General features: G+C 34.3%; 9 protein-coding genes across 9 annotated transcripts; 4 read left to right on the forward strand and 5 right to left on the reverse strand.

Annotated features, from left to right (window-relative positions):
• Positions 1 to 4,556: 4,556 nt before the first annotated feature.
• LOTGIDRAFT_171142 (hypothetical protein) lies at positions 4,557 to 4,883 on the forward strand (the record flags this gene model as incomplete). Its single annotated transcript, XM_009047323.1, has 1 exon — positions 4,557 to 4,883. The coding sequence occupies one exon, from the start codon at positions 4,557 to 4,559 to the stop codon at positions 4,881 to 4,883; it is 327 nt and encodes a 108-aa protein (XP_009045571.1).
• Positions 4,884 to 42,528: 37,645 nt separating this feature from the next.
• Positions 42,529 to 42,903, reverse strand: LOTGIDRAFT_136984 (hypothetical protein; the record flags this gene model as incomplete). The annotated part of the gene is made up of 1 exon (XM_009047324.1): positions 42,529 to 42,903. A coding segment is annotated over one exon (375 nt), but the record flags the coding sequence as incomplete, so codon positions are not given.
• An 11,789-nt stretch (positions 42,904 to 54,692) lies between these two features.
• On the forward strand, positions 54,693 to 55,478 carry LOTGIDRAFT_136924 (hypothetical protein; the record flags this gene model as incomplete). Its single annotated transcript, XM_009047325.1, has 1 exon — positions 54,693 to 55,478. A coding segment is annotated over one exon (786 nt), but the record flags the coding sequence as incomplete, so codon positions are not given.
• A 6,940-nt stretch (positions 55,479 to 62,418) lies between these two features.
• LOTGIDRAFT_89723 (hypothetical protein) lies at positions 62,419 to 62,646 on the forward strand (the record flags this gene model as incomplete). Its single annotated transcript, XM_009047326.1, has 1 exon — positions 62,419 to 62,646. A coding segment is annotated over one exon (228 nt), but the record flags the coding sequence as incomplete, so codon positions are not given.
• A 2,936-nt stretch (positions 62,647 to 65,582) lies between these two features.
• On the reverse strand, positions 65,583 to 70,432 carry LOTGIDRAFT_198935 (hypothetical protein; the record flags this gene model as incomplete). The annotated part of the gene is made up of 7 exons (XM_009047327.1): positions 70,366 to 70,432; positions 69,668 to 69,937; positions 68,429 to 68,518; positions 67,137 to 67,307; positions 66,791 to 66,863; positions 66,332 to 66,534; positions 65,583 to 65,860 (listed from the first exon to the last, which is right to left on the reverse strand). Coding segments are annotated over exons 2-7 (942 nt in total), but the record flags the coding sequence as incomplete, so codon positions are not given.
• A 2,120-nt stretch (positions 70,433 to 72,552) lies between these two features.
• On the reverse strand, positions 72,553 to 74,784 carry LOTGIDRAFT_237553 (hypothetical protein). The gene is made up of 4 exons (XM_009047328.1): positions 74,708 to 74,784; positions 74,144 to 74,210; positions 73,556 to 73,944; positions 72,553 to 73,333 (listed from the first exon to the last, which is right to left on the reverse strand). The coding sequence occupies exons 3-4, from the start codon at positions 73,940 to 73,942 to the stop codon at positions 72,893 to 72,895; spliced, it is 828 nt and encodes a 275-aa protein (XP_009045576.1). The 5' UTR covers positions 73,943 to 73,944; positions 74,144 to 74,210; positions 74,708 to 74,784; the 3' UTR covers positions 72,553 to 72,892.
• Positions 74,785 to 76,370: 1,586 nt separating this feature from the next.
• On the forward strand, positions 76,371 to 88,926 carry LOTGIDRAFT_237554 (hypothetical protein). Its single transcript, XM_009047329.1, has 15 exons — positions 76,371 to 76,713; positions 79,415 to 79,515; positions 80,106 to 80,200; positions 80,901 to 81,028; positions 81,498 to 81,643; positions 82,702 to 82,760; positions 83,324 to 83,399; positions 83,616 to 83,660; positions 83,987 to 84,111; positions 84,539 to 84,691; positions 84,836 to 84,896; positions 85,583 to 85,636; positions 87,300 to 87,368; positions 87,632 to 87,739; positions 88,197 to 88,926. The coding sequence occupies exons 1-15, from the start codon at positions 76,605 to 76,607 to the stop codon at positions 88,302 to 88,304; spliced, it is 1,437 nt and encodes a 478-aa protein (XP_009045577.1). The 5' UTR covers positions 76,371 to 76,604; the 3' UTR covers positions 88,305 to 88,926.
• A 12,253-nt stretch (positions 88,927 to 101,179) lies between these two features.
• LOTGIDRAFT_171147 (hypothetical protein) lies at positions 101,180 to 102,474 on the reverse strand (the record flags this gene model as incomplete). The annotated part of the gene is made up of 3 exons (XM_009047330.1): positions 101,180 to 101,349; positions 101,829 to 101,996; positions 102,426 to 102,474. 3 exons carry the CDS (start codon positions 102,472 to 102,474, stop codon positions 101,180 to 101,182), a joined length of 387 nt encoding a protein of 128 aa, XP_009045578.1.
• Positions 102,475 to 114,170: 11,696 nt separating this feature from the next.
• Positions 114,171 to 114,424, reverse strand: LOTGIDRAFT_136972 (hypothetical protein; the record flags this gene model as incomplete). Its single annotated transcript, XM_009047331.1, has 2 exons — positions 114,171 to 114,271; positions 114,343 to 114,424. Coding segments are annotated over 2 exons (183 nt in total), but the record flags the coding sequence as incomplete, so codon positions are not given.
• Positions 114,425 to 144,179: the final 29,755 nt, after the last annotated feature.

Raw genomic sequence — 144,179 nt, forward strand, 5'->3', positions numbered from 1 at the left:
ATTAATATTGCAAAAAAAATATCAAAAAGACGCTTTTCCCAGAAAATTAAAAATTAATGGTGTTTTTTCTTTTATCGAAATTGATTCCATACACGATTAAACGTTGAACAAATCATCGTTTCATTTCTTATATCAAATCCCAAAAGTGTGGTTAGCCACTCTAGGGAATCCCACCATGCCGTGTTCGGTAAATTAAAATTACTACCCGGAGGATAAAAAACGAAAGAAATTCTTTGTGATAATTTCAACTTTATTATTTAATGTTTAGGTCTTTGTAATAATCTTTTTGTCTGAATTGTTTTATTCTTTCGTTTCATATGACAAGTCATGGGTAGAATTTTATATCATTCCAATATCATTAACATTTACAGTCTTCGCGATTTTAATTTCTGGGTTGAAAATCTCATAAATCTAGTCTTCATATCGACATTAATTTGAAGATTTTCTGGAATTGTTTTGTTAATAATTGATGATGATATGGAAACAGAATGGTGTTTTACTTCTAACATTTCTCCTCCCTTTTGCGACAAAAACTAGTTTAAAAACACATATCACTGCTTCTTTGTTGTACCAAACAATCTACTAGCTAGTTAGACACGATAGTCTGGTATGTTCAAGTCTCATTCTGACTACAGAAAACTGTCATTGTACCAAACAATCTACTAGCTAGTTAGACACCATAGTTTGGTATGTTCTAGTCTCATTCTGACTACAGAAAACTGTCATTGTACCAAACAATCTACTAGCTAGTCAGACATGATAGTTTGGTATGTTCTAGTCCCATTCTGACTACAGAAAACTGTCATTGTACCAAACAATCTACTAGCTAGTTAGACATGATAGTTTGATATGCTCTAGTCTCATTCTGACCACAGAAAACTGTCATTATACCAAACAATCTACTAGCTAGTTAGACATGATAGTTTGATATGCTCTAGTCTCATTCTGACCACAGAAAACTGTCATTGTACCAAACAATCTACTAGATAGTTAGACACGATAGTCTGGTATACTCTAGTCTCATTCTGACCACAGAAAACTATCATTATACCAATCAATCTACTAGCTAGTTAGACATGATAGTCTGGTATACTCTAGTCTCATTCTGACCACAGAAAACTATCATTATACCAATCAATCTACGAGCTAGTTAGACACGATAGTCTGGTATGCTCTAGTCTCATTCTGACCACAGAAAACTATCATTATACCAATCAATCTACTAGCTAGTTAGACATGATAGTTTGATATGTTCTAGTCTCATTCTGACTACAGAAAACTATCATTATACCAATCAATCTACTAGCTAGTTAGACACGATAGTCTGGTATGCTCTAGTCTCATTCTGACCACAGAAAACTATCATTATACCAATCAATCTACTAGCTAGTTAGACATGATAGTTTGATATGCTCTAGTCTCATTCTGACCACAGAAAACTGTCATTGTACCAAACAATCTACTAGCTAGTTAGACACGATAGTCTGGTATACTCTAGTCTCATTCTGACCACAGAAAACTATCATTATACCAATCAATCTACTAGCTAGTTAGACATGATAGTCTGGTATACTCTAGTCTCATTCTGACCACAGAAAACTATCATTATACCAATCAATCTACTAGCTAGTTAGACACGATATTCTGGTATGCTCTAGTCTCATTCTGACCACAGAAAACTATCATTATACCAATCAATCTACTAGCTAGTTAGACACGATAGTCTGATATGTTCTAGTCTCATTCTGACTACAGAAAACTATCATTGTACCAATCAATCTACTAGCTAGTTAGACACGATAGTCTGGTATGCTCTAGTCTCATTCTGACCACAGAAAACTGTCATTATACCAATCAATCTACTAGCTAGTTAGACACGATAGTCTGGTATGCTCTAGTCTCATTCTGACCACAGAAAACTGTCATTGTACCAAACAATCTACTAGCTAGTTAGACATGATAGTCTGGTATGCTCTAGTCTCATTCTGACCACAGAAAACTATCATTATACCAATCAATCTACTAGCTAGTTAGACATGATAGTCTGGTATGTTCTAGTCTCATTCTGACTACAGAAAACTGTCATTGTACCAATCAATCTACTAGCTAGTTAGACACGATAGTTTGGTATGCTCTAGTCTCATTCTGACCACAGAAAACTATCATTGTACCAAACAATCTGCTAGCTAGTTAGACACGATAGTCTGGTATGTTCAAGTCTCGTTCTGACTACTGAAAACTGTCATTGTACCAATCAATCTACTAGCTAGTTAGACACGATAGTCTGGTATGTTCAAGTCTCATTCTGACTACAGAAAACTGTCACTGTACCAAACAATCTACTAGCTAGTTAGACACGATAGTCTGGTATGTTCTAGTCTCATTCTGACTACAGACAACTGTCATTGTACCAAACAATCTACTAGCTAGTTAGACACCATAGTTTGGTATGTTCTAGTCTCATTCTGACTACAGAAAACTGTCACTGTACCAAACAATCTACTAGCTAGTTAGACACGATAGTCTGGTATGTTCTAGTCTCATTCTGACTACAGAAAACTGTCACTGTACCAAACAATCTACTAGCTAGTTAGACACGATAGTCTGGTATGTTCTAGTCTCATTCTGACTACAGAAAACTGTCATGGTACCAAACAATCTGCCAGCTAGTTAGACACAATAGTTTAGTATGTTAACAAAAAAAGAAATTTCCTTGTGACAAAAGCAAAAACGATAATTTCGTTGGTCGAGATGACTATATCATATTTGCATACTAACATGTATTTAAATGCACGTCCATCGCCCTGGTTTTATTTAACAGTAATCAGAAATAAAATCTTGCTCAAATAATAGACTGAAAATAATTGTTGACTTTTACTAATTTCAAAAAACAAGAACAAGTTGTTGAAAACAATCAAATCAACAAAAAGTGTCATTATTTGGGTATTTGCTGGAGAAATTAATCGTAGGTTGAAGAGGATGTGAAGTAGGACACGCCCCCTTTCTGTTATTCTAGACCAACAAACATCGGAATTGTCGGAGATAAGTTGAGCACTTGAAATTCTGAGAGACGAGATTGGATTTCAATTAATCTTAAAACACAGAGAAATTATAGAAATACAATAACTACATGTTAAATTCTGCCCTTTTGCTGTTTTCCTGGTTAAAAATACAATTTTATCATCGAGTTGTTCAGAGGAGTGTCCTTGGTTAAGTAGCTTGGCGCATCACTGGTGGCCAGTCAGACTAGAATAGACCGCTTGATAAAGTTTCTACCAAACCCCAATTCCATGATTTTAAAATAAACACCCGAGGGGGAAGAGGCAGTTTGATAATTTCTATAAACCCAAAATCTATAATGCTTCGATACAATAAACATAACAGACATGTCAGGGTATTTTGTCTTCCATTCAGCTACCTTAGCTTCTTAAATTAAGCTGTATAATGTTTTGTTACTTCCGACCATAAAATGGGGTTCTATTCTATCACAGGGAGCAATGTCGGTAAGTTTCAGATCTAGTTGGCTGAAATAGGTTTTGAAAGAGCAGGTCCATGCCAGTCTCGTCATCAATGCTTGGTGAAAACTTGTTTTAAACAAAGAGTGTCGAATCAGCAAAATACAAATAACACAAAAAAGACCAAGGTTAAATAATTCGTGGTTTGAAATAAGCTCAACCTTATCGTGTTTTACATCAAGTTTGATGAGAAGCACACAGAAACCGGTTTGATATAACGTCTATGTTATTATATCGGTTGACAGAAAGATAAAGTCTTGTTGTGGTTTTCACCAAATAAGGTTATATATATATATATATATAATTTGGTTAATGAATGAACTGGCGAATTGAAAGTGTATTTTGGAGTCACACCCACCCACCAATCATTCATCTGAATGTTTTACCAAACAATCAAACCTTATTTGTACTTCTACATCTTTGATTTTGGAAGAAATTATTTTGCTCGTCGGTTGATCTTTCTTTTGATGTACTCCCTTCTGTTTTACCACACCATCAAATCCAATTTCTACATTTGTATCTCGGTCTCTAGGGCTAAGGCTTTCTTAGTTTCTGCTAGTCGGTTTTCGGTTGATCTTTTCCCTTGCTGTTCCTCTTATAACCTATTCTAATGATTGACTAATCCCCCCCCCCCCCCGGAACTAGCTGGTTCTACCGTAATTCTCACTAATGGTTTATGTATATAAGCAATCCCACGTCTTTTACCTTTCAATCTGAATCTATAGGACTTCTCATCTTCTCCATTGTCAGTGATCTACCTCATTGTCCAGACAAAGATCGATTCCATGGGGTTTGGTCAAGGACCAACTGGTAGTAAGGATCCTTAATTGTGCAGTTGTTATCCAGGAAAGAGCCATGCCAATATGTTAATTGTTATCCAGTAAAGAGCAATGCCAAGAGATTAACTATGGACCTTAGTTGTTATCCAGGAAAGAGCCATGCCAAGAGATTAACTATGGACCTTAGTTGTTATCCAGGAAAGAGCAATGCCAAGAGATTAACTATGGACCTTAGTTGTTATCAGGAAAGAGCCATGCCAAGATGTTAACTGTGGACGTTAGTTGTTATCCAGGAAAGAGCAATGCCAAGAGATTAACTATGGACCTTAGTTGTTATCCAGGAAAGAGCCATGCCAAGAGATTAACTATGAACCTTAGTTGTTATCCAGGAAAGAGCCATGCCAAGAGATTAACTATGGACCTTAGTTGTTATCCAGGAAAGAGCCATGTCAAGAGATTAACTATGGACCTTAGTTGTTATCCAGGAAAGAGCCATGCTAAGAGATTAACTATGGACCTTAGTTGTTATCCAGGAAAGAGCAATGCCAAGAGATTTGGTCAACAATCAGCTGGTAGAAAGGTTACTTAATTGTTTTTACATTCCTTAATTCTAAATTCATTGGGACAAATCATTTTTAAATAGTTCATTCGTCAGTTTCCATTTGGTTCTCGTCACCATCCTACTTTCACCTCTTTCAATAAAGTTCAACGACGACATTTTAAAATCAATTTACAAAATGATTAGCTTTGACACCCGCTTTATCTTTTCAAAAAATATTAAGAAAAAGACGCGAGAAAAATGTGAGAAAAGAATGGTGAAGAATTAAAAAGCTATTAAGAGAGAAAATTCTCATCGAAGCTGGACAAAATAAATTTATCATTACAGATTTTTTAATGGATTCAGTAAAAATGGAAAAGGTTTTAACAGCATAAAGATAATTTTTGAGTAGATTTTGACGAATTAGATTGTGAAATTAAGAAAGATTAAAAGGTGTTATAGAAAATAAAATTAGAAGTTTAAATGGATGGAGTTTTTACTCGACATTTGAGGTTTTTATTGATATAACCAGAATCTGACACCAACCTATTACAAATCTTTTATTTCTTCATTTTTCTCAAATTGTGGGAAAATTGAGATTAAAAGACTGGAAGAAACCTGATAATTTCCAGGAATTAAAAAATAAATTCCCAGTCAGCCTCGGGGTCTTTTCCTTCCATTCCAATTTACATCTGTAGTCTATCAAAGATGTGGAAATTCTCTTCACGATTCAATAGGGTTTTCTTCATTTAGCTGAATATTTCTGTACGTCTGGTACAAAATGTTGGTAAGTTCAGATTGTAACAAATTTCAGTTGCTTTGTTACCTGATATTGCTGATCTTGTAGAAGTAATTGTTGAGTAGTGTTCTTCTATCAGATGAAGTTTCGGAGTGAAGGGTACAAAACATTTGTAAGAGAAGAGGCAGTCATGTTGCTCTGAACCTGGACAGCCGATGCCGTGTTGCGACCTTGGTTTGTCAACTGGACACATAGCTTATAATGTCTATTAAGACAACTCTGAAGCCCTGTCAGGAAGTTCACAAAGTTAATAATGTTTAAGTGGTATATTTAATAGATTGGTGTCAATTGGCCCAGCAAACAATAAACCTATCAGTGCTGTCCAGGTGTTATTGTTCCTGGTGTGCTCTACTGTTACAGATAACCGCCAGAAAATGCTCAATGAGCTGACGTTGGAGGATCAAAGTTTATCTATAAAATGGTACTGCGATGTGGAAGGGTGTATTTCGATATCTCTTTGCAACTTTAGATTCTATATCACAAATAAGAATTATTATTAATATTGGAAGTGTTATTAACAACTGAACATGTATTGAATATAAAACCAGAAGACAATAGCTACGGTTGTAATATCGATTGTAGAGAAATAATTACAGAGACAAAAATTATATTTCAGCGATTAATGGTCCCAATTGTTGGTTGAAATCATTCCAGATTGAACACTAGTTGGAAATAATATTGATAATAATGTGTATTATGAGTATTTTACTCGGAGTTTGATGTTACCAGATCAATTCTAGAGAAATAATGAGAGAAACAGTGAAGTTGTTTATGAGAATTTTATACGAGGAATTTCTCTCTCTGTATATTACTGTGATGATTAAATTATTTTTTATTGAATTATCAACTATGTTATACATTGTTCTCATGCCATCATTTCATATTTTATCTTTCTCTTCATCTTTCATCTGGTTATTTTATTGTTTTAATGTTCTGCTGGTCGAAATAACTATTCAATAACAATGGAATGGAGATTTCCACCCTTTCATTCTGCTTCTGTAATGATTTTTTCATCGGTCAATGTTTTGTTCTTATGTTTAAATCTTCGAAATAGTAATAGAAATGCGGTGGGGTTTTACTACCTATTGTCGCCCTGCTTACTAAGTACTTGGAGACGAACAACACCATGTGAGATGGTAAAAAGCTTTTTTTCGCTTACCAACTGTCCAAAGATCCTTAAAATATACAGATTGTAGCAATCGAGCCCTTTAGAAAAGTAAAAGAGGGCCTGACATTTCCCTCTTTGCAAACCGAATAGTGTTGAGTGTTTTCATCAGCCCTTTTTCAGAAGCCCCATCTCAACCAAACCGAACCTAAAGCCCCATTCAATTTCAACTCTCAATTGCCCTCTGTTATTAAAGTCATCGAATTTCGATTTCTGTTTTGTATATTATGTATTTATGCCTGTAAATCGATGGAGTTAGGATATTTATAGCCGGATCTGTTTGTTGTATTATTTACTGCAGGATAATTCCAGTCTGTAACTAACTATTATATTGTCAATACCGTGATTTATTACAGTAATAACGCCCTGCTATAATATCGTTATGATTTGATAACTACTATTAACTCAGCTTGTTGATTGGTCAGATTATTGGTTCAATCATGTCAATCATATTTAATACATCATATTATCATTCTATACAGCACGAGATTCTCTACAGCACGTGATTTATATTCTATACGGTATGATATTACAGAAATTATGATTATGATAACTCTATTACTTCACGACGGGAGAAATTCTGATTCAATGACAGCACATTTCTCAGAGACACGAGAGAGAATCAGTGGTTGGACGGACGAGAAGGAGCTGATATGATTAGAATTAGTCTAATCCGTCAAGTCCTAGACACAGGAGAACTGCTGATAAGTCCACTGGACAAGAATCTGATTATATGAATAATAATTCTACATGAATATCTATCTATTACAAGTTTCACTCAATACAGGAGGGTAGGCCAAGCGACGGAGAATTTCCGGAGATCGGCGGGAAAGAAGTTGATATAAGGCTGATGACTGTAAGTACAGAATAATCTGTCAAATTCAAGATCCCTACACGAAATGGAGGTATGGGGAGAACGGAAGGTACAGACAATCTTGGAGATCCACGGGTACGATGTTATAAGAACCGTGACTATCGTTTAACTTTAACGATAGAAACAGATACTGGTAGAGCAAAGATATAAGATGAGACTGTAGGTAAAGGACAGCAAGGAAAGAAGCTGAAAACGTTGCTATTATCTGTTGTGTTAACAGAAAGAGATTCTGGTATAATGGAGGAATATGATTATGATTTGTTAAAGGTTATAACAGCTATCAGAGACCAGAACTAATATTCTTTATTAATATCATTGATTCACTCATCACTATAGTGATTCACTATAGTTGATTTGGGAAATAGCTACTAGGTTAAACCTGCTACCAGATAGAGGTTTCAAAACCTTGAAATCAGATGTTTTTTTTACGTTCTATATCTATATTACTGATATATCAATCTATTAAGTTGATTTTGAGAATGGTTACAATCAGTAATTATAGAAAAGCACAACAAAACCTTAACACAGTGTATATATTTGTGGTTAGCCATTCAGCTATACTACATCAAATGCTTTACTCAAATCAAGCACTCAGTCAACTCAATTGCATCACATCCTTTGTACAACAAATGTTTGCGGAAATTATTAACCCATGTATTCAATGATACTTTGGGGTTTTAAGTCCTACTTCGATATAGATATCATTGATCAGTCATTTTACAACAGTTGATCTGAGAATTGGCTACTGGCAGATAAAACCAGGACGAAACTTTACGGGACTGAAGCTGCTAATTTGGGATCTCAATTATAGTTTTGCATGACCTTAAAACCCTTACGATTTATTTCCAGCTGTGTCTTAAAACCTTCTGCAATATTGAAATGAATTAAAGTAAAACGAAATGAAATGGAGTTTTACGTCCTAAAGTCCATGGCACTTCAAATGAGACGAATATAATAAGAGAAAGTAACGACAGGAAAATTGAGTAAAAAAATAATCCTAGTAAATATCGTGTTGGTTGAAAATCCAATAACTAGCTGATTCCAGAAATAAAAATAATTTCCAATGGTCGGTCGATATGAGATGAAATATCTCTCCAGACTCAATATTAGAATTGGTCCTCTCATTTTTCACTATTAACATCCAAATATAAACCCCAGATTTAATATGACTTGAAATTACTCCACTCTTCATCGATTTCTAGCTTCAAGTCTGACTCCCGCGAAAATATTCCACTGAAAATAAGGGTGTCGAAGGATACAACTGTTCAGCTGACCAGCAAATAACCTAATATTCAAAATTCTGAGAGATACATATCCTTGATAATTTTGTCACAATAATACTGTGAAGAGCTCCTCGTCAGTCCTTGTGATACTGGAACACTTTCTTGAAAGTGCTTTGTCATCCGGAGGTCTGGTGTGCTGTAAGCTGTACATACAAGATACATCTACAGTTGGAAATCGAAGCAGATGAGGCTAATGTCCTCTCCCCTCCTGTTTTTTTTTAATTTTTCCGTGGGACTACCTTATTTAATAATAAACACTATGCCCACGTCCCATCAAAGCAGCAAGATTCTACACCCCCCTCCCCCTCCCCCTCCCCTCCGCCCTATTCCTACCGTGGGACACCCCCTTCATCTCTAAAGAAATTGTGTATAAATGATAAAGTCAGACATTGATATTATTTTCATCTTGTCTAAAACTAGGATCTGGATTCTGTCGTCTCACAAAAAGTTGACGATTTCATTGAAGTTTTATAGAATAAAAATATTATAGATGAAGATTGACTTGTCTAAACCCAGGATCAGGTTTTTATTAATTTAATATCGAAAACTCGATTAGGTGACATTTTTCTTTGGGTCATGCTTTCTCTTGTTTACTGGCTATCAGTTTTCAGAATCACGGATTTTTCGGGGGTAATTACTATCTGACCAAAATATCTCCTTCATTTTAAAAATTCAAGTTGTCCAGTTGTTTATATGGTAGCCAAAAGAAACACGGTATTATTGCAGGGAATTCGCAAAGATAATAATATGGTGTTTCGCTGAAGGGAATTTTAGACTTGTACCAAATATACAGTCCGCTATTGCCATTTTATTGCAAACAAAAGAAACAAAGTAGCGAAGGACATTAAACCATAGCAAATCATCTCATTATAGTGAAATAATAAATTGCAAATTGTTGACAGACGAATGACACAAGTTAACAAGATATTAATCCGCCAGTCTAATAACATCATTAACACATAATCCCGCGTATTAATACACACCTCGAGTTATATAGAATATCATAAATCATACACGCGCTTCCCGCCAATTATCATCATGAAAGCAGACGATAACATTAAGCTACTTCCGGTGTCATGACGTCAATCAATCACGACGTTAAAGGAATATTTAGACACGGTCTACCAGTCGGTATGTACAGTGACGTTAGTAATAACGTCCTAGTAATCGAGAGTGGTTAAATATCGGGTTAATATTCATATCATATCTGGATGAAAAGAAAGATGTCATTAGTAATTCCCAACAGATCGCGATATGGTAATCTTCATAAAGTCTATAGAGATATTGGAACACGATGACGGCCATCACAACGAGTATATTAGCTATAAAGAATAATGATGAGCTATAACGACCCGTAATAAAGATCTTAACTGTCTTCCATTCAGTTGACAGTGAGAAGGTGGGGGAGGGGGGAGGGAATTAGTGGAGGATCAATCTCTCTCAGATGACAGGAGTGAAGGAGATGTGAGATGGGAGTAGAGGCGAACCACTTTTTGACGTGCTGTTAGCAATGGGTTGGGTGGAGCAGATTAGGGGAGCAAAAAACACTCAAAGTATAAGGTGGTGAAACTCGTGTTTAAGTGAATTTTGGGCAGTGGACCAGGCCTTCTCTCGGAACAATGAAGAAATAGGGAATACGGTGCTTGGGGTTGTGTTAAGGGTTACATTGTGTGCTTGTTTACTCCCCCGATTGTAGGTGGCATTGGTCTACTCTCGGGAATGTTTGTAGTTTGTTTACTGATTCATCTGAGGCTTTACCACCAAAAGTCATTCATAGACAAATCATTCAGCCAATAGCTTGAGAGCATGAATCATATTTAATATAAAGTTCTGTATCCATATATCGACCAGTTATAACTACCTATCATGAATCATTGTATATCTCATACCAGACCAATCATATAACAACTAATATTTCATATCTTAACCACTCCAATCATACTCTATATTATATTCCTGATACACCAATAACCACTAGCAACGATCTGTCAATCATAACGACTGACTTTTACTTTATTTCTAGAATCACAAAACCAATACCTGGAGGAAAGAGACGGGTTGTATTGATTCATATCTAATATAATTTTACATTCATAACTAGTAATATTCTCTCATCCGACTCCATGATGTTATGGTAAAACTAGCAGGTGACTGGCGTTCGTGATAGACAGATGCAGAAAGCCAATACAGGTCTCTCTGTCTAGATGATATGATGAAATGTATTGATCCATAATTCATTTTTATATTAATAACCATTCAACTTATTTTAAGCCTTAGACCAGTGGTCGACGTTCGTGATAGACATCTTCAGGAAGCCACCATCCAATACAAACCTCGGGTTTAATATCTCTGTCGTGGTGATTGCTGTAGAAGGTGGTCGTTATGATATATCGATCAATATTTCATAATCTACATTCATAACCAGTCAACGTATCTCATCGTTAAGACCAATATCAGACTTGCGTTGGTGATAGACAGCCTCTGGTAGCCAATACTGAATCAGAGATTAAGCTGACAGTCGTGATGGCCAGGTGGAGAATATGATACTTATGGCAATGTTACTCTATATTTCATATGATCTTAAAACCAATAATATTCTGTCAAGCGTCTAGATAATCTTATCCAGTAGCTATCTGCAGTTCGTGATTGACAACTTCAGAAGTCAATTCAGAACTGCGGGTTGATTCTGGGGATGTTATGATCCAGTAGAGGACTGACAGATAACTTGGTAATAAAGTTGAAACCAGAAGTTGACTAGAAAGAGTTGATGATAGACATTTCCCAGAAGCCACTACAGTATTGAAGTTTGGTCTCTCGTTCTCGATAAGGATGTCCAAGTAAAGAAGGTTGTAGTTCGATCATTATTTTATATTATTAACCTGTCACCAGCTGGCTGGTGTTGGTGATAGACAAGCTAAGGAACCCAATGCAGTACTCTGGTTGTGATTTCTCGGGTAGTATCTATATTATCATATCCATATTCATAATCAATAAATTTCTGACAAGCAATTGTATTACTGCATTATTGTTACATTAGTTACTGGCTGGCGCTTGTGATAGATATCTTCCAGAATTGAAGTTTGATCTCTCGTGCTTGATGAGGATGGTCAGGTAGAGTAGGTGGAAGAAATTGGTCTATATTTCATATTTATATTCATAACTTGTAACTGGTTGGCGTTCATGAAAGACATCTTCAGATAGAACAGGTGGTCGTTATAATGTATTTATATTTCATATTTATATCCATTACCAATAAGATTCAGGGGAGTTTCAAGCAAGAGGAATTCCCAGAGTCGTGGCTATCTAGTACAATGTATACCATTAATATAGCCACCACGGTGACTGAAATATTATATATGATGATGTGTGATATATGATGTAGAATATATCGATTCATATTTTACTCTCTTCTCATTGGTTAGAAATATTAACCAGTCATAATGGTATATATAGAATTATTGAAATATGATTGGTTATGATATATATACATCATTCAGTTATATCACGATATACTAGACCTCGTTCATAGATATCCGAGGGTATTATATCTTCCTCCGTTAACTTGGCAGAGCCAAACCGCCATTGTAAATTGTCACATGGCCTGACCAGCTTCAAAGCCCTTGCCAACTGACGCCGTACCGTGCACTGCCTGTGACACATGGTCCCTTGGTTTAGTGTCCAATCCGAAAGACTAAACCTGTTCATGCCAACCCTCGGACCTGCATCATGATAGGAGGAAGCTGTGTCAAAAGTCTTCAGCTGAGGTTGAGCCTCACATCCCGCAGAGCTATATGGTAACCTACTCTTTTAGAGGGATCTATAACGTGTGAATATTGTATCACGACCCTCCAATTTCGGGGGAAAAGGTTAAAAAATGGCGGAACCCTGGAAGCTACCATATATAATGCTGATAGTACGATGGTATAAGATATATTATATGAAACCAGATCTAAGATGATTATAACTTGTCTATGAATATCTCTACTTTATTACACATTATATCCTCAAGTGGTATCAGGAAATAGATGATAATAGCCCATTATATTATTCCATACTTCATAGACAGATATTGCTTCAGGACGGTGTGGGGCAGAACTATCAGACGTGAGTGAGTGAGTTTTTTGGCGAAATGGTAAAATATTAAATTTATTGGAATCTACGTGTACGCGTCACATTCGAACACGATGGTTGCATCCATAAAACTGAATGGTGTAAATAGATCAATATATTCATTAGTTTTATTTTTTAAATATTCAAATCTAACTGAGTTTTGCATCATATTGGTTTGGTCAACTCGGCCCAAATCATCAAATCTATATTTCCGATGGGCAATTCCAGTCTGTGGTGAGTTAGGTTGTCGTCTGCCGATTTTAGCCGAATCCTAGTTCAGGCCTCAATCAAGTCAAGGAGGTTGAAGCCCGAACTCTTCTCAGCTTCTGGTTAGTTTAAAGATATTTAACCGTCCTAAACTAGAAACATTTAACCTGTCACGATCTATTTGTAATCTGTCAAAGGAGCTCCAAAAATTAGAATCTCAGTTAACACCTTCTTTGATTTGGGAAGTGTTGTTCAGACGATCACAGTCATAAGAGATACTCGGTTTTATAGGTACATCAACACGGACTAATGGACGTTTAGTCTTCAACATTTTTTGTTAGTTCAGTTCTCATGCGATTTGGCACCAAGAAATTTTGTAGGCTATGAACACTTAAGTTTTGCGCTGGTCCTACGAAGGATTTCATAGTCTCTGCCCTAGATTCAGTAAAATCGTTACAATCACTTTGTCATTACGATATAATCATTTGATGATCACAGATGGTTTTAAAGCAAGAATCATTTGGAAGGTTTTCTTATCGAGCAGGCATTTCCGCCTAGAATTTTCTTCAGCCTGAAGTCTGGCCTCGTATTCTGAGACTTACTGCAAAGTTCTGTTCCATTTTTCTCCCGGAGAGGGCAACAGTAATTTTGGCAAGATAAAGTTCCTTTAAGTAGTTCTGTAATACCCTGGACCACCCTGACAGTGGAATCAGAAGCTCATCATATCAACGCCATATTTTCGCGCCATAATAACAATATCGTCTGCTTCCATTTTTATCTGATTTCATAAACACGATAATCGCCTTTTATCGGCTGCTTCTTTCATTTCTTCCGCTCCTGGTATCGACTTCAGACAGACGGACGTACAAGTCGGTTGGAGGGAAATCAACGTATGGTTTTGACATCATGATGCATCTGGCTTTTATGACGTAAACAAAATTATGACGTTACTTCATGACGTCATTCAGTGCGACCAATTTGACGTCATTGCAGATGACAGACGACGTCTGAAAAACGAGTCCATCTTCCATCGACCTGAAGGAGATATTTATGAAATAGAAAACGGATTATGACTGATGAGAGGTGAAAACAATTCGCCCTTTCTTTATTTGCTTCAATAATTTAGTGATAGTTAGAATCATGTTCGCGCCATTTTGTTATTATATTGGTGTTAGCAGAAGTCAAATAGGGTAAAGGAATTATCTCACGAGCAGCACGTGATGAATAGAAGGTGGTCATGAGATGACAGAAGCTTTTATCACTTTTAATATGAAATACAGGAATTATAACCGAGTGGGATATAACACAAATAGACATTTTCATAAATACATAAACACTTGGTAGAGTTGTCCCGGGGGACGGGGAAGAAATTTCATGCCCGGCTACTCAATGTTTTTAGGGTAAGGGTGAATGATGTTGTATTCCCGGGGGGGTCTCTTGTAGACAGCTATTTAAATTTATAATTGAAGATATTAAAAATTGAACCTAAAAAACATGTCGTTCTGTTATATTAAAAACGATACAGGGTGATGTCTCGGTTCCCTTTAAAATCTAAACATTGACGATTTTCCCCTGAATTACTTTGTTTTGTTTATCGTTTGTTTTTATGTTTCAGCATATCATAAACAATGATAAGAAGGCAATGTCACTTTTGCCATTTTGGTTTTGATGGACGTTTACTTTCCTATGACGATTTCTAAGATGTAATGTAGGCTTAACCAATAGAATAGGCCTGTTTCAATTCTGATGACGGCTTATTCCATTTACAATTCTTCATATTTATGTATTTTCACTGTTTGATTTAGTGTAGAAGTGGTATTCTTCAAACAGATCTCACAATCAGACGTTTAGTGGGTGAATTTAGATCTGGTCGCGGTCGACCAACAGATTTCAGGCGCGGTTTTTTCACAATGGCGTCTGTTAACCTTTAATTCTCACAACGCCATCTGGTGGCAACACCTGGACAAGGTAACATAACTCGTTGATTGTTTTAAATTTTAAGACCGGAATGGATTGGTTGGTTTAACAACATTGTAAAACAATGTACAACAACACATGTCTATATTTCTGATTATTTGGATTTCGAACTGATGTTCTGTATCTGGTTTCATTATGGTAAAACAAAGACGTATTTCAAACGATTTACCAACCGAGGACAGATTAACGAACTGGGTACTTGCTTGTTAACCTCAGGAGACAGGGGTTCGGTTCTATAGAAGGTGGAATGACCTATTAACAATAGGTGTTTCCTAAAGATCGATCACGTCCTAACGTAGCGTCTGTTGTTCTAAACAGAATTTGTAACGTCTGTTGTATTTTCTCCGGCAGATTCTGACCCAGTGTTTAAAATAAATACCTGGTACAGGCTTCACAGTGCAGTAAGTTCACACAGTGCTCTGTTCATTTAAGGTTCCCTCACACCATAGAGATAACCAGTTGCGTATGGGTGTAAATAAGTGGTCATAAATTTCGAATGCAATTCTCTTGCAACTGAGTTTTGAGTTGCGTTCGGCACTCATGACCGCTTTCATTATTTACAAACATACACAACTGGTAATAGCTATGGTGTTAGGACATCTTTAGAGGAAACAATCGACTGTTTCAGATGACCTTACTTAGATAATCTAGTTAAGTTTTCAAGATAAGGTCGCATGCAGCAACATTTCTAACTTGCTCATTGTGATTTCTCCATACGGCACACCGTTTACAACTCGCAACAAACTACGACGATAAAAAATATTCACCTTCACCTTTCAACGGCATCCGCCCGAAGATAAAGAAAATGAAAAATAGAAGCTACTCAATATTGTCTACATCATTTAGAAAAGAAAACAATCGCCGCCAAATGGTATTTAACCAACTGTCAGCTCCATAAGAAAAACATTCTTTGTAACAATTTGACTTTTATTTTTGTAGGATTCGGGTTTCCATAATCATAATATTTTGCTATCCTGATTGTAGCGGCACCCGACAGCCGGAAATAGTCATTTTCATTGTATGGCATTTTACTTCAAAGATAAGGGATATATGGAGCGCCATTCACGACAAAAATAACAATGGCATTTCCCAGTTTTTATGGACGGCGTAATTCGATCCTCTTAATGTCTTTTGCATATTTCTTTGTACAATTTTATTTCTAACAGAAATGGCAACTTGGACATTCTATTTGAAGAGTTTTAACCCTCTATTTCCCGAAATCAAAACAAAGTTCATAATCCACAGACGTTGTTAGAGTATAACTGGAATGGAATTGAAAAGGAGCTTTATGCCCTACTGTTCTGTATCTTATTGGACTAATGAAATGAAATGGAGTTTTATATCCTACTGTTCTGTATCTTATTAGGCTAATGAAATTTAATAAGAGTTTTATATCTTACTGTTCTGTATCTTATTAGACTAATGAAATGAAATAGAGTTTTATATCCTACTGTTCTGTATCTTATTGGACTAATGAAATGAAATAGAGTTTTATATCCTACTGTTCTGTATCTTATTGGACTAATGAAATGAAACAGAGTTTTATATCCTACTGTTCTGTATCTTATTAGACTAATGAAATGAAATAGAGTTTTATATCCTACTGTTCTGTATCTTATTGGACTAATGAAATGAAATAGAGTTTTATATCCTACTGTTCTGTATCTTATTGGACTAATGAAATGAAATAGAGTTTTATATCCTACTGTTCTGTATCTTATTAGACTAATGAAATGAAAATGAAGTTTTATATCCTACTGTTCTGTACCTTATTGGACTAATGAAATGAAATAGAGTTTTATATCCTACTGTTCTGTATCTTATTAGACTAATGAAATGAAAATGAAGTTTTATATCCTACTGTTCTGTATCTTATTGGACTAATGAAATGAAATAGAGTTTTATATCCTACTGTTCTGTATCTTATTGGACTAATGAAATGTAATAAGAGTTTTATATCCTACTGTTCTGTATCTTATTAGACTAATGAAATGAAAAGGAGTTTTACGTCCTAATGGTCGGGCCAGTGACGACGGTTTTAACAAATAGAGCCATTAATATACCATATACCATATACCATATACCATACAGAACAGAATTGGCAGACATTTAAAGAGCGACCGATGGAATCAAATTCCAAATCTGGCACCAATAATTCAGTATGATTATAAAAACTCGTCAAATTTTCTTTACATCAAAAACTCTTCCCGAGTCGAGACGTTTCATTTTCTCCAGACACTACAAGTGGTTGTCATTTTAACTTTCTGAATTTTCCACCCACAAACAAAGTTTCAGATATAATTGGTCTGTTACTTGAGAAAAACTAACCAAACCACTTCAATATGTTTTGAAAGAAAGAGTTTATTGTTGTTTTGATGTGATACAATATAGAATGTTTAATATCTGATGTTTACCAGACATTAAACACAAATCAAACATGAAATTCTTACTTCAATATTCGTATACCTTCTCATACTTTAAATAGTAAATACAAAACAATAGATCAGTCCCAACCATTAATCGTCATCATTATAAATCTGGACATAATTAGAAGCTACTAGACAGACGGTGAACCTCATCACAAAATGTCTACTTTGCTGTTCAATGATGAAATGCAGTTATCTTGCCTCGCTCAACATGGATCAAAGTTCAATCTCCCATAGGTCAAGATGGTTTCCTCACTGGGTTTTCCCTTGTCAGTGATTCAGATCAAGGGATATAAAATGGAAGAGGCGTCCCGTCGTTCGTATCGGGCAATGTGTGATTTAGGCAATATACTTTACAAATCATTCACCAGATAGAAATGGAAAAAGAGCCGATGTTAACAAAATCCTCTTCACTGCTATTAAATGGCGTTCCACGTCAACCCAATCTGCCTCGCTATAGTTTCACTACAGGGGCAGACAACTCGGACGTAAAACTCCATCTTTCTATCTATCAACATCTTGACAAATCCCCCCCCCCCCCTCTCGTCTATAAACCGAGCAAGACTCTTCTATCACCCTAGAGAAGCTTTAAGTGAAAACCTCCAGTTTTCTCAGACCGTCCTTTGAAGACAGTGTGTTGTAAATGTCAAGCGAATATTTTGTAACATTTTCATGGGTTATTAAGAGCATAATTCAAGTTGGGTTGTCTTTAAAATGAACTAAAATGGAGTTACAAAAACTTTCTGCTCGGAATTGGCTATTGAAGATGGGTTACCTTACTACTCTTTCTAGTAGCGTATTTAGGGGTAGGGTCATTGGGCCATAGCCTCCCTCGTGCTTGTGGTATTTCGTAGTTTGAAGTGAAAGCTAAGCCCTCATAAATTCTCTAAATTTTGGCTTCTGAGGGGGCGTGGGGGGGGGTGGTTGGTGCAGCCCCCAAACCTTTAATTTTTGGCTCCCTATAGATTCACTCTTGACTCCCAATTGTTAGAGGATATCACAGTTTGTTGCCCAAATGGCCTCGGTGTATCGTCCCATCCGAACAACTAGGTGCTCTTTCCATGTGAAGATATCTAATTAATGTTGTTTATATTTGCTCTACATCTAATAAACATAATTACAATATTGTTAAACTATTTAAAAATATTTGAAGGGATCCCAACTTGAATGTAACGATGTTTTCCGGTTGTTTAGGCAACAAAATAGACTGATATTTTACTTGAATTTCTTACAAATATCAACTTCCTGTGAACTTCAAACATCAAATAAATAAAATACTCGTCAATTGACAGAATTGTTTTATTTCAGTTTATTATAATTTCCGTCTGTAGGCCAGATTTCATAACGCATTGTTTGGTGAGAGAGGGGTGAGTTGTGACGTCATCAACAGTTTTCACCAGTTTCTGATAGTTGGTGAGAGTTGTAGCAGTAGAAATTGTCCGGTATTATTAGTGAACACGAATATGAAATTGGCTGATAAATTCTGATTATAAAGATTTAGATATAAAATCAGTATGAATATTGGGCTTTAGATGATTTTTCTTGATGAAAAGATCTCGTGAGATCTGAAGACCGGGTGAACTGTTCTACTGGCGATTCTAAGCATCTCACAGATTACCTTGGCAGTCCACATTGAACGACTGTAGATTCAGGGTTACCAGCTGGCAGTTTCTGCAAACATGTGAGTAACTGATACAAACTGCCATTCTCCAGTCGTCAGTTCGACTCAGTACAATTGAATACAACAATTGAACAGCCCCCCCCCCCCCCTCCCCCCTCTCATCCGTCCGCAAGGAAATGCTAGGTTTATGTCTGAGTTATTTCACTTGAATCCCAAACAATTATAACATTTCAATTTCCATCAAAATGTTAAAATGTGTTAAATATGTAAATGTGTATTATGGAGAAATGCGAAGTTTGTAATCGACAAGAAACGACGAAATTCTCAGGGGACCTTTTCTTGTCATTACGTTTCTATATGGCGACCATTTGTAAATATTTCAATCTAATTCAGTGAGATGTTGAAGAATTAATTACGGATGACTCGTCTCTCCTCTCTTATCATCTTCCTAAATTACTTCTAACATTATTCATCTCGTCTGGAACCCACAGTTAGTTTCGTTTCCCGTCCATATTGGCTCAGAATGTGAATGACGTTATGCGATTGGTTGATTCAAAATGACGTTATCCAATCATGACGTTACTTCGTTCCACCAACGTCAAACCTAAAATGAAAGTTTGTCTGATGGTGTTATTGATAGTATTCCTAGTTATGAGACGAACTCGAAGCGACGTTTCCAGTCTTATTAAAGATAGGCGACTCATTAAAATGTATATAGATGAAATGAAGGAACAAGACAAGAATATTAACTATTCCTCTGACAAATTGCTTCGAATTTCACAAGAAAATGTTTGTGTTGCAGTCAAAAACAGAATCGTATTTAGATAAATAGAGATTTCAATGATTAGTTAAGGTCGGATTCCACTGTTTTGGGTTATGGTCAACGTTGTTATTGTTCGCAGCTCGACAATTATAATTTTGTATCTACAGTGAGATAGCTTGCTAACCTGAAGTTGTAGGTGCTTACTAATAATTATACCTTCCGACGTAGCTTCTTCTGATTTAGGAACCTGATTTCCAGTCAGTGATGTAGGTTGGAGTTTCTGGCATTGCAAAACCGTCTTGTCGTTCAGATTGGAAAATAAACCAGGACACGAGTTCTACAGATTGAAAACTTTCTCGACAGTTGGAAATCGAACAACAGTAAGTTAATCAATAGCGTTTCTACCGGGGGCCGGCCCGACTTTGTCCCCCCTCCTACCCATGAAAACATTTGTGGCCCCTGATATGACCTCCTCACCTAGAAGTTTCCTAGAGACGCAACTGAAGCTAATTCAGCTGTCGTTGCAACCCTAGGTTAATATCTCTACAGTATTGAAAGTCTCCAATTTGATCAAAGTTGTATTGTATGGTCGACATCACGATAGAAGTGAGTTGCGTTCTGTGTAGAAATCTAGACAGGTTTTTTTCCCATCCAAACATAAAAACATAACAAGGAAATAGTTTGATGTTAAAGGGAGGTAATATATACTTCAATGATTTTTTTAGGAGGGAAGAGGCTAGTGCTTTTTGGGCAATTTAGTCGGGCTGACGTAAGCATCTCTACTAACTCAGTCGATCTAACTGTATGACTAGACCCTAACTGTCGGTTATTTTGAGTAAAATTAAAGAAGACGATATTAGTATTCTGGTTTGATCAATTTTGATCAGATTAATATTCCGGAAAGCGAGAGATGAAGAAAATCAGTCATCTAAATGTTAACTAGAAACCTTTTATACCTAATGTTACTTTAATTACTATTCCTTCTCTCACAAATACACAAAAACTCGAGAAAATCATCTTTTAGCTTGTCAATCACTAACAGAGGTCTTTTAAAATTGATGATGACAATGTAAATTGTTGAAACGCTCTGTACAGGAAAAGCCCAAGAGTTGTATGCAAACTGTCGATGACAATGTAAATTGTTGAAACGACGTATACATATAAAACAAAGGTCCAATGTACCAAACTTATCATTATAAATTATCATAATGTAAATCGTAGAAACGTTGTGAAAGAAAATAAAAAAGTAATACACCATAATATATGAACTGACGAATACATACTATTTTTGTATATTGACGATAATGTAAATTGTAGAAACGTTGTTTATAATAAGCCCCGGGAATGTATTAACTTATTAACTGGCGTTGACAATGTCAATTTTCGGCAAGCAGGTCCCCCTACATTTGGAGTAGGGCGTTGGGTTTTTCCAATGGTTCGAACTGGTGCAAAACAATGGGGCGTAAATTTTTCATTTCATTTACACCAACTCTGTATTTAAAATCAAACATTAGGTTTCCCTCGTTGTACACTCGATTGGGTTGCCTTTCTTCATGATCCCAATTGCCCAAGTAAGACGTAAAACTCAAATTCTCTCCACCAATTTTTATGTTAATCAAAGTTTTCCTCATTGTACACTAAATGGTGTTTAATTTCCACCTACATTATTTTAATCAAACATTAGGACAATCAGCTTTTATTTCTTGTCGCTTCCAGCAATTCGCCAGCAACAACTTATATCTTAATGGCTCTTAATTCTCTTAACCCTTCGACCAAATATCAACCAGAAAACACGCACAACCTTCATAATCATGTAAGTGGGATTAACTCAACGAAATGACTTCTAAGACGTTTAGTAATTGAAAAGAAAAGGACGATTCGAATCTATTAATATCAGAAGAATTGGGAAATTTGATCAAGTCTACAATTTAGATGGTGATTGATTTGTCCAGAACAAAAGTCATATTGAATTTACTATCTAGTCATCGCAGATCATCAAAATGTTTATTTAATTTGTCCTGGAATCAAATTTCTGTCAGGAATCGTAATTCATGTAAATGATTCTGGTGGAATTAATCAGGTACAGACGGTCCCGATAACTTAGTTAGAAATTAAACATCAGATTATCTTAGCATTTAAATTCTGTATAATCACAGAAAAATGACAACCCTAGCAATGGTTATGACGTGTATTTGTAGCCCCTCCATCTCTTTCTTACAGCCCCCAGTAAAGATAACTTAGTCAGATTACAGAAAAATGACATGTCTATATTGGACTAGAAATGGGTGATGACATGTGTTGATGCCTTGAGTTTACCCTCCCTTCCTTCCAACCTCAACCATCTCGGACATCATGTGAAATTAAAAATCATTTGATCTCAGTATTATAATCACAGAAATATAAGAAGTAAGGTCCTTGACAACAGTTAGACAGTACTGGGTGATATGATTTGGTACCACTAGCGTATCCCTCGTTTCATTTCATCAACCCAATCTAGAACAGGCGGACGTAAAACTCCTATTTATTTGAAAAAACAATTCAAGAATTAATCAAAATTGTAATAATTTATTTACATATTCATTTATTAATTAACTTTTCCAATTACTGCCAACTGGATCCTTTTGAGGACACTTTATTTGCCCTTCCTTGGTTCCCAACCACAATAGGACGTCAGGGGTAGGGCCAACTGATGTAGGAGAAGAGTTTATTATGAATTAAGAGAGCACCCCACATCATCACATGCTGAAAATGTGGATAAAACAAATTTTTGGGGGTGTGAAAGGTCCACGTGATTGCTCCAGGGGTGTGAAGACTGAAATAAGTTGGGAACCACTGGTATAAGATAACCATCAGAATATGACGAATTTAATTCTAATTTCTACTCCAGCTTCCTGTTGCCTTCAGCTATCAATCTTCTTCTAGAGTCGATTACAGAACAAATATGATATTGTATCAGTCAGCGACCTAGGGTTAATATTAAATTGCTTTTTATTTAACCCTTTCAACGGCACCGTCACCTTTATTCAACAAAGTTCAATCATTTACATCTTATTACAAGTCCCTGGGTCAAACATTATCATCTTAATACAACTCATACAGGTCCCTGGGGTCAATTATAATAACGTCATTTCAACAAGCGCGAAAAACCAGAAACACTTCTGCTTATTTGAATTTTGACAGACGTGAAAGCGACAGCGCGTGAAAATTGGATTTTCATATTCTGTCCAAATTTACATTGTAACCAGAATCTTGAGTGAGGTTTTGAATGATTCGATCTCTCACGAGCTAAAAACTAATAAATGGCGCGAATGTTGATGTAGCAGAAGTCAAGGCAAATATCTTCCATGACATTTGACGTCTGGTGTTTCCAGTAGGCGGGAAAAGACTCCAACGTTATAATGTAATTATAGGCAAGTTGGTGAGATCTTCAATCTTAGAAATTAAAATAATGGATATTGTCATGGAAATTGGAGAAAAACAAAGACTCCTCTTTTCTATTCTTCATGCAAATTGGCAATTGACCCGCGAATTAATGAACTAATGAACACAGAAGTGAAAAGGGCAAATTTTATAGAAAGTTAATAAATTATCTCGAGGCAAATCGTTAAATTTCAAATTGCAATAAAAAAATTTCTCACAGAAAATTCCCACCCCTCGGCCATATTCTTCATTTCATGTTGTATTTTTTGTTCGTCAGATTTTATAGTTTTAGAAAGGAAATGATTTCTGTGAGGAAAGTTTTGTTTTAATTCATATTGATATAATATAGGTCTGTGATTTCCTGATTTATTATGTCATCTTCTTGCATATTTTAGTGATATATGGAAATTCGACTCCCCGGCCATTTTCTTCACCCCATGTACTCTTAGCATATTTTGTTAAAAGTGATGTTTCAATTTGTTTAAGTTAGCACCATGTCTAATGGCTCATATTAGCTAAGATATATATATAAGCCTCGATTATTTTATTTAGGTGCCATCTATTTGTGATATATAGAGGTGGGAGGTGTGGAGGGGGAGGGGGGGGGGGTAATTTGTACCTTCTGAAGGAAGCATCAATTAAAAAATATAACTCGTTCTAATTCTATATTTGCTACTATAAGAGTTTTAATATTGTGGTGGAGTGAGCTGGGTGCTTCCGTCCTCTGATCAATCATTTCAATCGATCAAAAATCAAAATCATTTTTTATACAGAAATATCCAATCTGCGTGTCTATTTAAATTTTCTTAGATTTTTAATTTTCGTCCTTTTTCATGTTTTTCTTCTCCATTTTTTCTTTTAACATTTTCCTGATTTCTATTTTATTCTAAAAAATTGTGAAGATGAATAGAACTCAGTCTTCTGGTCAAAGATTCTTTCTGAAATCTGTCAATTTTCACATTCTGACTTCCGTCGAAAAACATTTTGATTTGTGTGAGTTTGAATAGAAGGAGATGATATTAGCCTCATTCTGACATTCAACATTGAACTATAGTTCCCGTTCACCTCATTTCCGTTCAAAATGGCCGCCACTATTCATGTCTTTTCTGCGGCCCGGAAACTAAATTTGGAATCCTTTTGAAATTCGCTGAGATACAAATTTCAATAAATGAAATAAATACACAGTTCATGATGCGTGCGTGCCACGCGCTGTAGTCAGCAGTGATCGTCTCGTGGAACTATTCTAATCAACAGACGACAAGAATTGGCGGGAAGAGATGTATAGATTTCCTTTTCATTTCGACTTCAATGACGACTGTTCAATAGAGATGATATTCTCAAACCAAAATTGATGTTTGCTTCTCAAACAGAAATTAATCTGAAAGAAAAACTTATTTTTATTTCCATCATAAAGGCACGAGAAGATTCCACAATTAACTTCCGTGAAGTCTAAACGAAACGTCTCGTGTTGTTATAGAGTCACGCGCCAGTATTTAGCCTTTTGATTGACAGGTTTGCTAGTCACCGTTTTGATAGATCACGAGGTCACATTCATTTACATGTACCTCTTAATTTATCCATGTAGCAAAGTTGATGTGAATTCCATTCGGAAGAGTAGTGTTGTGCACTATTGTCTGTTTTATCAAACATCACATAACTCTGAGTTATATTCTAGAGGATGGTCCAGTTTTGTAATATTGTCTATTTAAAGAAACACCAGACATCACCTAACTCTGGGTTATATTCTAGAGGGTGGTCCAGTGTTGTACTATTGTCTGTTTATAGAAACACCAGACATCACCTACCTCTGTGTTATATTCTAGAGGGTGGTCCAGTGTTGTACTATTGTCTGTTTATAGAAACACTAGACATCACCTAACTCTGGGTTATATTCTAGAGAATGGTCCAGTGTTGTACTATTGTCTGTTTATAGAAACACCAGACATCACTTACCTCTGTGTTATATTCTAGAGGGTGGTCCAGTGTTGTACTATTGTCTGTTTATAGAAACACCAGACATCACCTAACTCTGGGTTATATTCTAGAGAATGGTCCATTGTTGTACTATTGTCTGTTTATAGAAACACCAGACATCACCTACCTCTGTGTTATATTCTAGAGAGCAGGCCACTGTTGTACTATTGTCTGTTTATAGAAACACCAGACATCACCTAACTCTGGGTTATATTCTAGAGAATGGTTCAGTGTTGTACTATTGTCTGTTAATAGAAACACCAGACATCGCCTACCTCTGTGTTATATTCTAGAGAGTGATCCACTGTTGTACTATTGTCTGTTAATAGAAACACCAAACATCACCTAACTCTGGGTTATATTCTAAAGAGTGATCCACTGTTGTACTATTGTCTGTTTATAGAAACACCAGACATCACCTAACTCTGGGTTATATTCTAGAGAGTGATCCACTGTTGTACTATTGTCTGTTTATAGAAACACTAGACATCACCCAACTCTGGGCTATATTCTAGAGAGTGATCCACTGTTGTACTATTGTCTGTTAATAGAAACACCAAACATCACCTAACTCTGGGTTATATTCTAAAGAGTGATCCACTGTTGTACTATTGTCTGTTTATAGAAACACCAGACATCACCTAACTCTGGGTTATATTCTAGAGAGTGATCCACTGTTGTACTATTGTCTGTTTATAGAAACACTAGACATCACAGTTCTAGGATTTGTTGGAAAAATTGGTCTAGTGGTGTCGGCCTTAAATGTTGCCGACTTTCGATTTTGATTGAAAACTCCAGCTTTGTCTTTGTGTATGCCTACACAACACATTGATAATAGAAATAGAAAGAAACTTCGAGATACTAATCTTACTGACAGCACAGTAAATTAAATTTCAATTCTGACATCTTAATCGCCGCCATCTTGAAATTGAATGAATAAATAATCAATTAACCTATGACGTCATTAATGATGTCAGATAAACATGTCATTCAGTCATCAAAATGTCCGTTACTATGACAGCTCGTGATCATTTTATTCCATTTATCGCCGCCATCTTTATATTCTGTCGAGATAGCCAACGCTCCATGATCTTTAATATCAAATCACATCATTGTTTTCATCAATTATTCAAATCATCGTATCTTCTGCTAGGTTTTGCCGCCAAAATTGACATGGTTATACTTATCGTCTGACCAATCGGTATTTAGACCTCTGCAATCCCGGTTCACTTCTGACGTGTCTTTTCATTTCCAAATATAGGTCTCTATACAGGATAGCCTCCGTATTTTGGTTTGTCTTCTTTGACATTATTTCCTTGTTTATTATTATAAAGATTTGCCTGGCTGTATTTCTGGTTTCTGCTGTTTTTCTGTGGATATTAGGACGTCTGAAAGATTGCTATAGACTCACTTCTTCAAGTGGATGATAAAACTTCCGTTAGTAATCTTGGGACTTATTCTTGTATTAATGTTATGATTTGTGAAATTCCTAATAACGCAATGACTTATGAGCTAACATCCATTCAAGATTACAGACGTCATTTCCGGTAACAATTAAAGGTAAACTAACACGAGTTTAAATACCTACATGATAGATAGTCTCGATTAAATAGACGTATATATCCAGCCTGAAATCAAATAGGCCTACGTGTATCTAGAACACAAAAAGAAATAAGATACAATTAATACAGAGGCTGGAAAATCTTGTCTACGCCAAGACACCCAGAATTCTTGTATCATTTCAAATCTACAAACAGACTGGGCAATCACGACTACATCAAGACACCCACAAATTCATCTTATAATTTCAAAATTTATTTATTTTTATTCACAAAATAATCGGTGTAATTGATATTAAAAAGAGTGGAAAGACTTCAAACAGTTCAAATTACAACCAGACCCGAGAGTCACCTTAACTTCAAAAAGATCTTTCGTCCAGAAACTTAACAATTTACGTTCGTTTTATGAACTTGAATAACAAACTATGATTAAGAAAAGAAATTGGATGTTTTCGATTCGAGTGCAGTTGAAACAAGAGAGTAAAAATGAACTGTTTTGTTTGTGATGATGTACTCGACAACCCCTCTGTATTCAGACCCAGAGATTTGTAAATTATTTTACTTTTCATATTTAATTAATCGGTGGGACGGATTCACCAAGTGTCTCTAGGACACGGAGTATGTCTCAGAAGTAACTAATCTTACCAAGGACAGACTAACAGATATAATAACAGGTTAATGTCATTTTTAGAGCGTGTTTTAAGCGATACAGACCAATATACAATATTTAATCTGAATTGACGAATACTGGCCACATTTTCTCGAAACGATCTTAGCGCTAGGATGTCCTGGGTTCTTATCTTCTAACATTGATTCTAGGATATCCTAGGTTCTTATCTTCTAACATTGATTCTAGGATATCCAAGGTTCTTATCTTCTAACACTGATTCTAGGATGTCCTAAGTTCTTATCTTCTAACATTGTTTCTAGGATATCCTAGGTTCTTATCTTCTAACATTGATTCTAGGATATCCTAGGTTCTTATCTTCTAACATTGATTCTAGGATATCCTAGGTTCTTATCTTCTAACATTGATTCTAGGATGTCCTAGGTTCTTATCTTCTAACTTTGATTCTAGGACATCCTAGCGCTAAGATCGTTTCGAGAATACGTCACCTGGTATGCTTATCTATACTCAGATCTTCAGCAAGTTTTATACTCACGAAATTTCTCATATTAAATAATTCGGTTGGACAGATTCACAAATTGTCTGGGTTATAGATATGATTTGAGGTTGTATGGAGAGAGAGGATGACCGTGGGACAGAGGTTTTGTCAACTGTTCCAGGTAAGGAAGGAAACAGTATAATATTACGAGGATAACAACTTCGGTTCTCGATGGTTCTGGTCCTTGGCCAATCCTCATGACTTTGATATTTCTCGGATTATCCGTGCATATCCATTTACAAGCTGGGACGACTGAAATAACTAGGAAAGATGAATTATTCAAGGTTACACGCCGATCAAGATAGGAACCCACAGCCGCCTTTTGCTGGACGTAACCAAAGAAATACCGTCAAAATCAAGGGATATACACTCATCATCTAACCATCTTTAAACCATAAAACAATTTTAATCTCGTATTTTTAATTTCTCAAATCATAAATAATCTCTATTCTCTTAAATTCCGATTTATTTATTTTAATTTTCTAATAAAACTGGAATAAATCATCGCCAATTGCCTTCCTTGTTTCATACATCAAAAAACATCCGGTATCCATAGAAACAAATTTCATTTTTAATATTCCTATTTTCTCATCAACAGGCAAAAAGATGGAAGAAATTTCAAAAATACTGGAATAAACTTGGCCATTAATTTTAAGATTTGTTATAAATCAAAAACCATACATGAAATAACGAGCGGAATGTGTTGTCGGTGTCTTTGATGTGCGGTGAGATAAAAGAAAGATGAAATAATAAACTACCAGATTTCTCAATTAAAATCAAAAGATGGGAAAATAATAAAAATTCTGTTTTGAAAACGTTGAATTTGGTTGTTATAACAGAAAATATCAAACTGAGGGGATTATTTCTCTTGTTAGGTTGTTCAATTTTGATTATATTTTGATTCTTGCTCCAGACAGCACGACAAAATCTGAAACCATTCCACCACTAGTCTGGTCATATCTATATTCCTGGAGGAACGCTGGACCCAGGGATCAACAGGGGTGGGTGGACGAGCACAGGACACCCTTTCAGAGAGTCCACATAACTAATAATGTTTATTGGGTATATACAGATATCAGTATCCCTTTCAGAGAGTCCACAGAGTTAATAATGTTTATCTGGTATTTAGATCTGTCAACTCTGAATCAACAATATCGTTTTCAGAGAGTTCACATAACAGAATATGTTTATATTCCCATGATCAGCAAGAAGATGACAAAATATTCACCGAGTTTAAACTTAAATCTTTTTTTCATGACGAGAATTTATTTTATAAATTCCAGAAGACTTCAAAGATATCAACCGAATCAACATTAATCAAGAATTTGATTTTCGATATTTCAAGAAATTGCAGCTGGAATTCAAAAGAAAAAGTAATTTTTGTAAAGATTCCATCAAAGAGGTCGAGTAGACGCCATCATCTGGGTTTTAAGACAAGTTATTAACAGTTTATGACGGAGTTTTAAAAGCGGATTGTCTTTAGAGTTTGATGTGGGGCAAAGGCTAAGCCGATAGACTTGGAACTTAACATGGCGTCAATAAGGGGGGATAATACTCTTTACAGGGGAATTACTCAATAAATGTTATTAGTTATGTGAACGCTTTGAAAAGGATTTCGTAGATGTAGGGTTGACAAACTATAAAAGAACAATATTGCCGAGTGTCCAGAATCTGTCGTATAGTTCCATCACGTGACTTGAAAATGAGCAACTCCATGTAAACTTGAGTATTATTAAAAAGGTTGTAGGCTGATGAGAATGACCCAGGTATTTTTGGCTTCATAATGTCCCCTAACGTTACCAGGTATTGGTTCTTGTCCACCCAATAACACTATAATAGAAACTGGTGAAATGTAAATAGCAGGGCGATAGTTTAAGTAATGACAAAGACACTATTGAGTCTATAATGACCCCTACCATCATCAGCCAGTCGAGGCTGCCCACTCAATAAATCTGAAGAACCGAGTGAAAAAGGAATAGTTTTAATAGCGAAATTAGAAAATTAATCGAGAATAAACTATCTAGATGTAATACTGTTGATATAGTCGAGAATCAATGAATTTTCATAGTCTTCAATACTCAGATATAAACTGTCGGTAAGATCAAAGACTTCTCATATTCTCGGCATCTTTGATCTTTCTAATCTGTAGAAACAAGACGAATAATTTTGATGATTTCGTCATATTTTTTAATTTTTGTTTGAATAAGAGCTAACTTCTCTATTATAATTAGTCTACTGTGGTTGGTGATGTTCACAGGAAAGTCCATGGAAACTTCTGGGAAACCTTAGGGTTGGTCAACTTGGCATTTCTTTTGTAGGGTCCACATATCTATCTGCTGGTGGCTTATTATTTTTATAAACGGATGTTTTACTTCCTGAAATGGCGATGACGAAGTTGACAACGTCTAGAAATCTTTCGATCCCCATCTTTAACTTTTTCATGCATTCATTGATTCACAGACTGTCAGGTCTCAACCATTATCACTATGTGACTAATTAGAAGAAACGAAATCTGAATTCTATCCATCTTTAACACATCGTTCATTTTTCGTTAACCTTTACCTTTGAGTCAGGATTCAATTCGGACATAGAGCAAATATTGTACCTTCAAACTTTCAATAAGTGTGTGTGTTAATCGGGCCTTGATGCGCCTAGCTGATCAACATTGTTAATTGTAAAGCTCAATAACCCAGCCCTCGTCAAGTTAACCTTCTCACCTCTATGTCATCTACCGAGTATAACATCTTTCATTTTTAATATGATCTCGATAAAAATGGCAACTTTTTTCTCTTCCAGCTTCTACTTGAATCATCAAATTGTCTTCAACACTGTCAAATTTTATATTTCAATCCTCTTGTAAATGATGAACTATTTTGGTGTGTATTTTTCAAGTGGAAATTGAGATAGGATTTCTATCAAAGTCTCATAATACCGGCTGGAGGCGAGCTAGAATCAATCTAAAATTATTCCCCACTTTTATTTTCTCTTCAAACTTCATTTAATTTTTCTTTTCACTTTTTTCATAGCTTCATTTCCGACCTACTCTTCTTTAGGCCATGATCTTACATTCTCTTCCTCTTAACTCTAATAATTTTACTCTTTTATTCAATTTCTTCTTTGTTCACTTGATGATAATATTGTAGTACATCTAATGCCTGGTTGTGCTAGGGTTCCCTCTGTTAGGGGTGAAAAATCAAAGTTGCCAGTTAGGGGACCCAGATGTAAATGGGTACGGTTAATCTAGACAAGATCAATGTCAAGGTTTAGCCATCTGATAGAAAGGATCGAACCTGTTATCCTTGTAAAGCTGGTTGTTTTTGAGGGGGGCGTCTACATCAGACATTGCAAATGATATTTCGTTCAGAGCTGGACCGGAAGTTGATAAGGTTGTAGAGGGGTAAGTAATTCTGGCGGGGGTAAGGGGCAGTATACTTACCCCTGAAGCTGTCGATTACATGGTGTAATTTCCTCGACAAATCAAGTACTTGTTCAGAAACACTGGTCTGCCAACTTTAAGAGGTTTAGCCAAGGGTTAGGGTTATAGAGCTATTAACAGAGCTATTAGAGCCTAGGTTGTAAATAAAATTCTCAGATCATTAGGAGGTTTGAGCCAAGGATCAGCTGAAAGATCCTCACGAACTTAAGTTGTTATCCTTGTAAAATCATTGCCAAGAGGATTTGTTTAGGATCAGCTGGTAGAAAAGATTCTTTTGCATTTTAGTTGCTATCCTTGTAAAATTCCAATAATATGGTCGCTCTTTCGGGTATTTTTTGGTATTTCAGACGGATGATGGATGGGTTAGACAAAATTAAAAAAACAGGCGAATTTCTACCTCCTGCTTACTGACAATGATTTAAAATAACATCTTTGTTTTTAGACACAGTATCCCACAAGATGAAAGAGAAGGTGAAATCTTTCCGGAGGTTCGGGAATTTTTTGTCTTGGTTAATTAGGCGACCTGAGATTTGGTTAATAAAGGAGAGTGATGAATTGGTCCGACCCTCGTTATTTTTAAAAATATAACACATGATTCTAGAAGAATTATTTTTAATCTATAAATGTTTATTTTAAATTGATGAGTTGAAATCTTCTAAACTTAGGAACAGAGGTGTTAATTTGTGTGATTGTTAGAAATATACGGGTTGGCTTTGGTCGATAATATCCCCGTTACACCGGCAAGATGCTTGCTGTGCTGCTACGAAGGAAACTTGGCTATGAGTTTGTTCAAGTCGCCATCAAACAGTCCATCGTGAAAGTACTGCTTGTGCTCTACAACTCTGCAACAGATTCATCTTCATGGAAACTACCGAGGATTGACGAATGGGTCGGTATGATAATATGAAATATACAATGGGGCTTGAGTCCATTGCAGATATACGTCTTTTAAAAATACACAGCTTGGTCAAATCTTCTAAGTTTCACCAGTTGTTGATAAACTATCACCAGATAACATCAGAAGCTTCAGTCGTTGGTGTTCAGTTTCTCTCTTTAAACAAGAGGCCATCTGCCGCTGCCAACAAAATATTTCGTATATGAAATCCTCATCAAGACAGCCAGTTTGGCAGTGGGGTTAACTTTCCAATATAACACTTTTCACACAAAGTACATTGCATTTCGCTTTTCAATATATTTCCGCTTTGACTACAGGCTTAAGCTAATTCAAGAGTTGTATCAAGACTCATTTCAGACTGTAAGAGATATATTTAAACTCTGCTCCGCCAACTGTAAAGGGTTAAGCTAATTCAAGAATTGTATTTGCAGTCACTGCAGACTGTAAAAGGGTTAAATTAAAAGAGTTGTATGTAGACTCTAGAGGGTTAACCGAGATTAAAAAGATCCTGTCTAAGGTCTGTAGAGATGACGATTATAATTTAACTAAAAAAAGAAATTAGAATTATAATTTTAACCTTTATAAGGCTTGGTTGTAAGAAGTCTGATAATAGCTAGGAATTACTTGGTTGACTAGTTTTAATCAGAGATCTGTACCATTGGTTCGATGATTTTTAAACTCGATACACCTCGCTTCATTAAACAGATAATTTGAAGGAGGTGTTTTGTGTCGTTTGCTGGGTACTTGACAGTCATCGGATCATGTTTACAATAATTTATAATTCCCCAGGTTACATATAATAATTACACACAAAACATCGTCTTCTCAATTTTTCATTTCATTTCATTTTTAATTTTAAATAAGTCTTGTGAAGAGAAAGGGAATAAAGCCAATCTCGAGCGTTTCAGGGACATTTATAATTCTATATCCAATATTTAGCCAAATAGTTTTTGGTAATGGCACCAGGGTGAAGCTTTTTTAGACGAACCTAAGGACGGTATTAACAAACTAAAAGAGTCCCACCGAAACACATTCAACCCTTTTTAAAGTTCTTTTAACATTCTCAAGTAAGATTGGTAGAGTAACCAAAATAATCGAAGAATTCTAAGGTTATTATTTTCTTGAATTTTGACAGGTCAGTAAGTTAGAATTGAAAGAAATCTTGGTGGAGTAACCAAACCATTCTAGTCGTACCAATAGTTATTAGTTTCTTCGATCGTCTGAAATCAACATTAATCCCAATTATTGACAGGGACCGACTCCAAGATCAACATTTGATCTGTTTCTGTGGTCAATTCGTGATGGTATTATTAGATGGAATGATATCCATACCATTTTACTGGCAGATCTGACACGATTTATACCAGTTAAAATGATTAGTTAAGATATATAACATTTAGTTAGACTCTATTATATTAACTTAGATATTTCTATCTTTTATTGAATTAATTTGATGAAAACTGAAAGTGATATAGAGGTTTCAATATCAGCTGTTTATATAGTCATCTAGATGGCTACCTTACCAGCCGATAGCTGATAGAGCTCAATTTCAGCTATCTGTATAGTCATCTTAATATTTACTATACCAGCTGATAGAACTCAATATCAGCTATCTGTATAGTCATCTTAATATTTACTTTACCAGCTGATAGAGCTCAATTTCAGCTATATGTATAGTCATCTAAATATTTACTATATCACCTGATAGAGTTCAATTTCAGCTATCTGTATAGTCATCTAAATATTTACTTTACCAGCTGATAGAGCTCAATTTCAGCTATCTGTATAGTCATCTAAATATTTACTTTACCAGCTGATAGAGCTCAATTTCAGCTATCTGTATAGTCATCTAAATATTTACTTTACCAGCCGATAGAGCTCAATTTCAGCTATCTGTATAGTCATCTTAATATTTACTATAACAGCTGATAGAGCTCAATTTCAGCTATCTGTATAGTCATCTTAATATTTACTATACCAGCTGATAGAACTCAATTTCAGCTATCTGTATAGTCATCTAAATATTTACTATACCAGCTGATAGAACTCAATTTCAGCTATCTGTATAGTCATCTAAATATTTACTTTACCAGCTGATAGAGCTCAATTTCAGCTATCTGTATAGTCATCTAAATATTTACTATACCAGCTGATAGAACTCAATATCAGCTATCTGTATAGTCATCTAAATATTTACTATACCAGCTGATAGAACTCAATTTCAGCTATATGTATAGTCATCTAAATATTTACTATACCAGCTGATAGAACTCAATATCAGCTATCTGTATAGTCATCTAAATATTTACTATACCAGCTGATAGAACTCAATTTCAGCTATCTGTATAGTCATCTAAATATTTACTTTACCAGCTGATAGAGCTCAATATCAGCTATCTGTGTAGTCATCTAAATATTTACTTTACCACCTGATAGAGCTCAATTTCAGCTATCTGTATAGTCATCTAAATATTTACTTTACCAGCTGATAGAGCTCAATATCAGCTATCTGTATAGTCATCTTAATATTTACTATACCAGCTGATAGAGTTCAATTTCAGCTATCTGTGTAGTCATCTAAATATTTACTATACCAGCTGATAGAGCACAATTTCAGCTATCTGTATAGTCATCTTAATATTTACTATACCGGTTGATAGAGCTCAATTTCAGCTATCTGTATAGTCATCTTAATATTTACTTTACCAGCTGATAGAGCTCAATTTCAGCTATCTGTATAGTCATCTTAATATTTACTATACCGGCTGATAGAGCTCAATTTCAGCTATCTGTATAGTCATCTTAATATTTACTATACCAGCTGATAGAGCTCAATTTCAGCTATCTGTATAATGGTCTTAATATTTGCCTTCATCAGCTGATAGAGCTCAATTTGAGCTATCTTTAGACCTACTCTTCTAAACACCTGATACCAATTTTCATTATGAAATACTTACTCACTTATGATTGATATACTTTCTCATGTGAAAAGTTCATTAGCTGCTAGGCCTACCAATGTATCACCAATATGTTGTTTTGATTTTGAGGAGAATCAACTACTATTCAGCTCCTAACAGAGTTGTTTTGCTTTTACAGCTTTTCATTTATTCTACCTCATGGTCAAAATTATTTTTTTCTACCTCATTCATTCATCTTGTGTTTTCACCTCCAATCAGAAATTGAGAAAATCCAGAAGAGCATTATTCAATGTAAATGTTAAAAGCTTCATTTTTCATGCAAAATAAAAACAGCAGAAGTTAGTCATGATATAAATGAAACGTCTATAAAACTCAATAAAATAAAATTATTTTTGAATTTATTTTAATTTTCTCTCTTCATGTGATATTTATTTCAATTTTGTTGTAAATCATTTGATTTTTATTGTAGAATCTTTCCAATGGGCTGCCATCAGAATTGTTAATTGTCATCCTTTACATCCTCTAGATTGGCTACTGCTATGTTTACTATACTTTACATTCTTATTTGACTTATTTGATAATTTAATAATACTCTTTACACCTTCTAGGTTGGCTTACTTATTACTTTCCTATACCTGTATTGGACTATTGGTCTCTTTACTAATGCCAACACACTAACTTTCTGAGTGCCACAGTCTGTAAACTTACCACTTCTCTGGCAAACAGCATGATGTTGTCAATGTCCATTGTCCTAATCAAGAACTAAAATGTAGTGTGTGAACTCCATTTCACGGGGGTCCTACCAATAAAACTCTTTCTATTTAAACTCATAGGGTATGCTTACTCTTCTAGACACCTGATACCACTTTTCATTATGAAATACTTACTAACTTATAATTGATATACTTCTTCTAGACACCTGATATCACTTTTCATTATGAAATACTTACTCACTTATAATTGATATACTTCTTCTAGACACCTGATACCACTTTTCATTATGGAATACTTACTAACGTATAACTGATATACTTCTTCTAGACACCTGATACCACTTTTCATTATGGAATACTTACTCACTTATAATTGATATACTTCTTCTAGACACCTGATACGACTTTTCATTATGAAATACTAACGTATAATTGATATACTTCTTCTAGACACCTGATACCACCTTTCATTATGGAATACTTACTAACGTATAATTGATATGCTTCTTCTAGACACCTGATACCACCTTTCATTATGGAATACTTACTCACTTATAATTGATATACTTCTTCTAGACACCTGATACCACTTTTCATTATGGAATACTTACTCTCTTATAATTGATATACTTCTTCTAGACACCTGATATCACTTTTCATTATGAAATACTTACTCACTTATAATTGATATGCTTCTTCTAGACACCTGATACCACTTTTCATTATGGAATACTTACTCACTTATAATTGATATACTTCTTCTAGACACCTGATACCACTTTTCATTATGGAATACTTACTCACTTATAATTGATATACTTCTTCTAGACACCTGATACCACTTTTCATTATGGAATACTTACTAACTTATAATTGATATACTTCTTCTAGACACCTGATACCACTTTTCATTATGGAATACTTACTAACTTATAATTGATATACTTCTTCTAGACACCTGATACCACTTTTCATTATGGAATACTTACTCACTTATAATTGATATACTTCTTCTAGACACCTGATACCACTTTTCATTATGGAATACTTACTAACTTATAATTGATATACTTCTTCTAGACACCTGATACCACTTTTCATTATGGAATATTTACTAACTTATAATTGATATACTTCTTCTAGACACCTGATACCACTTTTCATTATGAAATACTTACACGCTTATAATTAATCCTCATATGACATGTTCATTAGCTGCCAAATGTTGTTTTGGATTTTGGGATTTGTTTTGCAGTTCGGATCGTTAGTACTTGGTTTATTTATTTAGAACTAACCAGGATTCAAGACAAGCTATAAAATAAATCGGTGCCATTCCATCCACAGATGATAAAAAGAAGACCAAAAAAACAGAAAACTTTAAGACTTTAGCCCCATTCTGTATCATGAACAAATTGACTTGAAGGTTATTTAAGAAAGATAAACTAATTTCTGAAGACAAAAACTAATCTTTCTATTTCAATATTACAAATGTCTATTTCATTGAAAAGAGGAATTTAATAACGACTCGATCAAAACATGGTGACAATTTCTGCGGAACTGTAAAAAGGTATTTGCGTGAAATTACTGACAATGTTTCTTCAAGCTCGTGACTTCATATCTCATTTGTCAAATTTCTTCCCTGTCAAATTTACTTGTTTGAGATTCAGAGAAGAATTCCGGGGAGATTTGTTACCGTACGAAAATATCCTGGAAGATCAGGGAAATATTGAGTACCATTTTAACTTGACGGACGGACTGGAGCCACGATAAATCTTCCCTCGTACAAAAATAATCAATCCTTTTCAATATATAATCACATGTTCATTTCGGTTTTTTTATTGGGTGGACGAATTGTAGGCTCTTGCTTGAGGAGGCCATAGTGTCTGTTCCTAATACTGAAGACAAGCAATGCATTGTAGTGTGCAATGAGGGAAATTTTGTCCAGAAAGAGACAACAGAAGTGTAAATCTGGTAAAGTATCTGGTAAAGTTATAAATAGGGAATTCTAATACTTCATGTTTTAGAGTACTTGTGGCTGATCCTTATAGTGTTACTGAAAACAAGCAATGCTATGCAGTGTGCAATAAGGGAAATTTGTCTAGAAACAGACAAATGAAATGAAATGAAATGAATGGAGTTTTACATCCTTCTCTTCTGCACCATGTGGGCTAATGAAGACGGTCAAGAAAGAGACAACAGAAGTGTAAATCAAAGTATCTGGTAAAGGCTTTTCAAGCTAGAATTATGGAATGGTACTGCTCAGTTAAGAGTGATAATCCATTTTTTACTCAAATTTACACAAACAATGTGCTGTATAGAAATCTATTATAAACACGAAGAAATTGGCAAAGAAACACATTCAGTTTTTAATTAAAACTAATATGAAAAATCTCTTCTTGTTAAGACAATAGAGCACAATATTTGACACGAGAGCAAGAATTGTAGATGTAATAAAAAACACAAGAATTGTAGGTGTAATAAAAAACACAAGAATTGTAGATGTAATAAAAAACACAAGAATTGTAGATGTAATAAAAAACACAAGAATTGTAGATGTAATAAAAAACACAAGAATTGTAGATGTAATAAAAAACACAAGAATTGTAGATGTAATAAAAAACACAAGAATTGTAGGTGTAATAAAAAACACAAGAAAAAATAATGAGAAAAAGAATTATACTGTGTTTTCATTTTGAGATTAAATAAAAACAATGACATGATATATCTATATAAATTATCTCCCTTGTGTTCATAAAAATATATTACTAGTTATGAAAACTTCGTGAAAACTTCGTGAAAACGGGAAAATTAATTGTCTTCTTTATTACAAATTCTTCGTTATTTTTCCCTGGTGTCCGCCAAATAGCATCTGGAATATCCACTGACTGGTAATCATCTCTTTTTTGCTTATAAAAATACAATATCATGTACTGGGGTTCAGAAAAGGTTTACTTTTTTATAACAGGTGTTTACGAGTCATTAACTGGGGGATGGGGAGGGGGTCATTTTTGTGCTTAATGATGCTACAAGACATTATCAAGTCATAAAGTGATATCAAGGTTTTGTAGAAACTTAAAGTTTCTCAAAAAGAGTTTTCTGATCTTGAGTGAGATTTAAACCCAAAACACTGAGAAAAACAATATTGATGTTCAACTTCTGAATTAAAGACGTTATTTGAAGAATTTGTTTTTCATTCTCAGAAATATTTCCAAGTATGATATCATCTCAAATAAATAAATTGTTAAAATATTCAAGTGTTTGTACATTTCCAGTGAATTTCATAAAGAAATAATCATCACCGACTGATTAAAATCTGATAAATGAATAAAAAGACCAGACGATCAGAGCTATGACAGTAGAATATAAAGTAGACATGATTACCCAGTAGACTAATTAGATTGTGATATACCATATTGATAATGATGATTTATTATTGGTACTAAACAATAGTTCCACTGCGGTTCCACGCTGACGATTAGAGTGAGGTATTATGGGATATTAATAGTCATAAATAATAATTTACGATGTTAAAATGATACACAACAAGATAAGTTCGTTAATTACTAATTAAACTGAAACATTCATTCTTGGCCCCATTTTACTAAAATATTTTTGATCTTGTAAGAGTGGAATGTTACCTTAAAAAAAAAAATTAATTTTTTAAAAATTTACAAAATAAACAGGTGTTCATGATCCCTCGACAGTCAGAAATCACAAAAGAGTAGGCTAACGATGTTGTTCTGACAAAATTTCCCTCATGGTACACTGCAAGTCATTCAACACTTGAAGACAAAACAACAATAGAAATTATACAGAACAGAATATTAATAGTCATGTCATCTCACTGTCATATCACATTATTGACATGACACGAGGCTAATGCCAAGTGACAGTCATGTCGTCGTGTCATCACATCATGTCATAGGTTAATAATAATACTATAATTACTGATTAGTATTATTCAATAACATTTATGATCTGAAGTTATCTTCAATTATTACCCACTACAATGACATGTTGAAAAGTTCTAGCTAGTTAGTTGAAAGGTTCTAGCTAGTTAGTTGAAAGGTTCTAGCTAGTTAGTTGAAAGGTGATAGCTAGTTAGTTGAAAGGTTCTAGCTAGTTAGTTGAAAGGTTCTAGCTAGTTAGTTGAAAGGTGATAGCTAGTTAGTTGAAAGGTGATAGCTAGTTAGTTGAAAGGTGATAGCTAGTTAGTTGAAAGGTGATAGCTAGTAAGTTGAAAGGTGATAGCTAGTAAGTTGAAAGGTTCTAGCTAGTAAGTTGAAAGGTTCTAGCTAGTTAGTTGAAAGGTTCTAGCTAGTAAGTTGAAAGGTGATAGCTAGTAAGTTGAAAGGTTCTAGCTAGTTAGTTGAAAGGTGATAGCTAGTAAGTTGAAAGGTTCTAGCTAGTAAGTTGAAAGGTTCTAGCTAGTTAGTTGAAAGGTTCTAGCTAGTAAGTTGAAAGGTGATAGCTAGTTAGTTGAAAGGTTCTAGCTAGTTAGTTGAAAGGTTCTAGCTAGTTAGTTGAAAGGTGATAGCTAGTAAGTTGAAAGGTGATAGCTAGTTAGTTGAAAGGTGATAGCTAGTTAGTTGAAAGGTTCTAGCTAGTTAGTTGAAAGGTGATAGCTAGTTAGTTGAAAGGTTCTAGCTAGCTAGTTGAAAGGTTCTAGCTAGTAAGTTGAAAGGTGATAGCTAGTTAGTTGAAAGGTTCTTGTATTGCAATATGTATCGTATCATGACCCTTGTATTGCGATACATACGCAATATGTATCGTATGGTGACCCTTGTATCACAATATGTATCGGTTGGTGACCCTTGTATCACAATATGTATCAGTTGGTGACCCTTGTATCACAATATGTATTGTATGGTGACCCTTGTATCACAATATGTATCGTATGGTGACCCTTGTATCACAATATGTATCGTATGGTGACCCTTGTATCACAATATGTATCGGTTGGTGACCCTTGTATCACAATATGTATCGTATGGTGACCCTTGTATCACAATATGTAAAGCACTACTATATTTATATATATATATATGATCGTCATGAATTCTAATGTACATTTGAGATAGAGAAAGTCAACTACATGTCTATAACTTGTGTTACACAATTATTTAAAGTTATTTTGTCACCAATTATAAATATTATATTTTACTAGGAATAAATGAAATATTGACATAAAAAGAATGAGAACAACAGCCATCTTGAATTTCTTTGATAACCTCATTACAGACTCAAATTAATTATCAGACCTAATTATTCAATTTTTTACTCTTTTCTCAAAAATGACAAACAGATGAGATTCATTTTGGGAGAAAAAAGAAAAATTACCATAACTTTGACATTTTCAATAAACTTTCATTTTCAGGCCAGAACAAACAAAAGAGGAAGAAAAAGGGTCAATAATTTGTCATTAATTTTTGAAAGAAAGTTATTAATATTGTGAAGGAGCTAATTATTCTTTCACTTTCTTAATGTGTTTATAACCAACACTTTCTCTTACAGACAATTACTCAACTCTAGAGTTCATCTCATACTGTCATAACTTTTAGGGGATAAAATCTTCATCTGGGCAGCTAGTGTTTGAAAATGAGGGGCATGATCAGAGCTAATGTTGATACATGTTTCAAATAAACAAACGAAATGGAGGTTAACGTTTCAATCTATCTTATCTCCAATCTAGAATTAAGGTAAATGACTGGAGCTCATCTCATGCAAATATGTTTCAGATACACAATCCTCATCAGGACAGCTAGTTGTTCAAAACAAATTTCTTAACTTTCTATTACAGGACTTATCAGCTAGTATTTTGACAGAAATAACTTATGCGGAGGTAGACAAAATAGAGATTTTTACCCAAAAAACACACTTAAAAAAGAGAATATTTTGATTAATTCTGATTTATAAGAAAAAGGAAATCAATCAGAAAATGTCAACTAAAACCTCAGATTAAGATAAATGACCGAAACAAAACTTGTGTTTATTAACACGTAAATACCAAGTCAGAGACTTTTTAAAATCACTTGACGAAATCCAGGCTCAAAATTTTTGGAGGTTTTTGTGCCCATGATAAATGGAAATTGAGATAGAATGATTTTATAATAAAATGATTAAGGAATTGTGTGTCAGATGCATGTTCAAATTTAAACACATTAAACAACTCAGCATTATTTATGTCTATAAAAAATTCATTAATCAAACTGGGATATTTAGCAAATTCTTCCGTCCCAGCGATATTTCCCTCATTGAACACTGCATGGTTTTATCCATCTTCTTCAGCCCAATCAGTCAAATCAATGAATTACTTTTCACATACCATGCCAACGTGAACTAATGAGCACATATTCTCCTCAAGTCAGTGATTCTCACCCCCACAACACCCTATCCCACCCCACCCCCAAAACACCAAACCCCACCCGACAGTCCCCAAAACACCAAACCCCACCCCACAGTCCCCAAAACACCAACCCCATCCCACCACAAATTTCTTTGACATTTTTTCCTTGCCTCTTTATCCTCAGAAGAAAAACCATTTCTAAAATAATATTCCAATAAATAATAAATAAATAAATAAATAAATAGATAAATAAATAAATAGATAAATAAATAAATAAATAAATAAATAAATAAATAAATAGATAAATAAATAAATAAATAAATAAATAAATAAATAAATAAATAAATAAATAGATAAATAAATAAATAGATAAATAAATAAATAAATAAATAAATAAATAAATAAATAAACAGCAAAAATTAATCAAGTATTTTAATAAAATAATATTCTCACTTAAAAAAAGGTGAAAGTTGGTGCCACTGTTCTGAAAGTTGGTGCCACTGTTCTGAAAGTTGGCGCCACTGTTCTGAAAGTTAATTGCCTTCATGTTGAAAACTGTTAAATCTCACAGCTCCGTCATTTTCCATCAAACTCCATGATTAACAACGAAAATTAATCATAATCTTGAACTTTGACCTGTAATAATTGAGGTAATAACCCCCTAGAAACAAAGAGGTGAGAAACGTGACCCCGTTAAAGATATTTAATAACCTCCTATCATCTCGCAGAAAAAAAACAATCTTTTATTACAGTTACCAATTGTCTCAGTTCCTGAAGAATTCTGAAATATGGCTCTTGTCTTTAATTTCATAAAAATAACGGATGCCCTAGAGCAATTACCATAGCGATCAGAATTCAATCCCTTACTCATCGTCGTGACAACTCGTGATTGATGGCAGGATATTTTCCAACACCCAATCACCATATTCCTGCGTAAATTTTGCAAATGGCCGACATTTGGATGAAATTGGTTATTAAGATGGAGTCAAATTCAAGAAAAAACATGACAAGAAAATCTTAACTTTAAGACCTGACCTGATATTTTATAATCTATTCTGAACACCAGACGTCAAGTTCACTGAACCTCCAATTATAACATAGGACATAGCGTTTTCTCGCTAGTCGAACAAGAAACTGGAGTCTTGTGTACATACACAATACACAGGTACATCCAAAGTTGAAAATGATAAAAGAGTAGACTAATGTTGCTATCCTAACCAAATTCCCTCATTGCACACTGCACGGTGTTGCCCATTTGCATTAACCAAGAATGGGTTAGAGGATGTGCACGTTAAAAACCCATCCACAGTCTATCTACTGGAGTAGACTAACGCTGCTATCTTAAATAAATTCCCTCATTGCACACTGCACGGTGTTGCCCATTTGCATTAACCAAGAATGGGTATAGTAGAGGATGTGCACGTTAAAAACCCATCCACAGTCTATCTACTGGAGTAGACTAACGCTGCTATCTTAAATAAATTCCCTCATTGCACACTGCACGGTGTTGCCCATTTGCATTAACCAAGAATGGGTATAGTAGAGGATGTGCACGTTAAAAACCCATCCACAGTCTATCTACTGGAGTAGACTAACGCTGCTATCTTAATTAAATTCCCTCATTGCACACTGCACGGTGTTGCCCATTTGCATTAACCAAGAATGGGTATAGTAGAGGATGTGCACGTTAAAAACCCATCCACAGTCTATCTACTGGAGTAGACTAACGCTGCTATCTTAAATAAATTCCCTCATTGCACACTGCATGGTATTTCCTGTCTGCATTACCCAATAAGCTGCAAAAAGTTGCACAAATTTTAACATGAAACTCTGTAGCTGTAAATCGGTACCAATAATCTGTGAAAGATCATTGCCAATTTTTGGTCAAGGACCAGCTGGTAGAAAGGATCTGTAACTATAAATTATTATCCTTGTAAAATATATTTCTTTCTTTCTTATTTCATATTATCATAATTTCAATATTGCCTATAATTAGCTTAAGACTGTAATAACGAATGATTTAAGATCGCTGAACTCTCCCCGCAGCCACCACGTAGATTATAAATATGTCGCAATATTTAACAAACTTTATCTGACCTCACATATTAAAAATATCACAAAGTTCGATAATTTTTTGATTGTTTCAACGAAAATGACAACGATAATTGTGAAGATGTGACACCAATTTTATCAATTTACAAATTTTGACGGAGATTGTTCAATTTTACCAGAATTTGAGTGACAGCTGAAATTTTTTTGTCATATTTTTTGACGAGAATAACTCAGTTAATCATCTTCAAGTTGATCAAATCCACGAGATGTCAATTTTAATATTGGTACCCGTCAATTATAAACCATCGTATAGAATGTTCAAACCAATAAATGTCAATAAGAATACAAGAAATCATGTGAATTTTATTTTCCTTTTCTGTTTTTTTAACAATATCACATTTTATATCTTTCCTATTTCTTATTACAATTTCACATCTTATTTTCTTCTCTTGTTTTTATATTACAATATCACATCTTATTATCTTCTCTTGTTTTTATATTACAATATCACATCTTATTTTCTTCTCTTGTTTTTATATTACAATATCACATCTTATTATCTTCTCTTGTTTTTATATTACAATATCACATCTTATTATCTTCTCTTGTTTTTATATTACAATATCACATCTTATTTTCTTCTCTTGTTTTTATATTACAATATCACATCTTATTTTCTTCTCTTGTTTTTATATTACAATATCACATCTTATTATCTTCTCTTGTTTTTATATTACAATATCACATCTTATTATCTTCTCTTGTTTTTATATTACAATATCACATCTTATTTTCTTCTCTTGTTTTTATATTTCAATATCACATCTTATTATCTTCTCTTGTTTTTATATTACAATTTCACATCTTATTATCTTCCCTTGTTTTTATATTACAATATCACATCTTATTATCTTCTCTTGTTTTTACATTACAATATCACATCTTATTTTCTTCTCTTGTTTTTATATTACAATATCACATCTTATTATCTTCTCTTGTTTTTATATTACAATATCACATCTTATTTTCTTCTCTTGTTTTTATATTACAATATCACATCTTATTTTCTTCTCTTGTTTTTATATTACAATATCACATCTTATTATCTTCTCTTGTTTTTATATTACAATATCACATCTTATTTTCTTCTCTTGTTTTTATATTACAATATCACATCTTATTATCTTCTCTTGTTTTTATATTACAATATCACATCTTATTTTCTTCTCTTGTTTTTATATTACAATATCACATCTTATTATCTTCTCTTGTTTTTATATTACAATATCACATCTTATTTTCTTCTCTTGTTTTTATATTACAATATCACATCTTATTATCTTCTCTTGTTTTTATATTACAATATCACATCTTATTTTCTTCTCTTGTTTTTATATTACAATATCACATCTTATTATCTTCTCTTGTTTTTATATTGTAAAGATTGGGATTCTGGTTCTCAGAAATTAGTACGACTGAATTTACACGTTAAGTGAAGAAAAATGTTATATTGATGTTATCAAATCATTAATGGCTCCTACAGTAATCTACGATATTTTAATAAACAGAGTTCAGAAGAGATTGTGTAATATACAAATGATCCAACCTAGAGGGCGAGAGTAAAAGAAGATGCTGTGTACGATGACGATTAAAAATCAGAAATAAAGTCAGAAAGTCAACCTAGAGGATGTAAAGGGTAGTAAAAGAAGATGTTGTGTTAGATAATGATTAAAGAACAGAAATAAAGTCAGTAAGTCAACCTAGAGGATGTAAAGGGCAAGTGTTATCGATTCAAAAATGTGGAATAGGTTGGAGATACCTTTACAATTTGAAGTCAAAAGTAAAGTAGATTCACCTCAACTAGCAAAATTTCCCTCATTGCACACAATAAAGACTAATTTCAATTACCCTTTTATTTTTTACAGTCTTGATAATTTGATCTATTATGGATTATAGATATGACTGGTGTTTTCCCAGACAAACTATTAGAAGACCCCACAACATATTACTCTTAACAGTCGAGAGATCTAACAGTCAGATCCTGTTGCTGTTTTACTCATCATCTCATCCCAAAGACTTTTTCATATCAACTTCTCCAGCCTGCTTACTGACTCAATGACTAGATGAGAAACTAGGTTGATAAATCTGGAGGTGTTATCTCAATCTATGCTGGGATTGAACCCTGAACGTCTCTCAGCTTGTGAAAAAGATTCAACAGTGGTATGACTTTTTCTGTCAAAGTTTCTTCCATTCTTTACAACCTTACAAACTCTTCCGAATTTTAAATATTTTAATTTTCTTTTCCTTTCAAATCTGTCTATCATAATTACCAAATTATGTTGAAATTATCTCCCTTATATTAAATTAAGCGGGGTTTAATTATTTTTTAAAGAAGTGAGTCGTCTAATCCCAGAATTCAACTTTATTTTGCGATGATTAAAAAAATAAAGTTGGGTTTTTTATTAAAAGAATAATTGGATTCAGTATGACACAAACTGTCTCGGTATTTGAAGAATGAAATTCATGAAGTTCAGGATAAAGTCAAGGTATAATTTGATCAAATAGTTATTCTTATCATTTCCTAGTTTAAAGGTAGAGTACCACTTAGTTATTCTTATCATTTTCTAGTTTAAAGGTAGAGTACCACTTAGTTATTCTTATCATTTCCTAGATTAAAGGTGGAGTACCACTTAATTATTCAATACTCCTTGGTTATTTCTTGGTTTAAAAGTTGAGTACCACTTATTTCTTGAATATACCTGGGTATTACTGGTTTAAAGGTGGTATACCATTAAGTAATTGAATATTCAACTACTGGAACAGCACCAGCACAACTAACGATGTCTTATAAAAGTGGTAAGCTGACTTTAAGAAATAAGGTCAATTTTTTTTATCCTGTATCTCACCAACCATCAAGCACTCCAACTTTAAGAAATAAGGGCCAATTTCTTAAGCTGTACAGTACCTCTCAAGCTATGACTCTCACCTACATTTTAACACTAGCAGGAACATCATTGTGATACCAACCATCTTTAAAACATCAGGGCTACAGTACATCTTAAACTATAGCTCACACCTGGCTCTCACCTTGCTCTAACCTGGCTCTCACCTGACTCTCATCTGCCTCTAACCTGGCTCTCACCTGACTCTCATCTGCCTCTAACCTAGCTCTCACCTGCCTCTAACCTAGCTCTCACCTACCTCTAACCTAGCTCTCACCTGCCTCTAACCTAGCTTTCAACTGGCTCTCACCTAGCTCTCACCTGCCTCTAACCTAGCTATCACCTGCCTCTAACCTAGCTATCACCTGCCTCTAACCTAGCTCTCACCTAGCTCAACATGTGGTTGATTGACTAAGACATGGCTCTATCATTCCATCTGTATAAAAAAAAGTGGTGGACACTCTTTAAGAAATAAATTTCGACCAATAATCTTCTTATCAAAACCTGGGATCAACTTTTCTCATTCATTCTGACAACTCTCGATTCCCAAATGACATTTAATAAGCCGCCATTTTTCTCTCCATATTACATTGGACAGCGGTGTTCCTAATCCCCTTTTGAATTATTTCTATTATTTAGTCAAGCTGTTTCAATCCTTGCTCAAATTATTTTTATCATTTATAATGGTTCTTCTGTCTCTCAGAGTAAGTTTATAGAGGGGGGATCAGCCATTATATCAGCTTTGTCCAGTGTAGGCCATTTAATCCAACAAATTGTTGGGGTGCCTGTTTCCAGCCCCCAGATTTTCCCTCACCCTCTCTCTAATATCATACTGTGTTTATACACCTATAGCTACACCCTATTGATAATTATTACTGGAATTTAATCAAAGTTATAAATAAGATCAGAAATATACTAAATGTATGAATCCTAGCGTTCACCAGATGTGAATGGTTGCTATTAAGAATAGCGAACATTAGTTTCTAACGTAACTCTCGTGTAGCTGAGTTGTGAATTGTGTTTTGGTCACTTTCATTATTTACAACCCATACGTAATTGGTAATCACTATGGTGGGAGGACCTCTTAAATCTCTGATGTAGGTACGAGGGGCTGACATGGAAAAAGTGTCTAGCTGTTTGGATGGGACAATAAACCGAGGCCCCGTGTGCTACAGGCTGTGCATGTTAAAGATCCCTCGACAGTTGAAAATTGAAAAAGAGCAGGCTAATGCCATTCTGGCAAAATTTCAAATGCATCCTTTCTGTCTTCATTAGCCCAAATGGTGCAGAAAAGTAGGACTTAAAACTCCATTCATTTCATTTCATTTTCCAGATGCAAGACTGATTATTACTGGAACTTCTTTGGCAGTATAAAATAAGAAGTTCCATCATAATTTCTCTCATCAATACGAAGGTGTAATAAAGATATAGAATATTCCCATCGAAATTTTCTCTGTCACTTCGTCAACGTTAAAATGTGCATCGTATCATATCAATTTACGTCTGTATTGATAATAAATCTGCCCTGTGCTGCCATCTGGGTAATAAATCTGCTCTATGGCACCCCCTGGTGATTATAGCATTACTTTGTGATTACGTTGGGTCAACCTTATAACAAACAAAGGTCGTTCAGAATTAACCCCGTTTTTTCTATAACGATATTATCTTCATCATAAAGATATTCAAATCGTCCAATCAGCTGGTTTTATTGAAATAATGAAATCAGTGTCATATCGTTGATGTAGCATCATCAGCCAATCAAATTGCAATATTTCAATAAGTGAATTAACGCCATAATAAAGCGTGTATTGATATCTGGAGTGGAATCGCGCGTCCGTGATGAGTGGTGTATGGATACAGAATAAATCTTATCAAGAATATGAATAACGTGTAATAATCTTGTATGACATACTTCCCGTCAGTACTCGACAATATCGTAATATAATTTTCATTCCCTCTACATCATTGCTGTTCATCTTCCAATTCATTTTAACATCTAGATCAATATTCTTCTTGCTTTAGGCCAATATTCTCAAATATTCTGTTACATCACAAAAACATGGATCTAAGATTCAGATGTAGTTTTCTAGATGCTGTATATGTACTAGGGAGGGTTTTGTTTGTGTCTGTACCAGGGTGAGCTACAAATCTTCTGTTTACTCAGAGCCAGAAAAAGGCAGTCTGTTTTATTTCTAACAGTAGAGAGATTTTGGACACACAAAGCATGGCAGCATGGCAGTATACAGGGCTTTGAGATCTTGGGCTCTTATCCCCAAAAAAGAAAAGAAATACCAGCAGAATCATATGTCCTCTGTCCTAGAAAGTTACCTGTATTGGCAAGAAGAAAAAACCCCACCTCATCAACCAGGATCCAACAATACAAGCAAGGGTCTTAGTTATAAACACCATCTGAACTTTATACCAGTGGTATCGTTAGATAGAGAAAAGAGAATCTAAACTAGGGGATGTAAGTTATATTGGCCTAGAGTGAAGTTATTAGATATTGTTGGTAGAAAATGAAATATAGAAATAACACCAGGGTAAACTGGTCATCAATAAAATATCATCACCTAGTTTACTTTATTATTATCTTTATAAATTATTATCTTCACTCTACTTAACAATATTAAATACTGGACAGGGTGTAGCTCAATCAGCTAGAGAGTTGAAATCTTGATGTCATACATTTGGTTGTGCCAAACAATCAGTGATGTAGGCAGCTCCATTGCCAGTAGTGAGTCAGTGTTGGGGCTCAGATTGTGTGCTCACATTGACAAACAGCACCACAAGTTCTATGAGCTGGGAATCCAAGGGGCCCTTCCCCCAAGGAAATTTGAAAAATTAGAAGCCCAGAGAACTTATTTCTGATAATTTTGAGATGCCAAAAACTCTGTCAATAAGATGTAATATCAAGATAATATTCGAAGATATCTGATAAATGTCTGCCTGATGGGTGAAAGATCTTCATAATTTTACTGAATCAACTAAGAATAATGGCAGGAAAATTGCAAAGAAAATTTGTAATGTGATTTAAAGCCTGCAGGTTCAGAGATAATAATAACTAGAAATATTTCAATTTCTCTAGGAGGCTGGGTTTTTTTCTCCGAAGGGAGAGATGCCTCCTTAAATTACAATTTTCCGTTATTAATATGTTTTTTTAGTCTGAGGATTCTAAGAACAAGACTAAATTTTGTGATCGATTACCCACCGTTCGTTTTAGATCAAATTTTGAAAATGGGAAAATGATAACGTAGAAGACTAGTCTTTTGTGGCGAAATGTCTTTATTGAATTTTGATTTATTTATTTCTCCATTAACATCCAGTAACTCGATTCCATCTTTTTAAAGAAATGAATTTTTTTTACGTGAAAAATAAAGTTATTGAAATAGATTTATTTGTGTTTCGTTGTCCCTCAGGATTTAAGTATTTCATTTCGTAAACTTTTTATGGCCTCTGAGACTTCAAAGCAAAATTCTGATCAAATTATTTTAAATGGTTGAAATGAAATGAAGTTTTTATCTGAAAATCCATTTCACATTGTGCTTACGAAGAAGGTTAATGCCATGCAGTGAGCATTGAGGGAAATTTTGGCTTTTTCATTTCCAAATGTCAAGGTATATGCTTAAATAAACAATATTAGCTATGTGAACTCTCTAAAAGTTTGCATGAGATGATAAACCTAATTACCAAATTAACAATATCAAAGAAGAATTTTGCTTGTTATTGATTATCATCAGGCATGTGGACTCTCTGAAGGGATATTGAGTTGACAAACCTAGTCGCCATTAATCTCAGATTCAAATAATCTTAAAAAAAAGCTGACATGTTTGTTTTAAGGAAGTTGAAATGAAAAGAAAACTAATATTAAGATATCGTGAATTGAACGATCATTATTTCTAATGATTATTTACCGCATCACGATTCATCTTAGTCGTCTTAGTTTATATTTAGTAATACATACTACACGATATCGCTACGTCCAAACACCGTCATTATCTCTCATAATTATTGATCAACAAGCAGTTATGGGCCTTAGTTTGACGAGTAAATACCCGACATACGATCGTATAATTACAAAGATTAACGCAATTTAAAAAGTCAAAGCGTATTTGATAAGTTTCTGAACATGCGATATTTCGTTTAAATTGTATCTTGGATAATGATAAGGAAAGAGTTTTGAATCATTCACTGACATGAATATTGTGTGGTATAATTTCAGGTTATAATTTCAGGTTAAGATGGAAGCTGGTCAAGAAGACGTCTGACTCTAATAGTTTATCTTGGCCTAACTTTATATTTATAAAAATATAGACTGATTCTTTGAGAGTAGTTTGATAAATAACTAATTACTTTTCACCACAGAAACAATTTCTTCACTAAAAATGTCTAAATCAGTTTTGTTACAAATTGGCCGATAATCTGCCTTAGATTATTTTTGTCCCCTCTCAGCCTAGTCATTAGGGTGGGGTCCGTGGGGGCTGGGCCCCAGCAAGTGAGAATTAAGCCCCAGCGAAATCTTCTTCAGTATAGCAAAGATTGTTTCATTTACAGTGTCTTTGTACAAAATCAAAAAGATAGAGATTTTGATAGTTTTTGGCACCTCAAAATTGTCAGAAATGAGTTCTCTGGGTCTTTAATTCTTCAAATTTCCTGAGTACAAAATCTGAGCCCCAGCACCAATTCATACTGTAGCCTATGTATGTTATCCAAATTTAACAGTCCCCTTCATGGCCCACAAACTATGCAAAAGTACATTTCTTTAAGAATAATCCACCTATTTAACCTCTCACAAACCAGTTTACACCTTAAAATCTTAAAATATAAAACTCTGTTGTTATCTCTCGGGCTAATTATCTGACAAAACAGTATAATACAACAAAAACATCGAAATAAACAAGCTACAAATGGAATAAAAACTGAATAATTCATAAAAAACACATTCGAATATCAATTACATTCCATAATTAATCACTTTCTTAAAAAAAAAATGACGTGAACTTTTCAAAAATATCAGATAATCTAGAATTGTCAGATGTCTGACGATAATTTCTTAAATTTGAAAAAAGTGTCGAAGATTTCTAATCTAATCAGAGAAAATTTGATGCATAACATTTGAATAATTAATGAGGTAATTTGTGACGTGGCGGGAAACGAAGGTAGGGAGGTTAAATAGTGTCAAGTCTGGAACTTCCCAATCTCTCGTCATCCATCATCCACACCCGATTATATTAATGAAGAAAAAGGATAATTTCACATGAACTGAACGTGTGAAATATTCTCCGTGAAAAATGAGATTCACACCGAAAGATGACACAGACTACAGCTCTGTACGAAGTAATCAGACTGTCGAAGGTTTGCATTCTGACTTCACAGAGCGTCTGTAGGAAAAATCATATATTCAATGGCCTGAACATCCACGGGAAAAAAGTAAAAAAATGTCTTAGCTTTTCAATTTGCTTCCCCGTGCCAGTCAGGACTTCTCTTTTAAATAACAATAACCAGATTTAAATGTTATACTATTGGTATATTTTGACAAGAAAATGGATTCAATGCGAACAAAGGTTGCCTAATGCCTTAAGCAATTTAAATCTGGTTTTCCACTGTCAGTAAAGCCCAATCTTTCAAAGAACCATTTTGATTCAATTTTTGCTGTACTAATTAATGGTACTGGTGATAGTGAAATTTTCACATTTTTCTGGAATTACACAAACAAAACACATCAAATCAGGACACAATTAATATACAAAGACCAGAAAACGTTTTTGAATCTCCCTAAAACCAAGATATAGAGGACAGAAAACCTTTTTGAATCTCCCTAAAACCAAGATATAAAATCATTAACATCCATTATTTATTAAAAGTGAGTAACATACTGAAAGTAAGCAGGCTAATTATAGAATAAGATGAAAGATACTGATGTATTTTCAGACACTGACAGCTGTCAGTTGGTCAAGTCTGGTGACCAGGGGACACTAGGCGATGACCAGAGGATTAGAAAGGGACGGCTAATTGGACCAGGGATTAAGGATATTAATTGCCAAAATGTAATTAGACGACTTTTTAATGAGGTGATAATATTACCATGTTCATTTGAGTGACCTGAAAATAATTAATCTTGAAACATCGAAATTTTAACATTAGTTTTGTTTTGTATCTATTTAGACCAAGGCTAGTTTCCAAAAACTTCAACTGGATGAAATTCAGATTTTAAGAAATACAAAAATTTAATTTTGTATTGATTTTATTGTTTGACCAATCAGATAACTAGAATACTAAAATAATCTTAGGTTTAGTTTTTTTGAGAATAATTATGGCACTTGGGTAAGTTTCTCACAACTCGAGGCAAAGATTATTCCCTGCTCCAGTCCTCTAAAGTTCACATAAATTCTAAAATTTCAATGTTTAAAGGGAAGAAACTCTGATGTTAAATTTAAAACTTATTTGGTTTAAAATTTGTATCCAAGTTTTGAGATAATTGTCAGATAATGAATAAATAGTTGAGTTATTGTTTTTCTTATTCTCCTACCTCTGATCAAAAAAACACACAATATTTCATATTTTTCCAAAAAGACTGATATTAATATTTTTAGAAATTAGTGTTTTGTATGGTTTTTTGGAATCATAGAATTTTACACTTGTTTCTTTAATACTCCTACCTATTATTAAAAAAAACAGATTTAATTTTACATATTTTAACAAAAAAACAGTTTTTAATTAATATTTTTAAATAATTAGTGTTAAGTGTTATATTGTGTAAAAAATAATATTTCCCAAATTTTTGAAATATCAAAGTTTCTGGAGTTGCATTCCAAAAATATGTTGGTCAATATTAATAATGTGTCGTTCGTCTTCTCTCTATCAACATCAAACAATGTTTTAAAATGCTTTTTCCAATTTTTTGCCAAATCAAATATCTGGAGTCTCCTGCTTTAAGAGTAGTTTAGCCTACCTAATTATTAATTAAAATTAACTGGTTAATTACCTAATTAATAAATATGTTATAAATATGTTTTTTCTCTCTCCACTCAGTGATATTTATTTTTAATAATTAGTCTGATGTTTTGGAATTAGTGCATTTTAAAGAACTTTTACCAAATCAAATTTCTAGAGATTCATACTTCAATACTAATTCAGGTTTCAATACTAATTCAGGTTTCAATACTAATTCAGGTTTCAATACTAATTCAGGTTTTAAGACTAATTCAGATTTTAATACTAATTCAGGTTTTAATACTAATTCAGGTTTTAATACTAATTCAGGTTTTAATACTAATTCAGGTTTTAATACTAATTCAGGTTTTAATACTAATTCAGGTTTCAATACTAATTCAGGTTTTAATACTAATTCAGGTTTCAATACTAATTCAGGTTTCAATACTAATTCAGGTTTTAATGCTAATTCAGGTTTTAATACTAATTCAGGTTTTAATACTAATTCAGGTTTTAATACTAATTCAGGTTTTAATACTAATTCAGGTTTTAAAACTAATTCAGGTTTTAATACTAATTCAGGTTTCAATACTAATTCAGGTTTTAATACTAATTCAGGTTTCAATACTAATTCAGGTTTTAAGACTAATTCAGGTTTCAATACTAATTCAGGTTTTAATACTAATTCAGGTTTTAATACTAATTCAGGTTTTAATACTAATTCAGGATTCAATACTAATTCAGGTTTTAATACTAATTCAGGTTTCAATACTAATTCAGGTTTTAAGACTAATTCAGGTTTCAATACTAATTCAGGTTTCAATACTAATTCAGGTTTTAAGACTAATTCAGGTTTCAATACTAATTCAGGTTTTAATACTAATTCAGGTTTCAATACTAATTCAGGTTTCAATACTAATTCAGGTTTTAATACTAATTCAGGTTTTAATACTAATTCAGGTTTTAATACTAATTCAGGTTTTAAGACTAATTCTGTCTACATTAATGATAAATTGTTGGTATTTCTGTTTCTCTCCATTGATATTAAGAAAGTAGTTTTTATGACTTAGAAAGAAAATAATTTGGTAAATCGTTTGAGATCTGGAGTAATCCAAACATTAAACGTTATTGAACTCAATAAAGCCTTCAAAATAATAAACTCTTATCATTTTCTACCTCTATATTACATACTTTGTCTTTTTTCATTTTCTCTTTCTCGTTTCGAGTATAAAAATGTCGCGAATGAAACAATTTATTGCCGACTGTAATCTCATCTTGTCATAGCTTTATAGAAATCGACCTTATACTAATTTCTCGTAAAAACTCCATCGTGAAGATTTCACTAAGAAAAGCTCGTAGAATAATCCGTGGATGTCATTTGAAAGTTTGTTTATGTTGGGTTTTAGGACGAATATTACTTCAGCTTTTAGAATGGATAATGCTTGTTGACAGGTTTATGGTGAAATTTCACCGTAAAAACACATTAAGACAATTCTATGCAATAATCCTGGCATCGTGAAGAATTTTGTTATAACGTCACATCTCCAATTGTCATTAGATTAAAATTATATTCCAAGAAAATCGGACGGATTTCTTCAGATCTATCAATTGTCGCGAAAATATCCTGTCATTTCACATCGCGTCAAATCATTCCCATCATACCCTAGTCACGAACACTGACGATATAACTCACCTCGTTAAAATATTTCAACTCATTTTATCACCTCAGAGCAATTTCCCAGGATTTTAATTTTGAAGGACCATAGTCAAGATATTTGAAACTTTAAAAATAATTTATATTAGATAGATCTTATCGTAAAACAACTTCACAACTTAATAAACAGTTTTATATCAGTTGTATATTACTACAGATCATACTGAAACAAATGTTTCAGAAACACAATCCTCATCAGGACAGATTGTCATGGAAACAGTAAACTCACTGAATGTCATCTGAATGGATCCTAGTGTAAAGTATTGTTGATCATGCCGATAATTTGATAAATCATTCTATTCATACAATTATGACAGATGTAAACAATTAATTTGAAAACCAGGCCTTTTCCCTTTGATCTCTCACCAAATTAACATCAGACAAAACCCAGGTCAAGTCCTTTAATCCCTACCTCCCTTTTACCACCCTTCCCCCACCCTTGCCCCAGTCTCTCATTGCCAACAACCCTTCCTTCAACCCCCCCCCCCCCAGTCTAAACTATCCAAACCAATTAACATCAGTACAAATCCCAGGTCAAGTCCTGATCAAAAAGAGCATCTAAAATTAATCTAGTCATAAGTTGAGAGAAATGATTTTGGCGGGAATAATGATGGTAGTATTCCCTGAAGTGTCGAGACGAGGCCGAGATGGCACGAATCAAGATGAAAATGAAATCTAGAAGATGAGATATGAGCGAGGTTTATTACGATTTAATAGCAGTAATTTCGTCACTGCCACCGATGTGAACCACGACCATGATTGAACCCTCGTTATATCAGAACCAATATTCTCAAAATGTTGACATTTCTTCATCCAAACGAGCAATTCATTCCACCTTGCGTTAACAATTCTGTTCCCGATAGATCCATCGATTATTAAGTGTCGCCCTCTATACATTAAATACGGAACGGGATTAGAATTTTAACGTCCGCAGGTCGAGATTTATGACATCATAATTTATCGCGAACGTCATTGTTTTATTAACTCGGAAAAATAACGTCAATTCCTCCATCAACTTTATTAAAACTTTTTATCAAAACCGACGCAAAATTGATTTCTTTCAGAAAATCAAAGAACGAACAAATCACAAAATTCCCATAAATTTACAACTAAAATACTTTATTTTGGAATTTTGCCATCATTTTAAGATTGAGATATTTTTAGTTTGGTAGTTTGATAGTAATATATGTTCAGTCTGTTGAAATTAATTAGTAGAAGAAAGAACATTAATATCGTCTGACAGCTATGACACCACAAATTTTCACCAAAAATATATTTTAGATTCAACAGTCATGGCTGATTTGTTTGGTCAGGCATGAATTGATCTGGTTGTATCTCATGATTTTGACCATTGTGGTAGTGGCAGGTGTCGCGGGCGAAGCAGACCATGCTCACTCTTTTCAAAACACCTGATGGTACTTCTCTTTGGAGGAGTCCACTACTATAATATTTCTACTCTCGATTTTGATTATTGGAATGTCTTGCTTGTACAGATTAATATTCGAAACACCTAATGTTACTTCTCTTTGGAGGAGTCCACTACTATACAACTTTTACTCTTGATTTGGCCATACTTGCCAGATTTTGATTAACGGAATTGTCTTGTTTGCTCAGATATGGATGTCGTACACATGACTAATTGATCAGTTATTTTAAAGGACAAGCCAGACACGTCCATCAAATATAACCCAAACAACACTCCTGATAATGAACAGCAATCAACAAGCGAGAAAGAAAATTCCAACAGATGGACAAAACCATTAATTATTGATCAGTCATTTCAAGTAGGAGCCAGACGAGTCCATCAAATACAACCAAATCAACACTCCTGATTATGACAAGTTAAAAGCCAGAAAGGAAGAAAAGCGAAAGTTAATATAAATGGTAATAAGGTGATAGTAAAAGACGTTTCAATAATATTATCTCTATTTCATCAAAAACCCTCGCCCCTGGGGATATATCGTGTCTTTTTACTCACCAGATTCAATTACAAAAGTCATCTAAATCATTTTCTAAAATCAATTTTTATCAGAAAAATTACACTGACCAGACAAAAAATGTACGAATATCAAATTATTTCTTGATTATATTTCTTCCTTTTTGAGAAAAAAAACGTAGAATTTGCATTGAATTGAATATTAGAGAGGAATGCCTCGAGTGGAGTTCTGAAATAGTATTGAAATTAAACACCAAGTCATCATAGAGAATAGTTTTTCTAATTCATATACACCATAGATTAATACGTGAAGAGGCGTTGTTATAGTTCCCAATTCTATTTCATCTTTTTCTAAAAAATACCAAATTATTGCCTGAAAGAGATTTTGTTCTGTAATGTATTTAATATCATCACTATTTTGGAATATCTGTAAATAGTCTTCAGAAGTACTAGAACTGCACAAAATCACAAAATTCCTTCAAAAATATCTCAAACTAGGAATTTCACTTTCTATTGCTATAGATATCTAAAGGAAAGATGAGTCGTCATTTTAACTTTCAAACGTAGATAATTCTAGACACACATGGATTTGAAGGATTTCGACGGTGAGCTGTGAACACTATTACTGATTAGCTTAGCTGAAAAATTTCCATTTGGTCAACTGTTCAAGCAGATGGAGAATCTGTCCCTTTAAAAAACTTGCTGGAGAACCTGTCCCTTTAAAAAACTTGCTGGAGAAACTGTCCCTTTAAAAAACTTGCTGGAGAATCTGTCCCTATAAAAAACTTGCTGGAGAACCTGTCCCTTTAAAAAAACTCGCTGGAGAACCTGACCCTTTAAAAAACTTGCTGGAGAAACTGTCCCTTTAAAAAACTTGCTGGAGATAACTGTCCCTTTAAAAAACTTGCTGGAGAATCTGTCCCTATGAAAAACTTGCTGGAGAACCTGTCCCTTTAAAAAAACTTGCTGGAGAACCTGTCCCTTTAAAAAAACTTGCTGGAGAATCTGTCCCTTTAAAAAAACTTGCTGGAGAACCGGAAGCTTTCAGGATTCAATTCAACCATAAGTCAAGAAAATACCAAACTGCTTTCTCTCTGTCAGTGATACAGGTTGTAGGAACTGACTTGCTAAATTTCCCTCATTGTACACTGCTTCATTTTGTCTGTCCTCATCAGCCTAGATTGTGTAGAACTTCATTTTATTTCATTTCATTTGTTCTAAGGATATCCGTCATCACAATGATAAAATATTTATGACCATATTTGGTAAGAAAGTAGAGAAATCGGATATTAATTCTATAAAAATATTGTAAAATGGCGAAGAAAATGACAATTATTTGTAAAATAGTTCATATCAACTGATCAATTATGGCCAATTTGTACCTCAAATCACTCAAAAACTGGTATTAAATAATAACAAATGTTCACATTATCGTCAGATTTCACATAATTTGTAGTTTTTCATCGTAAAATACAGTGTTTACACTTTCTCGGATTCAACTCTGTCAATTTTCTTGAAATTTTATTGGCTAAATATCCAATAACATCATAATTATGACAAAAACAGCAAGAATTGAAAAACAATTTAAAATAATTTCCAGGCAGTTATCAAGTGAATTATTTCATCAGTTTTTGTTTGACGTTATCATCACCATGGCAATCAAATTTCATCTCAAGTTAAACATTTTCCACTAGAATATATTCTCAAAAGTTATTGTCCTTGAATAATATTAGAAAAATATGTAGGATGAGAAAGACAATTCTTTTCCTGCTGAATGGATTATTATCAAATTAAAGGAGGAGTTTCAATGTTGAGAAAGATATGAGTCCACAGTAGCAACTGAATATAAATTATTACTATTTATGTCACCTGATCTAAGTGGAATCATATCATTATGTTAATATTTTAAATGTTTCTCTGAATGTACATCACCAACTTTGCTCAACAAGTTTAAGAAATAACAAAAAAAATGTAACATTTCAAAACAAATATCATTTTATTCCAAAAATAACAAAAAACATGATTTGATCATTAACAATATAAAGTTTCAGGCATCTTGAATTAACAAAGGGAGTGGAGTTCTCACTTCCATGGAACCTTTGATCTGTGAGATATCTATGTTACTTTGTGATACCTTACTAGGAAGGTGTTTATATGACTAGATGTAAATTAAACCACAAGAAAATTTATTTGATATTTCATGATTTTATAAAGATAAGTATAATCAAGGAATTTCTTCCAACATAAATGTTAAAAAGAGTACAAGTAACATTTGTCAAAAGAAGAATTAAAGTTTTTCTTAATGAATTAATAAAAAAGAAAATAAATTAGTAATCTACCTAGAAAACTTTTGAAATTCCTTGACCACAAATGTAAAAAAAGATAATGGTAGAGAAATCAGGAATCACACACTTTCGATGTCTAGACTGGCGATATTTTAACAGTTATTTCGAAATAATATTAGTACCAGACATCTCAGATTAAATATTAAGATATTGTCGTGACAACAACTGTCATGGCGATCCACATATCAACCAATCACATGACATGTACAGTAACATGTCTGACAAGTATCGTCCAATCATATCATTCCAATTTCAACTTGTCACAAGACATCAATAGCTTACGATTTTCAATTGACGTTATCGCTCCATCCCTTCATCTCTTGGTGTCAGGGGTGACAACTCTAGTTTGTCTCAGATTGGCACTCTCCAGTTTCTGAAGTTAAAAAAGTAATTGTGTTCATTAATTTTTGATTGGTGGATTTGAAAGTGGACTAGAATCGAAGCCTCATGGGGATGGAAGGTGAATTCAGACTGGTGGTGAGACAGAATTTACCTGAAAGTGGTTAAAAGAGGTTTTCTGAAATCAGAAGAAAGGTATGCAAATCAAAACAGTGTAAATAGAAGCTTTAAGTTTTCCTCCTGAAAAACATACACGGGCTACAAAACCTTTTTAAAAATTATAATTATTCAAAATCATTTTAATTTTTTAAAGGGGAACAGTCGGCATTTCGGGGATTAATTTGGGTCTTTATTGTTCTTTAATAGTCTTAAGAAATACTAAAACACAGGAAAATCACATAATCCCTTCAAATATAGAAGTAAGTTAAGCCAGTGACAGTATACTAGTTACCAACATTTAAGGCAACTTTTGAATCTTACGTCAATATGGTTCCTACATGGTTTTAGGAGGAAACAAGAGTATATCATGTGGTTGTCATGACTATGGTTATTGTATCCAAAGGTTGCTTGCGAAGGATGTTTGACAAGATGGTGAGTGATCGGTCCTTTTTACATTGAGCGTGCGAAGGTGCTAAGAGGCTACCTATAAGATGACAGGTGAGGCCCGTCAGTACACATAAGGGAACGTAAGGACAAATATTGCCATAGTTGGTAAAATAGTTGGGGGAATCTTTACTTATAATACATTTCTCATCTTTATCACCAATCATATATCTTCAGATTTGAAGGATGTATCTTCAATCATAAAGGACTTAATTTCTGGTTCATTCTTTTTTATTTCGAAGTTGTGTTTTTTCTCTCAATGTCCACTGTTTTCTGTTGCCATTGTTGGACATAAAGATTTCAAATCTGTTTCTTTCTGTTCTAATTCTGAATTAATTAACTTTTTCCCTCATTGTACATGACTTTCCTTTCCATCTTCAGCCATAAAGAACTTAAACTCTGTTCCAAGTTCCAATCTATTTCAATTCTCCATTATTTGTCTTTATAATAAAACTAAAGAAAGAGAGAAAACTTGGGTAATCTGTAAAAGCAATAAACTGCCGACCTTTCGTATTATAGTAATAGAATTTTCATTGTAAACAGTCTCCAGTATTAACCTGTTAAACCTTGTCTTCAATATCATTTATAGTAGATTGACGTACGACAGAATTCAAATCATAAATATATTACTACTTTAATCTTCATCATCCTCGCGATTTCTTCAGGGAATCAACGAGTTCAATATATCATGGTGCTAGTAATTTCATCGCGTTCTGTTAATGTCTTCCTCTAGTCTTAACGTCAATGATCTATGTTGACAGTAATTCTATAATAATGCTAATTATCTCATTTCAAATTGACAAAAATCCCTTTTTTCTTCTGATTCTCTGTTGATAAAACCATTAGGTTAAGCTGGTGTATTTCTTTTAACTTGTTCAGCTCCAAAATAAATTATTATTACTTTCAAGATGGGATACCATATATAAATTATTATTACTTTCAAGATGGGATACCATATATAAATTATTATTACTTTCAAGAGGGGATACCATATATAAATTATTATTACTTTCAAGATGGGATACCATATATAAATTATTATTACTTTCAAGATGGGGATACCATATATAAATTATTATTACTTTCAAGATGGGATACCATATATAAATTATTATTACTTTCAAGAGGGGATACCATATATAAATTATTATTACTTTCAAGATGGGATACCATATATAAATTATTATTACTTTCAAGAGGGGATACCATATATAAATTATTATTACTTTCAAGATGGGATACCATATATAAATTATTATTACTTTCAAGATGGGATACCATATATAAATTATTATTACTTTCAAGATGGGGATACCATATATAAATTATTATTACTTTCAAGATGGGATACCATATATAAATTATTATTACTTTCAAGAGGGGATACCATATATAAATTATTATTACTTTCAAGAGGGGATACCATATATAAATTATTATTACTTTCAAGATGGGATACCATATATAAATTATTATTACTTTCAAGATGGGGATATCATATATAAATTATTATTACTTTCAAGATGGGGTAATTTTCAGACAATAAATTTGTTATTAGTTTATGAGTTGCGATGTAAAGTTAAGATACCATATTGGTCTTCGTTTAAACATGAAAACTTTATAATATGTAGTAATAGAAATTGGGTTCCTTGTTGGTTTTTTTAAAGATAAATAAATAATGCTAGTCGACGTTGGGATGCCATTTTGTTTTAGTTGTTACAAGAATTTTACTACAGATGTAATATCCATTCCAAATTGTAGAAGATATAAAGACAATGTTGGATGTTTTTTGGCTTTCAGGGATTCCATGCATCAAGAATATTTTTAATATCAGTTATTTTCAAATTATCTCCTTCACTTTCATAATGACTTCAAATATTTCCAACAGATTCAAAATTTTAATCCTGGTGTCCAAGCCAGGGAGATTATTTCACTTTTCTTTATAAAAATACTAAATTACACTGACATTTTAACCATAGACTTTCTCTCAAACCAATGTAAGGGAAATAACTCTCATATGGAATGGTTTTTTTTTGTGAAGATTCAGACCCCAATTATTTCATTTCACTGAGCTTTACAAATATTTAAAAATGTTCTCTTTTTCCTTCTTCAAGATTCTCCTAAATATTTACTCAAATTCCTATAAGATTTAAACGACATATAGAAATATATCAACACAATATACACGTTACTTATCAGATGTAGTGACACATCTGATAACGACACGTGTATATTGTGTTGAAACGTTATGTGCCTAACCTTACTAAAGAACTAGAAATGTGTTATATTCCATAATATTGTCTTGTGTTTTGTTAAATAGTCAAATTCCTAATTAAGTAAAAACTCATTTGTAACATTTTTGGAACAATGAGAAATTTAAAGATTGCAGGAAACCTGACAAAATTAACTGTAATTTATTCAGACAGGGAAACTATAACTAACAGTTACCAAAACAAACAAAATAACAACAAGTAACTTCTAACCAGGGATAAATTTTGGAAATTGAAACATAGGGCAACTTTTGATCCAGAGATTTTTGAAAATTCAAACTATACCATATCTTCACCAGAGTAAAACATGATTTTTTTTGACAATTCTTGTTATTTTGAAGATTTGGTGCATTTTAAAGAATTAAAATTTTGAGTGCCACTATCGGACATCTTTGGAAATATCTTTTAGAATAATTTAGCATGAATTGAATGTGTGCCAACCCCTGAATACTATAAATCATGCTTCTACTTACTGATGTTATCTCCACTAGGTGGCATTTCCATCTGGACAACTACTTCCTGTAGGTTGAGAGGCGTCAGATTTCCTCCTGTCTGTATCAATGACTGACCTCCTGTAAGACAAATAGAGAATTGTGTCGGAGGAGCTTAGTTTTGTGAGTAAACAAACTTTCCTGGGCTTCTAGAAAACAAACCTTCCTGGGATTCTAGAAAACAAACCTTCCTGGGCTTCTAGAAAACAAACCATCCTGGGATTCTAGAAAACAAACTTTCCTGGGCTTCTAGAAAATGAAGCTGCTATTATGAGCTGAGGGGATATTAATCATTTTACATTTCACATAGAAGATAAAGTAGACATAATGGACAGAATTTACATTTTCTTGAAAGCTTAAAATATGGAAGTTAAATTTTGAAAAATAATACACATAAATCCCTTTAAAATCCCTTTCAATCTTGATACTTTGAAATATTTTAAAAGAACTGAAGTTAAACAAACCTTGAGGAAAAGATGTAAGAATAGTTTGTTGTTGGTTGTCAGGTTTCAGGGTAGACAGAGCGTTAGGATCCTGGAGTTGTATCAGAATCTGGGGATTATTCGCTGCTACAGCAGACGTGTTCATTCCACCATCTTGATTCTGGTTGATGAAATGAGAGGGCAAGATAATCTGAATCTGAGGTTGACCCGGAAGACTGACTGGTACGTGCTGCGGAACTGTTTGCTGTGGGATGACTTGAACAGCGAACTGTTGTTCCGTCTGCCCGGGAACTTGATACTGAGTAATCTGTTGGTTGATGGGAATCTGCGTGACCATTTGTCCACTAATCAGCTGTTTCAGACTGATCCACTCTCCGTTGGGTAATTCCACCATTTGATCAGGATTATTCAAGATATTCTGAGTATCCAAGGAAACGATCTGAGACACCTGATTGGTTGAATCTGTCTGCTGAACTCTGATTGGTTGATTGATTTGAAATATCTGCTGTCCTTGAATGAGTTGTTGAGATTCTACCATTGTTGGTTGATCCATGGGTTCAGAAGTTTCCATGGCAACTTGTGATGGATCTCGCTTGACGTTGTCGGGCATGTGAGACAATTTGACAGCTGCGTCTGCTATATCCTGTAATCCACATGTCGATTTTGAAGGATTATTTCGTGAAGATTTTCGAGGGGACACCTTGGACCCTGAATGTGAAGCTCGGCTCTCTGACCTACTTCTGTCTTTAGTTGGAGTTCTAGAATCTGATTTTTTGGGAGATGCAGAGTTTTGAAGTTGAAGTACAGCCAATGCTGTCGTCTCTAAGTTCATAGCAATATCGCGACAATGCTGTCTGGTGTGACTACGTAACGAATCGGCCCTTACGAATGACGCTGTACAGATATTACACTTGTATGCATTTCGTCCAAAATTTTTATTCGGAGAAGATTGGTTGCTCGTGGAAGAATGTTCGGGAGATTTTTCAGTCCGCACAAAATATTTTGAATGTTTTAGCCTATCAGAGTGTTTCTTCTTAATATGTGTTTTAATGTTGCCGATTTGTTTAGATTTGTACGTGCAGAAGTCACATGGGTAGGGGCGTTCCTCGCTGTGAACTCTACGATGTGTTGCCAGAGCGCTTTTACTGTTCGATATATATTTACACAGGTCACATTCGTAGGTTGTCGAGGTATCGTGAACTTTACCGTGTTCTCGCATCACTTTCTTTGAAGATGATGAAAATGAACATTGAGTACACGTCATTTTATTTTCTTCTGAATGGTTGATCTTTAGATGTGTCTTTAAATTGGCTGAAATAAAAACAAAGATACTAGTGTTATTTATCATGAACTGATGTATGAATAACTAAACATAATTATATAGATAACAATAACTTTAATAAAATAACTTTCAATATTTCAATGATAATCCTTTCATTATTATCAAATACTGATGACCCTTGATCATTTTAGTTGATAAAAAATGCATTTTTAACAAAATTTCCTTCTGCTTTCTTGGCAAAAAATTCCCACATTGCAGACTGCATTGTTTCCTGTCCTCATTGTCCCAAACAAGTCAAGAAAAGTAGGACATATAACCCTAGTATATAACATTCCAACAAGTTGACTTGTAACGACAAAAATATTCTGACACTGTCCTTAACTTATTGCAGACAGCAATGTCATTGCCTGGTCTGATTGTCCCAAACAAGTACAGAAAAGTAGGATGTAAAACTCCATTTCATTTCAAATTCAAATTTCTTTAAAGAAGCTGAAACCCACCTTTAATAGAACATTTATAATCACATAAATCACATTTATAGGGTTTCTCTCCAGTATGTATTCTACCATGACGTTTTAAATCAGAGTTAATTTTAAACTTGGCTTGACAGATCCCACATTGAAACGGGGAGTCTCCCGTGTGAGTTCGTAGATGAACTACGAGTTGACTAGAATTTTTACTGGCGTAGGAACATATCTGACATCTACAAAGATACAAAGACAAAAAATATCAATTAACTGAAGTTTTAAATATATTTGAACTGTTTTGCAACAGAAGAGAAATTTGTCTTAAATTTGAGTTGTGCTTTCAAAAATATGAACTTAAAACCTGCTTGATATAGACTATGTATTGCAATTCGGATTGTTGGTACTTGGTTTATTTATTTATCTATGCCTTGTATTGGGCATTTATCAGTCTTTATGAGATCACAATGTCACCATGAGATAATAAAAACTTACTTAAAAGGTCTTTCATCCGTATGAGTTCTGACATGTTTTTTTAAACTACTACTGTCTACTGCTGCATACTCACCTATAAATATATAAACATATCATATAAATAATGTAAGATAAGAATGTATATGACCTGTCTGGATCTGTGGGATGCTGAATTGATAAACCAAATTGCAGGTGTTCTGAAGAGTCAGCATGCAAAAGTAGGAAAGAACCCTTGTTTACAAGGATAACAACTTAGATTCAAGATAATCTTCCAGCTGGTCTGTGGACGATCCCTATGGCATTGATCTTTTCCAATCTTGTTCCATTTTAAACTACCAGGATCTCTAATACGAATGATAATACTTACAATAAGAACAGCGAAATGGTTTCTCTCCAGTATGTAGTCTAATATGTATCTTGAGTTTATCACTACGGTTAAAAGTTTTATTACAATAATTACAGATGAATGGTTTCTCTCCAGTGTGAGTTCGAATGTGACGTTCGATATCTTTAGCGTAGGTTGTTGTAAAATCACAATCTTTAAAATCACATTCATGTATTCTCGTTTTCCCTTTTTCTTTCGTTCCTTTTTTATCCGTCTTTTTCTCTACAATAAAAAATTATCACATCATTAATATACATTATAAATAATATTTGCTATGTAAATTATAAATATACTTTATAAATAATATTTGCTATGTAAATTATAAATATACTTTATAAATAATATTTGCTATGTAAATTATAAATTTACTTTATAAATAATATTTGCTATGTAAATTATAAATTTACTTTATAAATAATATTTGCTATGTAAATTATAAATATACTTTATAAATAATATTTGCTATGTAAATTATAAATATACTTTATAAATAATATTTGCTATGTAAATTATAAATATACTTTATAAATAGTATTTGCTATGTAAATTATAAATATACTTTATTAATAATATTTGCTATGTAAACTATAAATATACTTTATTAATAATATTTGCTATGTAAACTATCTGAATGTGTGATGACAAACCAAATAACAACATGTTACTGAATAGTTAAGCTATGGTCACAGTGGGACTACATGAAATGACTCAAACTAATAGAAAGTTATATTTTTTTGCAAGAAATATCCAGTAGGCTACAAATTACAACAATCACACAATGTTTACCTGTTTGTAAGAGAAGATGATTTTGACATTTATGTTACAAAGAAATACAAAACCACCCAGAGGATTATGGGCCTGTGTGGAAGCTGAACACTATGTATACCTACCATAATTGCCTTTTACCACCACATATTTTGGTTGTGACATAGAAACTATTGGTGTCTGAGTTCCCTCTTCTGTATCCATGGGATCAATTGGACAGGCAGACACCATTTCCACGTCTGTGGTCAGTATACTGTCGTCTGGAGGGACCAGAGTAGAGGAGTACAGAGGATCTGCATGTTCTTGAAGAGTCGAAGCTAACAGTGCCAAGTTACTTGGTGGTTCTATTGGCAATCCAGGATTAAGGTTTGAAGAATTCGAGTACGTCAGCTGATCTCCTGAAGTCTCATTCATATCCCCTTCCTCCAAATTCACGTTTCCAGATTTCAGCGCTTGTTTCAGGATGTCCAGATCTGCTGCCTTCTGACGAGTTTCTCTGGATCGTGAACGCTTGGAGGTCGATGCAGGTTCAGCTTCCTCAGCTCTTCCTTGTCTTTGGACAGAAGTCTGAGTTTCGCTTTCCTGGCCGTGAGCCTGGTCTGGTTTGTACGAGCTTAAATACTGATGATCATTGTTCGGTGAATTTTCAATCTGCACGTTTTCCAAGGGTGTGTAACTTGCGTCTGGATGTTGAGGAGCGTAGTAGTCATGGTGACCAAGAGTCTCTGCATCTTCAGGCATTGTCTGAATTTCAGACACTTGGTGCTGGAACTGAGCTTGCTCTTGAACTGGGGCATTTGAAAGTTGTTGATGATGATGCTGAAGATGTGAAGAAGTTTCAATTGGTCTTCTGTAGGGGTCATGATCTGGGTAGTTTTGATGTGGATGACCTTGGTATGACCTTGAAGCATTTCTGTTGGAATCATATTGACCAGAGTCTAAATGTCGCGCAGTTTCAGGTTGATGATAATTTACTTGCTCCGTTTGAGCCGAATACACCACAGATTGAGGTTTTCGTAATACTGTCTCTCGCGGGGGAGCAACATCGTTTTCAAGATGAAACTTGACCTTTTCCTTCGAAAATCTTATTTCATTTTGAAAATCTCCAGGATTTAGGATCATATGAGGCTGGTCTGATGCATCTTGGGGTTGATACTGCAGCTTCCTGTGCTTTGGGCTTCTGAAACTCTCCGTGGTTCGTTGGTCTGGTTGACTTCGCGATTCTTTTTGGTACGAGTAACTCGTTTGAATCAACTGTGAATCTCCTGTTCTGTCAACTTCTCTTGGCCTCTTCTCCGTTATTGGATAGCGTCCGTGATTCGATACATGATCTCTTCTGTCTGAATAATGTCGTGTTTCACTCGAATCTGAAGTCGCACGATTTCCGTAATCTGTTTGTGATTTTGTTTCTACTCTCTGATAATCACTTTCTTCCGGAGCCATATTTGGAACAGTCTTAACATTTGAATGTTCCAATTCTTGTTGAGCAATCACCTCCGGATGTTTCTTTGATCTTGAAAACGTAGACTGGAAAGAAGCGATGCCAGTGTTTTCTGCAGCATTTTCAGAATAGCTTTGAGACTCTTGAAGAGATTGTCGAAGAGGCGTGGCGCCATGACCAGACATTGGGGGACAGGGCATGGTCTGAAGGTTGATGCTTGTCCCCCGGGATAAAATCATAGACAAATCATTATACAAAATCTTTCCACCCGCTTCTTCATCTCTTGGTTCTATATCTGGGTCCCCACTGTCTATTTTAGCTTGTCTCTTCATCTGATTTAACATGGGGCACAGTTGTTTGTGAGCGATAAAATGCTCAACCACGTTAAATTGGGTCCGACATGCCCCACAGATATGAATATCCATAAACTCCATGTTGATTGACTAATCACGAACTCAGAAAAGTGCAAATCTCACAAAAAATAGTTAAATGATGTTCAAAATTTTCCTTTTTGATTCAACAGTGGCTTAAATTAATCGTCATTTTATCTTTCGTAGCCTAGGCCTACATGTAGACACTGAAATAATAATAAAGAATAGTTAGGAAAGAAATTCATCGAGTCCAGTTGAGAGGGATGTCAAGGCTATGTCAAGGTTACCAGAGAGAGCGAGAGAGGGTTTATGAAACTTGTGATGAAAGATGTTTAAATTCAGAACCGAATGACTGTAGTGTGAGCTAAGCCTGAAGCCGAGGAGAGATATTAATATCAGGAACTAGCTAGCCCAGGATCTCAGGGGGTCCAAATTTTTTTATTGGGGGGCCTCAACTATAGCGACTCAACAAGTTATTTAAGTCGTCTAAATATTTCAGGAGGGGTCAAAATAATGTTGGGGGGGAGGGGGCCTGGCCGGGCCTGGCCGTCCCTGGCCCCCCCTCTATAGCTACAGGCCTGATTAAAATGCGAAAATGCAATAGGGACACTTGACATACTCCGTTGTTCCTTACAATTTAACCATTTTATCTCCTCTCTCAAATACAACAGACCCTTCCCCACCCCCTTAATGATGGCAACTGTCATTCTGTCGAAGTCCACGTGTGTTTATTTTGACAGTGCGACAATATCAGGCCCTGTACCATGCACAAGTTGAATATAAACAAAACCAAGGGGCACCTGTCTTTTACAACTTTGCCAGCCGAAATAGACAGATAACAGAGCTCTATTGACAATAAAAACAATCTTAAATTCAGTCATCAACAACAAAAATTGAAATACCTGGCAGACATCCACTGTTGATTAAAAAATTCAAATTATTTCCAGTGAAGTGCAATGGAGAAACATGGAGGACGCTATTAAAATTGTCACTAGGTGGCGATTATCGCCAGTAGAATATTTTAGTGAATACGGTCTAAGGGAAAGAACTCCAGTTTTCCTCCAGATGTTTTAGACCACAACTAAGTCTTTTTTATCATTACTTATCTATGGCTCACCACAATTGATTTACCACAATCAAAAATAAATACAGGTGATTAAGACTCTTTGAAAAGGGCGTCACTTGGACAAACCCTGGCACTGGGTGGTTTAGGTGTTCAAGAAGGGTAGCATGCCCTACTTTGCTGGCCACACCCATCAACTTGCTTATATCATTGGAGGTAATTAAGTCTGTGGACATTGATGCAACCTATGAGCAAGGTCATCAAAATTATTGGAATGATTGAGATACAGGGTTTAGTCAAAAACAATAAACCAAGTTTTATACTATTTTAATGCCAGTCCAATAATAATTATGCCTCTAATCTGTATTATATCTAAACAAACTAGTATTAACCTAACAGTGTTATTAAAGGCCCAGCCCTTCAATACGGGATTGTTTTTAGTCTGTGCAACATACAACAATGTGTGCTGCTAATACCCCATCCCCTGTTGTCCCCAGCCCCTAACCATGTTTTCAAAGGGCCAAACACTTCCAAAGTAAAAACAAAAGAATGTTATAACTGGATAGAAAAATATATTTTCCAGAAAACAATAATTCTACAAAAAAAACGACGGGACAAAAAAAGATCAAAAATAAAAGCCCCCAAAAAACAGAAAAAAATACCTCCAAAATATTATGCTAAAAAAACAAAAAGAAATTTCCTGTCTTATTTTTACTGAAATTATATAATGTCTGCAAAGCCGGGCTTCAAATTCTGAATTGAGGATGATTTTTGCATTCCAGTCACCTGATTGGTCAATCGTTAAAATCAATGTTGAAAAGATTATTGTATTTTATAAAATTTGAGTTTTTTCAAGTGTTTTATGAGAAGCTGACGGCAGATATTTAAAATAAAAGTAAAAATTTCTAGGAAATTGTCTTTTTAAAAAAATCTCACAGGCAGAAAAATGAGTTGAAAATGGGACAAGAAAAGTCTATTTTTAGTTAAAAAAAAAACCAAGTAATTTCTGATTAATCAAAATGTTTTTAATATTTGAAAAAAATGTAATCTTTGTTTGCGTAGTGTTTTTTTATTTTAGTTTATCTATTTGTTCTTTATCAATATACAAATAATGTCTAGGACAATTTTTAACGTAGCCAATGAAACGAAAGCAATTTATTGACCTATTTAACTAAAAAAAAAGTTGAAATTCTTTATAGCCTTTTCAGTTTTTCATCCCATTTTACTCATTCGGAACACAAACATCTTTGGCTAAAATAATCATGAAATAAATGAAATGCAAGTTGAATATAGAAGTAAAGTTTCAATGGTGTGGTTTTAGCGATATCTGTCTAAGGGATGTCAGTGAAGAGAGCTTGAGAAAAACATCTCTATTGTCGGGCTTCAACTGTTAAACCTCCTCTCAAATATCATGAAAATATTAAAACAGAAAATGAATACATGTAGCACTAGCAGTATTAATCAAAAATCAAGATTCATAACACTAAGATTAACAGTAAGCATTTAGAATTAGTCAAAAAGTCAAAACGCACTGGTCAATTACGAGACTCGTCTCAATACACCCTAACACCAAAAAATGAAGTCATTATTGGTCAGATCCGTACGAAGCTAATAAAATGTAATTGATGTAATCTATATTGTATTTAGCTTTAAATAAGACCCAGGAGGTGTCTTTTCCATGTAAAATTCCCACAATATTAGTCTCTATTCATTACAGTCACAGTATTTACCCCCACAATAAGATTAGCTTCAAATTTTGATCTTAAAAAGATTGCACAATTTTAAAGTAGAATTTTATATTTTCTACTCAAAGCTGAAATTGCCAGTTATAGTTTCTAGTATTGTTTTCAACAGCATTAGTAAAATAAGGAATCTACCCTCATTCAAAGCAATCAGCTAATTTTCAAAAATGTAATATAATTCAGTGTTTCAGTACTGTATTCTGATTGGTCAATAATTAAAATAGATTTTAAATTTAGGTTTTATTAACCAATCAGATTACTGTATTTCTAATGATTTTATGTTGATTCAGTGGAGAAACTGTCTCCTGGAATTTATAACAATTCCTACTTCACATGAAAACTTCATCTGAACCTTCTTATTTATAGGGGTAGCCAGGGTATCCCATAGCACTAGGAAATGAAGGGTTAACTCCCCTTGTAGCAGGTAACCCTGAGTAACCGATAGATGAATATGATGGATGGGTCGGTTGAACCGGTACATTAGGGTAGTTGCTGGGATAACGTGTGGCGGTTGCATACATTTGTGTTTGGGCATTGGCCATGCCCATAGAGCTAGGGCTAGGCACACTCATTGGGTTTGCCATGGGCATGCCCATTGAACTGGGCATACTCATAGCAGAAGGGGCACTTGGCATTGACATGCCCATAGAACTTGGTGCATTCATAGGAGTTGGCATGGGCATGCCCATTGTGCTGGGGACACTCATTGATGAAGGCATGGACATGCCCATCTGCTGACTGTACAACTGTGGTTCAGGATTTGACAGGTAAGTTGGCTGGGAGTAATTTGTTGATTGCTGAAAGATAAAATAACATAACATTATCAAGGGGTAAAAGACCTTTACATGAATGCAAATGCCCTCCCATGCCTCTTCATGAAGAGATGAGACATTGGCTCACTTAATCCAAATAGCTTCACACAAGGTAGAGAATTCTAACCAATCAAAACAACCAGCTTCATATTGTAGTAGCAGTAGAAGGCTGAGGATAGAATAACCAGAGAAAGTGACATAACTTACCGTAACCTGATAAGGTACAGCAGACGCTTGTGAAATTCCGACTGAACCTCGACTTGGTAATACACCAGGTTGACCAATAGTAGGATAGCCTGCAGGATTAGAACTCATTGTCGATGGCATCCCAGCACCATAGGCAGCAGACGATAATGCAGGATATGACGTCACTGATGAATAAGGCACTGGTAAGCCGTAGGATGAGGCTGGGGGTCTGAAAGCTGCTGTTGGATGCTGACTGATTCCATTCATGCCAGCTCCCGCCTGGTGAGCGCCACGCTGTGGTAAACCAACAGCATATCCTGGAGGAAACGCAGCACTAGCGCCATAGTAGCCTGATTTTTCTTGAGGAATGAATGAAGGCTGGATTCCTGGCCCTACATGATAATTCATAGCTGAAAATAAATTTGAAATATCAGTGAAATTTCTTATTATTTACTTGCTTTCAACATACAAACTTTCATCTGACATTTTGCTGTATAAATCTGACGATCTTAAGACTAATCTGACTAAGATTAATTATGAGGCTACGTCTATAAAATATCTTCAAGCGTAGTACGTTGTACGGATTAACACTCAGAAATTAATACTTACTTAAAATATAAAGTTAACAAGTTTCTAGGTTACATGAGGCTTGGTGAACTGTCAAATTTCTTAGAATCTGAAAAATAATAAATAAGAATGAAAACATTATTAATCTAATTCAACATCTAACAGTCCAAAATCTTAACTACCTCATGGCAATAAATGTCCCGCTGGAAGCAATATCTGGGATTAACGAGGGAACCCTAGAAAGTCTAGCTTGGGAAGCTGGCAATTGGAAAATACAGAATTTGCAAGGATTTCCCTGCCATTAATATTCGCAAATTGTCTCCTTGACATGCAAAGTAAGGTTGTATCGCCAGTCAATGTCTGCTATGGTCTACCTGACATTCAAAATGTTCACAAGAGATCAGTGAACAGACATTAGTCAAGTAGACTAATGTAGGAAACGAAACTCAATTGAAAATTTACATGGGAAGGGTACCGAACAAAAGAAACATGATGGCACTTAGAGTTAAAATTCCAATGCAAACCAACAGTATTTCAATGCCTTCCTACAATGGCCTCATGCTTTGTTCAATTAGCAGATTTAATTGTCTACAAATTTTCACGAACCTTTTAATTTTTCATTCAACACAAACAAGCGAAAAATAAGAAAAAAATTAATTTTAGACAATAAAATTAAACTTCCGGTATGAAGAGAAGAAAATTTGATACTCGATTTCCATTGGTTAAAAATAAAATATGTCTGGTATAAACAAGACTAGGAACATAGACTTCAACATCCAGTCAAACTCTATTTTTATTTCGTGAAATCGAGACTATAGATTTCAACATCCAGTCACACTCTATTTTACCATCCTTGCACGATTAAGACATTACCTTGACCCGTCAAATACATATCATGAAAATAATAAAATTGGGTTTGTATTCGTACAGAATATTCACCTGGACCACGTACGATAATTTCCCTGTCATGCCATGCCTTGACCTATCTACGATTATTATTAGGCTTGATAGCCATGGTAACATACGTCCACAGACAGGGCTGCTTCAAGATTCGATTTCTTTAAATATTTCAAATATGACGAGAACCAGTGTATATGAATCATTACGAAAAGGGCCAAGACCAAAGAGCCACCCCTACCCTACACCCCACTATGGAACAAAAGTTATGCTGGCTTTATACGCTTTTATACCAGATAGACTGTTTTTTTTAGCATTGTAGGCTATACATAGAATGATTTATAGAAACATCACCGTTCAGTTCATTTACGACAGCTGATTGGAGCTCGCTAAAAATATGAATTGGAAAAAGCAAACTTTGTGGTGTCATAATTGAAACAATGTCGTATCAAATGTCATTCCCACAGGTCAAGGGAGCGTGTATATCTCATTAAACAGAGTTTCTATACCAACAGAACAATGACCTACTTTACTACTGATATTTTTATCTCAACTCGTTCAGGGGTAGGACTATTTCTTAAAGGAATATATTCCTGTAATTTCAATTTAAACCCATGCTAGACTAGGTATGTCGTCTGTTAAACTCGCTAGACAGACAGAGATGCTATAGATTCCAATCAATAACTGAGTTTATAGTCATCTTCATAATGTCAAAGTATTAGGGACTTCGTACTTATACCTTGACTGCAATAGCCATCTTCACAATATCAAGGTATTAGGAACTTCGTACTTATACCTTGACTGCAATAACCATCTTCACAATATCAAGGTATTAGGAACTTCGTACTTATACCTTGACTGCAATAACCATCTTCACAATATCAAGGTATTAGGAACTTCGTACTTATACCTTGACTGCAATAACCATCTTCACAATGTAAGAAATGCGACTATTGCAGTCAAGGTATCATTACGAAGTGCGTAAAAGCTTGACAATGTGAAGATGACTATTGCAGTCAAGGTATAAGTACGAAGTTTGCAAAGAGTTTGACATTGTTAAGATGATGTTTACATTTATAGTTGTTGACATGTCTTTTCTATAATGCACATTTACGACATGATGTTATTGTACTATTATAAATAAACTACACCGCCCTGTTTGATTTATCACGGTACTGTAAGTAGGCTATTGTGCAAGCATGATATGTACAAAACTTCGTGCACTGAGGTGTATAATAAATAAACAAGAGTACTAACAACCCGAATATACATAATGTAAGACGCCGAGTTGTACTTGTTTCATTTAGGAGAATTTACAAAGTACAATCCCTTTACTGTGGTTTAGTTCAAATCTATAAATACCGGTATATATATCTGGTGGAAGGGACTTGAATTTCTCATCTACCAATCAAGCAACGAATCTACTTTCCGAGCGAGTCTTTGATAGCGGCTAAGTGGAAACGAACGTACATTTGTCATCTACCAACTAATTTTTATGTCAAAGTCTTTGGACCAGTTGTAAATTTGTCATCTACCAAACCACAAACTTACCTAGTCTCTCCGTGGAACTCGGTTATTATTCAGCAAGTGCTACCAGACTAACGACATGTCAAGCCGACTTCTTCTCCGTGTTGTTAAGAATAGTAAGGACCTGAAACTAGCTAGACGATCATTGATGTTACAAAATGCAGAATTTAGGACCTGTCATGGCGGCGGTAAGTTTTCTAGAAATAGCTCCAAAATAACATTGAGTCCGATTACAAGAGCAAAAGTGTTTAAGCTTGAACTTAGAACGACTTAAGCGAATCTTAGCTGAGCAACGTCCCGGATAAACGAGCGTAGAGCCCAGTGCGGTGTATAGTGAGAATTATAAATATAGTAGACAATAGAAGCATATCGATGATATATCACCATACAGTTTACACTGTGTTTTAAGGTGGGTATAGACGAGGTAAGGCACCGGATTGTATATTGTATATTGTTCCCAGTCCGGAGCTAGAAGAGATAACAACCATTACCAAATAGGCAATAAACCTGTAACAAGCAGTAATTTAGCAAAACCGTGAAAAACTTCTATGATAGATCCCCTAAAAGCGTTGTCTACAACTTGTTTTTGTGGAAAGGTAACTCTCTTAACAGATCCCCAAAAGGTGATGTCTATCACTTCCTCTTGTACAATTGTTATCAAAGTTTAAGAATTACAACACATCAAGAAAGTATTCTGCTTGCACAACAACTACCCTTCAGCCTTTGTACATCAAGCTTTTCGATCCGTATTAAAGGCAAAACCAACCAACCAACAGCCTAATCCCAACAGACCATCAACCCGCTTAGTTATCCCATTCATCGGAAAGGCATCATACCAAATCAAGAAGATCCTGAAAAAGTCAGTTGGCATTGAAACAGTGTTCTCTGGCAACTCAACGCTTAAAGATTTGCTCAGAGCCAGTGGTAAATTGAATCCCTCCAACAACCAAAAACCTAAGGGATGTGTCTACCAAGTTGAGTGCTCCTGTGGAAGCTCGTATATAGGGGAAACAAAGAGACCCCTTGATGTTCGACTCAAAGACCATCAAGACAAGCCCGGCAATGAAGGAACATCTGCTGTGGCCGAACATCTTGCTATGGGAAGGAAAACAGGACATAAAGTCAACTTTGACAACACCAACATACTGACAATCAATAAGCACATAGATAAAACCAGGAGACTTCATGAAGCTATCCACATCAGAAGATATCAGCCTGACCTTAACAGAGATGAAGGTGTTCGTTTATCGCATGCATATGATAAACTTATCAACTTGTAATTATTCATATTCAAAACAATTTCCAACTTTAAGCATAGTTAGTTATATGAACAATGTAATTTCTATTAATAAAAGACTCCAATACCAGCAATAGTTGTTTATTTAATCTTCAATTAATCTTTTTTAATTCATTTACTTTACTTCAATTATTTTACTTAATCAGCCTGTATGTTATTTTAAGAATTATATACCTCTTATTGTACCTGTTAAAATTTAATGTAATGTATCAATAAACCATTTATCTCTTGTGTGTTCTTAATAATAAGCATTAAGGTATATATAGTTCGCCCATCACTTCTTCTCATTATATGCCTGAGGACGACGGGGGAAACACGTCGAAACGTTGCATAAAACTTTAACCAGTGATTGTTGTTCCATAAAGCTGTGTCTATATAAAGTTTAAGTTGAGCCATCATCAATTAGCTTAAATGTTTAACTAAAATTTAAAAACAATAAATTTTTAACAATGTAAACATTAATTTTCAATTGTAACATCACCTCATCGCAGACTTATATATTTATATATTTTATGTGGTGTATATAGCCAACAGAATACAGAATAAATTAATTATAAATGTTAATCAATATTTCCAGTTATAAAATTGGATTAAACTAACCGTGACTATAGCTATTATTAATTATTATTCTTATTATCATAATTGATTGTACGTCATCATCAGCTTTGTAGACTTTCTATAAGTCGTGGTTGGTGTTTCTGAATTAGTTGTTTCGGAAGAATGATTATTCCCTGCTTAGCGAAAACATCCGTCATAGTTTGTTAGCACTGTCGAGGTTTTAGACAAACGTTTAAATATATCACAGGATTATCTATATTGTTATCTTAACGGTATATCATAATCAACAGTTATCTATATGTTAACTCTGAGTAATAACAAAATGTTTTTTTTAAGTTCTGTTTTAAGCACTATTATAACAGTGAGAATATTACGTCATTGTATATTTTAATATCATTTACAATACAATGTCAAGAGGCATATGAGAGGCATATGAGAGGCATATTTGAGGCACATGTAAGAGATATTGTTATCTGTTGATGATAACAGAAACTGTTCCAAGGATAGAGATGATAAATTATATTTAACTGTTTTTAATAGTCTACAGTGTGCTCTATCAATTGATATTAAACCATACCAGATACACTGAGATATTTGATGAACCAGTTGTTCAAGGAAATAAGGATTTGAATTTACTGGAAAACAAGATTGATATGCACTGTTAACCACTAGTATCCTTACTCTCTAAAACTTAATTTAAGATAATTTTAGTGTTTCAGTCATCTGATTGGTTAATCACTAAAATTGATTTTAAATTTAGTTTCAATATCCAATCAGATTTCTGTATTATTTAAAATCTGTGTTTTGCTTTACTTAAGGTTTCAAGAATAAGGTCCAAATTGCTTTTAATTGCACATTCCGGTGTATGTTGCTTCTGTAATTAAAGACAATGGTGACTAGATAATCCAGACATCATTGATTTGATAGTACTAAAAGACTATAAGTGTCCCTGGTATACATACAGAGACTAACAACCCCTTTTCAATTCTTTCAAGAGACTAAAAAGATATTGTAATAATTTGAATGTTTTGTAGCCGGTGGTAAAAGGTGGATGTTTACTGTAGTAATGGCGACTGATACGACATCCTCGTTGTATCAAGATATGATAGACAGAAAGATCATCCACCCAGCTCAGGTAAATTCTTAACCTTTTCAATATTCATATCCTTTACTGTCTTTTACAAAATACACATTATGATAATAATACCTATTGTAAGGAAAAACTTGAAAAAGTTCGACAATGATAACGGGGTCAATTATTCCTTTGATCAGCAAATGAAATTTTGATTTATGGTGTTTCAGGATCGATTTCGTGCAATGAAAACTCTTCAGATATTTTCAGACAGCGGTGGGTTCGTTTTGCCGCATTGCCCAACTTGCCGCATCGTGCCCAACTGCACAAAAACGACTTGTAAAACGAATGAACCCATCGTTCAGACAGTTAATATCAAGTGCTGTGATTGGTTGATATTACAGCAGTGATTATATTGGCCAATCAGATTTATTATAATTTCAAACTTTCTCACAACACACTACTGAATTACTTGCTTCTATTTTATTATGTTTGCTATAAATTGAATTATTTGGCGTTACTACCTGTTCTTTTTCACTTTTGAGAGTTCCTGCAAGAATATTTTTTGTCAATACCACACTGCTTCTAACCCGGAATACACATTGATAAGTAAATAATTCCGACCTGGTATACATTGATTTGTTTATTTCCAGTTTAAAGCTGAAGGTGATTCGACTATCAAGTCCGTTACGAAACTAAAAGATGGAAAATTGTTAGAGATAGAATGGAATTCAGGTGGAAAACACAGGTAACAAATGTCTTCAGCTGTTGTTATATTCTACTTTCATTTTCGATAAACGATGAGGACTAATGTACAGTTAAAATTATTGAAAAGAATGAATTAAATTCTATACCCGACCATGAACCACTAATATACACACCACTTTGAAATTCGTGTGATTTTAACAAGCAATTATTGGTGTGGTGCCAGGCAGGATTTTCTTACTTTTCTAGACACCTGATACTACTTTTCATTATGAATTACTTACTCACTTATAATTGATATGCTTCTTCTAGACACCTGATACCACTTTTCATTATGAAATACTTACTAACTTATAATTGATATACTTCTTCTAGATACCTGATATCACTTTTCATTATGAAATACTTACACGCTTATAATTGATATACTTCTTCTAGAAACCTGATACCACTTTTCATTATGAAATACTTACACACTTATAATTGATATACTTCTTCTAGAAACCTGATACCACTTTTCATTATGAAATACTTACACACTTATAATTGATATACTTCCTCATGTGAAAAGCTCACTAGCTGTTACCTATCAATTGCCAAACAATTATTTTGGATTTCGAGCATCATGTTTTGGTGTGGAGCGTTGGAAGGCAACTCTTTTATTGCAACAAAATTATAGCAACAGTCATATTAATTTGTTACACTCTTCCTGACGGTTGATTTATTTTTATTTTTCTATCTAGATATCACAGTATATGGCTCCGCCACAACTGTCATTGTCCCGACTGTAAACTTGTTGTTTCTGGTCAACAGACAGTGGCGATTGAAACAATACCGTCTTCAATTACTGTACAAGATATAGATATATCTGGTAGGTCTTTGATGTTGTTTTAATTAATAGTGCACTCCAGCCCCTTTTCCCCTTTAACATCTAAAAGTAAAGAGGATAAAGAATGGATGTTTTTTAAGGTAATTAAAACAAACTTAGTTGATTACAAATTGCTTTTGATAGATATTTAGGAGCTGAGACGCCTAGGATAGATACTTGTACTAGTCCTGTTTTAAATTACTGTATGTTCAGGCATAAACAACACAATTACACGTAAATCAACAGGGTAAATGTCATTTTAGATAAAACTGGGTTTGTAACAAATCATGTCAAAAATGAAGGGAGTTTTACGTCTTACAAATCATGTCAAAGAGATGTTGGGCTCATTTTAGGTCTACCCCATTATAATGATGTTGAACTGGAATAAAATTCTCTGTGATAACTAAAGCCATCATATTTTTGTAAAGGAAACATTCTTTAGCTCACAACGTGGTAACTTTTAACTCTTTAGACGATAAAGTTATGAAGATGGTATGGAAGGAAGGGGACGTAACTCATAAAGGATATATACCAACAGACTACTTGAAATGCTATAGATATTCTGGTAATGCATTAGCTGAAAAAAGCGAAGCAGAAAATATCAAGTTTTCAACAGATGTGAGTAGCGACAAATTAACTTGATATTCCATATGTTTATCCTATAGTCTGTGTTGGCAAACATGATAGACGGTTGAGATTTTGCATTGATTCATTATTAGCTTTCTAGAAAAAAAATTATATTTCCGGGGTTTTATTTGAGTTCTAGTCATTACATGTAACTATAAAGTTATGTTTAGAGACTTAGTTTCAAAATTGATTTAGCATCTGGTTTCTGGCAGGTAAACTATTACAACGTGTTCAGTGTGATAGCAGAGGTCAAATGATTATACAATATTAAAGACGTTCTATGAGGTAGTCCCATACTCGTATTTACTAACCCCACTGTTCGTCTTCTGTTTAGTAGGATAGTCGTGAGCCCATGTTATTCAGTTTTGCCTTTTTTATTCAGCTTAATCTCTCTGTGAGTGAATATAAGATTTTAACAACTTATATCAGTAAGAGAATCATACATTGACAGCCGACATTATAAATCATTTTTATGGGATTGGTTTAAGTTCATGTTACTTTTCCATGTTTTTTTTTTCGCTTATTCTCTCTCCGCATACTCACTCAGAAAAGTAGGACGTAAAACTCCATTCATTTCATCTCCGCATACTCACTCCTCCTACAACGATTCCTGTTTTATACAAAAATATTTCATTATCTCTTCGCCTTAAAAGTCTCTTGAACTGAAATTGTACTTAATGGACTGATAATTCTTTTTCAGGATTTTAATGCCCTATTCTCATTTTCAGTTTGTTTTGTCGTTCCTCGGGGAAGTCAGAATAAGGGCAGAGAACACTGAGAGGTTATCATTTAGTTGTAACACAAACAAAATGAATGATAAATTAAAAATATATTAGGATCAATACAAATGAATATGACTTACAATAGTATGAATTTCAATAAATAAATGATAAGAAAAATTAGAAATTAGTACAACTTAAACCTCTAAAAAGATAACAAAAAAAAATTTCCAACTTTTTTGAAGTATTTTTTAATTATAAATGTCCATTTCCAAACTTAAAGTTTTTACTTCCCGACTCCCGGTTATTGATAAATTTTAAATTTTGTAGACTGCAATACCGGAGATAGATTTTAAAGATGTTATGGAAACTGATACCGGACTTTATAAGTAAGTTGTAACTTTAAGAAAAAATAATCGACTGACTGCTAAGCACAACCTTTGAAAATTCACATCACTTGGGTACTGTGTAAAATTCACATCACTTAGGTACTGTGTAAAATTCACATCACTTGGGTACTGTGTAAAATTCACATCACTTGGGTACTGTGTAAAATTCACATCACTTGGGTACTGTGTAAAATTCACATCACTTGGGTACTGTGTATAATTCACAATACTTGGGTACTGTGTAAAATTCACATCACTTGGGTACTGTGTAAAATTCACATCACTTGGGTACTGTGTAAAATTCACATCACTTGGGTACTGTGTAAAATTCACATCACTTGGGTACTGTGTAAAATTCACATCACTTGGGTACTGTGTAAAATTCACATCACTTGGGTACTGTGTAAAATTCACATCACTTGGATACTGTGTAAAATTCACATCACTTGGGTACTGTGTATTTATAATCCTATTCAAATTGATGAACATGAATTTGATTCTTTTGGATAAATATATTTTTTGGTTACCATTTATGTTTTGATAAATATTATTATGTTTTTCAGGTGGTTGAAATTATTGGGAGAACGGGGACTATGTCTGGTGAAAAATGTTCCTACAATATCAAACCAGATTAGAGAGGTGAGTCAAAAACATGGTACAGAAAAATTAGTATTATTAATTGATTCAACTGTCATGCTGCTGAGACGTGTTAAATGGGGGTGGGGGGGGGGGGGGACCCCTTCCTGACCCTCACCATGTCCCCTTTAAATCAGACTTGAGGTCAATAACAGGGAGGCTAATTTTTTAACCTGAAATAACATAAAATCTTTCATTCTTCATTGTGTCTTTTTACAGGTGATAGAAAGAGTTTGTTATATTCAGCATACTATATACGGCGAGGTAGGTGACTTCATTACGTTATGTTACGTCGTGTCGCAATGTTTCATGTTACCTTACATGTTTCGTTATGTTTTGTCGTATTACATTATGCTATGTTGTGTTACGTTATGTTTCGTTACATTTATGTTTTGTCGTATTACATATGCGTTGCGTTACGTTATGTTGTGTTGCGTTACGTTATGTTGTGTTGCATTACGTAATGTTTTATTTCGTTATGTTACGTTACAAGATAATGACGGTGGCAGAAACAATGTGCGTCAAACGGGAAAACGGTTGTTATGTTCTTCCATTATTCCAACACCAACTTTCACCTTTTTTATTTTCAGATTTTTGAAGTTAAGAGTGTAGAGAATGCCAGTAACGCCGCCTATTTGTCGATTGGCCTGAGGCTACACATGGACCAAATGACTTACGAATCTGCCCCAGGGATCCAGTTGTTGCATTGTTTAAAGTGAGTGGGGATTGGAAATGATTTCTTCAAATCCGATCTTAAAAGGTTTTGTACCACAGTGTATGGTTTAGACGTTTTGATATTTTACATGTCGTCATTTGCCGGGTTATGGAGTCGTAAATTATATTAATCGAATTTTTATTACAATGGAGATACAAGTTTTGAGTTTTAAAGGGTTTAGAGTGTTAGAAGTTTTTTATGACGTCAATGGTGGTTGTGGGTTGTAATCTCGGCCGGCGTATAAAAATTTGGTAACTTTGACTAAGTCATCTTTACTCACTATTCCAGTCGACCCAGCTGTAGGTGGGTAAGAATGATACAAGAAAGATCAATGTCAAGAGGTTTGAACAAGTAGATCAGCGTGTAGAAATAGTCGTTGTGAAATAGTAGTAAAAATAGTCCAAGTGGTATTTATATTATTCTGTAGGTTTGGAGAAGAGGTGGAAGGCGGAGAAAGTGTGTTTGCTGATATCCACCATATTGTAGACGTCTTTAGACGCGAGCATCCCAAAGAATTTGAAGTTTTATGTCGAGTTCCGGTAACATATGAAATAATGGGGTATTATAAATCTAGTGGAAGGTACAGTCCTTAAAAATATCCTTTTGTTTTTTTCGCAATCTAAGATGGCTTTGTAGACGGTTGACATTTGCTGAATATCTTAGAATTTCTATTTCTTCATTGTTAAAAATATCATTTAATTTTTATATCAATTACTTTTTCCAGAGAAAAACCAGTTCATCAACAAATTCACAAACCAATGATAGTCACCAATCAGTATGGCCATGTAAGTTTCTTTTTCTACCCAAACTATCCTTTCTATACCACGCCCCTTATTCTTCAAAACTTTCCTTAAATAAAATCAAGATTTTTAAGAAATACAGTAATTATCAAATAGTTAGATTTTCGAGAATAAGGTTTTCATGATAATTGAAATGTTTTGTCACTGTCTATAAATAGTATAATGTGTGCCCCAAATACCGCGCATTATACTCGCAAATATACAGTAACAATCCAATCGGAAGCAAAAAATTAGCCCACAACATAATACTCCTTAGTATGTTGCTTTTCTTATGTATTCTGTTCAATTTGAATTTTATCAACTCTTCATGTTGTAGACCAGTGCTTCTCAACCTCCCCAAAAGAGTTCTATCTCTTCTAAATCTATTCCTCCCCAAAATAAATCAGTTATTTTGAAACGTATTTCACTCCAACAATATATTCAACGATTAACCATAAATAGATATAAAATTATACTCTACATATCACCATAGTTCAATGTAACCTTTCAGTCGAATGTTCTCTCATGATTTTCTGTATGTCCGGGGTCGATGACGTCATTGTCAGTCGAAGATCACCTTGCCTCCCACTTCCTCCCGACCCCCAGGCAATATTTTCTCTCTTGTTGAGAAGCACATCTACTTCAGACGACTAATGCCCTAGTTATAAAAATTGTTATGTTTTTTTATTCAGGTTATTTCGGTCGCCTATCATGAAAATCTCACCGGAGCATTACAAGCCCACGAGGTAAAATACATTAATATTTTCGCAAACAAACTATAATGCAGGGATGGTTGGAGTTCAGATAGCTGAAATTGAGCTGTTTCACCTAGTAAAGCGAATAATATTCGGGCTTGAATTTTTTGCACTGTCATGGTCGTATTGAATATGTTTGCTGTAATTTGTCTTGGGTTGTACTTTGATCGGATTTAATTTACCTGACATGAACTGATTATCCCCAAGTTTTATAATATCTTTGTAAAAGTACAGGTGGCCTTCAACTACACGAAGTCAAGATAACCTTACCCCATTTTCTTTTGAATAATAAATGGTTGAACCGCGTGTAAAAAATATGATAAGCTACAACTAATACCTACTAACTGTCCTCACGACTGTGTTAGTAGGTTGAACTTATATCGATACCATTGAATACAATACAGTGAATTTGAATATCATCTTCAAAACAATACTTGGTCGTCTTAGAATAACTTTGCGATGATAGATATATAATTATTTACAGTTTCAACCGAAATTATTTAATTTTTGACTGAAAATTGTCCACAGTAATTTGAAGTGATAATATACGCTCATTATAAATTTTTATCAACTCACAGCCGTTCTAACTCTATTATTACTATTGTGAAGCTGACATTTCAATTCATATGAAAGTAATCAGTAAAATTCGATATACTAACGAACTTGAAGACAGTACTTATATTCAAAGAATAGGCACTGGTACAGAGTAATTATAGAATAGGCACTGGTACAGAGTAATTATAGAATAGGCACTGGTGCAGAGTAATTATAGAATAGGCACTGGTACAGAGTAATTATAGAATAGGCACTGGTACAGAGTAATTATAGAATAGGCACTGGTACAGAGTAATTATAGAATAGGCACTGGTACAGAGTAATTATAGAATAGGCACTGGTACAGAGTAATTATAGAATAGATACTGGTACAGAGTAATTATAGAATAGGCACTGGTACAGAGTAATTATAGAATAGGCACTGGTACAGAGTAATTATAGAATAGGCACTGGTACAGAGTAATTATAGAATAGGCACTGGTACAGAGTAATTATAGAATAGGCACTGGTACAGAGTAATTATAGAATAGGCACTGGTACAGAGTAATTATAGAATAGATACTGGTACAGAGTAATTATAGAATAGGCACTGGTACAGAGTAATTATAGAATAGATACTGGTACAGAGTAATTATAGAATAGGCACTGGTACAGAGTAATTATAGAATAGGCACTGGTACAGAGTAATTATAGAATAGGCACTGGTACAGAGTAATTATAGAATAGGCACTGGTACAGAGTAATTATAGAATAGGCACTGGTACAGAGTAATTATAGAATAGATACTGGTACAGAGTAATTATAGAATAGGCACTGGTACAGAGTAATTATAGAATAGGCACTGGTACAGAGTAATTATAGAATAGATACTGGTACAGAGTAATTATAGAATAGGCACTGGTACAGAGTAATTATAGAATAGATACTGGTACAGAGTAATTATAGAATAGGCACTGGTACAGAGTAATTATAGAATAGGCACTGGTACAGAGTAATTATAGAATAGGCACTGGTACAGAGTAATAATAGACTAGATACCGATACAGAGTAATTATAGAATAATCAAAAAATGCAAAATATTCATCTGGTGATTTTTCAGGATGATGTAGAACCATTCTATGATGCTTATAGATTGTTAGTCCAATCAGTTCATGACTGGCCATATAAGGTACATGTATTCATATATTTTATCTATATTAGTTTCTAACTTCTGTGAAACAAGGGTTCTAACCCTTATTTCTGAAAACGTTCCAGGACAGTTCCGTTATCATGGGATAATGATGATAATTCAAAACACAGTTAGTTGGGTGTAAACCTCTATTTCAATAACTTACATAATAGTTGGATATAAAACTCCGATTCTTTCTATAAGCCTCATAAGATACAGAAGAGTAGGACGTAAAACTCTATTCTATTCGTCTCTACTTTCAGTTTTATCATCGAATGAGACCTGGTGATATGGTGACCTTTCAGAATAGACGAGCTCTTCATGGTCGAAATAGTTTTATAAACCGAGGAGGAGGCGAGAGACTTTTTCAGGTATATTATAACATTTTAAATGGTTTTCTTTACATAAAACTTATACTATAATATATCGAAACTTGTTTGTGTATTAGGGACACTGATATCATCGATTTTCACGTCTCTGATTCCTGCAATTCCACCAAAAGATACTTGTATCTCTTAGGCTAAAATTATGTTGGTTTGTATTTCCAGGGAGGCTATATGTATAATATATGTTGGTTTGTATTTTCAGGGTGGCTATATGTATAATATATGTTGGTTTGTATTTCCAGGGAGGCTATATGTATAATATATGTTGGTTTGTATTTCCAGGGAGGCTATATGTATAATATATGTTGGTTTGTATTTTCAGGGTGGCTATATGTATAATATATGTTGGTTTGTATTTCCAGGGAGGCTATATGTATAATATATGTTGGTTTGTATTTCCAGGGAGGCTATATGTATAATATATGTTGGTTTGTATTTTCAGGGAGGCTATATGAATATTGATGAATTTAAAAGTATGTTGATTTATCTACACAACACGATTGGTGATGGATCTAGATTGTGTAGAATGGGCTTGAATGATATGTGTTGAATACAGTTAAAAGTCTAATTACAGATTCACACGACATGTGTACAGTACAGTCCTTTTTACAATCAATTCTGTCGTAGTTATGATAATTCTCAATGTTAAATTACACATTCCACGACGATTCTTATTGTAATAATTTCTGAGAGACATGGATCCTCGAAACTTACTTACTAACTCGTGAAAAATAGTTTTTGTAAATATTGTTTTCCGATTGACAAAAATGTACTGATTGTTGTTTAACAGTGATACAGTGGTATATGTTTATTTACTTGACTCTTGGTTTGGGCGATATACGCCTTATATTATTACTAATATTATTTTCCTGTTTTAAAATACAAAAATATGATTAATTGTTAGTTAATTATGAGAGGCAATTCAGGTGCCTAGTTCGACAGAAGCTGAGCAATACAAGGTACAAAATCCTGAATTAACAGAAAGTTGCCTCCCCAGTATTTTTTTAATGTACAGCTCTGAAAAAGAATAACTGATTTTTTATAACCGTGGTTTGTTTTATATGATAATATATAAATTTATGTTTTTACAGCTTTGTTAATATTTATGTATTGTTACTTGGTATATTTAGATAAAAATGTAACCAAAAATAAAATTAATAATTTGATAAAATACTACAGTTGCACTCTTTGTCTTCTATGGCAGTATTGCTCACTAACATGGAAGGCATGCATTTGATTCCAAGCATGGGTTGAAACGATACCTTCGACCCCAGTGATTGGGGGACTGACATGAAATAAGAGTATATTCGTTCTGAGAAATGATAAACAGATGCTCGTTCTTCTCTAAGCTTACGACTGTTACAATAGGATCAAGTTGCTGTCATGGCAAAATTTCCCTCATTGTACACTGCATTAACTGCTTTATTATTCTAGTATAATGTCATTAATGGAGCTTTACACTTCATTTACTTCAGGTTCAAACTTGGTCTAAAAATGCGTTTAAGTAAAGATAAAATCATTTGTGGTCCGTAGTTTGTAGTCCAAAATACAAATGTAGTTGTCTCCCCTCAGTCAATACTCATTTCCATAGAGATGAAAGACTCTTTTTAAAAGAAATGTGTACAATTCCCCATGTATTAGAAAAAAAGTTCCTGAAATCCCCTACAAAAAGAGTCAGTGGCCTTATGTCTACATGTGTCTTGGGAGCTAACTTGGAGGTCCAGGGTTCAATCCCGGCATAGGTCGAGATAATACCTTCAGATTTTTCAACCGAGTTTCCCCATGTCAGTGATGTAGATAAGAGGGGCTGACATGAAAAAGCGTCTAGTCGTTCGGATGGGACAATAAACCGAGGCCCCGTGTGCTACAGGCTGTGCACGTTAAAGAACCCCCGACAATTGGAAATCGAAAAAGAGCAGTCTAATGCCGCTGTCCTGGCAAAATTTCCCTCATTGCACCCTGCATGGCGTTGCCTGTCTTCATTAGTCCACATGATGCAGAAAAATAGGACGTAAAATTCCATTCATTTCATTTTCATTTCTTTACAATTCTTCTCAGCAGCCTAAAACAAATTCTGCTGCTACTGCCAGTGCTTCTTTGAGTCAGCCCGGTTTCGATTTTCAACCCCTATCTCTATTACGTTTCGTGTGTATTTTCGCCGTCATGGTTGTCCATAAAGTAACTCTTTTATTAAAAGGTGGAAATAGTTGTTATGACGTCATTACAGAAACACTCATGGCGTCCATTTTTGAAAGAAAATTTTCAATATTTGTTTGTGTTTTGAGGAATTAGAATTGTAATGATGAACTTTGTGGGAATTGGAAAGGTGCTGTGAATGAGCAGAAAGCTACATGTCATGCTACACGTAAATGGACAACGAAAGAACTGTGAAATGTTGAAATAGGTCAATTTCTCAAAGGACGTGCATTCTCACACTTGACTTTGTTTCTGTGGTTGTTGTTTACTGATTGACATTATTGTGAAGACTTCTGTGTGATTCCAAGATGTACAATTAACTGAACAGTTCAAGATAAACAGTCTTGCTACTGAAACTGAAAGAAGGAAACTTGGTTTGGTATTCGAAATGGAAGGAAAACAGCGGGTAATCTGTGAGTTCTTTTTATTTGAATCTGCCCTGACTTCCCTCCCCTTTCCCACTATCCGACCACTCTGGTTTCTGATCATATTCTGTCACTCGTTTCTTGTTGGATATATAAACTAAACAGCAGTAGACTTAAAGAGTCATTAAAGTTAATTCGCCAAGGAAATTCGAAAATTTTGTATTTTGTTTGGGAAATTTGATTATACAAAATTTAAGATATGCCTTATTTTCGAACACCACTTCTAAGAGTCAAGTTTTTTATTTCATTTCAAATGCAAATTTTTTTGTGAATTTTTGCTAAAAACATAAAATTAATCCGAAAAAGCACAGTGGTCGGAGAGAAAGCCATACAAACATCACCATCATATGTACACACTTTCACAGACAAACCAATGGCGTTTCTAGGAAACATTAGATGAAGGGGCCAAAGTACTTGCCAGGGGGGCCACAGGCTATGCTTTCACTATGTAAATAAATAAAGATTTTGAAAGTGGGGACGCCAAAGCCGGGGGGCCTCTCCGTAGAAACGCCACCGATACATACGCCTTCATTCTTTAACTGTATTTGTTAAATTACATACAGTAAATTTAGATTTTAATTGAGGTTTTTATTGATTCTTTGAGCATACTATAGTAACTACCGTTAAACGATGATTTGTAACCATTCACTATTCACAACTGAGTTTTATGAAAACTTTGAAAACAAAAAATGGCACTATGAATGTGATCTTGATTCTTGTTTGAGTTTAGTAAAATTCCTTTAAAAATATCACAGCCTGCTGTTGATTTCTCATCCATTCTGACACGCTTTGTTTAAAAATTCACAGTAGCAGAAGACTGTTTAAAATTTCGAATTTTTTTCTTGAGAGACATATTTCATTCAGTTATAGTTTTAACACACACAAAATTATACACCGAAATATTAACCAACACCCCCAAAATAAGTGTGGATTTTAGTGTTTAATTCTCATCTCGTGCACGCGTAAACTAAGCTATGACATATAACATAACATGCACACGTTTTCAGGTTCCAGAAGAGTCCAGAAGTGGAGCCCGTCCCTAAAACGTTTAAGGTAGGTCTTGGTCTCACTGTCTGGTTTTAAGTATCTGCTTATCTTCTTCTGCTATGTCCAATGTTCTTTATTATTTTCTGTATAGTAAAGAATTCACCACCCTTCGAAATTTATGTCTATTTTTATACAATGTGAAACATTTTCGATTTTTCCTGCTTTTCATCTTCAGCATTAGTTCAATATTCTTTAGTTGTTTCTCTCATAGCGGGGAATTCATCGCCCTTCAAAACTTGTATGTTTATCTTCATATGATGTTCGATTCTCTATTCTAGAAGTTTCGTCTCCATTTTTCATCAGCATAACATTTTCTATGTTTTTTATTCGTTTGTCTAATAGTAGAAGAGGTTCATCCCTTGTATATTCAATAGAAATTTTCTGTGTCCTATCCTTCAACCGCAAAACGTTCACGATTCTCTACTGTAAGTGTTTCATCTCTAATCAGGTCTGTTTTCATTTCTTCATTGGTGGATAATATTCTTCAATCTCAACGAATTTTCATATTTGCCAAACTTCTTCAACAACTACTTCTCTTTACCTAACTAAACGAGTAAATCTAGTCTCCTTCCGTGATAAAAAAAAATCGCAACAAATTTATCTCACTGTCTCCGATTATTTTTATATTTGAGCACATTTCTTTGACAGCCCGTTTTCTCATCTGGGCTAGCTGCAGTGCTGTAGATCTACGAACGTCTCATCGGCTAACACATTAACCTTTCTCTCCTGAACCATTAAAATGAAATTTGGTTGAAAAGGCGTTTTGCTTTGCTTGGACATATCATATATACTCGAACCGCGGCGAAATATAAATAGCCTTAAATATTAACAAGCACCAATTTCACTAAAAACTGAATTTTGAATAATCAAAATAGATTCGCTTTATAAGGATCTTCTAACTACATTTACTCATCTAAAATATAAACTACAACTTTTACAGATTTTTCAATGAAATGAAATGAAGTTAAAATATAGGCTATTGAGTTATCTATACGGGACTGTCGCATCGCGTGGGATATTGTGCAGAATTAAACACTAAAAACCACACACTCCTTGTTCTCTACACACAAGTTATTAATACATCTAAATAACAATACAAATCATATCACTATACCTTAACCTAACCTCAACAGTCTGTCTGTCTATCAGTATTATAATACTGGTTACAAGTGGGCGTATGTAATAAGGGGTGCCATCGGGTGTCACACAGAACCTTGGCACTCCCCCCCCCCCTGCTGTCCGTCGATAAACCAAGCAATGACAATGCTGTGTAGTATTATATCTAACACAGATGCTGGATTTTTTTTCACCTTAATTGTTTTCGTGACGTATTTAAGAGTTGTATCCAAAAAATGATTCGTAATAATATTATTAAATTTGGGTGTGGGAAAAGGGGGAGGGATAGGGAGGAACCAATTTCCCCCTACCCTAACCCCCAATCTTGTTTGTCAACAGACAATATAGTGATATATGTGTAATTGTATTAATGAATAAAGCTATGAATAGCGGTAGATCATATATTAACAGATCCACACCCTTAAAAAAATACTTGATCATTTTCCCAATTATTTCGCTCGATTATGTAAGTAATATGTACATGTTAATAGAATTCTTCAGGTGGTTATATAATTCTCTAATTATTCCGCTTGATCGCCAATCAAAATAAAATATAGATAGACTTAAAACGTCTGTTAAATTTGAAAAAATAAACAGACTCGTTACATGTTTTAATTTAGACAAAACACCAGATATACTAGATATTTTAAATGAATGTTATTTGGAATAAACAGATGCAACCTGCTTTCAAATGACACTTAAATTTCAAACAAGACTTTTCTAGATAACCCTTCTCCAAAGAACTTGTAACGTATAGTGGTTATCAGAAAGACACTTACAAATTTGGCAGAGGACAGATAGAAATATGTTCGTTTGAAAAAAAATGGTTTTTGGTATTTATTAGACCTGTACTACGTTTTTGTTTAAGATTTTATTAAGCTAAATTGTCTTCGATGTTTTTTGACTGATTTTTCTTGAATTACCTGTACAGACAGAAATTATTTCCAAGATATTTTCGAAGATTTTGATGAGTATAATGTGAGATAGTAAACCATTGACGTATGTGTCTACTGAAGCCCCGAGACTACCGTATATCAAAACTATGTAATAAAGTTGGACTTGACGAGGTATACGGTATGGAATTATTGATATAGTAGAAACAAGAGGAACCGAATACACGCAGTTTGTGTTCCAATCCCAGCATGATTAGGGTGACAATATAACAAGTCTTGGGACTGAATAATGTATCTGGTAGTTTGGTAAAATCGCGTGTCTCAGTCTCTGCTACCCCTTTAACAGTACAACTTACAATCAGGTGTATGTTGTATAACATTAAGGTGAAATAGAGTTATACCATTATAGCATACGGTAATATGACTTGTACATCGATACCAGCTCGCGGGTTACAAAGTTATGACAGTATTTATAAATTATTTTGAATGAAATTCCGATTCCATAGGTGTGACTCTGAGGATAAATTGAATACTTTCTCGAGTATTTCTAAACTATATTTGTTGAAATACTCTTTTGAATTAATTTCGTTCTGTGGATATTCTGTTATGGGTCTTTCCAAATCGATGTATAGTGAATGTCGGCTGGTAGATAGTTGGAGTACTAGTGTGCGATATGAATAGTATTTAATACAAAAGAGATACGCAGATAGTTAATATATTTGTTTGTCCATTGTGAATTGTGCAAAGGAGAGGACAATAAGGGGACCAGTATTTTTGAGGGATTAAAAACAAAGTTACAGTCGCTCGAAAAGAATCACTGGATACCTGTAGAGCAACTAAATACCGAATTGAAAATCTCATCGCGGACTAAAATTTGTTGTTAAACAAGTCAATTTATTAAAAAACTGTTTAGATCAGATATCAAACTGACTCTCGACAGCACTGGTCGTGGTATTTGACATATTGTTTCACCTGAGATTCGAACCAACAACACCTTAATACATAATCTACAGAACAATCTAAAATTACCGACATGCTGGAAAGTTCTATATAGAATTAACATTGTGTTCAACCTTGAAAACCTCGTCTTATGCGTATAATTGAAAGAAAACGGACAACAAACGTCGTGGTGATAGAAATTAAGAGTTGTTTTCAATTGACATAGTTTTAAAGTTTGTTTCTAAGAGAAAATTGACAAACAGTTGGTTGTGAGTTAAAAAAATTCTCTCGACCAAACATCAGTGAAGTATTTTTAAACCAGATTTACCCAATAATGTATTTGTTTTGGACAAGTTCATGTTGTTCTCTATAGTTTTTGTTGTCTAATTTTTAAATATTTTTCTTCCCTTTCTGTGAATCACTTAATAAAATGATTGTACGGAAATTCCCGGTGAGTTATTAAAACTTAACTAAAGATAAAAAAAAAGGCAACTTTATCGAAGATGATTACTAGAGTATTTGTGCGTTTTAAGTTTGATTTTTTCGCACTCTGACCTGTGAATCACTGAATAAAATTATGTTAAGAAAAGTTCTAGTGACTTAGATATTACAAATTACCAGTGAATCAAGATTGAAGGATTGGGGAGGAAGTTTAACTCATCTGAATTGATTTTAAAGGAATGATAATGTTTGTGGATTGTGACATGTAAATTGTCTTATGGAATAACCACTCTTGCTGAAAAGACAAACCAAGGTTTATAATATAACTTAAGTTTACCTAAGAAATTAGAAAACATAATTATCAAGTTTGATTATCTTCCGGAGTAACCGATGTTGCTGAAAAGACAACACAAAGTTTATAATATAAAGTAAAGTTTAGTAGAAAAGTCATTTGAAAACCAACGGAGAAGGTGGGAAACTTTCTAGATTGTCAAGTGTGGTTTTTCTTATTGAGTTATCTCTGCCGTTTTGTCCCGAAGACAACCCAGGGTTTATAATACATGTATATAACTGAAGACAACCCAGGGTTTATAATTCTTGTATATAACTACAGTTTAGAAGTGAGGACTTAAAAATCAAACCACCGGAGTAACGTAATCAGCTGATTTTTTATAACGATTTTATTCGCTAAAGAACTTTGTATTACATTGTTGCACTTTTATAGCGGTATAAGTGCAATACGTGGTGTAAGTGCGACTATTGCACTTCGATGGATCGGGAATATTATTTTCTATAAAGTGTTATCGTGTTATTGATAACTCAAGCCTAATTTTGTTCATTTCGAAAAAATATCAAGGGAAAGTGTTAATCAGCTGTCTTTGTGCATTTTTTTCCATTTCTCGTTTTTTTAAATTCTTAAGATAGTGTTATTGTAGAAATTTTGTTTTTAAAGAGGAGAGAATTTCAGTCGTTTTACTAGTGCTAGCTTCGATTTCATTGTAGGAGGGTAAGTACTGATGAACTTAATTCTAGTCTGATTCTGATGTAGTTCTGATGTTAAAAACCAAATACCAGGAATCCAAACTTTTTTTTTTAATGAATTTATAAATTTCGACAGATCGAACTGTTTCTTTTGAATGATTTTGTGTCATTCGTTGTTGTTATGTAAAATTCATGCGATATCTGAACTATGTCAGTGAATTATTGAGAAACAGTTTTTTTCTGTTGTGATTGGAATTTTTCTGGAAACTGTGGGAGTCTAAATTTGCTCAAGAATTTCTGAATTCCAATATATTGTGATCCGAATTTTCCGATGAGATTTCGGTGGATTAAGGATTATCCCAATGATGGATTTAAAGTGGGATTTGTTGGAGATTAACGGCAGCCATTTTGAGGGATGGGTAGCCGCTTAGAAAGCAAGTAAGTTTGATTTTTTTGATTTTTTGAACATCGTTACTAAAAAAAAACAATTCAAAATGTAACATAGTACATATAACCAGCAATATCTCTACTATTCCTGTCCTAGACCTATTCTAACGCCTTGGTCTCCAATTTGAAAAAACAATTCGTATCCCTCCTAATTTGTTAATACGTTCTCTCGCCTATCTTTAATAACAGTAAACTTTCTGATTGTTGTTACAATGTATAACATTTTGAAATAAAAAACAGCTTTGCATTTGTCTGTTATATATTTAAATGCCCTCCACATCGTTTCGACAATGATACTATTTGTCACTCGCTAACGATAAAAGATAATAATACATAATGAAATATTCTAGTGAGGAAATGGCTGTTTCTCAATCTGTATTTTATTATTAAAACTTTATATTAAAAAGGTGTGTGTACGTTGAAGAAAAAAACAACTTGTCGCCAGGTATCTGCCTTCTTCAACACTTTATCACAACTTCAAGTTTAAATTTGACATGAATTGTGATTTATATTGACTCGTTATATTGACGAGTGTGTTGTGTCAATACTCAAACACTTTTTATTGTAACAATATTGTCGTGCACATTGTCCGGAAGTTATTTGATGTGACAGATTTAAGTGGGTATTATGGGACGTTGATGATTTCAATTGGTTGGTTATTTCCTGAAATTTCAGGATTTTCACGCCAGAAGTTGTGATAGAAGAGGAACTGTCTCGGTTGATGGGTGTGGGTTGGAATAACCGATATGGTAGAAAATTAAATAAGAAAAGATAATTGAAGATGCACTGAGTATCGCTTTAAGTCTTTAAGTCAACGATGGGGATTGAACCAAGGGCAAAGTTTTAAAAATAACACCCAATCCCTTCACTGTTTAAAAAAATGGCTCCCCTCTTAAACCTTCACTCTTAACACCCCTGTAATAATGAACATTATAAGAAATACTAAATACACGCGTCGTCACACGCCATCTCGTGCCCCAGACACCCTCTTTATCTACCTTCAACTGACATTGTTCAAAACTCAAACACTTCAAACTTTCTACTGGCGACATGAAATTTGTTAAAAAAAACTAGTCAAATACAAATTTGATACAAACATTGTTACTATTTATTTTTTGTCATTTTGTGTATTTTTCAATAGTTGACGATTTGAGTCTAGTAAAACATTGAGCAAATCCTAGCAACGTATTCCCGAAATCCTAGAAACAGTGTTAGATGATAAGACTACAGGATATCCTAGAAACAGTGTTAGAATTAATACTGTAGGATGTCCCAGAAACAGTGTTAGAAGTTAAGACCCTAGGATATCCTAGAATCAATGTTAGAAATTAAGACCCCAGGACAGCCTATTGTTAAGATCATTCGGAGAATACACAGGCTGGTTTTATGAGGTATGAGATGAGATATCATGGACGATAGTCGATATGAAACAATGTTACTACATGTACAGAAACACGTGTATCTACGTCTGTCTATGTTCTGTTAGTATTCTCTACAGAGTACCTGCTGAGATCTATCACAATGTTATACTTAATTCACAGGACTAGGCATATTTCTACCAGCAGGTGCCCGTAACGTAGTACAAACATACATGTATCTCCCACACTAAGACATAGTTGAGACAACTGTGCGGATCTATTACAATATTATACTTTATTCACAGGACTAGGCATATTTCTACCAGCAGTTATTCGTATCGTTATACCCACATCCATAGAAGTAACATTAAGTAATGCATGTATCTGCCACAATAAGGCATAGCTCGATCTCGACAACATCATTGAGAAATATATGTTCAATTATTAAATAGATAACTTAAATTAAAATCGATTTAAATGATTGACCAATAAGATGGCTGAAACAATGACATGGTTAAGTTTTTGATAATAAGATCCAGGTTTGTCTCGGAGTACCATCATTTAAATAAAATAAAATAAAAGAAGAGAGAAAGAATAAGAGGGTATATTATGAGTATAAATATTGAGATCTTGAGTTTATTTTCGAACAATCGGTTTACAGTTTCCCACCAAAGAAATACCAATCATTTTCTACTTTCTGTTTCTATTTATCGGGAATGTGGGGTATTCAGACACAGAGTGTTTGGTGAGGAGTGATCTTTCAATGTCTTGATAATAGGTGGATGTTCATATCTTATCAGATGCACGTGTTAAATAATGCACATACTGGAATCTGTTGTATTGAATATTAAAGGGGAGATTGTGTGCTAGTGGCACAAATTAGATTGAATATTAAACTGTCTGTCAGCTCTTTATAAAACAGGTATAGTGAATGATTCCTAATTACCAAAATCTCACAATATATGAATTTATCTTATTACCATGCAATCAAATTGAGTTTTTTCATCAATTTCAGTGGATAGATTAATTATTATTTTGTGAATTTATTTCTTATTACTTGCCTGATTTTCAAAACTTGCCTGATTTTCAAAAAGTTCTCTCAATTAGCCCTATTTCTTCATTACGGCAACGGTAGCCCATAAATATCTTAAAATAGTCTTCCCATACGATGGTACAAAGAAATAACACAGTCCATGTAGGACACATACGTAGTTAGAATTTATATATTCTCTGTAATAGACGTATACTGCCTCTTTAAGTAAGTATATATATCTATAACATAAAGTCTACCAATATTCAACTCGTCTCCACCCGTCTTTATCATCGATATCATTCAGTTGAAAGGCCAGAATCCTGTTTATTACTCATGTATCTAATAATTTACCTGAAACTCGCTATTGTTTGTTTTTACCCCTCCCTGTGTTTATTTGATTCTCTTATTGTGTTAGTAAACAGACAGAAAAAGATTAAAAACGATTCTGATGTGAATGAAATCGATGTATTGATATATTTGTACACATTGTTATACATCGTACGGTAATACACTGTTATACATCGTAATACACCGTTATACATTGTAGTACATTGTTGTACATTGTTCATTGTTAAACATCGTTGTTGTACAATATTATGTTTGTGTTATTAGCACACTGTTGTACATTACTGTAAATGTTTTGAAAATTGTTGTACACTATACATTATTGTACATATCTATTGTTATGCTTGTAAACAGCATTGTACATTGTTGTACACTGAAATACGTTGTCCATCGTCATGTTTGAACACACTGTTGTACATATCTGTACACTGATACAAAATACACACATTGCTGTACATTATTATGTTTGTACACTGTTATAAACTGTTGTACATTGTACAAGTTTTGTTGCACGTAAATGTATGATAGCTATGCGTCGAAATATAAAACCTAGAAATGTCTTGATATTTTTGACTGTCTTGATATTTAATAGAGCTTGTTTCTAGACCTACATCAGGTAATATTTATTAGGTGTCGTCTTGTGCCAATATCCAGGGAGGTATCAGACAGACAAACTGTTCCTGATTAACCAAAAATAATCGATGATGGCTATATAACGTATTGTAATATTCAAATATTTGTATAAGTTACGAGAATAGAGTTTTACAATCAGATTCTCAACACGGATTTGAGTGCGCATTCAGTGAGGACGTTCTTGCAATTTGGAGCTGAAATATCCAAAATTCCAAGACTATCGCCATTTGTCAATTGTCAATTAGTTCTTAAAGGTATTTGTCACCACGGGTAAAATTTTCATTGTAAATAATACTTTTTAGGGCAGGGGGATTTTTCCAGAAATCAGACCTTACCAGAAATTTGTTAATTTCTAATCGTGTGATTGTTACAATATATTGGTACAAAGTTTTAGAATTGTTCTGTAGCTACTCGGGTTTCACCAACCTTGTCAATAATCTTATGAATGACATATCTTGTTAAGTAGGTGAATTCTCAGACGTCATGTATTATCGTCTGCAATCAGCGGTAATTAATTATCTCCCTTTATCAAGCGATCGTCTGCTCTAAAAACACGTCTGTTACAACCATCATACGTCATATTTTACCAGGTTGTTGAGTGATGGGCCTTGTTCTTTCAAATAATTTGTCAAAACATGCAACAAGCCTTTTTGTCTCTTTGGCAGCTTTTTTGGCTGGTAATTATCAACAATGAATTTGCGTTGTAGTGTCTTATATCTAAGTCAAGATTTTAAACTAGTAAATTTCACCAAAGTTCCGTTGTGCCGTATCTTCCAAGAGCTAATTAAAGTTCTCTTGCAGATTTGTTTTACTTACACAGAGTCCAGATTACCAGTCGATAACTAGGCACATTCCAGAGAGGTACTAGGCGTGGCATGAGAATTTTTCATACCTATTTGGAACAAGTGAACAAGGGTGTCATGTATTTAGTGGTATTTAGATTGTTTAAAGGTGTCCTTACACCAGTTGCATATGGTTACGAATAAAAATACCGGTTATAAGTTTCAAACGCAACTCTCATGTGATTGAGATGTGACCTGCGTTCGGAAGTCATGACCACTTTTATTATTTAACATACGCAAATGGTAATCACCATGGGGTAAAGAAATCTTTAACGGCAAAGACCTCACATGTCATCTTGTTCAATAATAATATAACACAACAAAACCTTTAATTTATTTTATTTGATAATTCACGATCCTACAATATAACTTGAACGTTTTAAATTCCTACTGCAACCACTGATTCTCATCTTATTAACCAGATAGAAACATTTACATAAATATACCAAAATAAACACTTTAATAACGTGAAACTATCAAAAAATGTCGAATTGACATACATATATACCCAAAAAAAACATTGATTATGTAAAATCTCTAAATGATGTCGAATTGACAAACCTAAATACCAAAAAAACAATATCAGCCATGTGAACCCTCTAAAAGAGTCTATTCTTTATATAATATTAGAAACACCGTATATCGAACATTTTTCATTACTTCAAGTGGCTTTTTGAGAATTTGAATCCATTCGAGGAAAACGCTCAGTTATAATTTGTTTGGATGGATCTAAGGACAGTTGGGAATATCACTCAAATGATTACATCTAGAGAATCTCACGTCGAAACCAGTATTAGCTGGACAAGGTTTTGATGTGAATCGACCACGAATACACTGTAGATACCGTGTACAGTCCGTCGGATCGAGAAATATATCATAACCGTTACCAGTACACGCATCTACAATATCAAAACATTGTGTATTACTGTAAATACTGTTAGATTCTATTTACACTGATTTCTTACTCTTTGTATGTATATCAGATCACTTTAAGCTTATATATATACCCTATCAGTCTAGCTGTCAAACCTGACTACCAAATAAACAGAGCTATGCTATGTGGACTCTTCTGGAGGGAATCTGGATTGTTAACCCTCAAAACCAAATAAACACTAGCTATGTATTCAGAACACAAGTTATATAGATATACTACTTCTAGGTTTATTATATACTACGTTTAGAAACACATACAGGTAACATTAAAAACACAAGATATATAGATATACTACTTCTAGGTTTATTATATACTACGTTTCAAAACATATACAGGTAATAAACCCAGAAGTAGAATATCCATATAACTTGTCTTCTTAATGTTTACTCTCAGGGATGCTGAATAAAAAAGAACTTATTCGCAGATTGATGAATTTAAACTTACCAGGCCCTTGGACACAACCTGGTATATGTTGAAGATGATCGCATCGAAATCCATTAAAGCCCGTCCCTGTTGGACATCTTCTGGGTATTAACAAACCAGGGAATGCACAGTGTAAATATCCAGTGCAGTCGGTTGGATCTGCTCTAATCTCACCAGTAAGACACTGGGCTACAAATAAAAAATAAATATATATATATTTTAACAGTGGTATTTCTATATCACTCTACAATTGATGTATTGTGCACTATTTTAACAGTGGTATTTCTATATCACTCTACAATTGATGTATTGAGCACTATTTTAACAGTGGTATTTCTATATCACTCTACAATTGATGTATTGAGCACTATTTTAACAGTGGTATTTCTATATCGCTCTACAATTGATGTATTGAGCACTATTTTAACAGTGGTATTTCTATGTCGCTCTATAATTGATGTATTGAGTACTATTTTAACAGTGGTATTTCTATGTTGCTCTATAATTGATGTATTGGGAACTATTTTAACAGTGGTAAATGATTTGTTATTGTTGATAAATGAATGATTAAATAAGTGAAAAGTTTTAAGAATGAATGAATATATAAATTGAACATACCTGAGATATAGACTACAACATTGAGCATTAACACAACTAGAAGCTTCATTTTGACAATCTGTTGGATTCAAGTGAATCTAACCAATGTTGTTGATGATTTGACAAGATTAGCGACAGTCTGGGTGTTTTATATATTATTAATTAATTATTAAAGGAAAAAGTTAAAATATTTCTATTCATTTCTTTAAAGGGATGGATGTGCCATTTTGGGAGATTCATTTTGGTCTTTCCGCACCCATCCCTTTAATCTCTTTCTATTCATAAACCAAGTACTAACGAACAACAAAAAAAACCCAAACAATATATTGACGAAACATTAGTAGCAGCTAATGGGCTGTTCATATGAGAAAGTATATCAATCATAAGTGAGTAAGTATTTCATAATGGATAGTGGTATCTGGTGTCTAGAAGAGTAAGCATACCCTGGCTGGCACCACACCCGTCATAGTTACTTTTCATATATAACTATCCCATGAAAACTTAAATTTCAAATGAAAAAAAAAATACCGGTTCTCTTCCTTTAACTTTACTCCTCAAATTAATTAATTTTAAAAAAATGCTAGGGGACACATTCTTATTAGTTTATAAACCATTCAGGAAGGTGGGTGATTCAGGAGAGATCACTGGCAAGAGGTTTGACCAAGGACCAGCTGGTAGAAAGGATCCTTGTGAACCCAAGTTATTATTCTTGTAAGAACAATGCAAAGAGGTTTGACCAAGGATCCTCGTGAACCTCTGTTGTTATTCTTGTAAAATTTTGATGTTTCTTTCCTTGTTAAGGGTTGACAATTCCAATGGAACTTCCATTTTGAGAATCTGCTGATTACACCGTGAAAGATGGTATAGTTTTTTGAGCTTTCTGTCCGTCATCATATTCTGTTTAATTTTAATTTGGATCTGTGATTGTTTTTTGTCTAGAAACTAGAGAATATGTTTTAGATAAGACTGGTTTGCAACTACGATTGTTCAGTCAAAGGTGCTCAAAGGTTGACCAAATTCAGGGATGGTAGGATTTTCCCGGATTCCGATAGCATCAGTGCAGTTGGTTCGTTGACCACGAATCGCCCTCGGGACATATTAGTAGACCATAAACCGACATAAATAATCCTTAACCTCAGGATATCGTCAATCTATTTAAAAATTAAAATTTCCTTTTCTTTGTGTAGGCTATATTTCGTCTGAACAGTTTTCTCCCGCCGTCGTGACGTCTTATGGTGTTGTTTTTAACCAATCAAAGATAGTAATGTAGGATTCGTTTCCTGCCAAAGTAAATCAACAAGGCACAATTTAAGTTAGCAAGAAACGGATTCTACATCTTTGATTGGTTCGAAATAACGTTATTACAACATAACTGTGGAATTTAGATAAGATTGGGTTGTTATACATTGGGCTTTATTTATTGCACACAAAATGACAGTTGGCTTGGCTGGTGGCTGCCAGTCTACAAACCAACAAAATCAATTAGGTAGACATTTTTTATTAACTAATTAATCAATTAAAATTTAAAAATGCTGAAGGTGAATTTGAACCTAAATTTTTTTGCTGACCATTGATCTCAATATCAGTCGATCATCTGCGCTAAACGACATAGATATAGGATGAATTGGGTATATTTATTAATACGTCCTGGTCCCAAACCCTGATCCCAAACCCTGGACCCAAACGTTCTGAACGTTTTAGAATGGGCCTATTCTACTAGGTTGACTTAATCCGTTTTATTTGATAAAAAATCCTCAGATTTCAGATTAGTTAAATTTTTAAAATTCTTAACAGATCAAAGTAACAGAAGGTCATCTTCTAATTTCATTGTTTAACATGTCAAGAGCGATAACTCGTGTAATAAAGGAGATAAGCAAACTGGAAATTTAGATAACTCAGTATCGGCGCGAGTGACCTCTCGGTTTATCTTCATAATAAATTAAAGAATAATAAACATTACCGATTCAATTAGAAATTAGAGACTGGATCTTGTAAATGTTGGTGTTATGGTGACATGTTTCTCCAGTCCCTTTTTATTTAAGTAATAAACTGTTACCCTATGGCGGTTATGGTCGTATATCAGGTTGGCTGGAAAATTGAATAAATGCGCAATTTTCCAGCCAAACCTTTGTCCTGATATACGACCATAACCGCCAGCTTATTGCTTATATTTACGTTTTCAAGACTTTCTGATTTTGATACAAAGACTTTAATATGAATTTATAACGTTTGGGACTACCGACATGATTGTTTACATTGGAGACCGCCTATTTGATATAATGACGTCAATGAATTTGCATCAGTCCAATGCAATACGATATGGCAATTTTTAAGCTTTTACGTGTACAGCCTGTAACCTACGGGATGTTTGGTTATTGTCCAATCCACTCAACTGGGCGCTTTTGTACCTAACTTCGGTGCAAGCAGAGCATTGATTTGATAATATGACTTCCAATGTTTTGCCCCATCCACGCGAGTGTTTTCTGGCTATTTTCTTACAGTGTGCACGGAAGTGAAGTTATATTGTGGGTGATTTTATTACAGTGTACACGGGGCCTGGGTTTGTTGTCTGTGAAGAAGACAATATTATTTTTTAAGAGTGTTTTTATCAGAACACGGTAATGAGGTGAATAAAGTCGCTGTATTTCAGATAAAACACAATTCATTCATCTCATATTTCTTACATAAAACACGAAATTTTACCGGCACGCGACTCCTTCTTATCTGGCATTCTCTGACAAATTTCATGAGGTTCTGCACTTTCCGTGCCAAATACCAAAGACCAGCATTAGCCAAATGATTCTAAACTTTTAGTATAATTAGTATTTTATTTCTAATATTGTTTTAAACGAGACCGACTGGTGCACAAGATTCCAAAATTTTCGAGAAGATTGTAATTAGATCTGCTATATAACAAGTTATAGGAATCTAGATTTTATTTCAGGTTTTTGTATTGAAATTGAAGAAAATTTATTGGTTATTTTAAAAATTTTATTATATTGATGATGTCATGTCAGTGACGTGTTTGACCCTTGACCCTAGATCAGAATGACGTCATATTACGTGTCACCATGTAACTACGTGTAACTAACGACACCATGACAGTACTTTTCCCACCTTATATGACATGTCTTCTTTTCAAAAGTAGATTTACATTTTTAGTCATCATTTTTAACAAGTAACAACACTCATTGTCCCAAATTCATAGAAAAGAATTCCCCAAAAATATATCGATGTATGTTATTCAACCAACGCCCTGTGTTTATGTTAAAGGCTAACTTTTGGTATCCAGTGTTTGGGTTTGGGTGATTTGGCAAGGCGAAGATTCTACCTACATTTTAAGGTTGACCAATGACATAATCAACAAGAAAAGTTGCTTGGTTTTAGGCGATGATCATTCCAATAATTTGGGTTTCGAATTCCACTATCATTAGTTTTAAGCTGCCCGTGGTTGTCAATAAGTGATGAAGAACATTAAGAGGTAAAACTTTATTTGTGCTACTCGACCATGATTTGAAGTTTAAATACTTTATTAGAAGCCATTTTGTTATTATTGCGTTCCTCTCGTTAATGATTATTTAGTTGCCATCATTTTCAAAGATCTGAAATATTCTAGCTAGGATATTAGCCTAGACGGTGCACTAGATATTTGATCATCTGTTCAAACATCAAAACTGGGTCTGTTATTCTGAGTTGATATATAATTTTAAAGGTAGGCTCTATATCAGCCACTCAAACACGTCTGAAACTATTAGTATAATACTTCCGTGTATTGCTATATGAGGTAAACCTTGCAGGACCACGGTCTCATAATATCCTTTGATAAGAGTGGGTGGTTTAAACGATGCTGACCATTTCAAGTGCTTTCTCGGGTCACTTTGATCTCATGAAATCCGTTTTGATTTCCGTGTGTCACAAAAAGATCTAATACGGCTCTCTTCTGATCTGTTTCTGCCATGACGAGGGCGGGAAAAAAACGATATTTGTAAATAGCCTTATAATGCGATCTAGCCCACTTGAAACTACTTAAGGATGTATTTTGGTTTTCTTCATTTTGATTGCGCGTGGGAGAATTCTTTTTATATCTTAAACAAAAACAATCGAAACATAAGTGAAAAATTGTCCGAATATTTCTGAAGTAATGCCATGTTTAGTAGAAAAGAATTAATTGTTTGGGGTAGGAATATGTTAGTAAAGCTGGAGCTATTCGGATTATAACCTAATCTTGGCGATATTTTAAACTAAAATCAACAAAACGCCGTTAATGATACCCATTCTGTCAGTTATTGCACCAATTATAGAATTTGATTGAGAGAAATACTCCCGTATTACTTCCGGTTTGTATAGAGCACGTGACAGACGTCATACCCCCTAGTAACCACGATCTACTGTGACGTTATTTTTTAGTTAAAATTCCATTTTAATTTAATAAACAATTTCATAATGCATATTGTTTTAATTTTATTTCATAATTTTCCAAATTTGGATAATTAAATAGCTTATTTGTGTTGGATGCCGCCTTTTAGGCCCACGTCATTCGTCTGATTCTAGTCGTTTTTAGCGGGAATATGCAGTGAGGAAAACGGAAATTAACATGATGGTGGGCTAATAGACTTACAGTAATTAACATGGATTTAAAATATTTTGAAATATTGGTGAAATTTGTGACGAAGTTTGAGAATTATGACAGAATGAAAACGAAGGTAAAGGTTGAAGGTTTGACCAGAGAGTTTAATATTTTAAGTAAGATCTCGCTAGAAAAGTTTCGGATGTTTATCAAGTTTATGGGGTAAGTCGATTTCATAATAAAATGTAGTTGTTGTTTTAGTTTGTAGTGTTTTAAATGTTGGATGTCGGGATCAGTCTGAAATCATCCTGAAGCATATAGTGTATTTTTCTTTCTTTTTTTGAGACCTCTCAAAATGTTTATTTTTTTTATTTAGAATTCATCATCTAAACATAAATTTATATAAGCTTTAAAATCCTTAAAATAACTTCTATTTATTATCGCGGAAATTACCGGAGAACCCAAAAGACATTCTACCCTCTCCCCCGGCATGTCATCCGGACACAAGCTAAAAAAAGGGTAATTTGTATGTTAAAGAGATAAGAGGAGAATTTTTGTGTCATTTTGAAAGATATCAGCTGTTAATTGTCGAGGACAGACGAATAAAACAGGCGCCATTATATATCTCAAGGTCAGAAGTTTATGTTTGAAAGTGAAAGTTTTAAATTTCTCGACATTACAGGTTATTATTACCTGGTTTAATTAATCAGTTTTTACTACATCATACCAACATCTCAAACTTTTTAATAACTTGATAATACAACGTTATTTAACTTGAAAATATAACGTTATTATACTTGATAATATAATGTTATTTAACTTGATAATATAACGTTGTGTAACTTGATGATATAACTTTATTTCACTTGATAATATAACGTTATTATACTTGATAATATAACGATATTTAACTTGATAATATAACGTTATTTAACTTGATATTATAACGTTATTTAACATGATAAAATAACAATATTGATCTTGATAATATGACGTTATTTAACTTGATAATATAACGTTATCTAACTTGATAATATAACGTTATTTAACTTGATATTATAACCTATTTGAACGTGTTATTATAACGTTATTTAACTTGATAAAATAACAATATTGAACTTGATAATATGACGTTATTTAACTTGATAATATAACGTTATTTAACTTGATATTATAACGTTATTTAACTTGATAAAATAACAATATTGAACTTGATAATATAACGTTATTTAACTTGATAATATAACGATATTTATTTTGATAAAATAACGTTATTTAACTTGATAATATAACGTTATTTAACTTGATATTATAACGTTATTTAACATGCTAAGATAACAATATTGAACTTGATAATATGATGTTATTTAATTTGATAATATAACGTTATTTAACTTGATAATATAACGGTATTTATTTTGATAATATAACGTTATTTAACTTGATATTATAACGTTATTTAACATGATAAGATAACAATATTGAACTTGATAATATGACGTTATTTAATTTGATAATATGACGTTATTTAACTTGAAAATATAACGTTATTTAACTTGATATTATAACGTTATTTAACATGATAAAATAACAATATTGAACTTGATAATATGACGTTATTTAATTTGATAATATAACAATATTGAACTTGATAATATGACGATATTTAATTTGATAATATAACGTTATTTAACTTGATATTATAACGTTATTTAACTTGATAATATAACGTTATTTTACTACATATTGCTGAATATTTTGTGGGTATAGTTGTTAAATGAATAATTTGCCTATTTATTTTCCAATTGTCAACCATAGAATCTGCCCTACTTTAATAATAAAACTCTACACAAACTGCAAATGGAGTATTGTGGGTTTAGATTGGTCTCTTCTCATATTGAAGTAGATTTATCTATATATTGTCGTACTTGTTGAATGCTGTTGAGAAAACTTGTCAAAACGTTGTTAATCAGTTTAAGGAAGATGTCGTCTTCTAAAAATAAATAACATGAATTTAGATTGTTGTATGCAGGTCGGTCAAACTCATGGTACCTACCTTGTTAGATTAACCCTAGCCCTTCTAATTGTAGTTCTTCCCAAGTAAATACATGTATTTTAGAATAATTAGAATGTGGACTCTCTGGATTGAAGTGGATTATTTATGAACTATAACGTGTTTGTAAAGTGATGTATCGGTAAATGTAACTCAATTATCGGAAGAAACTGGCTGTAGCATTGAATCTCAAACTTGAACAAGTTTTGGTGCTGAATGTAGATGAATATATACTAATCATAACTAGATGAGATAAAACACCTCGAGTCATAATCAAGAATATGATGCTATAAATAGTAGCAAGATTAAAATCTCCAGCTTAATATAGATTTTATTAGACAGAATTGATTCAACAGCTGCTACTTTCATTTTTACACACAACATTAGTGTCGTGGGCGTCTGTAGATATTGGGCTCTCTCCAATTACCGTGTTCAGGTGGGCGTCGGGCGTCTGTACATTCGGGGCATACTTCAAAATTTGAATTGTTTTTGTTACTTTAATACAACTTCGATTCCAGATTGAAAGAATCATGACCTATTCAAACCAAATAACTTCGATGACAAGAAATATATGGAAAATGAAAAAGGTTAAGCTAATGTCACCGTCCTGGCAAAAGTTTCCTGGTTGCACACTGCATGGCGTTGCCCATCTTTATTAGACCAATGGGGTGCAGAAAAGTAAGACGCAAAACACCATTCATTTCTTTTATTTCAGAAAGGTTTCATAATTAGCCTTCGTGATTTCATCCAACTGATACAAACTGTTACCTTGAAGCCAATTAGTAATCGTCTATAACGAACCTTTCCTCTTGTCAATATTCTTCTTGTAATCTGAAAATAACTGAACAATAAATCAATCAGATCGATCTCCTCCCACGCCATCAATATCATCGATTAAACCTCATCCTTCATATCTTAAATTAGTTCCTATTGTAACTCTTTCAATACAACATCTTCCCTTTTTGATAGCTCCCTATTCAATTGCGCATGTCGTCACCGGAAACACAAATATTGATGACGTATTTCACAAAGTACACATCTTTTGATGTGAGTATTTAAATAATCCAAGACTGGAAGCGTGTGGCTATTTTAAGATATGGAATTGTCATCATCCGGAAACCAATGTTATGCTTTCTGCTAAAAATAACTTATTTTGTTGAGCACTGGAATGACCAGGAGCGGTGAGGTTTGTTTCAAAGTCACAAATAGCAACGTAGCTTCGTTTTTGAATCTTGTTCTTCAATTGATATTCTTTTGATGGTTCATGCACCAATATTCTTCACCCAGTGGGGCATCTAACGTTTCCCTGTAGTTGACTTTACAACATTTCCACGTATTTTTGCACGGTGTTGTCTGGTTGATACAAACTTACAAAGCAAGGAGCACCATCTGATGAGAATGATACCACATGTCGACATGCCTCTTCCAGATCATCAAAATGCAGACGAGATGTCAGAATTACTAAGCTGGCAGCTGCATTATTCCGCTTCCAAAGTTCGATATATCTCATCGACGTCTGTATCATCAAAATAAATTGATATACGAAATACAATCAAAGTTAGTTTAAAACGCCCTGTCTGTACCGTCTGATAATAGATTGGCGATGTACCCAGTCGCCCCGAAATCTCTTAATAGGAAAGTTAAATATCCTATTAAATAACGAACTAATTACAGACTGGTCGATGATCGATATCGATTTCCTCTTTCACTGATTGACTTTTTTCATTTGATCAATTTTGGTGAGATTCCTAATATAGTGTATTGCGTTGTTTACATTTCAACTCAACAATCAGCTTCAATTGAATGTTTAGCCAAGGGTAAACCTGAGAAGCCAGTCTGATTCGACCAGCTTAACCTAGGTCAAATCCCGATTTAAATATATACCGTTTTCTGATTGGCAATTTGGAATTATAATTTGGTGATTGTCCAATAAGATGGTTCCAGAAATTCAAACGAGATCCAATCACCAACAAACAGCCTTGTCTCCAGCGAGCTCTGAGCGTGTAGCAGACCTTCAATATACACGAGGATATTCGGGTGCACTAAAGGTAACTAAATATAAGTGAAGACCACCCTATATCAAATTTGCATAACATTTCAGACATCAAGTTCTATGTTTCTTATTTATATATAAGATTCCTGAAATACGTTGTAATAGCTAGATGCAAATATCAGGAAAAGTCTAAATGTTTGGGTGTGTACCGATTACAAACTGCAATCGAGAAGAGACGAATTAAAGGGATTGAGGTTTTCTAAAAACAATTATGTGTATCGGAGACACTGATAGCATCGATTTACACCATTCTAATTTTCAATCAGACGTCTGTGGTTCCTGTGGTTCCTGTGGTTCCTGTGGTTCCTGCTATTTCACTAAACTGAAGGATTTTATGACGTCACCATTCCCAAAGCTGCTAATGATGTATAAGAACCTTTGCGTTAGTGACGTCATCAAACACTTAGTTTTAGTGGTATTGCACGAACTACAGACCTGGTTAAAAATTAGAATGGTGTAAATTGATGCCATCAGTGTCCCCGATACGCATAAAAGATTTAGAAAACCGCTTTACAATCTCTTTAAGTTGTAGCAGTTGTCTATTTGCAGTGATTAATGAATCAAAACGACTGAAAGAAAATGTAAAAACAGGCGGTGTTTCCCCTCCATGGTATATTTAATATTGATATTATGTTTGTATGTATAAGGTTCTCTCGAGAGTCTCGTAAACACCGCCTGATAACAAATACTCGCTATTTAATTCACTGTCTGTCTTTCAACAAATTGACGCAAATTGATCTCTCCCCTCCCAATTTCCAGTTTTCCACAACAGTGGACCATCCTCTGGAACATAAGTTGTAAAGTTTCCATCCGTATAAACAGATATTCTTATTAGTAATAACATGCCTGTATGTTATCTAAAGTCTAGGGGTGGAAAGTTTTCCAGGGGGCTCAACTATTTAACAAGTCAATACATACATCGAAACACTACCGGTCATCTCAGATGTAGAAAAAAAAGGTTTTAAGGAACAAATATACGGAAAGTTAGATCTATCGTCTATGGTCCGGTGTAATTAGCGTTAGGTGTAACACTCCACTTTATACAAGTAATAAATATAGGTTGTATTTTATTTTAAACCGAGAATATTTATTATAAAAACACCCAAGTTGAAGGAGAATTCAGATAGACATTAACATATGTTTCACAATTTTACTCTCGAAATAAAACCTCGAGTATTTTTCAATCTATTAAAAAAAAATGATGTTTTGTAAGAAAATAGTAATGTTGTAACATTTTTAACTAATCGACGACAGAAAAAATACTGACGAATATTTATTCTGTGGTTAAGTTTACAGGGGATTTTAACTTTTTCTTTTCTTTTACCCCTTTCAACATCCTCATCCGCGGTGGCTCAGTGAGTTAGACGCTTTCTCGCTAACCTGAGGGCCCAGGGTTCAATCCCGGCATAGGTCGAGATAATACCTTCGGATTTTTCAACCCGGTTTCCCCCTGTCAGTGATGGAAAAGGCGTCTAGTCGTTCGGATGGGATAATAAACCGAGGCCCCGTGTGTTACAGGCTGTGCACGTTAAAAATCCCTCGACAGTTGGAAATCGAAAAAAGGCAGGCTAATGCCACTGTCCTGGAAAAATTTCCCTCATCGCACCCTACATGGCATTGCCTGTCTTCATTAGCCCAGAAGGTGCAGAAAAGTAGGACATAAAACTTTCATTTCATTTCCTATAAATACTTACTATTTTATTATTTAAGGGTTACTATTTTATTATTTAAGGGTTACTATTTTATTATATAAGGGTTACTATTTTATTATTTAAGGGTTACTATTTTATTATTTAAGGGTTACTATTTTATTATATAAGGGTTACTATTTTATTATATAAGGGTTACTATTTTATTATTTAAGGGTTACTATTTTATTATTTAAGGGTTACTATTTTATTATTTAAGGGTTACTATTTTATTATATAAGGGTTACTATTTTATTATTTAAGGGTTACTATTTTATTATTTAAGGGTTACTATTTTATTATATAAGGGTTTCCAGGCAATCTTTTATACATCAGAAAATACAGCTGAATAGAATGACTTACATTATAATTGTCCACAAATTTTAAAATTTGATTTCAGGGAAGGAGGGTTTAATTCTTCCAAACTTAGGGTGGAACAATATTACATTGATAAATTGGAATGAGCTGTCTGGAACTCCTGGGTATTTTTCTTTTTTGGGCTATTAAAATGAATGATGTTTTGGCCAACAGTCCGAATCCACACCCATTCGTTCTAGACTATCTACCATCATACCCCTACGTTAAATACGTCGTAATATTTGGTAAACAAACAGTTTAAAATGTATTTTTAGTTGGGGTCATATTTTGAACCTAAAGTAAAATGTCTATACTTAAAACACTTTGTTATAAAATAACGACGAAATCAAACGAGTCCCGAATACAGTCGTTTCCATGATCTTTAACAAGTTAAACATATCAAGCCATGGTCGTTAACTAACTCGTCTTAGAAGTCTTAAAAACCGGACGTAGTTGAAAGCTTAGAGTAGGAACTGTTACAGAATGTCTCAAACTTGACTCGTTTGTGGCCACACTTCTTAGGAATTCGACCTAACTTCAAAAACTCCAATTTATCAAATTTCTAACTTTTTAAAAACTTCCACCGATATCGAGAGCGAAACAGCGGGCATGTGATAACGATATAAGTTTTAATAATTTGTTAATGTGTTAGAGACCACCACCAGAGATCGTCAAGTATTTCCGATAGCCCAGACAATTGGTTTGACGTGCAGGTCTGTTCCAAACATGGTCCCGGCTTGTAGGTGGGGTGATGTGTCTGGGTGTCGAGGGGGTGTTGTGTCTGTGTCTAAGGGTGTTGTGTCTGGGTGTCTAGGGTGTTGCGTCTGGGTGTCGTGGGGTGTTATGTCTGGGTGTCAAGGGGGTGTTGTGTCTGGGTGTTTAGGGGTGTTGTGTCTGGGTGTTTAGGGGTGTTGTGTCTGGGTGTCTAGGGTGTTGTGTCAGGGGGGTGTTGTGTCTGGGTGTCTAAGGGTGTTGTGTCTGGGTGTCGAGGGGTGTTTTGTCTGGGTGTCAAGGGGGTGTTGTGTCTGGGTGTTTAGGGGTGTTGTGTCTAGGTGTCTAGGGGTGTTATGTCTGGTTGACTAGGGGGTGTCGTGTCTGGGTGGCTAGGGGTGTCGTGTCTGGGTGTTTCGGGGTGTTTTGTCTGGGTGTCTAGGGGTATTGTGTCTGAGTGTCAAGGGAGTGTTGTGTCTGGGTGTCTAAGGGTGTTATGTCTGGTTGACTAGGGGGTGTCGTGTCTGGGTGGCTAGGGGTGTCGTGTCTGGGTGTTTCGGGGTGTTTTGTCTGGGTGTCTAGGGGTATTGTGTCTGAGTGTCAAGGGAGTGTTGTGTCTGGGTGTTTAAGGGTGTTATGTCTGGGTGTTTCGGGGTGTTATGTCTGGGTGTCGAGGGGTGTTGTGTCTAAGTGTCAAGGGGGTGTTGTGTCTGGGTGTCTAGGGGGTGTTTAGAGGTATTGTGTCTGGGTGTTATGTCTGGGTGTTTAGGGGTATTATGTCTGGGTGTTGTGTCTGGGTGTCTAGGGTATTATGTCTGCGTGTCAATGGGGCGTCTGGATTGGCTCTTCGTACATTTGTCCTTAATGAAATTGTAAATAAGTTTTTATAATTTTTTTTATGTTTATCCGGGACATTGATAGAATCGACCTGCACCATTTCAATTTTCAGTCAGACGTCTGTGGTTCTTACAGTTCCAATAAAACTTGAGTTTCACTAAAGGACCGATTTTGCGATAGTGCCATCATAAAATGCCCAGTTGAAGTGGAATTGCAGGAACTACAGACGTTTGATTGAAAATAGGAATGGTGCAGATTCTATCAGAGTACCCGATACACGTAAAAGTTATGAGTGTGCCCCCACTTCTTGGTATTTTGTAATATCTTCATTAAAGTCTAAAAACAGAGTTAAAACTGGATGATGAAGTAAACAAATTGTTCTTTTGTGAAATTTAATAAGGAAATTAAAGTTTTTAAAACAAGAATAACTTCCTCTATTGAGATAAGGGCAAAAACAACGTTAATCCGTGTACAAAGAAAGACCTTGGTATTTAATAATTCTATAATAACTTTTTGACGCATGAGCAGATACTCCCACTTCAAGTAGGCTTACCTGAGTGAGCGCATCTTCACAATATCAATATACATTGACTGTTATAGCCGCCTTTCTTATATCATGGAAGTTAGTAAATGCATTGATTTGACTTCATAATCTGCCATTCCCAGCTCTATACACTCGATTTATATTACCTCCCTCACCCACTCTTCCTTAGTCTAGCCCCACCCTCATGTCGATCTATATACCGAACGACCCTCACCCCACGGCCTTTACGACGTGCCATTCCCTGTTCTATACACTCGGTTCAAATTACCTCAGTCAGGACTGTTGGACTAGAAGGAATGTCGATATGCTGGTAACATTTTACTCGAATTAATCAAAACAATATTTTCATTCTCCTCTTTCATAAAGCCCGGATAACACTACAGTATAATAGCTCCTCTTTCATAAAGCCCGTATAACACTAGTGTAATATCTCCTCTTTCATAAAGCCCGCATAACACTAGTATAATATCTCCTCTTTCATAAAGCCCGTATAACACTAGTGTAATATCTCCTCTTTCATAAAGCCCGGATAACACTACAGTATAATAGCTCCTCTTTCATAAAGCCCGTATAACACTAGTGTAATATCTCCTCTTTCATAAAGCCCGCATAACACTAGTGTAATATCTCCTCTTTCATAAAGCCCGCATAACACTAGTGTAAAATATCTCCTCTTTCATAAAGCCTGGTTCACACCACAGTATCCACACCGTCTACTATTTATGTTCACATAGTCAACGTTGTTATATTCCATGGGGTGGTGCACTGTTATACTATTGACTGTTTTTTGAAGTCAAATTTCAAAATACAAATCTGCCATTTCATCATATACCGTTAGATAATTAGTAGATTTAGATTGGACCGCAACAAATATTTCTACATAATTAATTATCAAGATAACCCGAACCGACCTGTTTCCATGTTCTTGTTTTGAAAACACTGTAGGGCATCACCTCTGTACATTCCTAGATTGAAACAGGATGAATATTTTAACTGTGTCAAGTACAGTAATGTTTTAACTCTGTTTGTGTGGATCAGAGACAACTAATTGTTCGATGTCAAGTTTAATACTCCCAGATCATCTGAAGGCTTATAAAGAGTGTTTCGGGATGTTTTGGTGTTTTTGTTATATTTGTGTGTGTATCAGTGGACAATTAAATTTATTTTAACTACCAAGTGATACATTTTAGAACATAACAGAGATTCAAAGAGGTTTTCTAAACTAGTTATGTGTATCGGGAGCACTGATAGCATCACTTTGCACCATTTTCAATCAGGCGTTTCTGGTTCATGTAATCAACTTAAACTGAGATCTGCAAAATCTGCTCATATTATAAAAGACCCTTTGCGATAGTGACGTCATCAATTCTTCATAGTGGAATTGCAGGAACCACAGTCTGATTGAAAATTGGAATGGTACAAATTGATGATATCATCGACCCTGATACACAGAATATTTAAGAAATACATCTTTACAATCCTTTCAATGAATCTAAGGGATGGGGTTTAATTTACAACTTTAGGATTGAGGTCTGTGAGTAAAGTAAGTAAGTCGTTGAACAGGCGGAATGAGTCGAGTTTTATGAATGATAATGTTAGTTGACTGGAGATCGTGATGATATAATACTGATATACCATGATAGACAAGATAAACAGACGGAATGAGTCGAGTTTTATGAATGATAATGTTAGTTGACTGGAGATCTTGATGATATAATACTGATATACCACGATAGACAAGATAAACAGGCGGAATGAGTCGAGTTTTATGAATGATAATGTTAGTTGACTGGAGATCTTGATGATATAATACTGATATACCATGATAGACAAGATAAACAGGCGGAATGAGTCGAGTTTTATGAATGATAATGTTAGTTGACTGGAGATCGTGATGATATAATACTGATATACCATGATAGACAAGATAAAAACAACAATCTAATCCACATTCTAACACTTCTAGTATCTTTTTAACACCATCATATAATACCCTACATACATGTTGTTATTTCTTTGTTACTGGGGGTATTTTACACATTCTAGGTTGTGATTTTTTACATGTACAATAAACCATAGGTTGCCATCGTTTTTACATCCTCTAAGATGGCTTATTACTAGTTAAAAATATAATCTAAAGCTGCATTTCATTTCATAAGCCGAATTAGATACAGTTCAGTAGGATATAAAACTCTATTTTACTTCACTTCACTTGATAAGCATTTCTTGCAATTATTTTTTACTTTTTCTGTACCTTGTTTATGGGTACGAACAATAGAATGCAGTGGGCAATGAGGCGAATTTATTCAAAATAATATATTGAAGTAAAGTATTGACAGAATAGTTGCTATAGAAACAAATTGTAAAATAGAACAATAAGACGCAGTGGGCAGTGAGGGAAATTTAGCTAAGATAGCATATTGAAAGAAAGTAGTTGTTTGAGAAACCGAATTTAATAAGATACCTGGCTAATGAATACGAGTAATGGACACAGTGGGCAATGAGGGAAATTTAGCTAAGATAACATATTGAAATGAAGTATTGCCAGAATAGTTGTTTTAGACACAGAATGTTACCATATGAATCGTCTGTAAACTCTAATATGAACTGTTTTACACCACCCCAGAGACAAATTGATACAAACTTTATTTTCTACGTGATATAAAAACATAGTTTAACATGGTATAACTTTGTATTAAACTGTCTTATATTGTACTCAATTACACTGTTTTTGGTTTTACTTTCTTCAATTATAATGAACCAATTTTCCAATTTTAATTAGTTCCTATTGCATTATGAGACCACATCTGTTTTTTGCCATCCAATCAGATCACTGTATTTATTAAAATCTGGGTTTTATTTAAGTTTTGGAAAATAAGGTCCCTGGTCTGAATCTTTCCCGGATTATCGGTACCCATTGCCAGCAGAGTCAACTGGAATAATGAAGAAAGATGACTTATTTAACGCCAGAAAAGGCCTCTGTCTGAATTCCATTAAAAGAGATATATCAAGTAAAACAACTATGTGCTACTCTGCACAGTTGGATACTTAATATAACAATGTATATATATATATATATATCCTCCTCCCTCCCACTATAATATATATGAGACTAATTACGGCAGGAATTGACCAATATCGGAGTATCAAGTAGGAAGGGAAACTAGCAATCGATGTTATAATATATAATAAAACTTTTAATACAATTCACAGCTAGATAACTTTTATTCTTACATTAGTTACTGTCTTAATTCTTAATAGGACCTAAAATTTCGTAACTCTTTGGACAATTCTGGAATTTCACACAGTCTAATGCTTCAGAAGGCGTAAAACTCCATTTATTTTTTACTGGGCTATACGTTATACATTCTTACAACAATTCGACTCTGGCATTTAATTTTCTTTTTACACTGTGAATAGCTATCTGGATTATATGTATCGTACTATCTAATATATCGGTTGAAAGATTTCATTGTTGAAAGTTTCTACTGTTTATGCCGTTTTAAATCGTGTATCGTAAAAATTATACTTAGATTTGGAATAATAACTACAGAATACTCCTCTTATTTATGAATGAAAAGTGTAAAGTGAAAGGTATTAGAGTTTTTTGGAATATATTATGAGACTAGGTTATATTTTGTGAATTTGTGAATATCGGAATAGTTTTGAATGAATATTAGAAACCCAAGGTAAGGAAAGTAAAAATTATTTAATTCTCACCAATCTGAAATACATACTCTTCATAAACTTCGTCTTTCTATCGTTAATTTATATATTGTTGTTAGAGGACTGGACTGAGAATCCACCATCCATTACTTGTCTGTTATCTCGTTTTGCCAAAGCCTCCATCCGCTGCCCAGGTAATCCCCACCCACCCCAAAAAAAAAAACAACCTCAACTTAGCCCCTGCAAACAATCAACTAATTAACTGCAGTGACGGAGCCAGGTTTACGTCAGAACGGGGCCAAATATTTTAGATTGCCCGAATTTCTAATGTAGATTTTTGCCCAAAAAACTTGCTTTCGGTGCTGCGAGGCTGCCCCCTCTGCCCCCTTCCTTTCTGGCACCGCCATTGTGCCTATGGATGTGAGGCAAATCCCCCCCCCCCCTCCCGAACTCACCCCATACAAGAACCTAAAGAAGATGTTATAATTACTGTATTATGTCCACACCCAACTCAAGTGTATATGACAAACCAACGGAAATATTTGGTAAATTCTACTAAGTGACTGTTTCCGTTAATAGACTAATAATTGTTCTATGGTCGTAGGAGATCTTCAGTTGACGATACAGCACAAAAACTTCTAATTTCTCTGTTCTCAATTTGTACTGAAGGTGACGTGCTTGCTGTGTCTTTTTGATTAAAGATGTTAAATACGTCCTTTTATATGAAGTTTATGAAAACACATATTTGATGTCTTGCTCCATATCTCAGATCCTCTCACTGTAGTGTACTCGGTAGTCACCAAAACCACCCTCTTATAGAAATAGTTGACCCCCTCACTCTATCAACTGAACATTGGATTTGTCTAGCAGTGGGTTTCGTAATGAAATGGACCAGGAAAAAATGTTGTCAAAACGAAAAGAATTTGATCAATATGAGATTCAGTTTAATTACAACCGGAAGTCATCAAATATGTCAAAATAAAAATAAACATGAAGTATTTCAAGTAGATATTAAGTAGCAAAAATATTCTCTGAAGTGTTTACTGTTTTTAACATTTCTTTCGTTAGAGGTCAGATAGAGCATGATTAACAATACCCTCCCCCCCCCCCCCACCACCTTTTAGCTGTTCTGTTATTGTGGTTGTAAAGTCTTCTCTGTGCAAAAGATTATTGAGAGTGGGGTAAGATTACACAGGTTTACTCATATTAGAAATAAATTCGTTTATCTGCCTTATTTTACCCTCAAAATACCCGACTTCATGGGTTTTATGTGGGTTTGTTATTAAGTGTAAAACACCCGATATCCTTCTGCCCCCCCAACTTCTATCCGCGGATACATAGGCTAATGCTCATCATGAAAACCAGTAGTAGAACTAAATCAGATCCAGAAATAGTCAAAGCTCTGAGAATTTGTAGATATTTGTGAAATAGACCTGTACCAATTGAACTGTTGTATTGATTGAATGATGCCAAGTTGAAAATAACTAACAATAAAATGACAAGCTGAATTTTAAACCTCGGATTGTTTATTTTAACAGAGATAAAAATTCGTTAGAAACTTCGTTAATGCATTAAAATCACAACTTTTAACTGACAGCCTCGAAAACATGGTCTGGTGTCGATTCTATGTCGAATGTCGACTATGGTGAGTGGGCATGGTTGAAAAAGGCCCACTAGGCTGTTAATGGGTCATTCATAATTTTGTTTTAAAAGAACAAAAATGTCGATATCAATATCCTGTCCTGGTTGCATGGGTGCCCACAGCGGATACTCATACTCTTAAAAAATATAGTATAAAGCCCTAACTTCCTCGTTGAGAAAAATATCGTAAATGGCGCTCAAAGCTACAAATGACTTTACTTGATACAATGTCAGGTCTCTGTGTTCAGAGTGCAGGTAGACTAGACGCTTGACTTCATTTGAAAAATCGGTAGACGAACATATGAACATTTTAAAAAAATGGAACCGAAAATTAGAATGAAAAATAATTTGAAAATGAAAACCAGAAATTGCAATAAAAAAATGTGTAAGAGATCTGGGGGTTAAAGGGTTAGGTTAATGGAAGAATTATGTTAACCCCTTGCTCGCCAGATGGTTAACGTTCACTATTTCAGAAATTTTTAAATAAACTCGAGCTGGAGAGGTGTAAATAAAATATAATGATTTTTAAACATCAATTTCTACTTTTCAATATAAAATATTATGATATAAAAACTTGTTATTTATTTTTACCTGTAATATAAGTAATTTTCATTATTTTCATACACGTGTGATACTCTAGGATGGTTTTTAGAATTTAAACTTCCAATGCACGCTCGTAGCCAGACTTGATTGTTAGGGGGGCAAGTAATATATCTGGATGGGCAAGTAATATATCTGGAGGGGCAAGTAATATTTACAGAGGGGCAAGTAATATATATGGAGGGGCAAGTAATATATGCAGAGGGGCAAGTAATATATACAGAGGGGCAAGTAATATATCTGGAGGGGCAAGTAATATATACAGAAGAGCAAGTAATATGTCCAGAGGGGCAAGTAATATATGTGGAGGGGCAAGTAATATATCTGGAGGGACAAGTAATATATACAGAGGAACAAGTAATATATACAGAGGGACAAGTAATATATCTGGAGGGACATGTAATACATCTGAAGGGACAAGTAATATATCTGAAGGGACAAGTAATATATACAGAGGGGCAAATAATATATCTGGAGGGACATGTAATATATACAGAGGGACAAGTAATATATACAAAGGGACAAGTAATATATCCGGAGTGTATGGTGTATGGCCTTTAGTTGCAGTAATGGAACTGGTCGGTTTTGGAAGTTTTCAGGGGGGCAATCTATTTTTCCCCTGAAGCTACGCGCCTGTTTTCATGTCCATTCAGCCTGTCTACCTTTATGTTTATTGCTATATTTAAACTCGTAAAGATGTAACGACAAATGTTAGCATGTCCAACCTTTAATATTGTTTCGAACATTCGGGTACAATTGAACACATAAACATAAACAATCTACTTGAATTTGAAGTAGGATAAATAGTTATGTAGAATGTAAGTCGGGTTTAATTAGTGCTGATTCTCTCACCCCTCCCCCATCTTAGGCTGGCTTTTACTAGACATTACCCTCAGAATAACACCTTTAAAAACAGAGCAAAATGTTGCTATACACTCGTAAATGAACGACGAAGACGATCTATTTCGCTTCCAAACCTCATATATCCTACTACAAGATAAAAGGCATAATTGTGGTTTGAATCATTTCCCTGGTGAAGACAATAGGATATATTACTGTGTTTATTGAATTATTATGTCAATGAGGAACACGTAACATATCAGTCAATGTGCCATTTCCGGTTTGAGTTATGTCACTTCCGGTATCTGACTAACCCTTCTTCACACATTGTCACCATCATCATTTTGTATATGTTAGTAATATATGTTTTTAAAATCATTGAGGTGTTTTGGGGATGTTAATTGTGTTCATGACGCTATTAGATCCTTAGTTTCCAACCATTTCGACTCTAAGTAACCTTTTTCTTAGTTTGAGGTGTCCCCGGTAAAACTTCACCCACTAAAAGGAATTACTGAATTCACAACCGATATTTGAAAGTAGTATCATTCAAATTGTCCAAGATGATTCCAGGTATTTGATATTTGCTGGTATCCCGAAGGGGCACAAGTACTAGTACATGTATTCTAATACATTAGATCGTCCTGTGATTAACAGGCTGTTAAAGGTTTGAGGTATTACTAGGTATATATCTATTTTCTCAGAGTATGTTAACGGTAACAATTTAATACGCTAGAGTAAGATACTTAGTTGTATTCTGTTGTATCTGTTACAGATATATTTTAAATCAGATAAAAACCTCCCAATATTACACCTCTAGGTAATAATACGTCAGTTTAACAAATTATTATACATAGTTACAATGTTTTATGGTCGACAACACGTGTTCATAAATTATCAGATTTATTTCTCACGAGGCAAGGGGACTAGACAAAACATCAGATAGTCTTCGGGGTAGGGAGCGTTTGATTCTCCCAAATGTACAATTATGTTAAAAACTCTAGAGCCTTATCATTACAAACTAAATGTGGCCTCACACCTTGGCAATCACTAGTTGTGTATGGTTGCGAATTATAGTAATCTCTAGGGTGTGAGGGCTCCTTTAAGATTAGATTTAGATTCAAACCTGATTGGTCAATAATTACTTAGCTTTAATTTGATTTAAGTAATCGAACAATCAGAATAAGGCCTCTTGGTCGCATCTATTACTTAATATCAAATGTTCGGCAATTTTCGGCCATTGTTTATCTGTCTTACGCTGCAAAGTGCGAATAGACGGTGCTGTACGATGTCCATTAAGGATTACCAATCAGATATGAAGACTTTCAGATGGACCTCTGTCAAAAATAATTATCAGAGACCAGATAAATATTATGTATAGTCAGCACGTTTCGTAAAATACCATAAGAAAATAAAATCTAACACTGCTGTGGTAAAAGACTGGAGGTCAGTTTGTTTGATTGAATCAATTTAAATAATTAGGTATTTTCTTACCAGGTAAAATTGACAGTTTTTTTCTAAATTTAATTTTTAGCCCGAGGGTCCAGACGAAACTTTTAGACTGTTTTGATTAGTATAGTTATACTCCCACGCCTAGTAGCGTCTTTAAGGAGGGGCAGAAGATTTTCCAACTTTTTATTGTTATTTTACATAGTGAAAGAATTGCCTGGTTCCCCTCCTGGATGAGTCTGTGGCCCCTGTTTTATCCCATCACCTAATATTTCCTATTAACTCCACTGTCCACACCCTTCGTACTTGTGACGTATATTTTCGGTGCCCACTTTCTTCCCTCCGTTCAAGTTGAATTTCCAGTGGTCTAGTTATATCGATAATAAATGGCACAGAGAGAATGGTCAAGAGTAGGTTAATGATCTATTTCATTTCATTACAATCAATTACGTTTTTTTAAAATAAAAATTCTCTATCAATTGATAAAGTGAATTCTTATAACATTAGTTGCGTCCCCTTAACTACCGAAGACCTTCTATATTTCACAATCTCCATAACACAAAGTCTGGGTTACCTTAGTACCCTTGCTTTAGCTGTCACCAGATGACTGCAGCTATCCCCCTTCTGACGAGAGGAAACTGATGAAACCAACATATTTCAAATGAAAGTTTGTCTGTGGACAGGGAGGGTTTAAGATCAAAACGAAGAATTCTTGACACAATCGGAATTTCAAGCTTTTAGATTATTTATATAGCAGTACTTTTGAAGTTATTGAAGAAACTGATACCCTAATTGGTGTTCACTTGCTCCCTGGTGATATTAAGGCAGATTCAACCATAGGGTACTACGGGATCAAAAAGAAAAGACAGAAAAGTCATGTCATGCACATTGCTTGATAGAGTTGCCTCTCTTCATTCGCCTAATAAGGCTCGAAAAACAAAATTCCATTTTGTTTAGGTACATATATTTCGAAATATGCGTTCCTGGAATGAAGGATGACTATGTGTTTTTAATGAATGACGAATAACAAGCCAGCTGGTTAATCACGGTGATAATATTTAATAAAAACAAGTTATAAATCACTTCTTTTATTACATTATCAATCTGTTCACTAATTATTACTTTATTAAAGGCGCGACCACTTTTATTCTGATGTTTGGGTGGATGTTTGATTGTGTATCAGTGAAGGCACTCTTGACGTTTAATATGGTTTATTATGTTACATCAAGAATCAATAAAATAAAACATAAAATGAGCCCTTTCCAAACTACAAATGAAGCCATTCACGCCAAATGAATGTCTGTTATACCCTAGCGATTATTTTCATTGGAATAGCAGGAACTAGTTTGGAAATTATGATGAGCATAAGATAAAATTGAGAGAGCATCCCAAGTCATTACATTTTATTAAAAGGCCATTTAACATTTATAACAAGGGTGATTCACATGTATGGTTCCGTTTACAGTGTCTCTTATTTCTAATCGAGGCCGTGTGACTTTAAATACTAACTCTGGTTAGTTTCTGGGGGGTAGATTAGAAATATGACAGATGGTCTCAGACTCCTAGATTCTATCCGGGAGACCCCCAGGTACCCAGACTTACCCCCTTCAAATCCCCTTGAACCCTTATCAGACCGAGGGTAAATCAGTCAGTGGGTCTCGATATTTTACTAGTTTACTATATTATACTATCTTCTACAACTTGTGATTATTGTTATACAAATTGTTACTATGTTGCAAACAGGATTTGTGTGATTATTGTAGTGACAATTATAGTATTTATAGAACTGAATGAAATCAAACTGGTGTTGTTCCGTGACATGCAAGTTTTGGAGATTCTGTTCAAGTTTTTACAATATATGCATTCAAGTGGAGTTTGTAACTGATACTAGTTTTTAGATTGGATGATTGTAAAAGTATTTTTGTATTGAATGCGCTCAATTATTCAAGTATTCAAGTATTCAAGTGATCGGATTGACAATCAGAGTATTTGAATTACATGTATGTGAATTCAACAGGATTTTGGAGAGTGCCCAATACAAGATTTGTGGTAGTTTTTGCTCCATTGACGTTATCATGTGACTATTTTCCAATGACCACTGCAGGTTTTAAATAATTAATACAAGATTTAGGAAATATTGGGATTTTCTAGAATCTTGAAGTGTCGAACATATTAAGTTTAATTTTTCGTTTTTAATAGTGAAAGAAAGTTCTTGGTGTTGACAGTTGGTGTCTATCTCTCTGAATTCATTGTTGTTGGTTTGAATTTGCTAGTTACTTCTGATTTTGATTTTTAAGGACCTATGTATTGGTATATTCACCAATGACAGACAGTTTTCTATCTTGTAATACGGAACCCAGAGTTAGTTGTACTTGGTATTTGTAGATTTGTCTCTCTTATTGTTGTAAATATATTCCGGTTTTTGTTTTCACGGAACTGAAGTAAAATAGTCTATCCGGAACTATTTAATGTAGATTTATGGTTGTTTGTTTTTCAGTTTGAACGGGATAGATAAAACAAACGATATATAACAATGTATTATCATAGAGTTACATATTGTGAACAGGAAGAGAACGATCTGACAGATTAACAAAGAGGAACCAACTTTTTCCAAGAAAATTAGTATCGCTGTATCAGAAGCCCTATTCACCTGAGGTGTTTTCACTCCCTGGGGTTGTGGGACTAGGGTATCAGGGGTGTGGGACTAGGGTGTCAGGGGTGTGGCCAACTGGTGTAGGGGAAGATTTTATTTTGAGTTGAGAGAGCACCTCACATCATCACATGCTGGAAATGTGGATGAAACAATTTTTTTGGGGTGTGAAAGGTCCATGTGATCGCTCCAGGGGTATGAAGACTGAAATAGGTTGAGAACCACTGCAACTAACTATCTCGCTGATTCGGCTTGTTTCAACATTCACTTGTGTTCTGGACTATCACCAATCATCGATTACAATCAGACCATACCTTTAACGGGTGTGCACTGTCGAAGCCTTCTATATAGATTTTTTGAAGGTTTACTCAGTTTGACGGTTTGCTCTGTTTAGTTGGACAGAATTCTGCTTAATTTCTGTAAATTTCAACTTGACTTTGACTTCGTACCAAGAGGGACGTTTGGTCAACCACCAAGATCAATTTTAAATTATTAACCAATCATATTTCTGTATTTATGAAATCTTGATTTTTATCTTAGTGTTTTATGAATAAGGCCCCTTGTTGTGTACGTTTTAAAACTCTAAGCATGGTGACGACTAGAAACTATTTCTTATCAGCCCGACACTCACATCGTCGCTGGGGGTGACTCTTATAGATAGGGGAACTAAAGTGATGCACCATGCTGGGGCTTGTTGATAAACGTTACTGTTTTATTTATTAAAAATACAAACAGGTACCCCATCTTTTTATGAAGGGAGCATGCCCCGTCTGGATGGTGGCACCCCTACAAGATTGTGGGACTGAGATCTGAAATATATCAATATATCAATTAGAACATGTCTAATCAATTTATCACTAAGACTTTTTTTTGAAATATTGAAAAAGTTTAATAGGGTCTATAAGATGATTAGTATCTTTCGGTCAAGAATTTGTATTATTGTTTTGTGATGCCTATTTCGACAAATAACAATGGTTAATTCTCTTTTGAATATTTGAAGACTATCGTTCTGTAATGTGAGGGTTTTAAACTAGAGATTGGTTTAGAAGATATTATTTTTGACTCGTTTGATTTATTTAAGGATGTAGCAAAAAGTGTAGTGGATACGTTGATATATAAGACTTGTATATTGACTTCCATTGTAAATATGATTAAACATCTCTGATTTATATACGAGAATTAAGAAATAGAATTGTGGTAAAAAATCTTCGAGGCCATCTGGACTATTCGAATGGACCAGACTGTATTTGTGAAGGCGTAGTCCGTAGGTGCTTGATTTGGGATTTCGCTTATAATTTTTCGCCTTTTCTGATTCATATTTATGCGTTAAGGATCTGCTATTGACTTTGATTGTATCAGAATAAATTTATGAATGCACTTTACTCCTGATATGATTTCTGTCAGGACATTGTGAAATAGAATGGAAGATAAATTGTGAATATAAAGGCAAGAAAATAAGAAAACTTCAACATCTGGACTTAGTGAATGAAACAGGAACTTCAAAGACAAACGACTTTCACAAAAATGTTTTTACTTTGTAAAGTTTGTGAATAAAACAGAATATTTTGTTAAAAGGTAAAATGAGTGAGAAAATGAAGAAAATAAAGCGGAAGTAAAATAAACTATGTTTTGGAGTAAAATTAAGTTTGTTTCTGAACAACGACACCCAATTATAAATTTAGCTACAGGTTACCGGTAAGTAAAAGTTGCTTGTATCATACTTATTAGGCTTCTATATTTATTTTTCAGTCTTCATTAGCCCACATGGTGCAGAAAAGTAGGACGTAAAACTCCATTCATTTCATTTCATCTATAGTTATTTTTGAGAATGCAGATAAATAATTTAAATGAGTTTTTATAAAACCTTTTTACAATGGTACAAGAACAAAACTTCAATACCAAGTTTCTTTTTTAGAACCGTGTATGCTATTTTTCCATTTTCGCCAGTGTAAATCTGAAATAAATGAATAAATGAAATTAAATAAATGTAAACAAACAAACAAATAAACAAAGAAATAAATAAAATTGGAAGATATTTTGACAATATAGGGTTCACGATTTAGTAATTTGTTATTAAAAGGTTTAGTCGACAAAGTAGACGATGAAATAATTTTTTAATAAAAGTGAATTGACTATTTATATTTTTTTTTAACCAATTTGTAATCATAGGTAATATTTCTACTCAAATAAAAATGTACCTTTATAACAAAAAGTAAGTTTGAATTTTTAGACGATTAGCCTAGTTGTTAACGTTAAAATTATTTTGACTTTGAATATTGTGCTTGTATCAATGTTTAGGGGATTGAATTGGTGGGGTGATGACCCCTAATTTCCATATCCAAACCCCTAGAATTAAAGTGTAATTCAGTAACAATACAATGACAGTTTGCAGGGTAAAACTGGGGGTAATTTAGGATTGTATAATGATTGTAAGTGGTGAAATACAGGGTATAGAATTGTATAATAATCATACACGTATATTGTTAAATTGTATTGTATCTTCACATGTTCTTACAATCGTAATACTACAGTCATTATGTTACGAAATATAACTCGGACACTACCTCCTCAACATATTATGCCGATGTTATTACAGACAGCGCTTCATTCATAAAAACAAAAGAGTTGCCCCCTCACATAAATATCTTTTTCTTATCACTGATTTAAACAAGATTTTTGGTTACTGGAATTGTTTTGCATATACGGTTTTTTATTACAACCGATGGTAGAGATATTTAAGATATAATTCGTACTCCATGGCTAGAATGTGAGATTGTACAATCCAAGAGTATGAGAACTCGGATAATCGTGATCAGATCAATTCATTTTCCTCTAACATAACATTCTCTCTTAACTTATTACCATAATCTTTAAAACAAGGTTCAAAATGTCAAAATATAATAATAATTTAAAATCACTTTACTACAATAGGTGTGGGGCTTCTTTTCTCAAAATGGCCTGTAATTTTATAAAGCTGTGTTAATTCTTGATATTGTCAATGGAAATATTTGTGGTAAGACGGTTAGGTTGTGTGAAAAGAATATTTTAATAGTTTTTACTGGGTCATTGACAAAGTTTGATGCCTGTCTGTTTTTAAACTCTTTATTTAAATTTTACCTGCATTGAAATTTTACAATGAAATGACCCGAATGTTACAATAAATTTGTCTGATGATAGAAAAATAGAGCATAAAAAGATCATTGGCGTGGTGTGGATTAAATATTACCAGAAATAGAAGACCTTTACAAACTGAAATCCTGCTGTCTAAGTCGAAATCAAATTGAAATAACAAACCTATACTGTCAGTAGCCATCCTGGATCATGCAAGATGATAAAATCAATGAGGTGGACATGAAATGAGTCCAATAGCCATCCTGGATCATTCAAGATGACTCAATCAGTGAGGTAGACATGAAATGAGTTCAATAGCCATCCTGGATCATTCAAGATGACTCAATCAATGAGGTAGACATGAAATGAGTTCAATAGCCATCCTGGATCATTCAAGATGACTCAATCAATGAGGTAGACATGAAATGAGTTCAATAGCCATCCTGGATCATTCAAGATAACTCAATCAAACGAAACATATTGATGGCTTGATGAAACAGATCTATGGAACTGCGAAAAGGGTAAAATGAAAAAGAAATATGTGCCTAAAACTGTAAGAAAATAGTTGAAATAACTTGAGTAAAATGAAAAGATTTATTCAATATAAGATCGGAGTAAGATTTCATCTTGTCCTGTAATTAAAATACAGTTTTATAATTTATTATTAGATAACTTTCATCTTTATTAATAGTTTTAACTTTACTCGCTGAGAAATTTTAACTAAATATTTTCCCTTCAGGATCAATTGACTAGATCTTATCAGGTCGTTTTAAATTGTTTGTGCTTTTGCAGCACATAATATTCTACATCTAAGGGGCCAAGACTGTCTCTTTTGTGATATGTTTCTCAAATGATATTCTCATCCTTGCACTGATATCACTCAGACTGCATAATCTGGGTCTGGTTTCCAGATCAATTGCATGTTAGATGATTTTCAATTTTTCACAGTATTTCAAGAAAAGGGAACAGGGATGGGCAAAATTCCTTCATGATAAAGGAACACAGCCAATCTGGTCAGGAGAGGAGATCACAAATTTTGTCACTGAGAAGGAAGGCAAAAAAAGAAATCCCTACCCCTAAAATTCGTTGACGATTGGGGTAATTTAAATATTTCTGTCCCTGGAAAACCTCTAGAGCCCAGAGAGGCAGGGTGAGGTACGACCGACCATAGTAAGGCGAGGTAGGGGCAAGTAGATAGTGAAATCCCGACCGCAGTAAAATCCCGACTCCAGTGAGGGAAGGTAAGGTAGATAGTGAACTGTGTGTAGACCACTTGACCGTCAATAAACACCAGTCGATATCCCGGTGCGCGTATTAAAACAATATATTATACAGACTTGACGGCTGATCCATCATTATACTCGACAATTGGCACAACTCGACCTTCACATATACACTTAATTCTCATTCATAATTCTCTTTTAATATATCTTCAAATATCTCTGGTCAAACAGCGCTGACGAATCCACCCGGCCATCTCGGTAAGTTTCTCCGGCCTTCTGGCAGAGACTGACCGAGACGAGTAGGAGGGTCGCCGCGTTCAGCACCGAAGCCTTAGACGTGATTCTGGATTTAGCGACCTCAGATGCCGATCTTGGTGGTATTAGCAAATATCACTGCGTTTTGGCAAACCTTCGAAAACCCTCATTAAAATTGAAGTAAGAGGCAGTATTCTTTTTATTGTGGAACTTTTCAGTCAACTGTTATCAATGGTGTTTTGTACTATAAGCCGAGTCTTATCAATGTAACCAGCAGTAGAGTAACCAAGATATTGCATGAAGGGTGGGAATGCTCTGAAAGATGTACAAATTATTTGAAAACTATGAAAACTTTGTTGAAGGATGGACAGTTTTCTTGTAGAACATCATATAGACAAGCATTTGTTCAAATGTCAAATGTTTGGAATCAAAAGGAACATCACGATAGCCGCCATCACGTGATAGTACAATATCAACAATCTAATTGGTTGTTGAGTGGGTACACGCACTGACCTCTACCGGTGGACATGTCATACCTCTCTCTTCCCAGATTAAACTTTTAAATCTTACAAAATACAAACATATCTGACGTCTAGGTATCGGGTACGGTATCAAAGTCCACCATTGTGTTGTCCACTGTTTTATTTAGAAATGGTGTCCGCTCAGTCAGTCTTGTTGTGTAACATCATCATAACGATCCAGACCTCATGTGTCCAACATATATTATCACCCAATTTCACATATACTGTTTGTGTTAAAACAAAAGGGAAATATCATCCCATTGTTGGCCATTGAAACTTCAGATCTAGATGTACAAATATTGTTAAATATACAGTGTTTTAATTGGTATGGTGGTCGATCAGATGCTAAACATTAACCTCGTCAAGATTGAGGACTAAGGTAAACGATCTCCTAAAAATCTTTCTATTAAACAATTAAAAACTAATCTCGGAAGTGCTTTGATAACTAACACCTTCCAGGGCAATAAGCGATATTAATCAACAATTCAATCTGTATAAATAATAAACAACCTATATTTGGAGTGTCAGTACAAACGAAGGACAACATATATATATATCACTGATAATCTAAAAACCGGCTAATTACCTGAGTTACCTATATTTTAATATGAGTCTATTTCTGTCCCCGGTACAAAGTCGAAATAATGGCCCTGATAATATACTTTCAAGATGGCTAATTATTCAGATTAAAATAATAATAAATCGGAAGATTTTAAATTTAGGTTATTTTATCGTCTGCCATCTGGTCTGGGTGACTTCAAGGACAAAATATTTGGGTCGGGGTCGATTTTTATTTTTCTGTTCCTAAACAAATGTTCCATACAGATCATTCTTTGGGCGAGATTTATAATTGATGGAATTGTCTTGCTTTTACGGATTTGTATTCCCCTGCATGCCTTGTTTGTAACTACTCATAGATTTGGGGTGAACATATAATCATTTTACAAATGCGTTTGATTTTTTGGTGGGATTTTATTATGTCCAAGTGTCATTCAATATTATTCAGTCTTATCTTGAAGCTTACAGTCTTGTTATGCGACGTCAGGGAAGGTTGACGGAACATTGAAGATTTACCTCCCTTGTTGAAAGGGGCGTGGTTATCTTGTCGACCGCAATACGTCAATTCCATTGACAATGGTAAACAAAAAATTAAAGACCAATGTTGCTTAATTCAGTGTGTGACTGTACTCTCTGTCTAATAACCGAAAAGCTGAAGCCCTCTATGCTACAGGCCTTGCTCTTTATTATTCAATAGACACTGGGACATAAAAAAGAGAGGCTTTTTCTTGTTCTCATTGTATACCGATATGTATACACCAAATTGGCTTGGCTAACCTTCAATTGCTTCCAGCAAAAACATAAAGTAGAGTTTAAAACTCAGTTCCCTATCAGTTTTTTAGACATGTATGATCTCTACCTTCCATTACTTTCACACATCTGGTATCGTTAATTTATTTACAGAAAGGACTAATAAAATAGTTTGATTTCTCCATTACCAAGAGACTGTGTTGCGAACCATCCAGACTTTAATTAATACTAATGTAGAGTATTGCGAAATTCTGAGCTCCGAAATCATTGTTTGTAAACGGAGTCTTCGTAGACTATAAGACTAATTTGGTATTCTCAATTTAAGTGGATTTTCTCTTCTTTTTGGCTATTGTCTGTTTAAATTAGATTTCGCAATACCTTTAGAATGTTCGGATCTGACTTTAACCCGGTTCCGAAGTTTTCAATTCCATTTTTGTCTCCGAAAATTAGAAAAATCTTGCGCAACCCCGACTCTTTCCGTGAGATTTGGTTGTGATCTGAAGAGAAAAGAAAAGATAAATTAATATTTTGGATATAAAGTTGATTTAAGTTGAATTTTTAAGAAAGTTGATTATTATGAAGTTGAAAGTGATATTCCCTTTTTACGAATTTAGTGTATTGCCTTTATGGACTATGGATGAGGTTTTTTAGAAGTCTTCAAACAAGACAATTTTTCAAATTTCTATCTTTAATCCATACAATGTATACTTTCCACTTCAAACCAAGCCTCAAATTCCGGTGGTCAGATAATGAACACGAGGTTGGATAATTTCCATTGCCTTGACAGATCTCAAAACAACCGAGCTTACCTTAAGTCGTCTGGTCAGTCTGTTACAAAGGGGAATAACCCAGATGTGTTAATCGGCGTTCAGTCTTGGCACTAACACAAGGAATAATTTGTCTTTGTCGTCGCCCTCAATCTTCCAATGACCGGAAGTCATCACTAACATTGTTTAGCTGTCTGCTACTTTTCCGCCAAAAGATTGATCAGAGAATGTTGGCACGTGAATTGATCAGAGGTTAAATATATTGGTCATCTGATTACAGGCTGATTCTTTACAAATCGTTTTGTACTTTTAGAGTAATCTGAAAGTTGCTGGTGCAGGGTTCAGCTTTCAGTAAGGATTTGCTTTAGACAGATTCACAAAAACCTTTCAGTTGATCACAAAGACCACCAAGGATCTGTTCTCTGTCCAAATTTAACTCATTTTTCTTGCTTACGGTTTTCGTCCAGTGTTGAATCTAAGAATAGAAAATTCCAATGGTTTCTTATCGAGTTCCTGGCAGATTTTTTGATTTCTCCAAATTTCAAACTCATACTAATTTATGTCGAGTATCTTAAGATGAATGAACATTCCACGTGTCCCCTGGGGTCAGAGTTTGATAAAGGTATGTCACCTTGAGGGAGGGGTGGGGCAGGCGTGTCATGTTGTGGGTGGGACAGGGCACCTGTGTGAGTTTATTTTAGAGCAGGGGTGATATTATGAAAGTGTCGGGGTGTTGTGTTATATTATTTTATATGTTATATTTTGTTATTGATATAAACTGACTCAGTGACTGTCTCCGAACACCTGGACGATTAGTCATTTACAGGTAATATAATAACAGTCTCTTCCTCATAATATTTTAACTTACTTCGTGTTGTTTTTATTGAACACTTGTTTCCTCGTTACACTTGAGTTTGGCAGGTTTTCTCACACTAAGCTGAAGTTCCAGTTACAGGTAACATAACAATGTTACTTCTATACATCACAGAATTAACTTGCTCTGTGGCGTTTCTTAAAAACCCGATTCCTTTCTGCGCCCGGGTTTTTCAACTCTTCCACTTTCACTCCTGGCTTGATTGTAACATTCAGTTAATATTGACCCATCGTAATAGATTTATCCTGCTTCTTATCGTATCGTTTAGAACCATCCTGCGACTGAACCTTTCCTTTTTATCTCTACTGTCCTTATAGTGTAATATTTTCTATGCAAGCATATACTCGAAAATACTTATGTTCTAAGGTTTCAATTTAGTATTAGTATGAATTGATGTTACGACTTGGGTTTCTCTAGTCGTGACTGGTGGATATATTAATATATGTACTGTACCACCGGAATACTGCATGACATACAGGTGCATTTGTCAAATCCTCATGTCTTTTGAAGAGTTCACATAATTAAAAACTTTATTTTGGAATTTTTACCCACTGGAGAGTTTTATACAAATTTACCAACCAAATAATTTGGGATCATTATCAAGTCCGGAAGCGTTAAGCTTTAATTTAAACGGAGCAACTATGTGAGAGGCCAAAATTAATCGAGGTAAATCTAAAGATAGCGTATTATCTGTCCTAATCTGCTCACCTCCCCTACAGTTAAGATTTAGTTTCAACAAACTCGAATCTTGGGAGAGCTGTTTGAAGGAGAGGGGTTAAAGTGTTACATGCTTCGTGGTGGGTTGAGAAATTATCTAACACGTGTTATTTGACAAGTCAATCATTTTTTTTATATTTTCGATTAACAGTCGTCGTTCATTCACCTAGACCTAGTCTTTACTATATAGGCTTGGTTGACTAATCTTTGTGCTATATACGACTGCGTTTTATATGCATAGGCTATCAAGAGAACTGTGACTGTGCTCTGTTCAGTGAGATGGGGGGGGGGGGGGATATCTGAACTGTACTCGTTCTCTAACCTAGTTATGAGATTTTTGCCCGAAAAACTTGCTTTCGAGGCTGCGAGGAAGAGCGGCTGGCCCCTCTGCCTCCCTCAGTCACTGGCTCTGTTTAATTTCATTCACCTTCACGTCGTTACTATACAGGCTTGGTTGGCTAAACTTTTGTGTATGGTGTATGGTTTTATATGTATAATATACGGAGGTCTATATTACAGGCTCCATGATCTATTAAGATCTTCAACTGATAAGGAGGAAGGTTGTCCAGCGAACTGGGTTTGTTTCTATACTGCACGTGCTTGATTCTTAACTCTACAACCGGGAAAGAGAGAGAGATGTGTTTTTGTTTTAAATTAGGCTGCTCAGAAAATTGCAGTATTTTTGATATTTAAGGAAAGATTGAATCACAATAGGTTATGGTGTTTGAATAATCTAACCTCGTTTTAAAATCTTGAAATTATTTATATGTAGATAATATATATATATATAAGTCGTTATAAATCGTATTGTTGTGAATTGGTCAATCGACAACTGAAGTGATACTCTATTAGGGTTTGGGGTCTTATTGATCTCAATCTAACAATTCTTACTTCCTTAATCCCAATCTGCTGATCAATAAATTACCTGCCTTGACCAAGACAGTGATAATAGTTGACTGTACCAGTCCCTGTAGATTAAAATCGTAATCTACCATCACTTTAATTTATTTTGTTTTTATGGGGAATCAAATGAATTAAAACAATTTAAATCTTCTTCTAATGATTAGTTTAGGTAATATTTGGTGGTTGATGGTGGTCTCAGATTTCACCAAAGGTGACAAATCATGTATTTTCCGTCTAAAATCAGCAATTTTGACTATTTTCCGGACTGAGCTAATGAAGACGGACACCGCTGTGCTCTTTGCTGTCCAAGTATTTTCATAGCGCATTATCAGTACATAGGACCTCAGTTACTAGCCGGGTTGTTGTCAACTTGACAAAGTTATCCCGTTAATGTCAAGTGATAGTAATATTAATAACAATGTAATACAATATATATATAAAAATAATAATAATCAGTTAGTTTAGTTAACCTAGTAATCGATAATCTACCAATGATTTATTGATCACATTCCAACCCTTGCCCCCTACCCCCTACCGAGAATATCTCAACATCGTAAATTATTATTTTACTTTCATTTTATTTTCAATTGCTATGATTTAAATGGCTCGAGTTATTTTGGTGATCGTGAATTATCTAGATGTGTTTTTGTTGTCGGTGGAGTTTTTTCACTGTCAACCTTTTATCTTAAATTTAATCTCGAATTCAAAGGTTTTAGACTTTTTTATTTTAGTTAGTTTCAGAATACCCTACAATAAATAAATCAAGTACTTAAGATCCGAACCGCAAAACGAACACGAAATACAAAACAACATATCGGCGAAACATTGGTAGCAGGTAATAAATACTAAAAATATAAAATATATAGAAAATACAAACATGCCACAAGTCTCTGAATAATTAGAGAGGGTTGTAAATAGAATCTATAAATATCACCGATACATATTAATCGTCCAGAATTCCTTGAAGAAAATGATATGTAATAAAAAGTTATTGTTGTTGCTCTAGACGGAGGTATATCAGATTTAGAATATATTTCATCAAAATAACCATCCAGTATAAATGATGTAATATCTCAATATTCATATTTGTATCAAGATTTATTTATTTGTTGCTAAATCAGAATGAAATAGAGAAAAAACTTTGAATTGCGTTTTAGCATTGTTAAAGAAGTTGTAGAGAGATTTTGTAATTTGTCTGTTTGTCTCGAGGACTCTTATCAGGCGTCAGTGGTTATTGCAATTCCACTAAAACTAAGCGTTTTATGACGTTACTGTCGTAAGAGCGGCTAAAAATATCTAAATCTAAGGGCCTTTTTCAATAATGTCTTCATAAAACAGAAAACATTGAACTGCTTGAAATAACAATGAAATATATTTAACTTCCTTGATGTTTATAATATAGCCTGAAGTTAATTCTATTCTTTAAAAATAGTCTGGGAGTACATTATTCATACATTGTTCTACAAACATTAATAACTTACTACCGGACTGGACCTCCCACCACCCCCGCGCTCTACTCACAAACATTTCAAAACTTGAATATTTCAAAATGTAAGTATTTTATCTCACAAATATTTGAAAAAAAACTCCTAAATGAAATGTCAAATACACAGACTAATAAAACATTAATTTCTCAACGATTGTTTGTGGTAATGATAATTTGAGCCCACTGATATTTTTGAGATTCTCAAGGCATTTTCTCAGGAATTTCTAACCGCTCACTAGTGGTAGTTTTATAAGCTTCAGGATTTATAGAAATTTGCCGAATGCATCGGTAAGTATGATATATACGTATTCCACATTCAGATCGCTTAGGAGAGGAGAGGATTAAAGAAGAAAGGAGGGGGTGGGGAGAGATTGGGGATGGGTAGAGAGAGAGGGTGGGGGGGGGGGGGGGGGGGTCCTGCTTATCTCCTTTCATTAGACCAAGATTTTTTAAACTGAAGAAAATATAACTCTTGCATAAACCCAAATATTTTTGTTGAAGTAATACAATATCCTTTTTATCCTTAATCGAAAATATGTTTGATAATTTTAAACAATAAAAAATGTTATCTCCCAAAAGACTTTAAGATTTTGAACATTTCTAAACAGTAAAACTTTAAAACTGTATAAAAATGTGAAGATTTAAACCAAAAAACTTACAGATTTCCAAGCATAGGACTCAATACTGTCAATAAGAAGTTTTAATGCGTAGGACGCAATCCTCGCCTTCATTTTCCAAAAAGAAGTTTGGCTATCAGTTAAAACTGTTGATATTTGTGATTAAGAGAAACGATTTGAATTATTTGTGCAGTGTTATCACAATGTAGTATTTAATCAATAGAACACGGTATCTATTCTCTCGGTAAATATGCTTTCATGCACCCTTCCACTCCCTAGGGTTAACTCTAATCCTTCCAAATATTTGAACCCAGGTTTGACCCCGAGGATGAAGATTGCCCCCTTGTTAGAATCAACGATTGTTATTTCACCGTATTGACTGACTTGGGGCTCGGCTTTCCCTCATCTTTAATACAACACTAAACCAACATAGTTCATTTAAACTCTGTTTTTATATAAGGTGCCCTGCATAAAACCAGATGAAATTCAAGCCCTGTTTAAACAACACCTCGACTAAAGGGGCCCTTACACCCAACTAAGTTGTGAGTTGCGTTTGAAACTTATGATGGGTGTGGCGCCATACATGGCACTTTGCATTATGAATTGCTTACTTATGGTTGATATAGTTTCTAATGTGAAAAGTTCATTAGTGGCACCAGGCAGGGTATGCTTACTCTTCTAGACACCTGATACCACTTTTTATTATGAAATACTTACTAACTTAAAATTGATATACTTCTTCATGTGAAAAGTTCATTAGCTACTACCAAGTTCGCAAATGTATTGATTGGATTTTTGGGTTTCTTGCGGTTCGGAGTGTTCGTACGTGGTTTATTGTTTTGCAACCATACGCAACTGATAATGGCTTTAGTGTGAAGGTATCTCAAGGTTTTCTATTATCGCGGGGTTTGTTGGTGTATTGTGTAGATTGTGTAAGAATGAACGAAGTGAAACGGAGCCCTTACATCGTTTACCGTGGATTATCTGTAAAAATAACTTAGTTTATAAAAGTTTGGGCATCATTTGAGTTAAATAAACTATCGATATCACCTCATCTCGACACCTGTATTTAGAATCTACCTGTCAATTATGTCCACTTGATTGTTACCTGGTGTTTTATTACAGACGTGGTATTTGTTGCTTGATATTGGAGTTTTTTTATTGAAATAATTGGGTTTGATTGTGAGTGAAATTCGGTCATACCTACATGCCCCTAGTTTTTAATGTTTGCGTTTTTCAAGAGTAACATATGTATGGTAGATATAGACTTTAAAACAAATAGTTTTAGCAAGTGTGACATAAGTATGATAGATGCCAACACTTGTTAAAACTATTTTTCATGTTTAGGATTGTACTTGGCTATTTCATCCTTTTTTCGTTATGTATACATTGAGCAAGTTTGACTGATGCTTGCTTTTGATAAAACTGCTTGTATGTTTGCGATTGTAGATTGCTTTTTCATCTTTTTGGAAAAGTCAATCAGCTACATAAATTAGTCTTTATAAACACATTAGAAAGAGAACAGTAGGACGTAAAACGCCATTTCATTTCATTCATCCAAACTGTTGCTAAAAGAGTTGGACATAAATTCCCTTTAATGTTATTTACCCGATAAGAAACAGAAATATAGAACTTAAAACTCAGTTTTATTTACAATTTTAACTCTTTCCAAGTTTTTAACACTTTCCATATTTTTGTGTGTGATTTGTGTCACTACAAACGTGTTTATCTTAAAAACTTTTTGAGTTCTGTAAACCATCTTGTGGGTAGGGCTGGTGCATTCCCCTTAACTTGAACAACACTGTCGTTATATCAAAAGACAGACCCCGTAACTTGATCTCACCCCCTTCTCTCATCACCCTGTCAACTTCACAAAATACTCAATGGCCCTTTTTGTTCAATGACGAGCCCCCTTTTTCTCCTATCTCCTGTTATAGTAAGGTGATGAAAGGTAAACGCTGTTGGAGTAGGTAAATACGAAGCTAGCTTGATAAACATACGAGTAAAGTTATTGTGCAGTTGTCAAATTTTGACATCAACATTTTTTTGTAAAAATGATTTCGGTGAAGGTTGTTGTTTGCTAAAGCCGTGATGATTTGATAATCTCTCAGCGACTTTTAGGGGGAAAATTTCACAAAACGATTATATGGTATACTACTCCTGAGTTTTATTATACACAACGTTTCAACAATTTACATTTTCATCATCAGTTTATATAGTGTACTACTCTTGTGTTTTATTGTACAACGTTTAAACAATTTACATTTACATACGGATGATAATAGCCATTTGAATTTACTTCACAATGTCAAGCTATAACGACCTTCGGCTTGTACCCTGACTATGATAGCCGCCTTTCTTGTATCCTGGTATGTAGTGATTGGATTGTACGCCAGAGAAAACAGCCAATCAGAGCACTCGACAGAAAGACTAATTATTATGGTCTTTACAGACCTTATGTCGAGGCCTCCCATTGGCTGTATGTACAATCCACTCAAATAACCGCATTTACAAACCTTAATGATACAACAAAGATGGCTATTGCAGTCAAGGTATAATAGCTTTTAAGATGACTTGATGTTTGTCGTAGACAGAAGTTTCATAAAACCAGTGAAACAGTCCTGGCCTTGACATTAGAATCTTTCGTAATGTGAATAAGATTCGAACCTAGGGCACCTCATCTCTTATTAGACGAATATATCAGTTACTTTATACATGGGTCGATTTTTTTTTCAAAACGGGGAAAGTAAGACTGACAGTACAAAGTGAACCTAGTTGATCTCCCATACAATACAAAAATTGAGACATTTCCTCTTTCTTTTTTCTACTTTGAAGTTGTGAAAACAAAATGTCGATTTTCTGCCCAAATAATTTTAGAAATGTTATATATAATTTTTGAAGACAAGTTTATATCTATTTTCGCCTGTTTTAATAAGTAACATGCATGTCGACATGTTATATCTTGTACTGTCTGTCATCTGGTGATAGATTACCTTCTTCTACACATAATTTCTTTAAAAAATTTAACTTATGTAAAATATGCAGGCTGGTGAAGGGTAAAATGAAGGGGTGGGAGTATCTGCCAGAGGCAAAATCAAGAACCACATTTGTTAAAGGGAAACAGTCGGCATTTTCGGGGATTGATTTGGGTCTTTATTGTGATTTAATAGTTTTAAGAAATACTAAAACGCACGGAAATCACATAATCCCTTCAAATATACCCTAAACTAGAAATTTCACTGTCTATTCCTATATATGTGTTTTCTATATATGGCATAGTCTCACTAAAGTTCGAGTCGAATTTTAACTTTCAAACGTGAATAATTATGGATACACATGGATTTGAAGGCTCACATTTTGATGATGAACACTATCACTGATTATGTAAGCTAAATAATTCCTGTTTCTGAAACTAAGGTATGATTGGACGAACAGATAGTGAATTACTCCTTTAAGTATAAAACAATTGTTGATACTGAAGTATTCAGATGCCGTTATAACTTCCACCTCCCCTGACAAATTCTAATACTTTTGGCCTTTGCTCGAAACAGTATTTTCTTAGCAACCTTTGTGTGTGTGTTCATCTTATACCTTGACTGGATTAGTCACAATTTCTTGTATCACAGAAATCACGCGATTTGATTGGATTGTACGTCAGCGACTGCAGCCAATCAAAACACTCAACAGAAAGACTGTAAACACTGAGCCATATCTGTCGGGGGATCTGATTGACTGTACTCGCTGACGTACAATCCAATCAAATGGCTGTATTCGGCGATACAAGAAAGTTGTCTATTGAAGTCAAGGTATAAGATGAATTTTGTTATAGCTTGACATAGCGAAGATGATATATCCTAATCCCGATGCTTTCGAGTGTTGCTCTTCAAATGATACTATAGTCGTGCGATGGGTCAATAAATCAATAAATCAATAAATCGAGGCCCTGTGTGCTACAAGCTATGTACGTTAAAGATCCCTCAACAGTTGGAAAATCGAAAAAGGGCCTCTCAGTGCACCAAGCATGGTATTGCCAGTCTTCATTAGCCCACATCATGCAGAAAAGTAGGACGTAAAACTCCACTCATTTCATTTCAACATATATTAGGAAAATCTGCAGATATTTCAACTTCCCTGTATATTATCTTGTTTGTGTTTTGCTTGTTTTATTCAAGGTCAAGGTAAATCGTTTGACATTTTACACAACCTTGAATGCTATTTTTAAGGTCTCTTTCAATCAAACCGTCCACTGAAATCGAAAGTAGACACTCGTACTTTTGATTGCATCATGTTTGTTATATAAAAGTTGTTTTGTTAGTCTCTGTTAGTTAACAGAAGTCTTACGATATAATACAAGATAAAAATAGAAATTATTTGAAGCCCTGAAAGTGATGAGAATGATTAAACTATTGAAAATCGGGAAAACACCAGACAGGGGGTTATTAAACTATTTCAACGTCCAGTAGAATGTTGTTTTTAAAATACTATTCAACACTGTGGTATCAAGACCTTCAATCTAGTTGAAATTAAATTACAATTTCCTCTCTTTATTATTTTCTGATGTTGTTAGTCTACATTGTAATTTAGAAGTTTTTAAAAATGTCCCGTAAAACCCGAATATTGATAAAATACCGTATTATTTGGTGAAACCTGAACTAGAGCAATATGACTGCCTCTTTGGGTTGTGCTATCCCATAATTCCTTATTCTAAAACACAAACAGAGGACAGATTTTTGAATGGAAGATTTACCTCCAAAATTGTTGTAACAGCAATGAAGCGAACCTCGTTGATGATTTATATATAGCGAATGTCTATAATACTTAAAAAGAATTATCAATATAGATATTATTGACCAATCAGATCAGGACATTGTTTTTCTGCATCATTGAACTCAATAATATCAACCAATCAGATGACAGGAAAACATTCATTGACGGTGGCGAGAAAATCTAGACAAACCCTATAATTTCCATTAAAAAACCCGAAACAAATTGATTAAAATCAGATGCGTGAAATAAGTGTGATTGTATCAAAACTGAAGTGTCGTCTGGCGCCTGTCACTTTCAAAAATACTCTCTGTATTTATACTTGATTCATACTTTTTCATACAAAAAGTTACATATCATCGATATTTCATAGATCTGCAGAGGAAATGAATCACAAGCGGATTAAATGTTTTAAAAGCAAATGGAAAGGAAGAAAGCTATCTATCTAAAACCTATCAATGAGTTTTTTTTTATCCATCTTTAAAAGGTTGTCAATGGGGGAAATTAATGAACCGTAACATAAATTTCTACACATTTTGTACTGAGCAATAATAAACAATATTTATATCGTTTCATTAGGCTAGATTTATCACAATTTTATAAGACAGTAGGTAGATTGTCAGTAGATTTCAGATGTTCCACCCCCGCCCTACCTCGGTGTTCTTTTAAGCCACGATATGCAAGATTAATTTGATATTTAACTATTATCATTATATAGAGGAGAGCTAATGTATTATTGATTGGAGGAGAACCAGTGGCAGAGCCAAAGGGGAGGGCAGAGGGGGCAGCCCCCTCTCCCCTTCTCAGCCCCGAAAGCAAGTTTTTCGGGCAAAAATCACATAACTATAGGAGAACTCCCCAACTCTCCCTCTTACAGTCGCATACGACTATTAATGTTAAAGACAGCGATCAAATTGCAATGCAGGGAATACTATCATCTTGTGTCAACACTGTTAGATCTGATGGCACTAGCGTACAGTACACCCAATCCCAACTAAATATTCAACTTTCGTATAGTACAGCCAGTTAAGTTATCTTAAATATGGCTTCAACTATGTTGTTTGGTTAGAACAAAACGAAATAAAACAACAGAACAATTTTCTCGAATGTAACCTCCACTGTGTTGTTGACTCGTCAATGGTCCAGAATGTGTATGTTGACGATTAAACATTAATCAGATCGATACAGCGAAATCTGTTACAAATATTGAACGATAGAATCCACGTCTAGGTTAATAAACTAGGCCAAGTCGGTGTAATCGTCTGCAACACAGCTGATTGGCGGGAAATCGTTTTACCTGTTGCAGACGTACTGAAATTGCCGCCATTTTACCTTGAACTGTTTAAACGTAATTTCATAGTGATGGATTCTGTTGTTCTTTTTGTTATGTGAATTAGTTATGTTCGTTGTTGGATTGTGGTTTTAATTTGTGACTAGGATCTGATGAGAGACATAGAATTCCAAAGAGTATTGTCTCTGTTTTTGAGGATGTGATCCCCGCGTCAAGGACTCCTCTTGATGAACATTACACTGCTTTGAAACTTCTATAGGCTATGATAATGTTAAACCATGTATT

This window comes from Lottia gigantea (assembly GCF_000327385.1).
Source record: "Lottia gigantea unplaced genomic scaffold LOTGIsca_110, whole genome shotgun sequence".
Classification (NCBI taxonomy): Eukaryota; Metazoa; Mollusca; class Gastropoda; family Lottiidae; genus Lottia; species Lottia gigantea.

Excerpts from the sequence above, each read along its gene's own strand:
- LOTGIDRAFT_237553 (XM_009047328.1), bottom strand. The coding sequence starts at position 73,942 with ATGAATTATCATGTAGGGCCAGGAATCCAGCCTTCATTCATTCCTCAA. Across the intron at positions 73,334-73,555 it reads CTGTACCTTATCAGGTTACG|CAATCAACAAATTACTCCCA; the intron begins GTAAGTTATGTC and ends TTTATCTTTCAG.
- LOTGIDRAFT_237554 (XM_009047329.1), top strand. The coding sequence starts at position 76,605 with ATGTCAAGCCGACTTCTTCTCCGTGTTGTTAAGAATAGTAAGGACCTG. Across the intron at positions 76,714-79,414 it reads TAGGACCTGTCATGGCGGCG|CCGGTGGTAAAAGGTGGATG; the intron begins GTAAGTTTTCTA and ends AATGTTTTGTAG. Across the intron at positions 85,637-87,299 it reads GAGCATTACAAGCCCACGAG|GATGATGTAGAACCATTCTA; the intron begins GTAAAATACATT and ends GTGATTTTTCAG.